The sequence below is a fragment of the Dermacentor andersoni genome, chromosome 2 (genome assembly GCF_023375885.2).
Source record: "Dermacentor andersoni chromosome 2, qqDerAnde1_hic_scaffold, whole genome shotgun sequence".
Taxonomy (NCBI): domain Eukaryota; kingdom Metazoa; phylum Arthropoda; class Arachnida; order Ixodida; family Ixodidae; genus Dermacentor; species Dermacentor andersoni.
In genome coordinates this window covers 212,140,870-212,262,765 of record NC_092815.1, presented here as the reverse complement: position 1 = coordinate 212,262,765, position 121,896 = coordinate 212,140,870, and the positions used below count along the sequence as shown (strand labels likewise).

At 45.6% G+C, this 121,896-nt stretch overlaps 1 protein-coding gene and 1 pseudogene across 1 annotated transcript; one reads left to right on the top strand and one right to left on the bottom strand.

Moving 5' to 3' along the window:
• Positions 1-515: 515 nt before the first annotated feature.
• On the bottom strand, positions 516-96,182 carry l(1)G0289 (plexin domain containing lethal (1) G0289). The gene is made up of 14 exons (XM_050186953.2): positions 95,505-96,182; positions 72,681-73,168; positions 64,302-64,439; positions 61,271-61,340; positions 59,074-59,196; positions 48,344-48,397; positions 45,570-45,634; positions 43,412-43,502; positions 41,569-41,664; positions 39,707-39,849; positions 30,753-30,879; positions 15,081-15,158; positions 10,114-10,268; positions 516-9,277 (listed from the first exon to the last, which is right to left on the bottom strand). The coding sequence occupies exons 1-14, from the start codon at positions 95,692-95,694 to the stop codon at positions 9,209-9,211; spliced, it is 1,887 nt and encodes a 628-aa protein (XP_050042910.2). The 5' UTR covers positions 95,695-96,182; the 3' UTR covers positions 516-9,208.
• Positions 96,183-96,648: 466 nt separating this feature from the next.
• On the top strand, positions 96,649-103,521 carry LOC129387148 (uncharacterized; annotated as a pseudogene).
• Positions 103,522-121,896: the final 18,375 nt, after the last annotated feature.

Below are 121,896 nucleotides of genomic sequence, written 5' to 3'. Positions count from 1 at the left end.
CACAAAGCACCGCCTGCATACGAAACCAAAAAATTGGATCAAATACTTCAAGCTTAAGGCATACAAATGATAGGTGGTGTGACGCAACAATAACACCATATGTTGTACTTGTAGTATGTTTGGAATGAATTCTGTAGAAGATATTGCAGGTCACAGGTCATTTCACTGTTGAATGTTCACAGTGACAGATTCGTGACTGCACTATTTGCATAGTCTCTCTAGCGCTGACTGCTATGTATGAAACAAAGTATAAGCGGCTGACATAAGCGTTGTCAGCAGAATAAAACAGTTGCATATGAATGGAGCGCGTTGCACATGGAGATTAAAGTGGTTGGGCAGACGCCTTTTGTATTACTCTCATGGGCAACTACATAGAATGTAATGTTGATTGCAATATCTTGCTAGGCTATATGGGTACATCAAGCACAAAATTTTTTTTAAGAGTTTTCAAGAGCAGTGAACTCGGTTGAAATTGGAGGCATGACGACGCAGCAAACGTGCCAGTTTGCCCAAAGGACAGGTTTAAAGAGCATTCATTTTATTCATATTAAAAATGGTGTCACAAATGTTTAAAAAAATGCAGAGCAGAGGGAGGATCAAACACACAGTATATACCAAATCTTGCATTGCATAAAATCTGTAACTGTAACAAACACACTTTAAAAATGACCTCTCTCTCTATATATATATTTATATATACGTATACAATAAAAACACTTTTTCAGCAGTTACCATGCTGTTCAACATTTGTTACAAAGAAGAAAGGGCCACAGGTATGCCTTTTATTGAGAGCTTTGAAGCCAGACTACTGGTCACCTGACGACAGACAGATCCTACTTGCCAGAACACTAGCACACTTATGCCACAGCAGAAGCAGAACATGCTGCTTGACATGTATTCTCAATGCCTGCTGTAACTTCCATTGAATGCCAATATCTGATGTGCTACGTACTGCCAAGGTGACAAACAGTGAGGCTCTTTATGGGCAAAGGCTCTTATGCAACCATCAAAACACACAAATTTATTAGGTCCCAAAGGGAGGCCTTCAGTCATGGGTTGGAATGAAGCCTACGTGGCAAGCTCAACAGTGGCAATAAGTTTTCACATGTTGCCCCGTTAGAGCTGTAAACTAACTTTGCTTGCAAATGCTTGTGTGGACTGCACTACTATGGATGCAAGTGCATGAAAAATTACTTCCCTGCTCAATCTTGCAAGGCAAGGACAAAATTTGGCATATTAGGCTGCGAAAGACTACTTACCTTTCTATATTTATATGTGAAATGCATGCCTATTTTACACAATATGGTTAACAAGTACTACTACGCCACACTTAACAAATGGTAGTACAATGCCAGGTATTCTAGCCAGTTAAGAATAAAAAAATATCCCAGGATTATAAGCAACAAAATAAATCTGCTATTTTTACTTGCATTGTCTGAGACTTGACATCCTGTCTCTAGAATTCCAAGATGTGGGATGGGAGTTAAAATGTGCCACACACTTGCTTCCCAAGCGCACACTACCACAGATGTCGACGACTACAGAGCATGAATGCTACACTGCAAGCAGTCCACAAAAGTATGCTTAATGATACTCATCTGGCAAAGCTGATGCCTCACAATGACCCATTGAATGGTAAATCTCAGGACTTACTGCACAAAAAGATCTCCAAACACATAGAAATTGGGAGGGAAAAAAAAAGTAATTTCACTATAGGGGCAACAGACAGAAGAGCACAAGTACGAAATCAAGGAGGTACCATGCAGGGTAATCATGACTGCATGTGTTTACAAGCCAAACTGTGTGTTTCATGATGAAGAGCACAGTTCTTTACATTAAAACACTGCAATTTCCACATGCAAAAATTTTTCTCCCATTAACACACTGCAAAAACAAGAAACGAGGCAAGAGATGCGAACCAAGAACCTGCACCAAAGCAGGGCTGAATCATATTGAGATGCTGCTTTAATTACAAACCTTGATATATATTCCTTGCACAACCTTGAAGAAGAAACTTGACAAAGAAAAAGAAATGCTTAGGAGATTCTGCAACTACAGATCCAACAGTGACTGACACTTTTTCCCTGTACAACATGCACTGCTGCAGTCATGACTTCTTGCAACAAGCATGGAACTCCATTTCTCTTCCCTTCATCCACGAGGAGCACGACACCAAATCTGGCAAATGGCATTCCATGAAATATGGAACGCACTCCATAGTGCTGCTGCCCACACAGTGAGACTTCTACCTGGTCTTGCCTTCCAGCACATTTTCGAGACTCCAAGTGCCACTGTACAAGACGGAACTATTCACTATATATGGGTCACTCAACAGCTAGGCTACCACACAATGTGTGTGTCGGGGGTGGGGGGGGAAGGAAAAAAAAAGTTACAAAAGGAGACCTGGAGGAATGCTCAAACATCTTGACAGCATGCATGTTTGTACACACTGAAGGTCTTGAACTTAGTAGGAGAAAATATCTACAATGTAAGCATCAGCACAAGTGTGAAATTGTGGTGGAAACAAAAAAGTAGCGCTGCAATTTTCATAACGAAGTTCCTTGGTTGTACAATGGTTAACAACACCGACTTTCTGTCTACAAAGTGACTGGCACTGCTATATTCCTCCATCTCACTTGTCTGCCTCCCACCTCCCTACTGCACCTGTACTCCACTGCATGATTGAGCACCCATTTTGCGATTAATGCTGGGTGAGCTAACAATCATGGATCCCACAACAGACCGTTGTGGCACAAGGGCCATATAAAACAGAGTACTGTACAGACCAGCTCTTCTCAATCTGCTCCAAAGTACTGTTAACTACTCTCCGCTGACTCCTTCCTCCATTCTAACTTTGAACGCCTGTACTAAGCAAACTTGCATGCCTGCAGCAAGAGTAAATAGATTTTACTGAGGCTGACTTGCTGGCTTGTTTGCAAGGCTGAGTTAGGTGCACAAAGCATGAAATGTTTCTCTTGGAGCGCTTGACGGCAGCACGTGGCAGCCTGACTTAGTGATGCACTTAGCCAACATGAGACCTGCAACTGCTGAATGGAAATAATACGGGCTGAACCTCGATCTCTCGCTCTTAAATTTGGAGCTGTAGTGACACTCATTTTGATCCTTTAATGGGACAACAAAGTAAGGTAATATCCAAAATGCTATAGCTTTGTTGCACATGCAAAGCTTAATCACCCTCAGAGTGATGGCCATGCTTGAAAAACAAAAAACATGAGGAAGGTTGTGGGTCAAAACGCAGCACCCAAAATGCACAGCAAATAGAACTTCCTTTCTTATATCTCAGCACACTGTAGCAAAACAAGGTATGAACATATTACGGAAACAAACCAAACCCATGAAGTTTGGAGTCAAATACCAATTTGAACAAACTGCAAACTGCAGGAAAAAAAAAAAAGACGAAGTTACATTCACTTTGTTTTGTGTATTCCGTTGAACACTGTGGCACCAAGTATACAGACGTAAATATATATCAACAGTATAGCAGTGGCAAAGGGGCCAGTGCATGCATTGATCAATCACTCACTTTTCTCATGATACAGACAATGGCAGCGTGCACCAGTCTTATTTTTGGACACTGCAGCAACACGGCATTCGAGCTGGCTTGCACATGCAAACAGGATGGTGTCAACCCTAAGAAATTTTTAGAAATACTCGCACATGACTGTCTGCGGGTATATATATACATGCATACGGACAATGGATTTCACTGCATTGAAGGTTTGGTCAAAGGGAAGCTGTAAGCCTGCAGTGACCTTGCGAGGTATCTAATGATAGGTTTTCTACGAACATTTTCCTTTCCTTTTTTTCAATTTCTGCACCAACTCATGAAAAACCGGAAACATATGAAGGCGCTTTCAAGTTGAATTTTTTTAGCAGACAGATAAAGGATCAGACCTGTTGCAGGTATCTTTCAAGATGTATGTTCCATAACCTTTTTTCCAGAGGCACAGGGTACTTGCTTAACACTGAGTGAGGCTGTATGCTTAACAACGGAAGCGCATCTGATGATCGTGCAAAGAACTATCTTGCCTGCTTCTGTGAGTCCGCTCTAGCGTTTTTGTTCTACCCGTCAGAAGAAAAAGAAAGAAAGCAGGTTTACGCAATAATGAGCATCACAGGCACAACGTGAGCCGTAAGAAAGTAACAAGTTATATTTTTAAGCGCTACTATAAACTATGATACTATAACTACATATACTGTCTTATGTACATATTAAAAAAAAAATGAAAGAACACGTCCAGTAATGTCTTTGTCGAAATTGAAAAGGTAACATTATGTGAGAGAGAGAGAATGCAGATGTAAAACTAGCAGGCATAACCGAGCCATACGCTTGACAACAGTAAAATAATGCACAAGGAACGTAAGTCAGAATGCTAGAACACTCCCCCTCAACAGAAAATAGTGGCCAATGTAGCTATTGACAGCAAGAGAGCTTCCGCACAATGGAATAAGCGAGGTACTGAACGCATAAAAAAAAAAAAAAGTGTCACTCTGTCTGATGTACAACAAAAACTGCCGCAACTAAAAAAACATGTATCGCTGCACTTAGGGAAAGTTGCTACGGCTCGTATAAAAGTAAAAAAATAACATAAAAATAAAATAAAAAGTGCCTCAGAAACAGAGCTGCTAGGGCTTTCCTAAAAAAATCCACCACTGTCGGGAATGTTGCGAGTTGCTTACTAAGAAGGGCATAGTAAGGATAGACAAGAGCCATGGCCAAACCAGGTGACACCAGGTAGACACCGAGACGGTTGGTACAACTAACAGTTTATGAAAGTGCCCTTCTGTGAGCTTCTGTAAGCTGTTACACTGCATTTTCCAGTTGCTGCAGTCTTTCTCAGTTCTGTGCATTCTCTTGACCTTTCCTCTTTCACACAGTGTTTGACCAGCATAGGCCAATCCAACAGCAGCTACATGATGCAGTGAGCCACTCATTTTGCATCCCTCTTGAATATTATATCAATAGTAGATTGGGGAAGGGGGGAATGAGATAAGTTGGGCTTGGAAAACGAAGAAGAAAGTAACGAGGTCCGAATGTTCGGTACAAACTGTGACCCTCAGCGTGTAGGAAGAGACCTGACAAACAGCGCAAATGGTGTTGCCTTCAAATGCACAGGCACTGGCCCATGGACAGGAAAGGACAGAGTGCAAAGCATGCATATGTTCCAAGGTAAAGCAGTGAGAAGCTCTGAAGGCAGCATGAAACAAGCAGTCACGACCAATGTCGTGAAAGCTGTGCTCTGTCCTTGCTACAACAAGAAAGGCACTTTGTTTAGATATTGAGTAGCAGGGCTACGAGGTTCTTGCAAGAAAGAGATTGTCATTTAGCATGTTCTAAACCACTGCAGCACTAAAAGCACACGGATATGCCTCAGTGGAGACGAATCCTGAAGGCAGAACGATAACAATGCAATTCTGTCTCGTGGTCACGAAAGTGATTGATGCACTTGAAAGTAGATGTAATGAACTTACAGGTAGTGACATTTGAAATCGCACTATCAAGTTCCTCCACAGAGGTGTACTTGTGAAAGTGTGGCAACATCTTGTCTTGCAGGGAAGTCAGCTAGAAGAGATTCACCTGTGCGGCTTCCTTGTGACTTGGAATTAAATTTAGAGCGCGGTGCAAAGCAGAAAGAACGTTGGGCCATATTTTCGAAACAGTTATCACAACTACCTGTGCCTACTAAAAGCGAATTCACATTATGAATCCAAACCACTGATTCAATCCACAGAGGAGCACCAAACTGTGCTGCAAATTGTCTTTCTACAATGCCCTTACACATTTCCAGAATTAGTGCCAGTGAGATATGTGATGTTCTGTCTGCAAGACGAGTCTGTAATTTGGTCAGATCCACGAGTTTACCTTTCAGAAGATTACACTGCCAACACAAGAACTGTGCAGTGTTACAGAAGCAGCTTTCATCACGAGGCAGGACACTGCTACGTCCACAGCAGTAACCTCTGCGAGGTAGCTTAGTTTTCCTCATCGGAGAAAACAGCACGTTGAGCAGACAGGATGGTACAGCCAAGCTAAGTTCGCCGTGTTGGCTCCAACATTAGTGAAAGCCGAGGAGCCACAGTCATAATAGAAGGTGCACTGTCACAATCTGTGCATTGTAGTGCGCCCAACTAATGTGGAGATGATGAAATGTGCCAACGAATTCAGTGCTAGTGCAATGCTGAATCACTTAGCTAGCACAGAATTGTGAATTTCTTTTTTCAAGCTGAACACATTATACAATGCGCATGAGGTAACTTTACTTTTGGTTCCTGTCAGTTTGCTGCCAGTAAATGAGTGTTGTTAACACAGAAGCTTACAGAAGCTTACGGGTGAAAAGCTGTGAGCAATGGCTAAAGGCACAAACAGTGGCAGCATGTGTTGACCTCTGTGAACCTGTAAAAATCCTCGCGATGTCCCTCAGTCAATGTCTTACGACTTGTATGATACATAGGGGATACCTCCATGCAGCCTAAGAAATTCCGGACCATTTGGTGAAGCTATCCCTTGAGTTTGTCTGAATGGGTGCTACATCTAAACACTGATGTGGCTACATAATGTTGCCCACCACGTAGACCCAAACAAAACTTTTGCGTCAAGAGCACAATGGAATGTAAGTGCAGCAGTAGCCTCCAAGCAAATAAAGCCTTTCAGCCTTGTAGCGGCCGCATGTAAATAAGGTCTTACCAGAAACTGTTACAAAATTAAGCTAATGAATGAGTGCGGAGTGACTTTCACAATCAACTTGAGAGAGCGCTGTGGGTGCCTGAATGACAGCACCACAGCAATTCCAGCAGAAAGTTTGCAAATTCCTTGTACATTCATAAGCATTAAACCCCAGATTGACAAAGGTGGCCTCGACGACCAAGTTGAAGACAGCATTGCCTCTTGACTGAAAGAGGCCCTGCACCAGCACTCCCCTTCAATTTCTACAGAGAGGCATTGCAAGAGAAATGCCTCCCGATCTCCACTCTCCAGCCCTTTCGCATAGAAGCTGATGCTGCCAAGTTAAAGAAAAAAAAAAAAAAAACTGTGAGGAATGCTTTTGGAGTGTAATCACCTGACTTCAGTTCAGGGACTGTATTGTCCTCCAGTTTCCAGAACCAAGTTGTGGTATCAATTTTGAGGACTGTTTATAAAAGTGTGGAGGCCACCATCTCCCTTCCCTTAGTTAAAGCGCTGAATACTTTCCAGTGTGGATGAACAGGTGCAACACGCAGCATGCTAGCTGTGATAACAATGCAATAAATAGCTGCTGCAGTCAGTTACGTGCACGACTGCTCCGCTTGAGCCATGCATGTCTACTGCATAAGGTTTTACTCCTAGGAGCCTATTGCCACCGACTACAGTAGTAAGATGACGTGCGGTGATAGGTGCATAAATTTTTGATCTATCGTGCCCTGCACCAGCAATGCTACGGAGTGCTTTCACTCTTCCCTGTGCGAGACCACCACTCATGACATAGCAGCACCTATGAGAAGCAAGCAGTGAGCAGTTGTGTGGGCATTTACACAGGCTATCCACACCAGGAATTGAAGCACTACCCAACTAGGAAGAGCCAAGAACTCCACTGATGAAAGGTGCCAGCTCTTGCGGCACGTCCCAACACCCATAGTACAGCTGGAATTGCACAACAGAGGCTACACCACTGCACTGAAATTAAGCCCACCGTTACCAGCATGTTGTTAAAAAAAAAAAAGAAACGTTGCAGTAGTGGATCAGTGTCCAGTTAACCTCGTGGTGGGCCCTCGTAACAGTGAAGACAACTTACCACAGTTAGTCTCCAAGTTTTCTAAGAGCAAGCAAGCTCTGTTCCGCCCAACACTCAAGTCGGTTGAGGGCCAGGGTTAAAGCAGGGTTCCCATAAATTTTCCAGTGCAAACTTATATGGCAGCTAAGTCAAGTGAAAACGACAAGCATTTCACAAAAGGTTTGCACTGGACGCTAGATGCCACTAGCTCCACACTGAAAATCTCAAGCGCTGACCCACATTCATTAATGATCGCTACAAACAAGACGTGAATCTTGCGACATGGCATTCGGCAGTTTCTCACTGAACCAACAAGTACTCGTTCGCATTGCACTACTGCTGTCTTCCTTGTCAAAGTACAGTAAAACCTCGTTAGTTGGTGGGAGATGTGGATCAAGTATGCACTAAGTAATGTACTAATTAACTGTCAATGGTAGATGAGCAGCTATAGACTTACTGCCCCCCCCCCCCCCAAAAAAAAATAAAGGGGTTAGTTCTCACTTAAACACACAGAAAGACAAGTTTAATTTGCAAGCAGGCAGCAAACTCTAAATTTCCTTGCCACTGTAGCAGCCTTGCAGTGACAACGGCATCCTTAACTCCACAAGTCCGCGAGCCAGTTTCACCATCAGGCCCCACTTCTCTGTGAATGCCCTTAAGGCGGTCAATGCATTAGCCATGTCAGATACAGAAGGGCCATTATCCACTTCGTCATCCATGACGAAGACGTGGAAGTACTAGAAGCTATGGGAGACGGAAGCACGTCATGGCTACCATGTTTTGATGTCGCTATCAGTGGCAACCGTAGTCCGGGAAAGATCCATGCACTGCAATTTTGCCTATCTATGGTCTGCGCGTATGACAGTTCACAATTCCACACTTGTTTGTGCCAAAAAATGAAGTAAATACTAACCATTTGGAATGTGTTAATTGACTACGGCTTAAGTAAGGTCAGCCAATGCATTAGGTTCGATGGTGACAGGATGGGGGATTCATCGCAACTATATTTAAACCAGAATTAGTTATTAAGCAGGTGCATATAAACAAGGTTTTACTGTACTTGACAGTGCTGAAAGGGAGGGTTGTGGACCCATAACTTGTTTGTCATGTCTGCTCCTGCTGCCCACTGAGACATCTACTATACTCAAAACAAATGGTCAACGGAGAAGGCAGTCCGCTGCTTGTGTCTTTCTCCATTGACTGCCCAAAATAAAACATGCCACGACATGTTTGCTTGCTGCACAGACGAGTCCAAGCATAACAAGAGGGAAGTGAATAGAAGAAGGGAAATAGGGGGAGAGCTGAACAGATGAGTCAGTGCTTGAAGCCAGTGGAGCTGATGTCCCCATAGGAAGAACTGGCCCCTCCTTTCGATGTCATGTCTCTGCTCCCGAGGGACCGACGTTCTCGTGAAAATCGTTGGCCATTGGCCAGCTTCCTCAGATATGGACCGAGGTGGCAGCCGTGTAGCGGGCTTCACCGTGGAGCCTCCACTGGCTCGGACGATACTGCAAGCAAGGAAAAGTATCCAGACACTCAAAATATCTTCACGGATAATGCAACGGTACAAACTTGATAAGAGTAGCGTTTCACGCAGCCGATTTCGGCAAAAAACGTGCCCCACAAACATGCTTGGCTATAGCAGCAGACCTTACAGATGCTCATGGAGAAATGTGACAGAGCTGCAACTGACCACAATCTAAAACATCTAACATTCATTGCGAAAAGTTTCACTAGACACAGTATCCCAACTGCAGCCAATTTTGTCCCACTGAATATGTAGAATTATGGCACAGCAATTAGAGCTGTGAATGAATGACTGCGTGAGTACATGGGTATCTTCTGCAGGCATAAAGCTGAAACACCCTGAGCACTCAATCTTCAGATGTGTTGCGCATCTTATCAGATGCTGCATTGTACAATGTGCCTCTTGCTTAAAGTATACAAGAATGTTGTATGCCTCCAGGGTTATGCTGCCACTGTGCTAGAAACAAACAAATGCAATGCACTGAAAAAAAAAAAAGGGCTTTTACGTGCCAAAACCACAATCTGGTTAGGAGGTACAGCACAGTGAGGTACAGCACAGAGGTACAGCACAGAGGTACAGCTACAGCACTCTGGAGTAATTCTGACCACCTGAGGTTTTTTATGTGCAGCTACTATGCAGCACACAGGCATTTAAACATTTCACCCCCCATCGAAATGAGGCTGTGGTGGCCCAGATTTGATCCTGCAGCTTTGTGCTTAGCAGCACAACGTCCTAGCCGCTAAGCCATTATGGCAGGTTGCTGTGCGCTACACACAACAATGAATACTCTTGAAAGTGGGCTGTGAAGTAACTCACCTTGATGAGGAGCTGTCCAGCAGGCGTCTGGGGGTTGCGGTAGGCATACAGCAGCCACACGCCAACAGCGACTACGAGCACCAGGATCATGATGACCGCAACCACCGTGCCGGAGCTGACAGCGTGCGATGGTGTGGAACCCTCCGACGGCATAACTGGAATTTAATTGTAGGCGTTTGTGATCTGCCTTTTAATTGGCAACAATACTGCACCGATTTCCCTTTCGGCATGCTGAGCCAAGTCTGCATATTCACTGCATGCATTACCTGATACTGAGGAACCCTCCGACGGCATAACTGGAATTTAATTGTAGGTGTTTGTGATCTGCCCTTTAATTGGCGACAATACTGCACCGATTTTTCTTTCGGCATCCTGAGCCCAGCATGTGTATTCACTGCATGCATTACCTGACTCTAAAGCATTGCTGGAAACTTCTCAGCCCAATCAATGAAAGAAACGGCCTATGTCCATGTAAAGGGCTCATCGCAGGTTTGGAAATGAGAAGCAAACAAGTCCGACGTGTAAATTATGTGCTTTATATAAAGTATTGCTCTGCAATAATTGTAAAAACAGTGGAAATTTGAACCAAGAACCAGTCGATGCTTCTCAGTGCAGCTGATCTCATCACCTCGATGACAATGAAAAGGAATTAAGTTTGTTACAAACCCAGAATGCATCCACAGGTTGGTGTACTGTTTGCAAAAGTCAATTTTACTTCGCTGCAGAATCTCAGTTCCATCCTTGGTTGCTGAGGTAAAGTTACATGCAGCACCACCTTCTACAGTCGCCGACAGATTTTTCGGATTCCGAAAATTTGGTCGAATTTAGGCCCCAAAGTTCAATTTTCCAGACTAAATCGCTCGTTCCGAGCGATGTTACCCGATGCTGGGGAGCCGCCATGTTGGATTTCCCGCTGGCATGGCCAGGCTTGACTTGCAGTGGCTCAGCTGATAGTCTCCAAGATCGTGACGCCCACGTTTTCAATGGGCCTCTTCGATTTTCCACTTTTGGCTACCCGTGGGCTGCCAGAACCAGCCAGAATGATTTTGCTATGGCTGCTCTCTGGAAGTTCTCTGGCTAGCCGACGACTAAAAGAGGTAATAGGTGCTCGCCACCACCTTTGTGGGCACTTGATAAATTTCAACGTAGGCGCTTTAGGACTTTACCTTGCCCAGCCAACTGTGTACGGTCATCTTCGAATTTCCTTACTTCTAGCGTTATCTTCTTAGATGCTAACACACCGTTCCGCATTGCGAGGCAATGCAATAGGAGTGGCGGTAAACTGTTTGAAGCTTTTGTGTGTGTATGTTCCATGAAGGCTTCTTTCCGGTGGTGATCAGCGTGCCACGCTTTCATGCTTGCATGTTATTTGCATCGTGTTCCGTGTAAGTTGTAGACGCTCATTCCCACACACTGCGGTAGATTTTCGGTTAGCCTTTCTCTGGTGGTGTTCTTTTTCACAAATCTAGAGTATGTATGCGGCGATAGCTCCTTTTTCTGCAGTTAGCGAAGGTGTTGCGGCTAACCCGTGTCCGCTCTGTCTCTCCGTCGTATGCTTAGGTGGCAGCTCGAAACTGATATGTGTTCAAACTTCAGGTCGTTGATGCTAAGAATGCACTGGTTGAGTAATAGGCACACGTACATTAGCTTATTGCTCTCATGATCGCAACCAATATTGTTTTTCGTGTGAAACTTTTCGCTGGTGACAGGTGGCGTGCATTTTCATGCGCTAGCCGCATCCCAAGCTCCTTATGGTGCATCCACACGACGGACTAAATCCGTCTTTTCCGCGATGGACGACGTATCACGTTACTACGTGTCACGGATTCGCATTGTCCGCAACCCCCACAGACAGAAAATGCCGAGCAATTTTTCGCATCCGTGTTCTGGAGGTCGAATGCTGCAGATTTAGCCTGGCATGCTCTAGTCCGGCCACCAGCGCGGCTTTGGGATCTTTCTGAAACAGCTTCATCGCTGTTGACATTCATGCCCGTTTACGCTCGCGACTCGCACAAGAGCGACTGCAATGAACTTGAACGACGAGGCAACTTTCTTCTTGCATGTTGTGGAGCAATTCCCCGTGTTGTGGGACATGACTCTCACCGATTACGCAAGCGCGAGAGCCAAAGAGACGATTTGGCAGCAACTGAAGAAACTGCTCTCTTGTCACTAAAAGCAGCATCCGGTATTCCTCAATGTCACTGACCAACAGCTCTTGGTACAAGTGGTTTTGCATACAGAGATGCTTGTTGGCGATATAGTCCTTTTGCCAACAAGACCTCTTACGATGAAATAAATACTCGTCATCATCCAATTCGAACAAAACAACAGCCATTGTGGCTAACCATCGTTTCCTTTCAATCTTCATCTTCATTCAGAGTGAAAAACACATATGACAAAGTCTGTTACACCGATGGCGCCATCTAGAGTGATAGAAACAAGCAACCATTTGAAGCTTACGGCCACTAAGATCTGCCCGGGCCACCGCAACATCTTCAAGGCCATGTTCAGCCAATACAGCCACTCTAAGCCTACACGCCGAGAATCTGAATATGGCTTTCTGAAACGGTGCCCGCTCATCACAAATACTTTGCTGTCAAAGCTTCTGGGCATAAATTTAAACCAAATACAAGCCTCAGTTTGAAAGTTATGGGCCACACAGTGGACGACGACTTGACAGGTTCAAGACGGACGGCAGTGGCTTCGGGCCATGCCGCCATCTTTATTTTTCTGGCGCGGTCGTCTGCTGACTCCGTCCGTCGTGCGGATGCGCTTCGCAGTCAGACGGACGGCGGAATAAGCGTCCGCGGAACAGATTTTCGCAAAGCTGTCCGTCGTGTGGATCCACCATTAGGGTCAAAACAAGAAGCACAATCAGCCGAAACACACTTTCTGAAATCGAAGCCCAAGTAGGTCGGCACGAAATTTGATGTGTATAGAACGTACCCGATATCCTGTTTTTTCATGTCTTGTCAAGTGATGACACATTGCCAACTCATCAATGTCGCCAGTGGGCGACGCGATCGCTGCAAGCAGGGATCCTCGAGCGATCATTTTCGGGGATACAATCACGCATGGTTTCGCGTCTTGGCATCAGACGCATCGGAGGCGGTCTGTTGCACTGTGCAAGGTGAGGTTGGCCCGATGCGCGTCCTGTGCAGAGTCGTGTGAAATCTCGCGAAAGTGATCATATCTATTGTCACGATCCACACGGGTTCGTGAACAAGGGAGGGCTCGAGGCACCCTCTGTTAGACGGATGCTTCGCAGCGTGGTGGTGCTGAACGATAAATGACCACCAAGCAGCCGTGCTCATTGGTGTTTATTGCGGTGTGGTGACCAATGTTGCCTGCCGAGCTTAGCAGGCCACTGAGCTTGGCGGGCGAACCAAGATTATGCCCGAGGGGACGTCACATACTTGCTATATCTATGAATGCAACTATATATTTTCAAGGTGGCAACACATAAATGGGCCGGCTACACTGAGCGTGAGCCGGCCTAGCCGTGCGCCGCCGTGCTGGTAGCATGTTTACATTTGGCCAGCTGTCCCAACATTGAATTCTGCAAACTTCGGGCAGCTTCAGGTTGTCTTGGGACCCCAGCCCACGTGGCTTCCTATCAGAACCGGAACGAGCTAGCTGCCGTCTGGCTGCCAGAACTCCAAAATTTGAAGAGGCCCAATGCAGAGCGCGCAACATCCTCCAGTCTCGGAGGCCCATGCCCGCTCTTCCTTGACCGACAAAATGCTCTAGGGGACCGCACATTTCCTAGTTTATTTCTTTTACAGTCAGCACTATTGTATTAGCCATGTATTGCGGGATCCATTTTTATTCATTTATTTTAAAGTTTCGGTTGCTATTTGCATGTGGTGTGTCTGCAAAGCAGGTGTGTCTTGGAGACGACGTTGCATCTTTGTGTGTGTTTCTGCAGCTTCGAATTTGTTTGATTGGCACCACTTCATGTGCCTTCGTGACAGCGAAGTGGCGTGAAGAAATGTGGCTCATTTCTTTGATCTCCATGGTGATCTCCAGCAATGGAGATCGCAGATCGCCAACAAAGTGAGACGGTCTTGTCAGACTGTATGCAGAGACGTCACTCTTGTGCAAATCCAAGCAAATCTGATTGCCTCCAAGCGTAGTATATTAGGCAGGGCATTATTAGAGATTTTTGTAAGCCACCCTAAGCCTAATATAGTATATATATATTTTTTGGCTGAACCGAGTTTTTCTGACTGTTCGATTTTTCCGACTATTTTTCGGTTCCTGCGAGGTCCGGAAAATCGGTCGGCAACAGTATTGTGAGGCAGGTGCATGCCTTGTTCCTACATGCACCTGCCATGCAGTAGCTTACTGCAGCTGTGATGACCCCTTTACCTATGCTTGAAATAATGCAAACAAAACATGTTCTTTGTTGCGGTAAGGATCCCTGCATGCTGTGCATTTAAGGACGCCCAAATGCCTCTATTATTTTTGTCTCTATTATGAGCTGTGCCACCACAGTGATATTGCTGTAATTGCGAACTGTTTTGCGCACACTTAATTTTGGGTTTTCTACACTCCAAGAGAAGTTTTTCACTCCTTGGGGTTTATCTTGTTCCCAAACAATAATCGTCGTCAGTATTATTGCTTGCGTTTCCTTTCTTGAAAATTGTGCGCTTGCTACTTTTCTGTCCAGAATATGACGTTGTGCTGATAATTCGCATGCCGTTCGTGACCTAGAAGTACCGGGTGCGCAACATTAAAGAAGGCAAATTCACACAAGATTCAAGATGGTTTTTGTTTTGAGGAGAAGATAAGCACCAAAAAGTGCAAACTTTTCTAAGAGTGATCTCTAAGCGCCCTATAATCTGGCTGCACCAGAGAGTGTAATGCATCTGCCTAGAGCTTGTTGATGAACAGGGAATGCTCTCTCGTGCCTTTTTGTTAAACTGACTGCCATCTGTAGTGTCCCAAGCAATTGGTGGACTTACCGGCTGCACTGTGTGCTGCTGCATCACCGTGAACGTCGTTGGTGTGAATGGAAACCACCTCAGGAATAGTACTGGTCGCTGCATAGAAAAGGCGACCACATGACGTCACTTTACTGTGTTGTAAATGTGGGCAAAATTGCATTCTGGTAATGCTGTATTTAGGGATTTATTGATGTGGTTTAACGTCCCAAAGAAATACTGGGGCTACAAAGACACCATAGCAGGATGGGGTGGCTCCAGGTGAATACAGACTATCCAGAGTTATTTAGTGCACAGGCGCCTTTGCACTCGAAGTTGCATTTTCCATGTCATGTGTAACAGTGTGCCGTAGTTCAGCACGGACGTAAGAAATGTATAGCACTACCTTACATGACACAGGAGACACTAACACAACACGAGACTTTTATTTTTTGTAGTTGAGAGCTTAAGAAACCCCTACCCATCATATTCAGAACGTGCTATGAATATAACATGAGAAACTTCATTTTCCTATATTGTGCCTCAAAGCGCTCAGGTTCCAGGCAGCTGAGCGTTACAGAGAAGCTAACATTTTAGTGCCCATAGGAGAATACAAACAAACAGGAGGGCTAGCAGGAATACAGTTGAGCCGACTTATTATGAACCCGACGGATAGGATGATTGCATTAGTTACAGTAGAACCTCGTTCATACGTCCTGCAAAAAATATGCCAGAGGAAATGTACTAACCGGAAAAACGTACAATCAGACGTAACGAAAAATTTGACAGAGTTAACTATTGTTGATATCTACGTAACACAAGGTGTTGCACGGATTGTTGCGGCCTGAGACACCGACGCAGTTTGTTGCTTTCCTATTGCATGGTGTTTTAAGACGGCTATGGGAAACCAAAACGAAATCTAGCTAGTGGGCGATGCCGGATGCTGCCGAAGCGAAACATGATGACCACATCTTGCCAGCTGCGGCAGCGAACGGCAGTGTGTTTGGATTATCGCCAACTAAAAGCATGCAGTATGCTACCAATAGCACTATGCACCACGCGCTGTAAAACAGATAGGTGAAGATGCTTATTGCAACAGGTTTGGCGGCGGCATGCGACCACCTGAGTGGATATATACTGTTCTCGATAGCATGCACCTCGCGCCTCTTCTTGTTCACATGAGATCTAGCGGCTGGAAAATGTATATGAACACAGTCTGCAGCCAGGAATGGTGGTGCGTCCCGATTATCACCTATTAAAAGCGTGTGCTACGCTTCCGACAGCACCATGCGCCCGCTGTCAAACAGATAGGCGAAGATACTTACTGCAATAGGATTTGTGGTGATATCTGTTGATGCCGCAGCAGCTTCACCACAGTATTCGCCCACCTGTCTCACGCGAAAACGCCGGTGCGAACTCAGTTTCTCGTTTCGGTACCAGCAAATCTTCTTCGGGGTCCTCACACGCGGCATTCAATGTTATCACCACCAATTGTATTGTGGTACGTAGAGACCGGATTTTAGGCAAATTCCTTTTTGATCCTGGCGCTCCTATCGCCCCACTTTGATATATGAGCAAGAATTAAAGGTTAATTAAGAAGGGCTTTTATGGTGCTTTTATAGTGTTTATAAATGTCTATCTTGGTGTTTGTGCCTAAATGCCTATAGATGCCTATAAACACCTATAAATGCCTATAAATGCCTCTTTTCAAAATTGCCGCCTATATGAACACTATTTAGCCTTAAGTTTCGCTTTTAAGTGCAGCTTGAGACCGTTATACATGTTACTCGGCAATATTGACTGTTCGGAACTCTATGATGTTCAACTTAGTCCTCTAGTTCAACTAACTCCCGGAAAACAACCGCTAGCAGCACTGAAATGGGACGTGCTGGTCAGCATACGCCGCTGCGCTGACATGGCGCGAGCGGTTGGCGAATGCAAAACTGCGGAAAGCCGTCAGAGGAAAAGAGAGTGAACAGGAAAAGAAGAAAGATGTGATGCGCACGCGGCTTTGGTTTTGTTTGTAATTTACTTTTTAAGGTGTTCACCGCCAGGGGAGAAATTGGCTCTACGTGATTCGACCCAACTAGGGAGCCTACATGGCCTACATGCAAGCTCTGTTTGAAACAGCGCTTCCATGTTGGCTCCCTACAACCTGGCCATCCCCCCCTTCTGGTCTTTTAGCGGACCGCCCTTCTCAGCCATGCCGAAAAGAAAGACACCCAGGAGTGTGTTGATTCGACAGCGGACACTTGACTCACCATGCTACAGAATAAACGGAGAGACTGTGTTCTGCGAACCGTGCGGGAAAAAGGTGAGCCGATATGTTTTTACGTGCCGTGAGCGTTTCATTTGATTCCGGAACTGTGAAGTCGTCCGTTGCGCCGCGTTGGTTGGCGTCTAGCAGTCATGGCCGGGATTCGCTGTTGTTGCTTTTCGGTTATATTGTCCCTTGAGCTAAGAAAAGGAAGGAGGCACCTGTATTGTTTAGAAAAATGCAGACAGCGCTCCTTTGGGTGCCTGCTTTTGTTCAAACATTCAATACCATTGAGGTTATTGGGACGAAATGTGTTAGAAACCTTGTGGTAGTGAGTCACAATTCTATGTACTGTCCCTGTGTGCTGCGTTAAGTGAACATTGAGACGTTTGTTGATCAAACGAAAAATTGATCGGTTGATACTGAAAGACGATGTTTCAGAAAGATGATGCACGGAGCATGTTTTTATGCTGTGGTCTAAATATTCGTTAAAACGAGGTCCACCTGATAGCTGCACGGCTAAATAACATGTGTATGCCAGCAAGAATTACCGAGGTACGCCACGCCAAGTTAGCACCCAATTGAATTCTACTACCTTATCCACCGCCGTGGTGCTTTAATACTTGCCACTGTGGAATTTAGCGGATTGACGTCGCACACCGTGCACGTGCAGAGTCAAATTAATATTACGTCCGTGGAAGCTAAGCTTCTCCTTGCGCTTCAAGCACGTTGTGGTCGTATGACACGCGTGGCAGCCCTCTGATGAAGTGCAGTTCTACCATCAAATGGGACACGGCAGGAAGGTTCGAGTACTTCACTGTGAAAGTTGGAATGTTTATTGATGCTTATCGTATTTATTTATATTGTGCTAGCATGTCAGCATGCTTAGTATTTTAAAATGAAATGAAATGAAAGTTTATTTTCCATCTTGTAAGGTACAGATCTTGTAAGATACAGATGGGGGGGTGGAGGAAAAAAGCTGTCCATTGAACAGCTTGACAAGTCCCCCATCACTCATTTGGGCAGAGGCAGCATCACATTCTTTCATTCAAATATACACATGTATACCGTACATACATAATATTGCACATCATATACATTACTCAAGAAGTCACGAAGATCATCAAGGAAAAATACACATATAATGGTCATAGAAGTATTACAAATCAATCACATACATCAGCCGGAGCTCATTGAGAGATGAAGAGAAGAGATTGAAACCAACCGAATTGTAATAGTTTAGGAGTGTGGGTAATGTATACCTCAGACACTGTTTCGCATAGTTTGACCGTGGTGTCGGTACTGCCCAGTCTTCGAAGTGTCTTGTGCTATAATGTGGTGGTCTAGTTTGCATTCGGGCGGTTTATGCACATTAAAAATATTCTTATAGACTTCTGCCTTATAGACACGACTTAATCAATATTTGTATAGATTATACGCTGGAATTACACCGGTGTTCATGAAGAAAGTTATTGTCGATGCAGTGTAGGGAGCATTATATGTATGTCAGAGATATTTTTTCTGTACTAAGTGAATATGCTCTAGATTGTTGGATGTCGTGTTTCCCCACACTAACTGACAATAGTTCAAGTGCGAACAAAAAAGGGAATTATATAGCAAGAGTTTGATGCGCGTAGAAAGAATGTACCGTATTTACTCGCATAATGATCGCACTTTTTTGTCAGAAAAATTGACGCAAATTCAGGGGTGCGATCATTACGCGGGTTAAATTTCCCGCGAGAAAAAAAATTTTTTTTTCGCCCCGCGTTTGCTGCGGGATGCGGGTGCGGGACACCAAAACAAAAATGGCGGCCGGCGAAGCAAGCCGAACGCGATCTTTTTTTTTCTTCTCGTGAGTACATTACGTGCATTGAAACAGTTTCTTCCGTATCAGTGATGAATAATATCGTTAATATCGGCAAGTTTGCGGCAATAACGTAGCCATGTCCACTTTGAGGGGACAGAGATGGGCGCGCTTAGCTGCCAGTGACATAGAAACACATGGCCGGCATGTTGCGGAAACTGCGACATCTGTCTTCACTACTATCCGAACACGGCACGTTTCCGCTAAGGGTAGGCGAATATCTTAGCTGTGTTACAAGTGTCGGCTTATGAATAAGGTACACTTTTAACGTATCAGTGTAAATGTGGCTACTATCATTGCTGCGCGCAATTTGTTGCGTGCTCACGAGTGCAGATGAAAAGAATCTAAAGGCGCCTTTTTTGTTTTTGTTGACCACAACCATTATAAAGCCCACCCATAATAAAGGCAAGTTTGGTTGTACGTCTTTTTGCCATGGAAGTGCGGAAGGTGATGAAAGTAATGAAATGAGGCATCTACTTAAGAATGTTTGGTGCGTGCAGACGAGTCGTTCGCGTAGCATTCGACAGATGGTAAGCGCGATCATTATTAGCTAGACTTGGCACACGACATATCGCTGCGGCAAGTTCAGGGTGCGATCATTACACGGGAACTAAAAAAAATGAAATTTTGACGACAAAATTTAGGGGTGCGATCATTACGCGAGTGCGACCATTATGCGAGTAAATACGGTACCTTAATCGGCCTATTACACCTGTTATTTGGCTCAATTTGATTACAACATTTTTGCATGTTTATCGATGCTGTGATATTGAATATACGCTTCGTATTTAAGAAATCCTAACGCATTTGCGCAGATCCCTTGCGAGAAAAAGTACCATCTGACACAGCATGAGAAGACTGAAGGTCCCCTGGCAAAGGTTAAGCACGACAAGCCCTCAACATCCAAACAGTCGTTTTTGACAATTGCTTTCAACGTCGATTTGTGCGAGGCCCTAGTGGCTGCAAATACTCCTTGGGTCAAGATTGAAAATCCTGTACTAAAACAATTCCTACGGAAATATTGCAACCACAACGTGCTGTCTGAGTCTACGTTGCGGAAGAACTACCTCTGGCCTTTGTATGAAGAAACATTAGGAAGAATCAGAGAAGAGCTTAGCGACTCCTGCATTTGGATTTCCGTAGACGTTGTACCTAAACAGTCCTCATGTAAGAACATGTTAATTACTTAATAAATCGTCGTCTCTATTGCATTTATTACTTGTCCGTTTTGTTGTGTCTTAATTTAATTGTGTCAGGCAGACATGACATAGCACCTTTTTTAATCAGTATTTCCAGCTTTCAATTACTCTTTTTCATGCCTGTTTCACTATATGCGACGCTCGAGTAAGCGACAGTGGCCACTGAACATGAATATGAACAGTGTGCTTGTTGAATTAAGGCAATTGATCGTCATTAGTCCAGCAGTTTTATGGGACAATAGCACAGCTATGTTCAACTGTTGGCGCCTTTGTGACATCATCAACAATAACAGTTCTTGTTTTCCTGTCGTAGATACAGGTCGCGCACGTCTTCGTTTGAAATTATTTGCATTTATGTAAAATGTTATTGTGCCTATATTTATGACGTTGGAGGCCTAAAACTTTGTTTTGCCTGCCTATTTTTGGTGCCTAAAACGTGCTTTTTTAATGCCTAAAAATCCGGCCTCTAGCGATAAGCATCTTCACCTATCTGTTTAACAGCGTGTAGTGCTGTCAGAACGTAGTGCACGCTTTCAACAGGCGGTAACGGAAATGTGCCGCCATTTGCTGCTGCAGACTGTGGTCGTGCACGTTTTCCGGCTTACCATGTGAACGATACCATGTGAACCATGTGATACCATGTGAACGAGAAAAGGTGCAGGGGTCGCACAAATGAGAACAGTATATAGCCGCCCGTCTCGCGTGAAAATGACGGCATGCATAGTTTCTTATTCCAGTACCAACCAGCAAATCTCCGCCTGGGTTGTCACACTCTGAATTCACAGCTATTGCCACTAAACCTATTGTGATAAGCATCTTCACCTATTCGTTTTACCGGGCATGGTGCGTAGTGCTATCGGTAGCGTGCTGCACGCTTTTAGCAGGTGATAATCGAAATGCACCGCCGTTCCGTGCTGCAGATGGCACAATGTGGACATCAGGTTTCGCTTTGGCTGCATCGGGCATTGCCCACCAGTTCGATTACGTTTCGGTTTCCCATCGCCCTCTTAAAACACCATGCAATAGGAAAACAATAAAACGTGTCTCGGGCCGCCGGAGTACAGTTGTACCTGACTATGTCGAACTCATTTACATCCAATTATTCTATATATCGAACAATTTCTCGGCATGGTGTAGTTACAGTGAGTATATATAGCAAAAATTACACTTACATCGAACAAAATAAGCAACGACTCCCGATTTATAGAACGTCAAGCGGTGGAAGAGTGCCCCCAGAAGTTGGCAGGGAAACCCAGCGGCGTGAGTCCGTCCAACCGCTCTTCCTACCGTGAGCGCGCTGGCTTGGGCGAGCCGTCGACACCCCCTACAAAAAATTATCCTGGCCCACCGGCAGCGTTTGCTCAGAAAGCCAATCAGAGGCTCTTGTGCCCTCGTCATGCAAGATGGCGAAAGTGCGAGTTGTCTCGCTGCATTTTTAGTTCATTGTGTTGCGCCTTGTGGGCCTTCTCCCACCGTGTAGTCATGAAGCGGCAGATTTAGCCTTTCATCACGAAGCTCGAAATCATAAATCGGGTTGAACGCGGTGAGAAGTCGGATGTCCCCGCAGCGTGCAAGATTCTGAGGAGCACTTTCAGTGCGATCTTGAAGAATAAGGGGGAGATTAGGGCTAAAGCGGACAAACTCACGACCCGGTGCCCGTGGCATCCGATGCATACGCATGGCCATGTACAAGTGGTTCATGCGAAAGAGCTTCTGACATGCCGGCTTCCGCGTGCTCGGTGATGATTAAATTCTGATGAATGCGATGAAGCCATTGCCGGTGTTGCCAAAGTTTGGAGTGAGCTGTCAGAATTTCCGGAAGCTGTCAATGAATCAACGGTGGACGAGTTTGTGAGTGCAGATGATGGTGCCGTGACCACGGCAGAGCTCAGAATCGAAGACTACATTGCTGACATCATAAGTGAAAGTGGGCAAAATGAGGAAAGCAACGACTGTCCTTTCTCCTCCAAAGTGATTGGTGCACTCGCACTAGTTTGGTGCTTCTGCGCGAATGCGGCCTCAGCTGCTCCGACTCCTTAGACAATGTGGAGAAGTGTGTTCGTCGCAGGCAGCGAAATTGCCCAAGCAGAAGAAAATGCAGGACTATTTCATGCGAAACTAAGCTAGTTTCCCCAATAAAGTGATTTTTTAAATGGTATGTGCTTTTATGACATTCAATTATTTAGCAGGCTTATATCGAATTATGCTCTATATTGAACTGATGGGCATTTTCTTGCGAGTTCGATATAGCCGGGTTCGACTGTATCACCAGCTCCATGCGCGTTGGCATCTCGTGCTGCAACGATCTGCGTAACGCTTCGCAACACGTAGATGTCAACAATAGTTGAGTCTGTCGAATTTTTTTAGTTACTTCGGATCGTACGTTTTCCCGGTTAGTATGTTTTTCTTACGTTTTCTTTTTCCAAACCGTATGAACGAGGTTCTGCTGTATAGTCGAACCCACTTATAATGATACCAGTTTTAACAATACAGTAGAACCCCGGTTATACATCCCCGGGTTTTACGACTACCCAGGTTTTACGACGGATTAGTGCAGTCCCAGCGAAGTCTCCATAGAAGCAATGCATTAAAAACCCCGGTTATCCGACGCAATTTTACACCTGACCCGCATTATACGACGACCCTCGTGAAGCGCGGGACGAAACGGCAGACGAAAGAAAAGTGTTGCGGGTCTCTTTCTTCACTCCGGCTCTCTGTTCCATCTCTTAACAATCACTTGCTCCCTCTTTTCTCGGCGGCGTCACCTCTCGTCGCATTGGGGAAGCGTCTCTCTCCTTCCAGTTTTCCAGCAGCAGATCGCCGACAAGGTAGCGTGGAGAAGCCTAGGTTTATCGCACGTGTTCATCGTAATCCTAGCGACCAGCGTTCAGTGGAGGTTTTGAGTTGTGTGGAGCAACACAATGCACGATGTCCCAAAAGTGGACAGTTCTGTCGCTTGGCGATAAGCTAAATATTATCGATGAAGTGGAAAAGCGGCATGGAGCCACGAAAGCCAGCATTGCCCGGGACCTTAAGATACCCAAATCTTCGCTTAAGACAATCCTGGAAAACAAAGCGGTGATATTGCATAATGCCAACAAGTTCAGGCTCAAGTGGAAAGCGGCAAAAGAAGGACAGTATGAGAAGTTAGAAAAAGTTCTCGTCAAGTGGCTGCATCAAAGACAGAGCTGTGCGATCAACGTTGACGGCGCTATTCTAAAAGAAAAGGCGGACCTTGTGGCATTGAGTCTGGGTATCGACGACTTTCAGGTATCGAACGGGTGGCTGAATCACTCTAAAAAACGAAACAGGATTGTGTACAGCCGCTCCTGCAGAGAAAGCACTTTCGTGGACGTTTTGACAGTGAACGAGTGAATGGAGTCGCTGCCGGAGATGATTGCTGCATACAAGCCGTGCGACGTTTTCAACGCCCATGAGAGCGGTATTTCTTACCATATGCAGCCTGAGCAAACCACTGCGTTTAAGGGTGACAGCTGTCATGGTGGCAGGCGTAGTAAACAGCGTGTGACAGCACTATTCTGTGCTAACAAGGACGGCTCCGAGAGGCTACCCGTGCTTGTTGTTGGAAAGTTTGCAAATCCTTGGTGCTTTAACAACTTGTAAGACGCTGCCGTGCAGCTACTTCAACAAAAGGGCGTGGATGACGTCTTTGCTCTTCAGCAATTTTTTGCAGCAGCTGGATAACAAAATGGGTGCTAAGGCGAGGAAAATATTGCTTTTCGTGGACAATGCACCATGCCACCCACTCGATAAGTCCAGCCTGAGGAACATAAAGGTCGTTTTTTTTCCGCCCAACTGCACAAGCCGGCTGCAGCCGCTAGATGCCGGCATCATTAAGTGTGTCAAGCAAGGGTACCGGAAGCAGTTAGTGCAGCGTCGGCTGGCGGCTATGGAGCACAGCGAGTCGGAAAAAAAGATCACTGTGCTCGAAGACATGCATTTTATTGCCAGTTCGTGGAACGCAGTGTCGCAAAGCACAATCGCTAACTCGTTCATGCACTGTGGCTTTAAGCGAGAGACTGCCTCCTCTGCTGGGGACGCAACAACCTCGAAGCCGCTCGAGGCCGATGCAGGCTTTGCCGACGCCGATTTCGAGGGTTTAAACATCACCATGACCTTCTTAGAGTACATGGAGGCTGACGACAATGTTGCGATCTGCGGCGTTCACGCCAGCTGGCGGGAATCGCGGCAGTGGGCAGTGGAGTGCCATAAAGGTTTGTTTGAATAAAGCATGATTGGTACCTGTGCTGTAGCATTAATTCTTATCCCATTTACTTTCTTGGTAATTTGGGTTTCCAAGCCCTGCAGAGTATGTTAGTAGTTTACATTGAAGTTTCTGGTAAATCCGTCGGGCGAAATTAGTATTTCTATAGGCATAACTTACGTTCGGATTTTATGACGCCCGCATTTTACGACGCTTTATTGCGGTATCGAGAAATTCGTATAATCAGGGTTCCACTGTACATCGGTTATAACAATGAGAAGCTGCTGCACCATCAACTTTTGTATGTTTTCCATGGTGAAATAACCCGCTTACTACAATTCCCCAATGCCGCAATATTGGTTATAATAATGAAGTCTGGCTGCTGGAAGTCCGTGTCGAAAGGTAGTGAAATGCGAAATCCTTGAAAAGAAAAAAGAAAATGAGAAATTCGAGCCATTGCACGATGGCCCGCTGTGCCAACAGCCGCCGCGCGCTCATTTTCCAGCCTTCTCCGTGCGCCTCTCTCTCATCGCCCTTCCACCCCTCTGAACACGAATGGGCTGTGCCCATAGCTCTACGCCAGGCCACCTTCCGAAACATGAATTGACCGCTCCAAGTGCACTGCTCCCAGATTGCTCGCTGGATCCTTATTCAGTGCAATTCTGCAAACCGCTCTAATCGCTTGCGTTCAACTTTGCTGGCTGCGTCGAAATCGTTCTTAGCCACGTGGTTTCTCAGCCTCATTTGACTTGCCGCCAAAATGGAAGATAGCTGATCCACCCACTTATCATCGGCAATACACGACGTTGCCAGTAAAAAGAAAGCACACAGCTATAGATGTGAAAGCTAAGTGCTTCCAACCGATGAGGTGATCGTCGCGAACATGCTTGCATCGGATAGTGACGGCGATGATGGCAGCGATGACGCGGTAGGGCCGGCTCCCTCAACGTTGTCCTCACAGGAGGCCCGGCAGAGGATTCATTCCCTCCCTCTAGGGCTTTGTTTACGCGAGGAATCTTCCGTGGAGCACCTGGATGCGTAGGAGAAGGATGTTGGCAAGCTTTGCATAAAGCGTGCAAGGCTGACGGACATAGGGTTTTCTCGTGCAAGCCAGTGAGAAGTACGTGGCGAGATGCTAGTAGCAATCTCGCCTCAGTGTTTCTTCTGGATTTCTCAAGATGACAGGCTGCCGCAGCAACCTTCTCAGATTGTTTAAAAGGCCCCTTTAGGACCACCAGAGCGATGTCTCGGCGGAGCTCACATACCACTTGCCGTCCATTACCCCTCTTTGCAGTTGTTATAGCAATGCCATTCATTGATGCGGACAGCCACTGCTTGTTACCCGCAATGGGAGCGCCCAGGAAGCAGTTAACCCTTTGAGGGTCGAATTATTTTGAAGAAAACTTTCCCGGGTGGTCAAATTAGTTTATTGCGGATCTTGAATGTACAAGATGTATAAAGTCGGGAATAAATAGTAAAAAAAAATTAGGAACAGTATTTTGGTGTCGGCATCACTCAGAACTGCAAAATGTTCAATAGTATTTCAGAGTGTGGTACTCCTTGAAACACGAGTCTCCGCACAGCCGCAGGGAGCGAGAATACCTCATGAGCGGCGGTGATAAACTAGCTAAGAGCAGCGCCAATCAAGATAGAAATCAACTTCCACCGCATCTGCAAGAGAGTGCCGACAAAGAGAAAAATGACGTTTCGCGCGCCTCCTTTGCGATCACGCGGCGAAACCGAAACCGCAAAAGGGGTGTTGCCGCAGTCTGCGCGACACGCTGAAGCTAGAAGTCAGTTCTGTTTATCTCCCCAAGAAGGTAGCACACATTTCAAATGCTTCTTGTAAGTCCTAAGAGGTGGCAGCAGCTCCCAGTAAGCCTGTATCGTCATTATGGCGCGAAATTTCAAACGGAGGATCGAAACCGTACCCGTACGGCAAAGACCTTGCGAGACAGAAAACCGCCGCCGTACATGTACGGCAAAAACCGTCAAAGGGTTAAACGAGTGAACCTAATCAGCAGACGGATGGAGGAAAGTGGTGGCGAGGGGCACTGGCCTTCCCGCCATTATAGCTTTCTCACATCAGCTCTGCCATCTCCCTACGTTGATTTTGTTGTGCAACCTCATTATAGCAATTAATGGTTGTAACAATGGAATTTTCGTGGCACTTGAATGCTGTTAAAAGTGGGTTCGACTGTATCCATAAAATATATCCAGTGGAACCTCGTTTATATGATCCCGTTACGTATGACTTCCCGGTGCCAACGTTTGCAATAGAGAACACAAATCCATCATCATCATCATCATCAGCCTGGTTATGCCCACTGCAGGGCAAAGGCCTCTCCCATACCTCTCCAACTACCCCGGTCATGAGAACACAAATAAGTGACCCAATACAGTTATGCTTGTATTTTACCAGTTCATACATGTCCGGAAAACACAATCTTTCGGCATCAACATATAGTAGATAGCCAAAGTGCGATCGTGTGATATGTTTCCTTCCAGGCTGCTAGATCCTATGTAAACAAAAGGCACGAGGTGCGCGCCATCGAGAACAGTAGCCGCCCGCCCAGCAGCTTCGCCGCGATACTCACCTGCCTCACCCAATAACGGTGGTGTGCACTAATTTTCTTATTATGGTATAAGTAAATCTCCCGGGTCATCACACACCGCATTCACAGCTATTGCTGCCAACCCTTTTGCAATAAGCATCTTCACCTATCTGTTTCACAGCACGTGGGGCATAGTGCCGCTGGAAGGATATGGAACACTGTTAATAGGCAATAACCCAAATGCACCGCCGTTTGCTGCTTCAGACGGTGCAAAGGAAGCATCATGTAATGCTCTGGTGGCATTGCAGGCTTCGTATTCTGGTGGTGTCTATGAAATCGATTTCGTTTATATTTCCTGTCGCAGTCTTAGAAAACACTGTGCAACAGAAAAATGACAACGTGCGTCTTTGGTCTCTTGGGCCCTACCAGCTCGGCGGGCGTGCCTGCCTCAACAATTTGTGTCAACAAAATGCACCGCTCGTAGAAGCTGCCGACCCAGGCTGAATTCGAGGAGCACAAACGTAAGCTTGCCGAAGCCATAAAAGCAACAACATGGGTCTCAGGCCGCTCGAGCCCCACCCGCTCGGCTCGCATCGGCATCTCATGCTGCAATGAATCAGCAACGGTTTTCATTGCCTTATTTACTAGAATCTAACGCACACTTTTCTTCCCGCTAAAACGAGTCCGAAAATTGCGTGCGTGTTAGAATAGAGTACGACCCTAAATCTGTGTTACCACATCGCCATCGGCATTTCAAAGTAGTCCCCTCGCACAGGCTTCGAGCCTAGCTGCTGTAGCTTCCGCCATGTGCTGTAGTACGTGTTCTCAGGTTAGTGCACCATCCGTCTTCCCGTCCTTCTCGTTTTTCGCGTTTGCCTTATCAGCATGGAAGTGCTGACTGCAAAGACATGCCGAGTTCATCACGATGCCGCAATTAAAAGGAAAACGATCATGCATGCGGAGGCGGACGGAAATGGGGCTGCATCACGGGCGTTCTGAGTTCCCGAAACTTGTGCGCGGGACTGGCGCAAACAGGAGAGGCGTTCTACTCCGGCGGCTGCTACGTACGGCGCAGTTGTGCAGTCCCTATCTTGAAAGCGATCTGTGATGCAGACAGAGTCTACGCATCTAGGCTCACCATGTTGTCTTGTCGTTGCTTAGTGCACGTTGAAGCGACAGTCCGCACAAAGGTCAATTAGCTTGCTCCTGCTACCGTACTTCTCCATTCAAGCGTTTTGATAAAGAGCTTCCGTGGTCATTGCATAAGACTTGTTCATGTTTGCTTGTTCGTGTGTGACACCATGCTTGTTAATTTAGTTAGTAAGCGAATGTTTAAGTTTATACGGCCGATAAAACTAGTATCCTTACTTTTCGTATAGCTGTCTACTAATTTTATATTGTAATCGATGCTCCGCCTTTCTGGAGAAACTGCGACTTTTTTTATTTATCACAACTTTAGCGCATTGGGAGTAAACTTTTGTTACCGTAATTACTCGAATCTAGGCCGACCCCGATTCTAAGCTGACCCCCTTAACTCCGAAGCCCCCAAAAAATATATATCTATATATCACTTCGAATGTAGGCCAAACAAAAAAAGCGAGGACAGCGTTCACAAAATGCAAACAGCATTTATTGAATCTCAACATGCAGAGCTCATTCAACGTCGTTGTTGCTGCTAGACTTGTCGCTGTGTTCCTTGTCACTGTCACCTTCAAACAGTGCACTATCTTCGGTACCGTCAAGCGCATTAGATATGCTGCCCTTTTTAAAGGCGCGCACGATCAAAGTACCTGCGATGTCGTCCCACGCTGCAGCTACCCAGCCCGCCAGCTGCGATAGCAATGCACGTTTGACACAGCCCGTTGCCGTTAGCATGTGGTCTTCGTCAGTCAACCAGTCCGTGTAGTATTTCCGCAGACGATCTTTGAAAGGTTTGTTGATGCAGACATCAAGTGGCTGCAACTGGCCCGTCATGCCACTCGATATGACAGCGAGGTCCGTGTTCGCTTGGGCGAGCGCAGCCTTCATATTGTCGGTCAAGTGCCCACGGTAAGAGTCGACGACAACGAGCGAGTTCTTTGTCAAAAGGGCTCCTGGATGCCGTTGCCACACAATCTTAACCCACTCTTCCACCATCGCACCTGTCATCCACCCGTTCTCATTTGCCCACACAACAACATTTCTTGGGAAAGTTTCTCGAGCAGGCAGTGTCTTCCTTTCAAATATCATGTAAGGAGGGAGTTTATGTCCATCAGCTGTGCAGCGCAGCATCACAGTTGCACGCTGCTTCTCGTAGCCTGCAGAGCGCACCTTCACCTCATTGGTACCCTTTTCATTCACGGTGTACGCCACTGTCACATCAAAATACACAGCTGTCTGGTCGGCGTTGCCGATTTGCCCAAGGTTGTAGCCTGCCGCTTCTCTCTTTCGCAGCATGTAGCGCTGAAAAGCTATCAGCTTTTCTTCGAAATCGCTTGGCAGCTTCTGGGTGATTGAAATTCAACGTCGGAGGCTGAAGCCGAAGCGCTTCATGAATTTCTGAAGCCAGCCCTGGCTGGCTTTGAAATCCTTTGGTGTTAGGCCTCGCTTTCTCGAAAGTTCCCTAGCTTTCGCTTGGAGCACTTCTGTTGTCATTGGAAGGGCAGCTGCTCTCTGCGTCCGAACAAAGTCGGCCAAAACTGTCTCCACTTTGTGGTGACGGCCTTTCTTTGGTCCGCTAAAGGCCATTCTTGTTGCAGCGCATGCAAAAAGCTGCTGTCTTTGTCCCCTCCAACGACGGATGTTTTTCGCGTCGACGCCGAAGTCACGCCCGGCTTGAAGGTTCGACGATGCCTCTGCGGCTATCACAACTTTTCGCTTGAAAGCAGCCCTGTAGTGGCATCTCCTGCTTGGTGCCATCGCGATAACACCATGCCGCACACCGACACGGCCGACACGACACAGGTCAAAACGGCGACCTCACTTGTGTACGGTTGGCTGCTGGCACGGCTAGTAGCGGCTGCGATACTCACTTTTCTAGATGGCGCTAGCTATGCACCATATTTAGCAGTTTCAATAAAAACTGGAGAGTTTTTTAATATCCTCGCATCTAAGCCTACCCTAGAGTTTGGAATATGATTATTTGAAATAAAACTATTGGCCCGGATTCGAATAAATACGGTATTCCAAATGAAAGAAAGTTGTATTCCTGTAAGAAAGCATGAGGTGCGCGCTACTGTAAAGGACTTTTCTTTCTTTAGGTTGCGGCAAACAGGTGCGCATTACAATCGAGGGCGATTTTTTCCCCCCCTTTTTTGGTCACGGGAGACAGGTCCGTGTTACAATTGAGGGCGCGTTAGAATAGAGTAAATACGGTATGTGGATATCAACTACAGTTGAGTGTTCTTTCTTTCTTTTTAGTGTCTTGGGATTGTTTGTTATCTCAGTTAGTGCGTCCTTTCTTGCATATTTCCCTAAAACATATGAAGAGGTTCCACTGTACAAAAGCTGAGACAAAAGGTTTCATGTTAGCACATATTCAACATGGCTACAAAAGTAAATGCACACAAAAGGCTGATATGCACAGGCAAGCACTGGATTCCTCGAGTGTGAGGTCACAATCGCAGCTTCCTCACCATTGGCGACAGCAATGGAAGCATTGGCTACTGTCGCTGTAGCAGAGCTGCTTGGTGCTGTTGGAACAGCTGGCGGTGGCACCGTGGGGCGTGGAGTGGCACTGCACTGCGAGGCATTCTTCTTTTCCTGCAGAAAGAACAGCTGCTGATTGAGCACGATTCTCAAACCTACACGGCAGTCAATACCACGTGATTAAATGCCGATGTTACCCAGTTGCAATCAAAACAAGTGAAAGTGTCGTGGAAGCAGCTCCGCTAGCCCCCTTCTAAATACGATTCTGCGCACTGAACCAGTGACCAAACACATGTAGCTTCAATCCATGGATTGTGTCTGGCCATGCAACAATAGGGCAGGCTACATGAAACTATTCAAGTAGAAGGCACAGCGAGAGATCGTAAAGATGGCAAAGACTCGAGAAAGTGCGGCAAGCGATCACAAAGCCAGTGGAAACTGTCGCTGCCACCAAGACCGGCAAAAATAAACCGTAGCAGTCACGAACGAAACAAAACTAAGATGGTGTCAGTAGATTAGATGACGTGGAAACAACATTCGCTCGAAGTCTGGCATAATCAGCACTTGCTCACCGCTGCCGCAGCTCGTTATATATAATGATTTGAAGCAGTTTCATCATGAATTAGGCACTGATACTGTATTTACGCGATTGTAAGTCGATTAGAACGTAGGTCGACCCCCCCCTCCCCCCCCCCGCCAAAAAAAAAAGAATGTGCGAGCGCATTTCACACAAGAGAAATTTATTGACGCGGTTGATGAAGACTACTGTAAAAACCGGGATATAGGTTTAACTTTTTTTCAAAATACCATTGCGAAAAGTCGGCCCTCGTTTTATATACCGGACATTGGCAGAAAAGCTACGGAAGTCTTGCAACAATGGGCGGATGAAGTAAACAGCCACCGTCGCCATCGCCATCAGCAGCAGCACGGCGTGGCGACATTGTGGCACCGCTATTTTGCGTTTCCACTGTCACAAAGTTATACTGGTTAGAGGCTGCCTTTTCACATTTTGTTTCGAAATAGGCGGAAGCCGACGGCAATTAAGCGTCGCCTTAAAGAAAAAGGCGATTGAGTACGCGGAAACCCACGGCAACCTGGCGGAACAGCGCGAACTTGGAGTATCCGAAAAGAGCATTCGGTACTGGTGGAGCAGAAGCAGCGTATTATAACGTGCAGTAACCAAAAGAAAACGTCATTTCGTGGGCGGTCCGCAGCGGACTGCAGAACTGGAAGACAAGGTTGCGGAGTTCGTCCGGGAGCTGCGTGTAAGATCGCTGCCAGTGACTGCCGAATGCATCCGTGTGACAGCGGTAGAGATCGCGTACACCTCTGGACTGGGCAGTGAGAAGCACTCGTCATCTGACTCTAGTTCGGATGACTCCGATTAAAGGCGTTGCTCTGATTCGGAGTAGCGCTTGTGCACATCGTGCCCTTCTGTGTACTGTACACCTGGCCAATTTTTAACAGTATCGCGTGACCATCGACCTGCATGTTTGTCAGCACCTTATCATCACGGCAAGGAGCGGTGAAATAGGGAAAGTAAGCGCATGTGTACACATGCGCGTATTTCGTTTGTTTCGCTGCTCAGCGCCGTTAATAAGGTGCTGACAAGCATGCGGGTCGATGGTCGCGCGATACCGTTAAAAACTTGGCCAGGGGCACATGCGAGCAGCATTTAAATAAATATTGTCACCACTGTGCAACCGGCTGAGTTGCATTTGTTTCAAGGTAAGGGTGTCTTTCGGTACTTTTGCCATTGAAAAAGATTTTTTTCATTTTTGGAATTCGTTAGTTGGGGATCTACCTATATTCCAGTCCAACCTAAGTCCGGTTTTTACGGTACTCATCGTCACTGGAGTCGTCTCCACTGGTGCTGCCGTCGTCATAGCTGCTGCAGCCCCACAGCACGTCGTCATCAAGTGTGAGCCCATATTTGGTGAACGATCGCACCACAACATCGCGCGGTACCGCCGCCCACGCAGAGAGGACCCACCCGCACACAGTAGCCAAGGAGGCCCTCCTCACACGCCCGCTTGGGGTAAGTTCGCGGTTTTCTCTGGATATCCACTCGTTGTATTCACGGCACAGCAGGTCCTTAAAAGACTTGTTGACCCTTTCGTTTAGAGGCTGAAGCTGCCCCATCAAGCCACCGGGGATTACGAGGATGTCGGTGTGCTCCTTGTGAAGCACCGCTTTCACCTTGTCGGTAAGGTGCGCCCCCGAAGGAGTCTGTAGTGCAGGAGGCGAGCGCGGCTGGAAATCAGCAGAAAGAAGCGAGTGATGTGTCCCTGAAGAACAAGCAACAACTAACTTTATTTTTGTGTTCGTTCAGCCTCTACGGCTTGGTTGCACATCCTCGCACCCCTTCCGTTTCCCGCACACTCCACGATAATATTTTATCAAGTCAAAAGGGGAAAGGGTGTCTGGCTGCTGCTGTGCAACCGTGAGGCCGCCAAAAGTCCAACACTAGCAGGTTGGGGATGTCTCTCTTGAGGGATGCCCCCAGCCTCAGGAGCCAAACCAGACAGTACCACTCCATTATCATATCGTCCGTCATAAAGCCCTTTGCATTCGCCCGTACCACAACGCCTTTAGGAAGTACTTCTTTAGGCCCTTTTAAACACGATGTACGGGCGAAGCTTGGTGCCATCCGCCAAGCATGACAACATGACAGTAAAACGCAGCTTTTCATTGCCCGTTGTTAGTGAATTCACATGGCATGCTCCCTTAACGCTCACTGTCTTATTGCTGGTCATATCAAAGTATATGAGAGTCTGGTCGGCATTGCCAATCTGGCTGAGCAAATACCGTCGGGAGTTGTGAAGTTTCAGGAAGTGCCTATGGAAGGTAAGGACCTTCTCCTCATATGCGGTCAGCAACTTCTGGCACACGCTGGTGCGTCTACGCAGGGAGAAGCCAGCCTTCTTCATAAATTTAGATGCGCAGGCCCTCCTAGCTTTGAATTGAGTCCTCGGTATCCCTGCTTCCAAAGCGAAGACACAGGCTTGTTGCGTGATCATTTCACACGTGACCAACAGTGATCGATCGCGTAGATCAGTCACGTGTGCCACAAGCTTCGTCTCCAGCTCTGGAAAGGTCCCGAGTTAGGCCCATGAAAACCATGGCACTTGGAGTCAGTCACGTGAGAAAATTCCCTCGTGCTGAAGCCGCCACTGCCACACTACACATTCGCTCACTCCAAACTTGCGTCCCACAGTGCAGTTGTTAGTTTCCTCGGCATGGAGGATAGCAGCCCGTTTGAATGCTGCTGTGAACGAGCGCCAACAGTTTCTTGGACCCAGGGCACTCATGACAGGCACGACGATTGAGCACAACCAGCACAACAGAAGCACAGAAGTGACAATCACGTGACCGTCGAAAAAACCGTATCTCAAAGAGAAGCTCTTCTGTCAGCTACCAATGGCCCCCAAACGGCGACTCTTCCATCAATGATCGATGCTCCCACAAGAGACTTGCACTCGCGGTGCGCGCAATAAATGTTTCTTTAAAAAAAAAAAAAAAAAAAACTGCTGCACAAGTTTGTCGAATAACCATACGCTGTGGTTTGAGCGTGAAACTTTATTCGCAAGAAGAACATATTCGCTGCGAGATGACGACCATCCAAGCAACCGAAAGTGGCCACTGGCGCACTGCAGGATACCAGAACAAACGACATACGGCTGATGAAAGCGGCTGCACGCGATTTCCTTTACCTCGTGAGTACATTACTCGCATTCAAGGAGTGTTTTGTTGGTCTCTAATAAACAAAATGAGTATTAGCGAATTTATGATTGACTGAACGAATTCATGATTGATTCAATTCATGAAGCTAACGTAGCCAGGATTGTATCACATTGCTCAATACATTTCCGAACTCGATGGGCACATATTGGGAGCGCCAACTTTCAGAGCAGGCATTGCCTGTATTGACATCAAAATGTATGCAATACGGTAAATTAATGTGCTACGCTTAGACCGTAACCATGGAAATGTAGGTGCAACGTTGTAACCACGCTGTAGCATACCTGATTTCTCGTTTCTCTTGCCGTTACTAGCAGTTCACGGTTCGGTTTTGATTCTAAGTGAACCCCCAACATTGGATTGCCAAATTTGAAAAAAATGGGTCAACCTACAATCGTGTAAATACGGTAGTTACAGAAAAGGTAGTTTATGACATATACAGCCCAAATGTGTTGTTTTCTAAAAATTGAGCTCTTGGCGATATTTAGGTTTTTCAAAGGCCGCGGCACCCCCTTAGGTAATTTTGTTCCGCAGTTTTGATTAATCAAAGACCAGGCATATCACACACACCTGGAGCCATTGAGACCAGTAAAAGGAAAACATCACCAAACAGTGAGCTCGTCATTGGTTTGTGTGCATGCACAGTCAAACATTGCTGGCAAGCAGCGAAAAACACCAAATGTCATGCAGGTGACAGAGCACACCCCTTGATGTGTCTGTCATGGCGGTACGGAAACTGCGTTGGCCATGTCCTATCCATGCTTGCAGATATGCTTGCAGATACTAAGCTCTCAAACATGCCAGTGTCCAGTCGAAACAGGAAAGCACCATTCAAAAGTGAGTTTTGGTACAAATGAAAGGAATGAGCATTGTTTTAGTAGCAGCATGCCGTGTTGTTATTGCAAACATTGGAAAACAACCAGGGGCAATCAATTACGCCAATAAAATGAAGATTTAAAATTATATTCTGGGGTTTTGCATGCTAAAACTATGATCTGATCATAAGGCACGCTGCAATGGGGGACTCCAAATGAATTTTGAGCACCTGTCCTCTTTTTTTTTAATGTACACCAAAAGCATGGTAAACAGGTGTTTTTGCATTTCGCCACCATTGAAATGTGGCTGCTGTGAATGGGGTTTGATCCCGCGACCTCATGCTTAGCAGTGCAACAACACCACTAAGCAGCCACGGTGGGTCAAAACCAAGAAAGCTTGCGTACACAGCCACGCATAGCCCACAGGCACTTAGCAACACCAGAATCTTAAGTACATGCCTTATGAACAGCTGTCAGCCTTTTCCATGGTCCATACTACTTGGGAAAGGCCAGAAAATCTTGCTATCTGCACACTCGTATGTAGCAGTGCTGTGCCGTGGAATTTGGTGGCTTCGGTCGTCACTAACTTTTGCTAATCATTCTTCCAAAGAAATGTTACTGCCGCAACAGATTGTAGATGTGGACAATCAGGATGACATATCACCGAACATACAGTCGAAACCCGCAATAATGAAATCGCCGGGGAAAGCAAAACATTTTGCTTTTGCAGGAATTTCGTTAGCGCGAGAATGAGGCAGAAAAGACAAGGAAGGGAATTGGTGTGCAAAAAAAAAAGAAAATGTATTGCCAAAAGTCGGTCAGCTTACTTTGCCGAGCCTTGCCTTGCAGCAATTTTACTGCTCTCGACTCGCACTGCAAAAAGCGGTCCACGTCATCATCATGCTCACCGAAAAATGAACGAATTACGTCGAAGGCATTCAACACATCCCGCGGGTTCGCAGTCCTCTCATGATTAGGTGTCTGGTGGTCGTCGGCGTCGTCGGCACCTTGGCAAACGCTACTTATGATGACCTCATCAGTCACCTCTTCATGTACGACAACACCTTCATCCACACAAACAAACTCATCGATGCTGAGGCCATCCGGAACACCATCTGTCACGGCAGAAAGTTCATTCCATGCGTGGGCCCGCGCTGGCAGCACTGCGCTGTCAGCACTGTCACCTAGTGCACCTTCAGGTGAATCTTCTTGCGATGCCACTGGATCAGCACATGATGCTTGTCGAGTGGCAATGAAGCCAGCATGTTTAAAACAATTAGCTATCACGGCTGGTGACGTTGCAACCCATGTGGCAGCCACCATCTCAAGCGCCATGAACATGTCCACTACGGTGGGACGCTTCAACTGGAGGTTCAGCAGCAGACGCTGATTCAGCCTCTCCCTGTAGGCACACTTGACGCTACGAATGACGCCTTGATCAAGCGGCTGCGGCATGGAAGTGCAGTTCGGTGGAAAAAAACCAAGCGCACGTTTCCCAGGTCCACGTCATCGACATGATGGGCACTGCAATTGTCCAAAAAAAGGCTGACCGATCTGCCTGCCTTCCGCATGTCCGTATTGAAGGCCTCGAGCCAGCTGCCAAATATGGCGCGAGTCATCCATGCCTTCAGGTTCGCAGTGTATTGTACAGGCAGCTGACGATTTCCCTTGAAGCAGCGGGGCTTCTTACTTCTGCCGATTACAAACAGTGGCTGTTTATCTGTGCCGTCCATGTTAGTGCACAACAAAATTGTGACACACCGCTTGCTGTGTTTCCCCCCGCGGCATTTCTGGCCTTTTAATTTTAAGTCCAGGGTCTTCGATGGCAGCATCTCGTAGAATAAGGCCGTCTCATCTGCGTTGTAAATATCCGAGGGCTTGTACTGGTCCTATACTTCTTTGTTGGTCAGCAGCCACGACGATGTTGTCACAGGGTCGACGGCTGCTGCCTCCCCGGAAATGACTTTGGCCACTATGTCGTGGCGGGCTTTGAAACGGCTCAACCAGCCAGGGCTAGCCTTAAAATCAGCGTGCCCGAGAATGCACGCGAAGTCCAGCGCTTTCTGCTGAAGAACTCTGCCAGACAGGGGCACTTTGTTGGCACGCTGTTCACAAAACCATGCAAACACTGCCTTGTCTACGTCTGGGAATGCCGCAGCGCTCACCGTTTTGTTCTTTGCACTCGCACCATTTCCGAGCGCGCCGAGCATGGAGGCCTTGTTTTTCGGAATCGTAGATATCAAACTGCACGCAATTCCAAATTCTTCGGTGATATCCATTTTCTTCCTGCCCTTTTCATATTGGGCAATAATTGCAGCCTTATCCTGCAGTGTCATAAATTTCCTCTTTTTGGCTGGAGGCGGCATCTTAGCAGGCTGTCAAAGCAAATGGTCCGATTGGCACACAGACACACAATTGAAGCACTCTAGCATCAACGACAATGAACACAAGACCATGTGCGGCGGTACACAAAGCCCACTGATAAAGTGTCATCCGGGTTATCGGAGCCTTCACGTGTAGTAGATGTCGATTAGGCTGCCACGCACGCAGGCATTTCGCTCCACATTCAGCACATGCTGTGATGGCACACAGGATTAAATAAATGTGCTCACTGTGAGATCACCTACGGTTCTTGTCTTTTTTTATTTGTATTGTTTAAATACTAATAATTGCATTTCTGGCCCGGACACTGCGCAGTCACCCGCTTCGACGGGCGAATGACCACCACCATCATCATCATCATCGCTGTCGCCTGTCACGAGGTGGTGCGAGGCTTTCTTTTGTTGTAAACGGTGAAGGCGGTGGCCACGCAAGTGTGCTGTGGCCGTAGTTAACACAATTTAAGCGCACGACGAATGCATTTGAGCAGTTTCCGGACACAATTAGTGTTACGTGAGTAGATTATTTGCGGACTGCCGTTAGAGAAAATTTCGTTAATGAGGGATTGCTACAGAAAAAGTTTTGTTGTCGCGAGATAGGAAATGCATTGACTCCTATGGCTGTTTGCCGGGGATCCTAAAATATTTTGTTGCGGCGAGAATTTCATTCCCTCGGGATTTCGTTACCGCGGGTTTCGGCTGTATCTCTGAAATCGATAAATGCTGGTGTTCCTCAAGGCAGCATTCTCGGACCACTCTTGTTTACTTTTTGTTAATGATGTCACTAACATTAGTAAAACACGAACCGAAACACGACGAGTCCCGCCTCGTCGCTCAAGCGCAAATGCTTCAATACAACATATCTATGCAGATGACATGACTCTTCTATTTTGCAAGTCTAACATTAAAACACTTCAATTAAACATCAATCATTTTTTCAAAGGCCTGCTGACATGGAGTAACAGAAATTCATGAAAAGTTAATACAAGCAAAACTGAAGCTATACTTTTTACTCCTAAACAGTCGTTGGTAGTTCTCATAGAAAATCTTATGCTTCACCAAACGCCTGTAGAGGTTGTTGAACCCTTAAAAACATTCGTTGTATACTACCACAAGCATGTGTCCTGGGACACGCATGTTAAGCACATTCTCACCAAACTTTCGAGGAATGTCGGCATTTTGGCTAGATTATGTTTTTTTCTGCTGCCAAAATTCCAATTACTGATTTACAACGCATTATTTTTGCCCAACTTAAACTACTGCTCTCGTGTATGGGGCAAAACAACGTCATCCAATTTACTTTAATGGAGTGTACTTCAGAAGAAAGCCCTTAGACACATAGCTGGCGTGCCCTCCAATACACATACAGATCAACTTTTCAAGCGGTTTAATGTAATACCTGTTCGTAATATTTATTCATATAGTATGGCCATACGGTGTAAACATAGCATGAATACTAGGGGAGACATCATAACATTGTTATCACACTTGAAGACTACAACACCAATATACAACACACAGATCAAAAAGTACTGGAAAGTCCCGTTTTGTCGAACGGAATATAGTGAACAAATGCTTCAATACAACATATCTGCACTTCTAAATTTTTTTCATGAAAGAGAGATCGATATCGCAACTGTTAGCAAAAACACCCTGCGCTCAATCCTTGTAATGCATTCATGATACCATTTGTTCTGTGTGGATGTGCTTCTCATTATATGCATTTTATGCACGCATCCCTGCAATTCTTCGGATTTTGGGTTTCGATATTTTGATAGGGAAATGTATGCTGTTTCTGTTTTTAATGCTTCTTGCGCTCACGTAACTGAAATGTTAGAAAGTGTATTACTGGTTTCTCCTACTGTATGCCTAGTAAAGGGGGTCCGAACCACTGACGAGTGAATTAATTTTCACTTTTAGTTCGGACTTTCCTCAATTCAATGTGGAAATAAACTCAATTTGATTCAATTCAAAATTCTTCCAACACCACCCACGCAGGGTACCCACCTCAAGGTCACACTGGTTCTCCAGCCAGCTCTGGCGGTGCCGGTCAATGCCACTCGAGCAACGCTGCACCGCGTCACACCACGAGCAGCTAAATGAGAGCTGCGCCGAGCGGCATTCCTTGCAGGTCTTCAGGCCAAGGCATGCTGAGAGACGGTAAAGGGAGAGCAGAGTCGGTCACCCCAGACGTGCTGCAACACAAGCACTGTGTGCGCCTTCGCAAGCACACCTTACCTCATGTTTCGAGACCTACCACTGCCGAAAAGAAATGTCGCTTGATCCCGAAAATGAATTCTGGAACAACTACTTTTTCGAAAAGTGCCACTAAAGCGGAACAGAATTATTTGAAAGGTTTTAGACCAACAGTAGCTTTTGCACCAGGTGTATAATAGCTGCAAGCGCATGCTACTGTGGACAAGAGAAACACAAATGGTGGTGACAATCTTATAAAGCAAGAAATGTCTGAAAAGACAGGCCAACTATTAGTAAGAAAGCTGGAACACACAGGTATGGACACTTGCAGCTTGATCTCTATATAACAGATTGCATTACCAGCAAACTGCTCACCTGCCCTGTCACAACTTGTCGCGAATGATTATCCATGCTTTCCACTGTGTTCAAAGAAACAGGGAAACTTTACTAACCCATTTGCTACTGTGTGCCATGCACGTGGCTTCAGCATTTTGTGTCAAATGTTTGTTGCGTACAGTGGAAGAGGCATTGCACACCTTTGTACAAGCAAAGAGGATAAATTTGTTCCTGATGACAAATGACATCAGCATGAAGCCTGAAAGACTTCCTCATCAGTCGACAATCACCTAACAAATAAGATGACAAACTTTTTTTGGTATAAAAAGCTTCATATCATTGAGGCATCAAGTCACCTGGATATTTTATAGTTCAGTTATTATCAAAATAATGCTTTGAGCAGCAATTTTCATTTCACATATGTTCATGGTCAGCGCAGTCGTCAACACTTTCCATACCGTCGTCACGTTCTAATAAGATGTCCATAATTTGTTCCCTCAAAGGCCATGGTGACAACTAACCAATATACCATGCTCCCACTCACAAAGCCCATCAGAAACAGGCAGCAAGCAAAAAAGTCATGGCTAAATATACTGAACAACGAGCACTACATGTTCAGACGGTCTTTCGACTTAAAATAAGAATAAAAAAGAATAAAAGCAGCAGCAGCTTGACAAATCAGGCATAAGTACCATGTTTACTCAAATACAGGTCGACCTCAATATGTTGAACTTGCTGAGAAACAAAATAATACAATATCTGACTATTGGTTGACACATACATTTTTTTTTTAAGCACAGAACTTTGAACATGACACATCTTTATTTATGGTAAGATCAGCTTGTACATCGCGCTAGTCGATGCAACAAGCTGCATCATTGGGGCAGTGCCACAGAATATTGTCCGCCGTGCCTTCCAGTGCATGGGATGGGCAGCATTTCTTAAAGCTAGTCTGCATAAACCTCACACTGGGTTTATGGCAGGTACTACGAACAAATACTGTTAGCTCAGTATTTTTCCATGTTTTGTTCATGAATAGAGGTCGATATTGTGTGGTAACAAATATAGATCAATAGCTCACTTTGAAGTACATTTCAAAAAAAAAAAAGGTTGACCTATATTTTAATAAATACGATACATGTATAGTCAGTGTTCTTGCACACCAATGTTTGCAATTTTCTGTGGCTGCATGTGAGGCTGGTGACCTACAAGCTTTGGTAGCTAGTGGTTTACACTCCAGCACTGCTCACAGTAGCAGTTGCAAGGCTACATTTATTAATGACAACAGAGCCATGAGAAAGGCAATATCATGCATATGGGAGAAACCACACACTCACTGGGCAGGGCGGTGAACACAATGGCCGTGTTGCTGCGGATGACGTCACTCTTCTTGCTCACCTGGTGGTACTCGTAGATGGTCTTCCGCTTGACAACTGCAGAAAACAAGGCCGCCAAGTGAGACAGAGGTGGGACACGTGGCTGCTGCAAGCAAAACTTCTCAGAGACAACTGACGCGCACACATTTCACCACCAGACAACTCTAGGCAGACTGCAAGGGCAAAGGCCTCTCCCGCATATCTGCTCTTAACCCTTCGAGGGTCAAAGACGTGAATATATGGTGCTGCGAACAAGTCCCAAATGGTCGATGCTGTATATCTACGGCACCATTTCAAAATGGTTGCCTCGTACGCGCTTTGAGCCAGCTGCCATAGCTTCCTCCATGTGCTGCAGTATGTGTGCTTAGGCAATGCTTCCTTTGGCTTTTGTTAGTGCAACATCCGTCTTTCTGTCTGTCTGCGTTTGCTCTATCAGCATGGAAGTGCTGACTGCAAAGACATGCCGAGTTCATCACGATGCCGCAAGTAAAAGGAAAGTGATCACGTGTGTGGAGACGGATGAAAATCGAGCCGCATCACGGGCGTTAAGTTCCTGAAACTTGCCTGTGGGACAGGTGCAAACAGGAGAGGCGTTCTACCCCGGTGGCTGCTATGTACGGCGCGGCCGTGCAGCCCCTATCTTGAAAGCGATCTGCGATGCAGACAGAGTTTACACATCTAGGCGCACCGCGTTGTCTTCTCGTTGCTTAGTGCGCGTTGAAGCGACAGTCCGTACAAAGGTCAATTCACTTGCTCCTGCTATCGCACTTCTCCACTCCAGCGTTTTGATAAAGAGCTTCCGTGGTCATTGCATAAGACTTGTTCATGTTTGCTTGTTCACACGTGACACCACGCTTGTTAATTTAGTTTGTAAGTGAATGTTTAAAAGTTTACACGGCCGATAAAACGACTATCCTTATTCTTTTTATAGCTGTCTACTAATTTGTTATCGTAATCGACGCTTCGCCTTTCGGGTGAAACTGACTTTTCTTATTGATCGCAACTTTAGTATATTGGGGAGTAAATCTTTTGTTTTTTCCAAATGAGACGAAGTTTTATTTCTGCATGAAAGAATGAAGTGCGCGGTACTGTAAAGGACTTTTTTTTTTTTTATGTCACAGAAAACGGGTGCACGTTACAATCGAGTGTTTGCCCCCCCCCCTTTGGTCATGGAAAACGGGTGTGCATTGCAACCGAGGGCGCATCAGAATCGAGTAGATACAATGTGCAAGCCCATCTGTATTCATGAATAAACAGTGCATGTTTAAAAAGGCCGCAGCACAGAAAAGGCACATATGGAGACGAGACAACAAGGACAAGCGCTGAAATTCGAACAACATTATTGTGAATGGTTCACAAATATATACGTGCTGTCCAAGCCAGGGGGTTATCTGCACATGTGTAAATTTGCCAGCTCTTTGTCTGAAAGCGTGATGGAGGCCATGCTGACACATCCCTACCCAAGTCTAGAAATCTATTCAGAAGTACTCTCCTTGGATCCTTTCACCATCAGGACACTTCTAAACTGAAGCTTCAGGGACCGATGGGTGAAACATTTTTGCAAACAAAATTTATTTTTATCTTGATTAAACGTTCGTAAAACAATTCCAAATTGGTAAATATTATGGAAAATTTGGGAGAGTGAGCAGGAGTGAGCCCCTCAGCCAAATTAGTCTAAAGTAGTGGACATAACAAAAATAACTGCAAGTCCCTGTGAAAGTGCCCCTAGAAACTTGGATATTTAGAAATTCTGCTTCCGGAAAATGGATTTATCTCATGCAGAAGTCAAATCGTCACTACTCACAGAAAACCATGCGGTCAAACATGTAGGCATCCGAGATTCCAACTTTGACTGGGTGGCTCCGGTCAGGAATTTCCGTTACAGCCATTGGCAGCTGAAAAATGCACAGGCATCACCACATGAAATGGATTAAGTGATGAGTCTCCCAACATGGCATGTCCCATGATGTAGCATGCCGCCGGATTGATGTTGGGTCATGCTACCATATTTGGTACCACATTTACACAATGCCAGCAACAATCCTGTTTTAATTTATATCATATTCTTGCTTACGAAAGCCCTAGCTTCGATTAAACTGATCCTTTCTACACAATGGAGCACTACCTAGCTTGACGTAATAGTTCTGCGGAAAGCAGCAAGGTGTAGAGAAGTAATTAAGTGAAAATGAGACATCGATCCAATTGTAGCAATTAATACAAAGGAAACCAATACGAGTTTCTCGAAAGGAAAGCCTCACAGTTAAAGAAAAATTCGTCCTTGTCCGGGACTCAAACCCGGGATCACTGCCTTTCTGGGGCAGCCGCTCTGCCATCTGAGCTAACCAGGCGGCTGGCAGATGGGAGGGCAAAGTCGAATTTGTCAACAACTCGAACCAAAGGCAAGAGTTTGACGTAATAGTTCTGCAGAAACACGAAAAGTGGAGAGAAATAGATGGGAGGGCGAAGTCGAATTTGTCAACAACTCGAAGCAAAGGCAAGAGTTTGACGTAATCGTTCTGCAAAAAATCGCAAGGTGGACAGAATTAGATGGGAGGGCAAAGTCGAATTTGTCAACAACTCGAAAAAAGGCAAGAGTTTGACGTAATCGTTCTGCGGAAACCCACAAAATGGAGAGAAATAATTAAAAGGGAGAGAAGTAATTAAAAGGCAAGAGTTTGACGTAATAGTTCCGTGAAAACCTGCAAGGTGGAGATAATTAATTGATTACTTCTCTCCACCTTGCAGATTTCCGCAGAACTATTGTCAAACTTTTGCCTTTGCTTCGAGTTGTTGACAATTTGACTTCGCCCTCCTATCTGCTAGCCACCTGGTTAGCTCAGATGGTAGAGCAGCTGCCTTGCAAAGGCGGTGGTCCCGGGTTCGAGTTCCTGACCAGGACGATTTTTTTTTACAACTGCGAGGCTTTTCTTTTGAGGAACCCGAATGGGTTTCCTTTGTAGCAATTGCTACAATTGGGCGGATGTCTCATTTTCCTTGAACTACCTAGCTTGCTCAAATACAGTCAAATCTCAATATACGAGACATGGACATAAACAATTTGTCGAAAGAACAAAACGAATCTAAAATAAAGTTTCTTTTTTCAGGGTTCATGCTGGTCTATATGACAAAAATTCAAGGGTTTTTAAGGAATTTCAAGGTCCCATGTGTGGATTTTCAAGGATCACACACAGGGCCATAATTATACACGCGTGCACCCTCCTAGCCGCAAAGCCGTCCGCGCTATCGGGCATTTAACAAAAATCAGGTGTCCGGAAAATCGGTTGTTGACTGCACACAGGCAACTCCTCCAGCCAACGACCCGGCATCAAAGACAATTCATTACGAGTCCTCTCTTTTACTCAAGCCAGCAGTAGGGCGACTTTTATTCTCTTTCAATAAAATGACAGCCAATTTTCCTTGATTGAAGCACTAATTCCCTGAGTTTTCCCCGAGTTTTACCAGACAATTAAAAATGCCTGAGAATTCCCGTTTGTTTAAACATCGCAGTGGGAATTCAGGAGGGTTGAAATTTTCTCAAATACAATCACTGGAAGTTTATTAAAAATAAAAATTTAGGAAATTCAAGGATTTTCAAGGATCTCCGAAAATTTCAGGACTTTCAAGGCCTTGAAAACAATCTTTTCAAATTTAAGGGTTTTCAAGGGTTTCAAGGACCCGCACGAACCCTGTTTTTTCCATAAGCATGTATACTACAACAAATATTAATATAATGAAGGTATTTTCATGTTGGACGTAACTTCATTAGAGTGAGATTGGACTGTATATGCCTACTGCGTTTTCTGAAAGGTGTAAGAAAAGCAATTTATTGCCTTGCTCCATGCGGTAGACTTCGAAACATAGGTTGATGTATGTTAAGTATGTACACCTCTAATGCAGCTACTAACACATAAGGTTGACCCATATTCATGGCCAACCTGATTAAATTAAATGAAGTCACTCACATCTTTGTAGACAAAGACAATGTCTCCACTTTTGTGCAGCACAGCCTGGAACGTGTAGTTGCCTCCTGCAAGAAATTTCACACAATAAAAAATCACCAAGGTGTACTGCAACACTTGCTAGGCCTTTGGGATGAACCAGTCTTCCCCACTACCAGAAATTCAGAAAAGCTCACTTTGACTTGGTTGAGAAGCACCTTCACATCATTTTTAGGCTATCACATTTGCTACATAGATTTGCTTGGTACGGCCTTCATAAGCAAGAATGAAAAGGGAGATGTGTTTGTACTTATCAAAAATATCCACAAATCTAGCAAAAGCCTTAGAAAACATCCACTGAACAAGAATAATCAGCAAATGATACTGAACAGACTAAATAAAGTCCACAAGGATTTCAAAGGGCTACATAGAGTTCCTTAGCACATAACTGCAGGCTCAAAGATTCTACAAGACAATCTTTAAGAACCTAATTAATATCTACGCCTGTGCCAGCTGCCGATTTGCTATCTTCAGAGCTTCACCTTGACCCCTCTAGAGACAATGCCTGTGGGGATTCCTAGCTAATACTTTTATGAACATGACTGCTGGCTACACAGAGAATGCGGTGCCGGCAAATGTTGAGTTCATCCGAGCATGCCTGTCCGTGCTTCCAAGGTTCACTGCAACTTTGTAGCTTAGTTACAGGCATTAGTAACTTATCACACTCATTATGAGAGTATATTTCCACTAACTACACATGTTCTACTCATTATGTAGCAACGTTTCAAGTCAATACTGTGTCTTTATGCCTGCCTTATTCACATTCTTTGAAAAACTGCCCTGCATGCACGGAAGACAAATATGAAGGATGGTGTGATGTGTGTATTGCGCAACACGCTGCGGTGGTTGGAAAGGACAGAAGCAGAGGACAAGTAGTGCGCGCACCGAGGCGAATTCCGTGCTGGAGAGAAAACGACAATGCCGAAAAGTGTCCCGCACGTGAACATGCGGCTCAAAAAAAGGAACTAAAAGAAAAAATCCAACCCAATTAGGAGAAACCACGGAGCGTCAAGCAACCAATGAGAAAATGCCGAATCGGCCAGAGCGGGAGAAAAAGTGAGGCGCGCTGGCAGAAGCGGGGAGACGCAGGGAGAGCTCCAGGAAGCGACGCCAGGAGAAGGTCGGCCCCGGGACCGGGAGTTGGAAGACAGGCCGTCGGGTTCCGGACCCGAGCCACCAGGACTTCACCCGACCGGGCCCTCCTGCCAACCTGTTTCTGTGCGTCGCCACTCTACCCGATCATGCCGCCAACTGCCCAAGGCTGGCGAGCTTCTGCCTGTGGGCAGGATGAGAGCAGTCGGGCTACGGGCCCGAGTTCTACGCCCAGCTGCCCGGCCAGAATGTCGCCGCCATCTGCTTGTGCCGCCTGCTGCCAGAGGCTGGCAATCGAGCTTCTGTGCCCGTGGGCAGGACGAGAGCAGTCGGGCTACAGGCCCGAGTTCTACGCCCAGCTGGCCGGCCAGAACGTCGCCGCCATCTGCTCATGCCACCTGCTGCCCAAGGCCGGCAATCGAGCTTCTGTGCCCGTAGGCAGGACGAGAGCAGTCAGGCTACAGGCCCGATTTCTATGCCCAGCTGCCCGGCCAGAACGTCGCCGCCATCTGCTCGTGCCGCCTGCTGCCCGAGGTAGGCGATCGAGCTTCTGTGCCCGTGGACAGGATGAGAGCAGTCGGGCTACAGGCTCGAGTTCTATGTCCAGCTGCCCGAGACCGGTGATCGAGCTTCTGTGCCCGTGGACAGGACAAGAGCAGTCGGGCTACAGGCCCGAGTTCTATGTCCAGCTGGCCGGCCTGAACGTCGCCGCCATCTGCTCATGCCGCCTGCTGCCCGAGGCCGGCAATCGAGCTTCTGTGCCCGTGGGCAGGACGAGAGCAGTCGGGCTACAGGCCCGAGTTCTATGTCCAGCTGGCCGGCCTGAACGTCGCCGCCATCTGCTCGTGCCGCCTGCTGCCCGAGGCCGGCAATCGAGCTTCTGTGCCCGTGGGCAGGACGAAAGCAGTCGGGCTAAGGGCCCCGAGTTCTACGCCCAGCTGCCCGGCCAGAATGCTGCCGCCATCTGCTCGTGCCGCTAAGCCGCCTGCCTTACCTCTCCAAGGCAGAGCGGGCGCACTCTGGTCGCCCGGTCAACCATCCAACACCCCGACCTTTGGTGAGACCGGCGCAACTTCTCTCATCATCTTGTCGCCGCTTCTCCACGGTGAGACTGTTATTCAACCCTGCAGTCGTGGTCAGCCTGGACTCGCATACAGTTAACACCATACTAGCCCTAAGTGTGTTCCTTGCCGTGATGTCTGTTTGAGTGTTTATTTTATGCTTTATCCTCTTTCTAGCTTTATGAAAAGTTTGTGTGTGTTTTTGAAACCAACGGCTTTGTCCTAAAATTGGGTTCTTGGAGGCTGGGCCTCAGAGAACCGTCAGAACCTTTGAACACACGAACCTGCATCACAGATGGATGGATATTCATGTTTCAAATTTTCTCATTGATATAAAAATCAAACAGCAATCACTATACAATTCATATTTGCAACCATGGATATTCGCACACATCTAGAGTATGAGCATGTTCAGGTGTTTTTCTGGTCATGGAAGCACTTATTTAAGATAAAATTTGACTAAAACCCCCTTCCATAAATAAAAAAGAAACTCCCATACCTTCCATTCCAGCTCATGCAGCAACTATTTACTTCAAGGTTGCAGTAAACGCAGTAAACACAATAAAAATGAACAATGAATCTTACCATTGGGTTTGTCCTGCAGTACAACCTGATGCCACTCCACCACAAAGGATGTGCCTGCAATGCAAAATGCATGATTTCTTCAACACACACTGTTCAGGCAAATAGAAAAAAAAAAATAATATGCTTGAATGTTCCTTCTGTAAGAAACAATATATCGGTGAAACAGGACAATCAATAAACGTCAGATTAAACGGACATCGCGCGAACACATCTAAAAAGCTTCCCAAAGCCGTCGCCGAGCATTTCAACCAACCAGGACATAACTTTGATGAACTTAAACTCCACAACTTACAGTCAAATTTCTGTTCTTAACGAGAAAGAAAATACAGAGAATCATACCTTATCCATAAGTTCATGACATTGCAACCAACAGGCATAAACGTTTTAAAGGGAGCTTTAGAATCTATTCGCTTTGCTAAATTTCAAGCTGTAGGCAACAACACCTAGTTTCGTTTCTTAGTGTTTCCTTTTTTTCTTTTTCTTTCCGTTTCCCCCCCTTTATTTATTTATACCATTTCAGTATTTTCCTTTTCTCCTTTTTTTTCGTTTTCTTTTTTAACAAGCACTGGTTTCTGCCACTCCTATTATCTCTTTCTGAGGCCCGATAGCCTACGACCACCAATGAAACAGGTAATAGAGGATTGCTGTGCACGCCGTTGACACGCCGACTGACATGCGATGACAGACAGCCGGGTCCCTGGCTTTGCGCACAGCACTCCTTTACTCTCAGCTCGGCACGCCGACACACCTTCGCTCGTTGCCGCACCCACCCGCCTTACGACCTCTCCCCTTTAAAAGAACCCCAGCTATATATACTGTGGCGAGGAAAGCATACGTCGCCTTGAAGAAGACAAGTCCACTTGTCGAAACGTTGACTGCTGCTTTCAGCTTGTTCTCATATTGCTAATCGTCTTTAATTTCCATCTCCCGCCTTCCACATGTTTTCCCTCATATGAACAGTGGCACCAATTCAAAGATTGTTGTGCAAGGAGACTAGTTCCACAGCAGACACCGACCAATTTTTCAGACACTGAAAATTTGGACACACTAAATTAATTGAACAATGCCGTGGCACGACCACTTTCTCTTCAGATGAAATGTAAAATATTGACTGAAATTTTGGACACATGACAGTATGCTGCTGGGTTTTTCAGGGCATGTAAACTTAGCTCCTGAAAACAAAAGATTTGAGGCCCTTGGTTTGATATGTTGTCAGTGCCTCATCAAAACCAAAACTAGGAAGAGGCTGCTGCTGTTACACTCTAATCAATCCAATAGCCGCTGTCTGTGTTGAAGCCACGATACATGCTAAGCAAAGCTGCTAGACTGGCAAGCCTGCATTTGTGTGTGCATCCCATACATGAAGCTCTTGTTTACCCAATGTGTTATACAGTTTTCGGTGACTCTCTTGTCTTCTGTTACAAATTATTGGTGAGAAAATGACGCCAGCTCTGCCCAGGCTGTGTGCGCCGATGATGAAAGAGTGGTCAGCCTCAGTTCAATAGTTGCCAGAGAAAATAGCAAGCACCGACCACATTTTCATCTGTCTGTAGCGACAGCAGGACGATGAGTGAAATACAGACAGATGTCATCAGGCGCAAGCATATGGGCCTACAGCAAAGAATTGACAAGCTTTTCTGGCCATTTGCAGAGTAACTCTTCTTTTTCTGGTGAACCTGCTTGTTCAGACTACTGATTTTTTAGACAGTTAGGTGACCAGTGCAGAAGTTAAAATAATCAGTCGATGACTGCACTGGGGAAGGCATGCTCCCTTCTGCAGGAGCATTATAGTCAACTGCAACTTAAAAATGCCATGGCATTTTAACTTGCAGTGCTGCTACAACAATGCATTCCCGCTGCCTTTTCTCTACGTCCTAGCATGAAACATTGCCGAGCATGGAATTTGTTTCAGCAGTTTGGGACCCCAGTTGAAAACTTGATTTTGTCAGTAGAGCTAGTGCAAAACAATTCAGTTCGTTTTATCTTTTCTGAGTGTAACTAAACCACAAGTATAACTTCCATGAGAGCTAACCTTTCCTTTCCTTCTCTAACATGACTTCATAAGTTACACCATCATACCACTCTTTGCGATGCCTTCCATCACACATGTCATACGGCATTGATCATCAGTACAAAGCCAGAATTCAACCTGCAGCACCTTTTTAATATATTTTTATTTTTATTTATTCTTCCGTTTTATTTTTATTTTGCACACATTCCTGGTTTGGAACCATCCCCCTGCAGGAATTGTGTTAATCTTTAATAATGAGCACTTTTGCAAAGCCTTGGCTGAAATTGTACAACTAGGAGCAATACTGTTGCGTATGACAAAATTTACTGTATTCGGTATACATTTATCACAATGTTTTGTGCTGCCACTCCCTTCTCCACTGCCATATTGCCTCGAGGGTACATAAATAAATAAATAAATGTGCCTTCTCCATTTTCATGGTGCCCAATGACATGTGCTATGTGTGGGTTGGTGTACCAAAAGTGCTGGACAGTAATAATGAGGCTTGTGCTATGCATGTGTATGTCCATCGGCTCCATTGCCTGCTGCAATGACTTTGCACTTGGGGTGCATGATTGTGCAGTGGGCTTTTGCCTACCTGTGCATGTCTCCCTTTATACATGGCCCTTCCTGGGTTTGTTCACATAACTGCAGTGGGTTTTTGTAAACTGCTCAGCCAAAATGGCACCTTCCCTAAATGCAAGTGTAAATCACACGAGAGGCTTTGGCACTTCTTTTATGCAGTGGGTGGAGGGGGAAAATACCGTGCATATTCTTGTATAAAGGGTGCACTTTTCCATAAGTTTAGGCCCCAATATCATGGTAATAGCCCATACATGAGCAAAACGCAAACAAATTTGTGTCTGCCTTGAAAAACCTACATGCTTGCCGCCATGTGCAATGACCTTGGGAAGCCTTTGTTTGAGCTTTGTTTGCTACCCCATTTGTAATTGCTGGAATGTAAATGTGGAGTTGGGACAGCTGGAATCTGCTTCACCGCAAGTATGCGTAATAGATGGAGCTGTTCTCAAACGCAGGCTTGGACGTGGCTCCACATGTAGTATAGGGATAAAAAATATGCTGGAGTTACACGGAACTATAGCATCTACGTATGTTAGACTTGGTGCGGGAGCGACAAAAGCTCACTGCACAAACATGTACAGCCCATACAAAGTGCGAAGCCCATGGGCCACGTGGCATGCATATGTCGCACAAACACCTACGCGCAGCATTACAGGACATGCCAAGAGGCGCTGGGAAACCAATTTCACCGCAGCTTAGTTGACAATAGCGAAAAGATTAAAACAGGAGAGAGGTTTGACAAGCAATATGCCACTGTGCCCCACTGAATCCTGGTCATAGATAAAGTTACCCTAGATGTTGCATCATATGTACAGTCCGGTGATGAAAAACTAGATTTTTATGTCAAATATGCCCTAAATGTCAGTCTCCTTTATTTATTAACCATAGGCTTTGCCATATGGTTTATTATTTAAATAAATGCATGCAGTTCCTTCTTCGTGAAGAAGGACTGCATGTCGAATGCCCACATACAATGTGGGAGGGCCAACATACATGAAGCACAAGGAGCCTCATGTGGGCCTTGCGCAGCTGTCCACGAAAGGCGGCGTGGCCAGGAAAGTGCAAGCAAGCAGGGCAGTTCAGCCAGCATGAAAATGGTTGGTAGTGCATGAATTTGCCTAAACTTCGTCCTTCTGGTTTTAGATGGCTTCGTGACTTCACAAAGTACTGCATTACAAATAATTAAGTAAACATCGTTAAACTACTCCGACGGCAGCATCTGAACTCTGGTCCTCTAGCACAGAAGCCCGATATTAAAACCATTATGCCACGGAGGCACGGACAAGTGGTACCACTGCAAATAGCACTGATTATGCGTGCTTCTGGAGCTATTACTTTCGGCATTAAAAAAAAGTACAAACTGCTTTGAAATTCAGGTCAATTCAAGCCCAGATAAAGTGCAAAGCACGAAGATCAGACAAATCCATGTAACTAGCCACCATTCCCATGGTGGCTGAATGATCGCAGTGCCCGAGTTTCTTCTAGTAACTATGAAACTATGCTGTGCCCCACACGTTGGTCAGCAATGGCAGAACTGCCACGGAGTGCTATTCTTGATTGATCACTTTCAGCGATACAATCACTTTCAGAGACACAATCATTTTTTGACATTTCATTTAACTCAGAATCAGATGTAGTGAAACAGCATTTCTCCAGTGCATGCTGTCGCCCATAACGCCGACACATTCTGTGCAGATCACGAAAGTGATCCTACCCATGAAAATGATCAACCAAAATACGGCCTCTTTCTCAAAGATAACCAAAGACTCTTAAAGGGCCCCTAAACCACCTCCGATATATTTTTTATCTTTTCAACTAAACACGCGCATGAGTTCAGAATGTCGTCACGGTCAACGATGCCAAATGCGGCAGTGCTACACACCGTGGGCATGCCACAAAATCAAAGAACAATCCCATGTTTCTCTCCGGGCCTTTCCGCTATGTCCAGCGCTCGTCGTGATGTTACCAGGGTGCATCTGGTGATGTCACCAGGAGCAGACGCTGTCTATTGGTCGAACAAGAACATATGACTTCCAGTTAGTCTGCTAGCAGGTGTGCATACTTCCTGCTCTTCCTCTTTGTGTTGCTCATCTGTGCGCACTTGCAAATTGGTAACTGCGGCCTGCAACGCAAGTGCAAAATCACTCGTGTTCCAACATAGTTGTGCTTACTGGTCTGATTAGCTGCACAAACAGGGTCCAACAGTGTTTTGTGATGGCGAGAAGGCATCCATGCATGGTGCTTGGCTGCAAAAGCCCCGAATGGAAAAACAAAACGATGCGACACTGACTGCCTCATGACAACGCAAAACACATGCATGCAATACAGGGTCCATAGAGGCACGTTTCGCAGGAGCATGGGTCAGCATAGGAGCAACAGTGAGTAGCCGAGAAGCACGGAGTCGCTGTAATGTATGTTACGAGACATATGGAGGAGCCCTTGGCAAGAAGGAGAGACCAGCCACCGAACGGAATGTAGCAAAGGAAAGGGCGAAACAAGCGAGGGCCGCGTTTCGATCGTCAAACGCATGTCACTCCGCTATTGTTGCACCGTTTTGAAAAATTATCACGGCTACATGTTCGTTGCAGACTCGTGCACAACTGCAGCACCACAACTAAATTTTGACCTCTGGCTGGTTTAGGGGCCCTTTAAGAACTGCTTATAAGTTGCGAACGTGAAAGCATTAACGTTCATTTCAACATCGCTGAGCAGTCCGAGTTTTGTGTTGCGAGTAATGTACCACAGCGGTATGTGCTGCCCGAGCCAGCAAGCAGCAGCAGCATGCAGTGCCAACGTTGAATGCCACTGACATTCCTGGGAGATGAGAGACTGAGAAAGCAGCAGCAGCCATGAAGGCCAGCAGGTGATAGTGCCTGAGGCAGCAAGCAGCAGCAGCCTGCGGTGCTGGCTCAGGCACCACGTGCCGACTTCAGAGAGCGAGAGCGAAGGTGACGTGGCATCGCAGCAATGCCCTTTTCCTTCACACAACACCTGATGCGCTACCATGGCCCCAGCAGGTATCTCCATTCGCTCGCTCTGCTCCGTCGAAACGTGCTCATGACGTGACGTCGCAGTCAATGGGACTTTAGGTGCCGTTTCGCTGCTGCAGACACTGGCTTTTTCACTCAATGGGCCATTTGATGCCGTCACGTCAATATATGTTTGGTGAAACCAAATCCACACACAATGCATACTGTCGAACAATCACTCAATCCCGGCTGGAGGCATGGCAGCCCATGCTGCAATTACTATCTCAAGCACCATAAAAAAGTCCACATCGGTGGGATGTGAGTTCTTGTTTTTTGCTTCACTTTTCTAACCAAACAGCAGATTTTGCACTGCACAAGATGATGGCCATGATGTATATCTGGTGTACGTGACCGCTTCAGGAGCTTTGTTGTATTAAAAACATTAAGTAGAACCTCCCTGAATGGGAAATGTCCAAGATATGCATAGCATTATATGCTGGTCGGCGTGGTGCAGAATGTGTTATGCAGGGTAATGATGTGTGTGGGGCTTGTGCTGATCTACCATGCATTGTATAGTATATGCGTGAGGAGTACAAGCAGAGAGATGCATTTATTTACATTGCCGAGCATATACTTCAGCAGCATACTGACCACCACATAACGCTACACATATCTTTGACAGTTACCGTTCAGGGAGTTTCCGCTTAATTTGTCTGTATGGTGACATAACCAATGCGTTAATGTCATTATAGGCAGCGGAGGAAAGATGGCTGTGCGTGGGTAATTAATGCACGAGTGGCACATCCTATCTTTTCGGGTCCCCTTTAGTCCCATTCCATCTTTAGTCCCAGGGCATCCCATGCTGCTTGCTATTCCCCTGAGTCATTTCTGGCCTAGGTTGAAGACCTCCTTGCTACGTAAGGTGTACGGAGAATAACAAAAGCAGACAGGCTTGTAGAATGTTTTGTGCCGGGACACCTATTGTTATCGCGGACACTGGGTCGTTTGTCACAGTATTCCAGATGGCAGCTATCAACCACACACACAAGGGATTACATTGCACATTCTTGCCCTGTATTGTGAAAGGGGTTGTTTTCTGGCCTCACATGGAATTTTTCAAACAACTATAAATATAATCCTGAGCATTAAACAAAAATGACAGGGGCCTCGCAAGTGCACTGTTGCAGCCTATTATGCAATTTAAGTGGAAAGGAACTGATTTTAGCCCTTTTTGTGCTCTGCTAGCATCACACGAGTAGATAACGTCGGGTCTAATGTCCCAGATGATTTCGTTATCTGGAGACACCAAATGCATTCAATCTTATGGGTGTTCGTCAGGGATACGAAAATATTTTGTTGCGCTGAGAATTTAGTTGTCTTGAGCTTTCCATTATCCTGGGGTTAGACACTAATATCATATTTACTCAGATCTAAGCCAACAGTAAAAAAAGAAAATATGTATATAATGTACAAAAGTAGGCGGTTGGCTTTGAATCAAGGATGCAGTTTGGCTGCAACCACCAGGAACTTAATGCCACCTTGTGGTCACAAGCTTGCAGTGGTCAAACTGGCGACTGGCATGTGCCATTTAATTTTTCATTTTGTCAAACTGTGCCATTCTGAGCAGTGAAGTCTGCAAGCGCTGCACTGCGACCTTGCTTTTGCGAAAAGCACAGTAGGTGTGGCAGAATGGCGCCCACCAAGAGATGCCACTACACTGCGGCCTTCCAGCAAAAGGTCGTTTTGCGTGCAGAGAAAATGCCGACCCTTCAAGCCCAGCATGGGTTTGGCGTAGACGAAAAGAATGTGCACTGATAGTGGAAACGTATTGAGCTACTCAACTGTGCTGCAACACAGATGGCATTCGCCGGATCAGAGAGAAGTTGACACCATGAAGTGGAAAAAGACATCGCTTCATCAGCACACAAAGAGAATAAGCGTGCATTCCAGTAATGACAGAGATACAGTTGAACCCACTTATAACGATTCTGGTTTTAACAATATATCGGTTATAACAGGAAACTGCTGCACCGTAAGCTATTGTATGTTTTCCACAGGGAAATAACCCACTTTGATGCCCCGATGCCGCATCATTGGTTGTAATGATGAAGTCTGGCTACTCGGTGCCCATGCCCAAAAGGTAGTGAAATGCGGCATTCTTGAAAAGAAAAATAGAAAATGAGAAATTCGAGCTGCTGAACGATGGCCTGCTGCCCCAATAGCCGCCGTGTGCTCATTTTGCAGCCTTCTTTGCACGCCTCTCTCTCGTCGCCCTTCCACCCCTCCGAACACGAATGGGCTGCACCCATAGCTCTACACCGCATCACCTTCTGAAACACGAATGGACCGTGCCAACTGCGCTGCTCTCAGATTGCTCGCTGGCTCCTCATTCAGCGCAGTCCTGCAAGCAGCTCAATCGCTCACGTTCAGTCTTTGTTGGCTGTGTCGAAATCGTTTCTGGCCACATGATTTCTCAGCATCGTTTGACTCTCCACCGAAATGGAAGATGGTTGATGCGCCCACTGATCATCAACGATGCACGACGTTGCCGGAGAAAAGAAAGCGCACAGCTAGAGATTCGAAACTAAGTGCTTCTAACTGATGAGGCGATCGTCGCAAACATGCTTGCAACGGATAGTGACGGCGATGACGACAGCGATGACGCCATATGGCAGGCTGCCTCAACGCTGTCCTCACAGAAGGCCCAACAGATGATTCAGTCCCTCCGGTGCTTCATTTTTGTGAAGAACCTTCCGTGGAGCATCTGGATGCCTTGGAGAAGGATGTTGGCAAGCTTCGCATAAAGCATGCAAGGCTTACGGACACAGGGTTTTCTCATGCCAGCCAGCGAGAAGTACATAGCACAATGCTGGTGGCAATCTCGCCTCAGCATTTCTTCTGGATTTCTCAAGCTGACAGGCTGCCGTGGCAACCTTCTCGCATATTTTAAAAGGCCCCTTTTGGGGCCATTAAAGCGTTGCCTCGGTGGATCTCGCATATTGCTTGCCATCTGTGACATCTCTTCGCAGTTGTTATAGCAGTGGCATTCTTTAACGCCCACAGCTGTGGCTGGTTACACACGATTGGAGTACCCAGGAAGCAGTTAAAAATAGTGAACAGAATCAGTAGCCAGATGGAGGAATGTGGTAGGAAGGGGGCACTGGCCTCCCCGCCATTATAGTTTTCTCACAACGCTCTGTCATCCCCCTACTTTGATATTTTTTCATGCAACCCAGTTATAACAATTATCGGTTATAACAATGGAATTTTCGTGGCACTTGAATATTGTTATGAGTGGGCTCAACTGCAATACAGGTGAAGGCGAGAGAATTTGTGACTGTTTCAGGTGTCGCATGAAACCAGTGCAAGGCCAGCAGGGGCTGGGTCATGTTATTTATGAAGCGGCTGAAATACAGCCTTCAAAGACGAATTTCAGTATGCCAAAATCTTCCCAGCGACTTTGAGGAGAAGCTCATCACACACCAGCACTATGTAATCAATAAAGCGCTGGAGAAGGGCTACCAAGTGAGTTGAATTGGAAACTCTGTTCAGATGCCAGCGTTAGAAGGCTACGAAAAGCAACGAAGGACGGTAATGATCTGTTGCACTGCCAACATGTGGAAGCTGCCACCACACAATGTTTTAAGCACAAGACTCTTCCAGCTGGAGAAATGTTCCCAAAGAATGTTGTCGTGAGCATTAAGAACGAGTGAATGAGTAGCACAATCATATGGACTGGGTCAAGACTGTTTGGCGATGCCATGCAGGGGCCCTGTTGTGTAAAGAGTTGCCCCTGGTTCTCTACTCCTACTGTAGTCACCTCACTGATCTCGCGAAGACTGTGCTTTAGCAAGGAGGTACGGGCATTGCGATCATACCCAGAGGCATGATGAGCCAACTTCAATCGGTCAACGTCGCTATCAACAAGCCGTTCAAGGATAGGCTTCGTAGACCGATTGGCTGACATTGCAAGACCATCAACTCACTCCTACAGGATTAATCAAGCGTGTTTCACTCAGACAGCTGGTGAACTGGCAGCATGGTGGTGGCATGGGACGAAATTCTGGTTGAAATGACTGTGCAAGAGTTCTGAAAATGCAGTATTTTTAACGCGCTGGGCGGAAGCGAGGATGATTCACTGTGGGAAAAACCAAGCGGCAAAGAGGACAGTAACATCACGGACGATGATTAGTAAACATCGAACATGCCTATGACGAGTGCGCTTGCTTAAGAATGCATGCCCTTTTCTCAATTGTTTTTTTTCATACAGCTTACACCTGAGGAAAGCTTTTTCTACTACTTTTATTTTCTGGCCTTGCAGACGTGGGTTGCGTATACGCAAGTAATCTTTTTCTTAAATATTTAGGACCCAATTTAGTGGTTTGGCTGTTACACAAGAATGTGCGGTAGTGGGCAGAGAAGAGCTTGTTAACTGACCGTAGTTTTGGTTCATTGCTAGCACACTTACTGTGCTCATTTAGCATCACCATCACATCTGTGCCACTCTGCACCCGCTCCACAGTCCAATCAGATCTATTATTGCACGACCGGATGCTTCCAAATTGAAAAATGTTTGACACTAGACAATAACATACATTTGGTTGGATCAGAAGAGAAGTCTTAATTACTTGATTTAGCAACGGTTAGGTTAACAAGCTTTTATTGTGGTTTCAAATCACATTGGCGGCGCTTAATGCACTAGCCAGGTTCGTTCCAGGCCAATAATGGCTCAAAAAGGGCCAAAGTAGCTGAACCACATTTACAACTGAAAAGTAGCAGTCCTGAAAGTACTTTCACATTCAGGAATAAAGATATATAGACAAATTGTCCTTGGATTGGATTGGTTCTTATTGCCTTGCTGTGTGCCACATCGAGCACACTTTTACATGTACACTGAAACCAAAACCAGTGGATGTTGATACCTCTAACTTCGATAAGTAGAGGTTGAATTCAGGAACTAAACGACTCAAAGCAACACTAAAAAATTTCTACATTTGAGTGCCTGCACACCCCCTTGTAAACAGCACGCAATTATGATCCTTCATAAAGAGTTTGAGAAAATTCTGTAGGTAAGCACCAGTAAAGGTACGCTGCGATTTGCAGAAATGAAAAATAAACATGCTTGTCTACTAGCACACAAGTTCCCAGGCAAGTAAGATAACACTCACCGTTATCGACATACTTGATTGATGACTCGTTGCTAGAGATCGTCTCAAAGTTGGCCATGAGAGGTGCAATGAACTGCGTTGCAGCCAGCCACACGTGCAGCATGTAGCCTGTGAACAGGAAACCTGGAGAAGAAAGGAGGAAATCTTGAAGGGGCAGGGCAACACTTTTCTTTAACACTGTAGACAAACTTGCATGGTTGCTAGGCCATGAACATCTGAGCCTAGTATTTTCCAAGCAGGTGGGAGCCCATAATCTCTCTTGAAAGATTGCGCAACCTTTCCTGTAACTTTGTAAAAGTACTGCCACATTTATCTTCAACTTAAACACGAGAGTAAACACGATGTCTACAAAGCAGATTTATTTAATATTGTAACAACGACTCTGGCAATATCTGACAGACTAGTGGTACTACCTGGTGGTGGAGAACAATACAATGGCTTTTGAGATTAATGACAAAGGGTTGTGCTTTACGCTCTTGAGGTCATGGCAATATAAAAGCTTGTCGCAATGACGGGTGTAGCATGGCTGCTGTCATTCCTTTGGGAGCAGTGGCACAGCCTCAAGAGCAGTTTACACAACACAATGACAGGAGGAGAAACCTGCATGGACTTGGCAGCACTAGCATTTCGTTGCCAATAAGTAGACAGAGTTATACATTTATTATGATAGAAAAGCTGAACTACATACGTCAAAATGAAACAAACTGCGTTTATGGTGTTGGCAACAGCCTACGGTCAGCGCAAGCAACAATGGCATTGTCATCAAAAGACAGCGACAGAATAAGTTCCTGTGTATACTGGCAACAATAACAGGGCAATGCATCGTCCTCAGACAGTCGCTATCATGCATCTGTTGTCATACCATCCTCATCTTGCCATCAAGTCGTGTCACTGCCGTCATCATCCCGTCATCATTGTTGTACAGTTATCATCGCGCCATAGTCGTCGTACACTTGCCGTCATCCCATTGTCCTTACACCATGGTCATGCCGTCGTTACCATGCATTCATGTCATATTGTCGTCGTGGTTGTTCTGTTCGTCATTCTAACTTCAGCATCTGACTCTCGCCACACCATTGTCATCATGGTTACCGTCATACCACTGTCATAATACCATCTTCGTCATGCTGTTGTTTTACCACCGTCATCACTTCAGCAGCATCATGCCAGTGTCGTACTGCCTTTGTCAATCCATCAACATCATTCTATTGTAATCATGCTGTGGTAATTCAATCATGATTGTGCCACTGTTCTGATGCAATCATTGTCACTGCATTGCTGTGAGACAGCTACCATCACGCATCCATTGTCATACCGACATGGTGGTCGTGCCGTTGTTATTACAGCTTCATCATTTATTTGTCATCATCATATCATCTCCATGCTGTCGTCACGCTGTAGTTGTGGTGCTACTTTCATCATTTAGGAATCGCCATACCGTTTTTGTTGATCCATTGACGTCATTTTTTCTTCGTCATTCCGTCGTCCCCACTACATCGAGTCATACAGTCGCCGTCATCCCGCCATGCTCATGAGCGCCCTTGGCAAGGGAATGTTAAAGAGAAGTGGGACGATAGCAGAGCGTGTTGTGTATAGCCAAAGCGATGAAAATCTCAGAATGATCACTACAGATATTAAACAAATATGACTTCGTAAATGCGGTGTGTCACTACATAACTCAAACACTAATCACATTACCGTCAACAGTCATCGTGAGATGGGTTCTGTTGTAATATTTTGGAAGACAACCTAATAACAGAGTGCGATTTTCTCCAATAATGCTGCGTATTTCTTCGTAAAAGCTTGCCATGATGAAGGAAGGTTTTAGGATTACGAAAAACAATTAATTAGACCACTGTAACCATTTGCTTATCAACTAATTCCAAGAAATGTGAACCTTTTATTATGATGTGACATTTTTGTTATCATATAACTGTAAAAATCACCCCTCGTGCAATGTGTTAAAGTCAAGTTATACGCAATTTCTGAGGCACCAACACTGAGTCAAGATACTTGGTGGAGTGAGGGTACAATGTCTGTAATGTGGCTGTTTGGGTGTGTTGGCAAGACATGACAAAAGACTTCAAGCGAACAACCAGACGAGGACGGTGAAAGAAGACACACACGAGCGCTCGTGCGTCTTAGTCTTCTTTCACCGTCCTCGTCTATGCCTGTGGTGACAAATATGGTGCCTCACCTCCAGTGGCGATGGTGATGTTCCGCACTGGGTGACCATAGAAGGGGAAGTCGAAACTCAAGTTCACCGTCTAGAAGCACAAACAAGAAGATAAAGACACAATGCGCTTAAGGTACTCAATAAAATCGCTCTTCAATGTATGGAAATAAACTGCTACTCAAAGCTGAAGCAAACGGCAAACCAAGCTTAAATTATCGTTCTGGCCAAGTACAGTTGCCAATCTATAAGTTGGACATAGATAATCCAGACATGCTCTGTAATTTGGACAGCTTCGCAGCACCACCAATGGCCCCGCGTAGCCTTAACAGGTAAAGACGACAAAAGAAAAAGACGGGACACAGCACTAACTAACTGAATGTTTATTGCACGAGAGCAGATATATATATCACCACACGAAAGGAAGGGAGAAGGATGGCAAAAACAAATGAACCCAGCAAAATCAACTCATCTTGCCTGGCTAGTGCGCCAAAAACAACAACTTGGTTGCACGTAAGTGGAAGTGCATCAGCAACGAATCAACCACTTCTTCCTTGCACAGGGGCCTTGAAACATAAATAAGATAATCTCTTCTGGATACATTCATTTTTTCGGACATTCGATAATTCAGACTTCTTTACGAACACCGTGGAGTACAAATTATCGGTCGTCGACTATATAACAAACTACAAACACCTGTTGTGGATTCCTACCATGATCAGGGAGCAGTGCTCAGCAATGCTCGCAGGTTACCGAGAAATCGGAAAGGGGATGGCCACCCCTACACCTTACTTAATTTATCAGCATACAGCCCCCTTGTGATTGTGGGTTTATTTTCCGCTGGATATGCTGTCACGTTGTCCTTCGCCTTACGTCTTTCAATCTTCGACAGGAACAAACCCACAAGACTGACGAACCCTTGCAGTTCAATAAATCATGAGGACTCGATAAATCAATAAATTAATCGACTTATTATCGATCGACTATTAACCCTTTCAGAGCCAATGATGTAAATATACGGCGCCGCGAACAAGTTTAAAATGGTCGATGCCATATATTTACAGCGGCGTCTGTATGTTTAAAAGCGCACATATTTCCTAACTTTTTCTTTCCTGGCATGTGCTGCCAATATGTGGGAACACAGATAATTTTTTCCTCACGCCTCTCTCTCTCGGTTTTCGTTACATGGTTTGTTTTAGCGCCAGTTTGCTCCGGTGCATCTATATACTACCGCTCGCGCGGGCGGGGAACAGTTTGGGTTTTGTTCCACAGGCAGTTTCAGCCTCTTGCGCTCACAAAACTGATGGCTATCTCGTTACTAATCGCTCAAAGGGCAACTGCCTGTTTCTTGCTCGTTTAGTGCTCACAGGGGTGCGCATAGGAAGGGCGCCGCCGAGCATGCGTATCCTTTTCTTTTCTTTCTTTCTTTCTTTTTTTTTTTGGAGACTCGCAAAAACTAATTGCCTGTGGTTGGCGATAAGATGAAAATTAGTGGAAGTTTGTCACATGTTTTGCTTTTTTGACAGGCACACAACCACACAGTTTTCTTGAGTGCACTCGCCTAGGCAGTTCGATTACGCTATGGATGTAAATATCAGTGTAAGAGCAGGAACATTTGAGACTTGCAAAGTATTCTAGTGTGCGCATTTTCTAAGCCTTGAACTATGTGCATAACGATGTATCAAATTTTTTATTCTTATAAGCTTATTTCCATTTTTTTTTTGTTATTCATGAATAAACAGTACATATATACCAACGCAAAATATATTTTTCTCACTTTATGGTCACCCTAGAAAAATTACGGTAAATTTTTTTCAAGATAGGTCCCTCAGGAAAATTGGAATCTGCAATTAAAAAAATCCGACTCTGAGCGGTCGCATATGTCGAAAAAAATCGACCCTGAAAGGGTTAATCGATAAATAAATCGGACTCGATGAATCGTGAAGATTAATCGTGAGGTGGCTTGAAAAAAAGTTTCAAGCCATGACTTCTATCTTGTCATTCTCACGCTCTTCACAGACAAAACATTTTGCCATCATCAGTGCCTCGCACTAATTTTGCAACACACTCATGAAAGGTGAGAGGGGTAAAGTGTGGGGAATTTCTTTTTTACATGCTAGAAGTTTTCATAAATGTCTCCAATGAGAATGATACTCTCCTGCTTCACTTTGTACGCCTATCATGCCAAGTTGTACTTTCGACAGAGACAAGTGCTGTACAAAACGTTTACAGTGACCATTGTTAAAAGCAGCCTTGCATTTCAAATCATCTCGAGCGACCAACCAAAGTACTGCTGGACGAGATAAACTTGCAGTTCTACTGGAAGTGTGAAGCACTAACAGTAACAGCTTGGATGACTAGGGAGACCTGTCATTTGCAAATCTTCCTTTTTCTTTGATTTCATTTCAGGCCTCAACAGTGTTTTGCCCAGTTTTTCCTCTCAGGGCTGTCTCATTTCATTTGGGTGGACAGTGTGCTCTGGCAAACTGAAATACAGTACTATAAGAAGCCTCTGCACAAGGCCCTTGGCATTGGTAATTATTAAAAAAAGTCAGTTTCCCCTGAAAGGCGAAGTATCAATTGCGATAGCAAATTATTAGACAGCTATACGAAGTAAGGATAGTAGTTTTATCGGCCATAGTAATTGCAAACGTTTACTACTTAATAGCAACATTAGCAAGCATGGTGTCATGCACGCCCAGGCAAACGTGAGCACATCTCACTCAATGACCACACACACTCGGTGTCAAAACACTAGCATGAGGAAGCACAGCAGCAAGCAAATTGACCTTCGTGCTGCCTCTTGCTTCAATATTAACAAAGCTGCGAGAACACAGTGCACACGAAGCTATCAGCCCTTGGCACCCCTAGACTCTGTACTCATCACAAATCACTTTCAAGATAGGGCTCGCGTGGCTGCACTCAGCCGCTGGCAGAGTGGAACCACGCCTGCAGAACAAATAACTGAAACGTTTTCCATTATTTCGGTTAAAATTGATAGGTCGATGCTTGGCACTAGTAGACATACACTTGGAAATGATGCCAAGCAACTTACGGCTGCCCGTCGGTGCGACACAGAAAGCATGTCATGGGTGATGACATGCTCACTGGGCAGCGCGTCCATGTCAGTCCAAAGGCTCCGCACAGTTGCTGGGTCCATGTAGAAAGTGGTGTTGTAATAGTCATGGTGATCCTGCAAGCAGAAGGCAGGGCAGACCATGTTTTCGTGACAATGCAGGGAATAAAGTGTAGCCCAAACAGCAAGTGCTAACACAGCAAACACTACTTAACCCTTTGGTAGGCAGTGTGACATCTCACTTTGCAAGGCAAAGTCACTGAGCTGTAGCGGTGAAATAATATAGTAAAACATAAATATATAGTCAAGCCCACATATAATGACCTCAGAGCAGTTTTCTGGCTTCTACAAATAGTTTCTCAACAATCAAAAGGAGTCTATGAGAGAAGTGATCAATTATAATGATCCAGTGCCCTGCTCAGTTCAGTTACAACGAATGGAATGTAGATGACTAGACGGGGATTGCCCAATGTCTGCCAAATTGTCTGCCTTCAGCTTCATAGCTCGCTTAAGCATTTTGTAAATGCCAGAGGCTTTATCTACAACTGCACCTACAGCTTGAAAAACTTGTACAGTACTGTTGTCAAGTGAAAACCACTTAAGCAGAGCTCACCAATGCATGCCAGTAAATGTAGGGCATGTCATTTTTGCATATATCATACTTGCACAGTTCTAATGTGCCCCAGAGTCCAACATGCACCCAACTGCTGCGCGCTTAATAAAATAAAATTGCACCTGAATGTAATACGTGCCCTATTACAACGAAGACCTCACAACCTCAGCTAAGCAGTGCTACTACACCCCTCAAGAAGCGCACCCACTTAACCACAACAAAGCTTTTTTTATCAGCTGGTCCTGCAGCGTGCTTCTTCCCAAAAGGAGAGAGCACTAAGTAAATGCAGCCACATGCACGAAGCTTACTAAGCTTTATCGCTGTGTATGTAACGGCCACTCAATTTATCATAAGACGTATCAAAAGAAGGCATGCGAGCTGAAAAATGCCAGATTTGACTGTGTACAGTGCAGCGCTTGTCTCATCTGTAAATTTTTCTGAAAGAATCAGTTTTACAGGCTGGTCTAAGTGTTTCGTGCTTTCGAGGCTGTTGTGGTACTTGAAAGAGACAGAAGTACACTGTGTACAAAGCTTATGGGATGACGAAGCCACGCTTACTGAAGTTTGAACACAAACACTGGATGAATGGACGTCAATGCAAAAGGGTGCACGGTTGCTTCGACAGGAAAGGAGGCGACCGGCGGCATTAGAGTCTGTCTGCTTGGGGAGCAATTGGTAATGGCATCGTGGGCAGAAACTCGAGGTTGTCTTGTCTACGCCCACCCATTCACGAACGAATAAAATGAGACATGCAGAATTTTCACAGCAGGGAAACTTTCTTTAAATGAGCTTTCACAGCGAAAGCGGCGCATCAACGCAGTCATCTGCACTTCATTGGCCACAGATATTGTTACGGTGAAGTGAAGGAAGAAGTTGAATTGGACTAGAGAAAGACGAAGTCTGGCAGTTGCCTGAACGCCATATCCATTATTTGTAAATATACGTTATTTTACACTCGTGGGCCTGCTTTCTTCCCGCAACAATATTAAGCAAACAAGGAGGTTTGTCGAGCGATCACTCATACAGATACTACTATCACTTTCAGAAAATGTTATGTGACTCAGCACTGGACTTGTTGAAATATGCAGCAGAGAGCGTTTCTGCCACTCTGCACAGATAGTGAGCTCGGCATAGCGCCAGTAATGCTGGTACATGTACACCATGATTGATTCGGCGAAGAGTTGAGCGAAATCTCATGCAAACGATAGCATCGTCATAAGTGATCATAGTCTAGAACAGAAATAACCCACACCACACTTCAAGAAAATGTGCTCTGCCGCCATCTCATGATGGCAATGATGCTGCATCTGCCGGCTCTAATGGTAGGCTGTTGCCAAGGCCGCGAACACTGCTTTCATTTCTCACTCTGTTGTAATGAGCAGGCAATTTTCACTCGTTTTTCCAGAAAAGATCTGCGCATTTGATTCGTGCAAATAAGTAAGGTGTCTCTTCTGCACCTTGCCGAGTTCTAAATCGTTCATTTTGAAAGAAAGGAGTATAATGAACTTCTGATACAGTGAGCATATTTTGTGCAATGAAGGCGTTCAATGTATTCCGAGCTAATTGTACGAGTGTTTTCATAAGGCTATGCTTCTGTACTTACTTAATGTGAAGCTGTTCAGTTAAATTTCAAATTTATCAATAAGGCAGGGCCCTTGCACTGGCTATTTACTTCCTCCTCCACTTGAGCTGTTTTGTCAGGGCTGCAGGGCCTTAGGGTCCTTCTCAGCTCCTCAGAGTTGCAGTGTACTGGTTGGTACAACACTGCATTTGTGTAGAGGGAGCACTGACAAATATTTTTGAAGTTCTAGAAACTATACCACACACTTCTTGCGTGTAAAAGAATAATATTTAGCAAGCATGAAAGCTTGGATAGATAAGGTATTTTAATTTAATACTAAAGTTGTCTGAAAATTCCTCCCTGGCATCATTCGCATTATCACATTGCCATGACAGAGCAATATTTAATTAAATTATGGGGTTTTACGAGCCAAAACCACTTTCTGATTATGAGGCACGCCGTAGTGGAGGACTACGTAAATTTTGACCACCTGGGGTTCTTTAACGTGCACCTAAATCTAAGTACGCAGGCGTTTTTGCATTTCGCCCCCATCGAAATGCAGCCGCCGTGGCCTGGACTCGATCCCGCGTCCTCGTGCTCAGCAGCCTAACACCATAGCCACTGAGCAACTACGGCGAGTCAGAGGAATATTTGTTGATGCCACATAGCAGTAAGTAAAGTGATGACGCAGTTGCTAACTAAAAACAAACAAGACAGCTGAACACCTGTCTCTCGATACCATGTGTCTCTAGCCATCACTGCATGTGGCAGCCGTGGTGATCACAGGAAGGGAGAGTGAACATAGCATGCCATCATGACTCGTATACATTATGGGCACCAAAACTAAAGCTGATTTGTAGAAAGCAGTACAGTAAAAACCTTAATTTGACCCTCATTTGGAAAATTTCATCATTCAGACTAGCCGTCCAATCCTGGCAAGTATATCCATTATTTATTGGCATCAAACTCTCATTCATTTACAAATATTTGGCTGGGCACCCGTAAATTTAGAGGCCCCCAGAATGTGCACTGAGAGCCACAGTTGAGTGACACAAATGCAAAAGTGGCATCTGGCATCGCTGCTGTACTGCGAAGAAATCAGCGAGGTGAGAATTGCAGCTGCCGCGATGATGTTGTGCAAAAGAAAAATGGAGGTTGCAGATTGTTCACGTAAATCGAGTCAAAAATTAAATGTCAGTATTCATTTAACAAGCTAGCCCAAGATGAAGCAGCTCATTTTACCTAGATTATTATTGCCTGAGAGCCAATTCATGACACAATGGCTTTTCAGGTCAATTTTTAATGTTGACTACAGTCGATCCCGGATATATCGAACTCGAAGGGGATTGCAAAATAGTTCGATACATAGATAATTCGAAATATAAAATATGCATGTCAAAAGCTTCTCTAACAACTCTACACATCTCAAGGCAGTTTCCCAATGTCGTGACTAAAGGGAACTTACCGATCTGTGCCTCCAAGGCGCGTGAGAAAACAAAAACATAGTGCGTTGAGCAGAGCACTTCATTTTGGAAGAAAAAGACTTGTGACCTTTGCTTGCTTTTTCTTCTGCACCATCAAGTTCATTAAGCTGTCCTCAAGCTTGTTGACAGTGTCCAAATGAGAAAGGCCAGCTCCTTCCATTGTGCCACAGCAGTGGTGAATGACGCTGAAAGCTGATGCAAGTTCAGCTGCAGTGCATGGTGGTTGGTCCTCTTCGTAGGAACCTTCGCTGCTGCTCGAGTCTGCGTCCTCATCACCCATGATGTCAGCTACAACCTCCGCATCAGCGCGATCCGCTACAGCTTGCACGCCGTCGTCAGCGCTGAACGTCGCCTGGGAATGCCGAGAGCTCGCGAAATTCACTGTCCAGGCATCCAGCGTCATCGTCTTCACTGTCAAGACATTCATCATCTGCAGCTACCACAAAGCCTGCTTTGCGGAAGCAGTTCACAATTGTGCTGTTCTTCACGTCGTTCCAAGCACCAGCCAAGCAACCAGCATGGCTCCGGAACACGTGCCAGAAGCGGAAAGAAAAACGCACTGCACCACACGAGTCTCAAGCCTTCGCGTTGGCCTCGCGAATAAAAGGAACAAAGCGAATCGAAAGATGCACTGCTCCGCGTCTCTGCACTACCACAAGCCCAAGCTGCACTGACCTCGTTTGTCTCACTGCACCAGCGGCGTCAGCCAACCAAAGCACAGGAAACGGGCGCCTGTAGTCAGCAGGGTTTCTCCCTCCCGCTTCCCTTTCCCACTCAATGGCACTCCAAGTGCTCCTCGTCACGTGCCTTTTACCCACACGCCCCTTTCTCAGAGTGCAGGGCGGCGCGCCTGAGATTGTGGGAACACTGCAAGAGCTTCGTGAGGAGAAGCACACTTGCGGGGGTGGGATGTGATGGGAGAAGCGCACTTGCGTGGGTGGGGTATGGTGGGAGGAGCGCACTTGCCGGGGCACAGCTCAGCACGGAGTTCAATGCATCGATATGCCGGTGCACGGGAGTTCTATATACGCAAACAATAGCGCCATACTTTTGCATGGGATTCCCAAGGGGATTTTTCAACTGTTCGATATAGGCAATAATTCGATATATCCGGGTTCGATATATCTGGGATCGGCTGTATTATGAAATTTTTTCTCTTTAAGTATACAGCCGCTGACTGAATTTTCAGACTCCAAAAATTTGGACATGCTCGATTAATCGGTCTGCTTCACGGCACCGCCATTCTCCCCATAGACCATAATGTATAACAACTGCCGAAAGTTCGGACACCTTGCAACCTCTCGTCTGATTTTTCGGATACTCCTTGAGCCAACTCGATCGAGAGCACCATGCACCGACTCTGACCGGTGCATGGTTTGACTTGCTGAACGCCATTTTTGTTTTGAACGAAGCCTCCTTTCTGCCCCACAAAGTGGCGCTACTGCAAATCGCCGCTCATCATCATCGTTTCTGCCTTGTTCGTGGCCACAGCAGTTCCGGTCTCAGCTTAGTAAGCATTGTCAAGACAATCCAGCAGCTGATTTGTTTCTTCGTGCACGATGCTGCGAGTAGGCCATGTTTTTCGTTTGTGCGACTGGTGTCAGCGTGACAGCGTGGTGATGTTTACATTGTGTGCTGCGTCGAGGTTGCGGTGATCCAACGTGGCATACGGAAACATCGCATCAAGTGTCTAATGACGCAGACAGTGCCCACGCAGACTGCGCTGGAGAATGCCGGGAAGCGGGTGCTGGGAGGACTAGGATTTGTCGCCTTCCGATGTGCTCCCTACTGATGCCTAAAATGTTCTGTCGAGACCTGCGCAGTGGTTGCATTGCGATTCCGGACACCGTCTCATTTGACAGTTTCACAGGTGCTGACACTGCTGTACTGACATGCGCAGAACTCAACGATGGCGAGATCACTCGTTAGGTTTCTGCTGCACCGCCAGACGATGACTCTGAGTTGGAATATGACACACCATGTGCTACACTGCCGTCACATGCGGAGCGTGTACAAGCAGTGACTGTGGTTTCAGCCGCCTATAGTGACCGTACGATCCTGTCCGAGATTCAGGCTTATCTGATTGCGCGTAAATGGAACAGCGTGCAACGCCTCATTCATGATTTCTTCAAGCCTACTGCCGAGCATGAATAAGCGCGTGGAAATAAAGGATTTTTTTTTTTCTACTCTGCTTTTTTGGACACCTGCTTATTCAGACACTTCCGCAGTCCCCGTGAGCTCCGAATAAACTGTCGGCGACTGTAGCACGGTTAAATGGCGACAGCCACATCTCCCTGAATGTAGAAAAAGCAATTCTCTTCAGGTTTGAAGAATTAAAAATTGTTTTAATTTGCATAATCACAGCAACAAATACTACACAAGTGTTTGAGAGGTTTGCACGTTGGTACTACTTGAATTGTCCCGTCCCCCCCAACCCCACATCATCTCGGAGTATTCGAAACGTACTTCACAGATGCTTTTCATCGTGTGTGATAATACCAGCAATACAGAATCACAAATTAGTGTCAAGGTTCTGAAAATCAGGAGGCAAAAATACGATTTTACCATGGTTGGGAGTGTATCGAGCTTCCACTACTGTGTGAATTCTACACTGTTGCTTCCGAGTTAGTTTTGAATAAGATTAAAGCCAACATCTATCAAAATGTACAGAAATGCCAGGGAGTCCTAGGAGGATCAGGAAACCAAATCCAAGTTCCTAACAGCTCAGCTTATCTTCAAATTCAGCGTTAAGAGTAAGCCTACTGTATAGTAATTCTCCAGTAGCCGCAGTTAGGTTAAAATCACTAATTGCTTATCAGGTGCAAGTGGCCCCAATGCTAAAGGGCAACTCCAGTGTTACTTTCACCATATTATGATACTGTCATTTCCAAGTGGCACTGACAGTCATGTCACTGGTAGGGTGGTTCAATTTGCTTATAAACTCATCAATAATTTTAAATAACCAATAAACGAGGTGCCGATAATGAAACAGGTAGCTGCTTCATGTGACGTCATGATGAGTCGGATGACGTCAGATCCTACATTGAAGTAATGTAAACATGCAGTACACATGGTGCTAATGCCAAAAAAGCAAAGCTGATGACGTCTCCTGACGACACAGGGAACTTCGAACAAAACAGAGATGATTTCAGCGACAGTATGAGTGCTAAAGGATCGTCGTTTGCTTTTGGCCAGCCGCCGCCGCGCGAGGCAGCTGATGTGCCCAAGCTCATTGCATTGTGCTGTGGCAAGCAGAGAAGCACCGGTTATCAAGTCTGTCAAAACGATGACTGTCGATCCTCGTCTCATAGAAAAAGGTGCCTGCTTCATCGTTTCTGGGCGAAGTGGATGTGTAGTCTCTGACATCACAAACAGAGTGGCCAGTAAAAAGTCACTTTCATAGGCATGAGTCGGAAACATGCAACCAATTTTTAAAATTCATTTTCAGGAAAACTAAATTACTTGCCGCCATATCATTAGGTGAAGATAATCAGAGTGCAAAAGAGAACATATATTTAAAAGTTTAGTAAGGTCAGTGGACATAAAAAAATTGCCAGAGTCCCTTAATGAAAATGCACCTTGTTCCTTCACGTGCAAATTACCTGCTGAAAAGCTATGGTAAGCACAACCTTAACAAGCAATGAACGGCAGATCAACCATCCCAGATGATTGGTTCTGGGAGCTACTCCTAGTGTGTGCAACTAAAGAAACAATCAGAGGCAGATGCAATGGAGCCAATCTGCAAGGGAGAATGCTATGAGCACTTTACCTCGCTTAGCTGCCGAATGGATCAAAAAGGACGGGCAGAAGTAAAGACATGATGCCCTCAAGTGCCCATGTCCATACAGTCGAGGCACCAAGACATGCCTCACAAAGCCCATGTTGACATCCTGTTACAGCCCTCCTCCCCTTGAATTTACCAAACAGCACTGCGTCCCATGTTCCTCATATCACATAGTAAAGCACAGTGAGCCACATACCCTGCTGAGCAAGAAGAATGCTGAGATGCCTGAAGCATGAATTTGGCAGCCTTGATGCCATGAGCTGGCATACGAAGGTTTATTGACCAGTTGCCTGCTCCTAAGCTACGCGACACCTGTGGTAAGCCGATATTTCGCCTTCGCTGCCTTGGCTGTGCGCAACACTGGTTAACACTGCTAGGGCTAATATTGTAAAACACAGGAATAGCTGAGAAAGTGGGTTGGAGGATGGCTGCCGCGGTGGCTGAATCGGCACACCTAATGCCAAAGGTGTGGGCTTCGTCCCTACCTGTGGCTAGTTATCTTTTCACCCACTTTCATTTACTTTTACCTTATTATTTCTACGTTTCAATTAAGCATAATTACCTACCTTTATGCTTTCTCTGGCTTCATTGTCTTCTACTTCGTACAGTTAACACAGGGAAGGTGAGAGATGGAAATTCACGACAATGACTAATTTGTCATATACTGTGTCGAGAAAAGCATATGTGGCCTTGCAAAAGACAAGTCTACTTGTCGAAACGTTGGCTCCAACTTTTACCTTGTTCTCGTTGTGCATTTTGTATGGTTGTCACATACACTAAGATTTGGTGACTGATTTCTGTTTGAAACTCTTGCTTACAGCAAGAATAGCACTGGAGTGTGCTGCGTATGAAACCGAATGTACTGCCATGAGTGACTGATCCAAGATAACGGCTTCAGCAGGTGTTCGGCTCTCACCGTCTGGTTCTGGTATCCCGGTGGCAGTGTCACATTGCCCGATTCAACCAGGCTCTCCAGCTCCTCTTCGCTGAGGAAGGATGTCACCAGGGGTGTCACCTGAGTCGTCGACACATTGCCTGCCTCAGCACTGGCGGGCACAACTGCGGGAACAGCAGGGGCACTGGGGGGCACAGCAGGGGATTCGGTGGTAGCATTGTGCACCAGGTGCTGCTGCGGTGCCGGCTGTGGAACAGCTGTGGTCAGTGGGGCTCCAGCGGCTTGTGCCGAAATAGCGGTAGGCATCATGCCTTCGACTACTGAAGATTCCTTCTTGGACAGCTCCGGCGTTTTTACAAAGGGTGCCTTGGTAGGCATCTTTTTGTTGTCCAGTGTCGGCTTCTTGGTGACTTCAGTGGCACCGGAGCCCCGCCGGACACGGTGGAGCGGCACAATGTCCTCACGTGACATCTCCGCAGCACCGCCACCAGACACATCATAATGCACGGCTGCAAAAAGGAACACACATTGCTTGTTAAAGCTTTGCCATCACTGGGCTGCAAAAATGACTTAGACAAAAGAAAAAAAGAAAACAGCTGAATTATAATAAAAAACTCAATACTGCAATACAGCCAGAAACTTCCACTCAATGCAAAAATTCATGTCCGTCTGTTGCTGTATGTAAATACAGGCTGTATCTTGTGGGAGATATGGGTTTCTCCTCCGTACTCTTGGGACAAAGGAACGACAACACAATAGTGCAAACAATCACAAGGGCATTTATTGCACCTTTCATAGATCAATGCCTGCTAGCCGAGTTGCTATCCCCAAAACATGCCGATGGGCGCGCGACAAATCTAGAAGTCCGACTTACCGCTACCGCATTGCGAGCGAATATGTTCGCCCCATGCTGGATCCCAACGCCTGGTCGTTCGCGTGTACAGTCACGCCAACGGTGGCGCGTTCCAAGGCGGCCATGCGAGGCGGTCTCGCAGAAGCATGGGTCGCCGCGCGCGTGCGGAATGTCCACGCCGTGCGCCGACCCGCCGGGAATGAGGAAGCCCCTTGTCCCCCGGCGCCCAAGTAACCTCGCCTGTCGGCGGCGTTAGCAGCTGTGCAACACTAGCGCCATCTCTCGCACTGCGCTTCAACCACTCCGACCGCCGCGGGCGCCAGGCCACGCGGCGGGCAAAGCCGCCCTGCAGGAGACGAGCTATGCGGGAAAACTAGATCTCAGGGGAGGTGTGAGAGTCACACATCCCCACAACCTTTAAGAGCCCTTGCCCATTTCTTGAAAAAGCTTTAACTAATGAGGGCAGGTACCATCCTATCTTCACAAACTAATACAGCATCTGACACTCATTTTGTTTTAAATTTGCAACTGAAAAATGTTTGTGCTCTTTGGAGCTGCACATCCCTGTTTTTTGATGCACTTGTATCATATAACAAATTTCAATCAATCAATAAATCATAATTTTGTTTCCAGAAAGATAGTTGGGTGAAAACCAGGCACGATGTGGCCAGTGGCAGCTGGAGGGTGATGACACAAGGCAGCTTGCACAGGCATGTATGCATAGCAAACATGCAGTGAAGGAAAAGAACAAGTACAATTAACTAGCATATATATATATATACACCATACGGTGTATGCTGCAGTAACAACATCAGCCAATTCTTACTGGATTAGTCATGAGGTATGTTCTCATTGCAATAAAGGTTATAAAAGTAATGATACAGACAAGTACAAACAACAGGTACGTGAAATGAAAGTGTAGGGGAAGAAATTGTGTAGAGTACTCGGTATGGCGTTAAAATGAGGAAAGAAATTGTTGTGCAACTGTTCTTCCGAAAGATTGTGAAATTGGTCACAGTCTTCTGAATGTTTAGTCAAGAGGTATGGGACACTTAAGCGACTGTTTGGCATAAGATGGGTGCCATAGTGCAATTAACCAACCCTCGGGGAGCCTACTGCAAGGATAGATTACCTTCCTTTCTCAGTTGCAAATTATAGCCAAAAAAATGATGCCCTTGTTCATGAGAAAAGTGAGTGGTACTCATATTTCAGCAAAAAAATTTATTGCTTGATAAGGGAGAGAGAAGACCCTGGTAAAATCGGTGCATGAAATGCTAGCAATGATTGTTAGCAACGGATTGCCATTTTAAATACAATAAAGTTGTGCACAGATGAGACGGCATGATTGCATCCCATACAAGTGCATGTAAAAAAGTGCACAGAAAGAATCGCAAGATCTTTTTCAGTAAAATATTTTAATCTCACTCTCCCAGACTTTTCTGAACATGCCTGCTAGGTGTCGCTGTCTTGCCCAATAGCTCACAATTGGAAAAAAAATGAATTACGTGCCTGAGGGGGTATCGAACCTTGGTCCCCCTGAACAGCAGCCCAATGCTGTAACCCCAATCGCACGTATACTTCTACCGTGCCAATTCCAACTACTGTATTTATCTGAATCTAATGCGCACCTTTCTTCCAAGAGAATGGGTCCAAAACTTGCCCGTGCATTACAATCAGATAAGAAACCAAAATCGAATTCATAGAATTGGCAACAGCCATTCACCAGAGCCGTCAGACGCAGAATCAGCGACAGAGCCCATTTTTGCTAAAGTGGCTGCTAGTTCGGTGCTCAACTATGCTCTAGAGAGGTATGCTTGGCCAAAAACTTTCAGAGGCACTATCACTTCTGCCAGATTTCACGTGACTTGGCATCAAATGAGTCAGCGTAATCAGTCCATAGCATTTCTGGTGCTTAAGGTCCCCAGACAAATCAAATTTACAAGGTAGCAACAGTCACTGTTCTTTGCACCCTCCTCCTCACTCTCGCACTTACTCTCTTTTTTCAACGTCATTTGAGCCTGTGATTGGCACATTGTTTGCATGTGATGTGCTAAGGTGATATTGTCGCAGCCTAGTAGGAGACGGGAAAGCCGGCGTAGAGGACGTATGAAAGCACTTTATCAGAGCAGTCAACGTGACGTCGTTGTCGTCTCTTTTTCCACTCGCGCGCTGCTTCAGCGTCATTCTCATCGCCTGGCACATACCCGCGGCGACCATATAGGATGTGGCATTTGCCCCTCCCTTGAACCAACCGCCGAAGGCTGTGCACAGACGATGCAAAGTTGAGGTCATGAGGAAATGTATGGCTTCATACTACGCACGTGCACAACCTCGGGCGGATGCCACCGGCGTTTGGAGCAGTTACGGCTGTCGGGGACAACTTCATAATTCACATCACTGATGCGGCGCAGAACTGTGTACGGGCCGAAATATCTTCGCAGGAGCTTCTCAGACAGCCCCCGCCGACGAATCGGAGTCCAGACCCACACCTGGTCACCGACGTTGTATGTGACGGGTCTGTGCCAAAGATTGTAGTGTCGGGCATCGTGTTCCTGTTGTTCTTAGATTCGCAAATGCGCAAGCCGCGTGGCTTCCTCTGCGCGTTGCGTAAACTCCTCGGCACCAGTCTCGTCGTCACCGCACACGTGTGGCAGCATTGCGTCCAACATTGTTCCCACTTCGCGTCCGTAAACGAGGTTGAAAGGCGTCACGCGTGTTGTCTCTTGGCGAGCCGTGCTATATGCAAATGTAACATATGGTAAAATCTCATCCCAGTTCTTGTGGTTGACGTCGATGTACATACTCATCATGTCTGCCAGAGTCTTATTCATACGTTTTATCAGCCCATTGGTTTGGGGATGATAAGCCGTGGTCTTTCGGTGAGTGGTACCACTTAGTCGCAACACGGTATTCAGAAGCGCAGCCGTGAACGCAGATCCTCTGTCTGTTATGACCACTACGGGAGCGGCATGCCTTAGGACGACGGCTTCGACGAAAAATTGCGCAGCTTCGGCTGCTGTTCCACGTTGGATAGCACCTGTTTCGGCGTATCGAGCAAGATAATCTGTGACGACGATTATCCATCTATTTCCGGCAGTAGACAGTGGAAATAGACCTAAAAGGTCCATGCCAATTTGTTCGAACGGCGCTTGCCGTATCTGAACAGGATGCAGCAGTCCAGCTGGCTTGCCGGGTAGGGCTTTGCGGCACTGGCAATCCAGGCATGTCTGCGTGTAACGTTTCATGATCGACGCAAGTCTTGGCCAATAGTACTTTAGCCTAATTCTTGCCAATGTGCGGGTGTATCCCAAGTGACCAGCAGTCGGCTCGTTGTGACAGGCATATAGGACTTCGTCGCGAAGACATGCAGGAATGACGAGTAGGTAACTGCTGCCATTAGGTGAAAAGTTATTTTTATAGAGAACGTCGTGGCGTAAGCAAAACGAAGGCAGCCCTCTCGCGAATAACCTCGGCACGCTGCTTGTTTTTCCCTCTAAGTAATCGAAAAGAGGAACCAGTTCTGCGTCCTCGCGTTGGTGGTGTGAAACGTTGACAGTATCTAGCACGCCTAGAAAACCCGCGTCATCATCGTCGTGGACTGCAGTCTCAACAGGAGACCGAGAGAGGCAGTCGGCGTCGGTGTGTTGTTTCCCCGATTTGTACACAACCGTGAAGTCGAACTCTTGGAGCCAAAGACTCCAGCGCGCAAGCCGACCAGCTGGATCTTTTAAATTCGTCAGCCAGCAAAGTGCATGATGATCACTGACAACGGTGAAATTCCGATCATACAAATATGGCCGAAATTTCAGGACGGCCCACACCAGTGCGAGACATTCTTTTTCTGTAGTGAAGCAGTTAGCCTCCGTCCTTGATAGCGTCCTGCTGGCGTAAGCAATCACTCTTTCGGTGTCGTCCTGCCGCTGTACAAGCACTGCACCAAGGCCGACATTACTAGCGTTGGTATGAAGAATCGTAGGAGCGTATTCATCAAAGTGTGCGAGGACGGGAGGCGCCTGCAGCCGTTGCTGTAGGTCATGAAATGCCCGTTGCTGGTCTTCACTCCACACGAAGGGGACATCTTCTCTGGTGAGATGTGTTAATGGCCATGCAATGCACAAAAATTCCGCAATAAATCGTCAGTAGTAGGCGCAAAGGCCCAGAAAACGTCGCACGACCTTTTTATCTGATGGCGTTGGGAAAGTAGCAACGGCAGAGATTTTATCAGGGTCAGCTCGGACACCTTCACGACTAACAACGTGACTGAGAAATTGAAGTTCTTCAAAGCCAAACTGGCACTTTTCAAGTTTTAAAGCTAGACCTGCTGAGCGTATTGCTTCAAAGACCGTCTTTAGTCTCCGTAAGTGTTCCTTGAACGTGACGGAGAAAACAATTACGTCGTCGAGGTAGACCAGACAGGTTCACCATTTGAGGCCTGAGAGTACAGTGTCCATTAGTCGTTGAAACGTTGCTGGCGCAGAACACAAACCGAAGGGGAGCACCTGAAATTCATAAAGTCCGTCGGGCGTCACAAAAGCGGTCTTCTCACGGTCTCTCTCATCAACTTCTATTTGCCAGTAGCCACTTTTCAAGTCCATCGCCGAAAAGTAACGTGCGTTTCTAGCCTGTCCAGTGAATCGTCGATACGCGGTAGCGGATAAACGTCTTTCTTTGTTATCAGGTTGAGTTTTCGGTAGTCGACGCAAAAGCACAAGCTACCATCCTTCTTTTTCAACAATACGACAGGCGATGCCCAAGGACTCTTAGATGGCCGAATAACGCCGTCCTCAAGCATCGTCTTCACTTGTGTTTGTATTGCCTCGCGCTCTTTCGGTGCTACACGATGAGGATTCTGCCGAATCGGTCTGGCGTCAGCTTCGGTGACAATACGGTGCTTAATGAGCGGCGTCTGGCTAACTCGTGACGTGAATGAGAAGCAGCTCTTAAACTCATCGATGAGCTCAAGAAGGCTGCTGCGTTCGACAGGCGATAAGGTGGGACTGATATCAACCACAGGGGCAGGCACAGTCATGGCAGTCCTGTATTGAGGTAAATTCGTCGAAGTAAGCAACAGCCGTGCCTTTTACAATGTGTCGACGTTCCCTGGTAAAATTCGTCAGCAGGAGTTCAGCACGTCCGTCGTGTACGTTAATTACACCCCTGGCGATGGAAACGCCTTGACTCAGTACCAGTACGTCGATGTGTTCAGTGACGCCAGTCCCAGTGTTCAAGTTGTCGCAGATTACAGGCACAAGGGAACAGCTTCGCGGCGAAAGCATGACGTCGTCGTCGGCGATACGTAAGCCGAGTCGCTGGTGTTCCACAGGGTCGACGTCATCTGAACTCGTAGAAAATGTGACGACGAGGTCACGGACGTTAATCACTGCACCATACTCTCTCAAAAAATCCATCCCCAAAATAAGTTCTTTACAACACTCAAAGAGAATGACGAGGGTGGCGACGAAGGTTGCACCGGCGATTACTATTCTGGCTGTGCATTTTCCAATCGGCGTCATCAACTGGCCGCCGACAGTTCTGATGTTGGGCCCGGTCCACGGCGTCTTCACTTTTCGCAGCCTGTCGGCCAGCTTTTGACTGATTATCGAAAAATGGGAACCAGTATCGACGAGAGCGGCCACTTGGTGGCCGTCAATGCAGACGACAAGATCGGCGCTGACGTCGTCGGTTACAGGGAAAAGGCCTGTCGAACTTCCTCCCGAACGATATCAGTGACAGAAGCCACCGCTGGTGCCATAGGAGAAATCCCGAGCTGCTGGATCTCCTCTCGCACAATCTCTCGGATGACTTCACGGAGAGACGTGCCGCCGCTCTCAGGTAGAATTGAAGCATTCACTGGCGAGCTCTTGCGATCATATTGGCGGTATCGTTGCTGTAGTGCTCGTTCTATAGCGGTAGCCTCCTTGGTGAATTCGGCAACTGTCGTCGGTGGGTTCCTCACGAGTCCGGCAAACAGTTCGTTCACTCCGCGCAAGAGATAGCGTAACTTATTTTCTTCGGCCATCTCAGGGTCTGCTCTGCGGAAAAGGCGGGCCATGTCTTCTGCAAACATGGCAACGCTCTCGTTTGGTTTTTGAATAGGGGATTCGAGTAGGCGCTGCGCGTTGTCTCTTCTGTTGGTACTAGTGAACGTGTCTAGCAGCTGGGTGCGGAAGGCATCCCATGTGGTCAAACTTCTCTCCCGGTTCACAAACCACATCCGCGCACTGTCTTGAAGCGCAAAATAGACATTAGACAGCTTTTGCTGGGAGCCCCAGTCATTATAACTGGCGACACGCTCAAATTGCTCCAGCCAATCTTGGACATCTTCAAAAACGTCGCCATGGAAACTTTCTGGTATTTTAGGATTCTGCAGCGTCACCTGCGATGGAGTTGCAGTAGCCATGGCGAAAGTTGGTAGGCGCATTCCAGCAGGGTCCTGCAAAGGGTTGAACTCGGGCGTCAGGCCTAGCAGGCGGCGACTGTACCGGTGAACAGGAGTTTCGACGAACGAAGGTGATTCCGCTTTCGAGGTATGGCTTCGCGAAGGGGTGCCGAGCATGAGGCAATCCTACCCCGCACCTCCACCAGTGTCGAAGCCTAGTAGGAGACGGGAAAGCCGGTGTACAGGACGTATGAAAGTACTTTATCAGAGCAGTCAACGCGACGTTGTCGTCTCTTGTTTTTCCACTCGCGCGCTACTTCAGCATCGTTCTTATCGCATGGCACATACCCGCGGCAACCATATCGGATGTGGCAATATCTATTATATTGCAAAAAGTTCAAAACTAATGCGCATGCACGAATCATCTGGTCGGACGTTTGCCTGAAGAAAAGGCGTAGTTCGTAGACAAGACATAGGACAATGTTTTAGAGTGTGCTATGGTAGCTGGCATAAAAAAGTACACAGCGCTGTAATAATCTGCGTGAGAAGCTCCTTCCAGCTCTGTAAAAGTTACTGGGGCCTCGAACAACGAGGAAAGCAAACACATAGAAATGTTTTCATCTGTGTTTTGCTGCCTGCTACCAACTGGTGTGGTGTCCCAAGTGCCCGCAATGTTCGTCATTGAGCAACAACATGAAAAGGGTCGTGGTAGCTGACATATGAATTATACTCAACTTCTGCAAGCACCTGCATTTCCATATCTTGCATCCTTGCTTCTGCTAAACGCCACTTAGAGTATACTTCATTGAAGGCAAGTTTTTTTTAATGTTCATTTTTTTTCTTTTTTTTTCTTCTTTTTTTTTTTAGTGTGAAACGCCACCCACGTTGCCGCCCCGAAATAGTTGTATGGCCTCACCAGGCCCTCGTCACGAACACGCAGCCAGATGCCAGAGTCGGTGATGTACCACAACAAATGTTTTTGCGCTACAACATAGGCCGCATTTACTTGAATGCTGGGGCTTTGTCTGATTTGCAGCACATTTTTTTCTGAGCAGCTCCTTCAGGTTTGGCTAGCCGACAACAGGGGCAAACATCCTTCTGAATATGCTCACCCACGTTGCATTGTCTGCTCGTCGTCTAGTTGGTATTTCACCGTCACCGCATACCAAACAAGATCAGAGTAGAAAATAATAATGCAATCAACCATTAGGCTTTTAAAGTGTTCCACCTTGTCAACGCTTCATCAGCTGTGTTGCCATCTGCTAGGTTAATTTAGAACCCCTTTTTTACCTTGGCATCATCTGTGTAGGCCTAAAAGCGCAAAACAAAGAGCTGATCTCAATAACGACGACAAATCGTATCTAATGTCCTGCCTTCAGCATGAAGTGAGGCTAAGCGATGGCTGATTTCATATTTTATTTCTTGCCGTCAGAGTGGAGAGAAAGTAACAAGCGTGAATTTGGATCGAAGCAGGCACATGCGAGGCGCCATGGCTAGTGGTGTAAAATATAAAACATGCACAATGTCACTAGTTGAGCATCACGCATTATGCTTTTTCCTATACTGTACCTTATACTTTGAACTAAGCAACTGCTTCTATCAAAACATACATGTTTCTATTCTGCGTGATAACTCACACCAAACATTCCCTTTTTTATGCATGCCCTCATTAGTTTTCACCCTTCTCGGGGGCGCTCGAGTGCAGTTCAGGGTGGAGGAAACCAGCAGGAAAGGAGGAGTGGAGCTACCTTGAAAACTTGCTTTATCTAGGGACCTTACTGCTGCTCTAGCAAGCTCACCATCTGCGCACAGTGCCAGGAACGCTGTCGGCCACATACTTCGTATAATCCAATGCAGTCACTTGCAAAAATGACAGCAATATATGAAGTAATCATTCGAGAATACCATTCCTGTGTGGTTGATATCAGTGGCCAATGACTCACAAATGGCAATGACAATGCGCCACTTTCATTATGAAAGCTCAATAAAAAAATCATCCCTGTCTGTGAAGGTAAATTCTGCCCGTCTCACTTTTAATAATCACGCATGTGGGGGGCATGCTATATCTTTATTTTCAAAAATCGGCGGCATGTTATATGGGTGTCCCATGGTGCATTTTTTATCGCGATAGGGCCCAGTTGGGATTGAATATTTGGGTCACGATCGGCTTCTTTCCTCAAGCTACGGGAGGGAGCCAATTGCAGTTAAGAATTGCGATCCAGATTGGAAGTGGCCCTGTGACACCAGTATTATATTCAGGTGCACTTTTATTTATTTATTTATTATTATTATTATTTTCTTTTGCTTTAAGCCCTCGAAAATAGCGCGTGCGTTACATTCAGGGGACAGTTCAAACCAGGTAAATATGATAGCTCTCTGTAGATGATTGCAGTGTGTTACATTGTGTGTACTTGTGCATGAGACCACATGCACATGCCAGTTTCCCTTATGCTTAAAACACAAGAATGAAATTGGACATATTTATAGAATTTGATTAACCACTTCATGAAAGCTTCAGTAGGTTCCAAGATGTGCGTTGGATCTGCAAATTTTTTTTTTCTAATGCCGCCAAGACAAAAGAATGACAACACCTTTTGTCACAACGAACGAACAGGGGGAAAGGGCTGCTGCATATTTTGAATGAGCCATGTGGTAGTGAGTTTGGAAGCTAATGCAATATGGTTGCAAGTTTTATGTTATTTCTTTTTATGTTTCTCTTTGCCCGTGGCGACAAACATATCACATACACGCATTCTTTCATATGAAACAGCTCAAATGTAAAGTACCAGTCAGCTCATACCCTGTCAACTACAGCCAGCAAACAACCAAAAAGGCAATCATTCCCCGGGAGCTTCATTTAATGATTTTGCATGCTTCAGATAGGCCACTTCGGCAGACTATGAGTAATAAATGTAACAAAAAAAAAAGTGCTACATCCTGGCATAATCGGAGAGCATCGCACAGCTTGCACAGCTGCTTCAGTAAGCACTCCCTTCAACAGGCAGACGTCTCATGCAACGTTTCCTGCATGGTGCAATGGGGTCTGCCTGTGTTTCCTGCTGTGAATTATATGGCACAGCTTGCAGCATGTGTGTATTTGCTCTTTGGCAAGCTTTATGCTCTGCTTTCATCTGTGTCCACTTACAGAGAAAGCTTTACAGGCAAGAAACTTCTGCTGCACCAAATGTAGGAGGTAGCTTTTACCATAGGCCATTTTCCCACTGAAATTAATGTGAAAAGCAGTTTGTGCAGGAGATGTGCATTAGAGCACAAGGACTGAGTGAGAGCACACATAGACTCACACGGAAAGCCTACTTCTTGCTTAATATGCAATACCAACTCACCCAAAAAGCAGCACTGCTAAATGAAACATGGAAATGTACCAATTTGACAAACGCTGTAACAACCAATCTGAAGAAGATATGTCGGCTCTGAAACTAATAGGCTACAATATACAGGGTGTCCCAGATAACTTTAGCCAAGGTTTAAAAATATGCAAAGGACTCTAAAAGGACTCTGCAACCAATGCGTGTTATTGGCTATTGTATAGAGCAAGTCACACTATTTCTTGTATTTTGCTTAATTGCATAAAACATCAACTTGAATTAACGAACTACACAATTATTAACTCTAGGCCAGAACTTTCAATGAGAAAGTTGTAGAGCATTCCAGGAACAACTTCCTATTTGTTATGTCACAATTTCTTCTGTGTTTCAAATAATGTCTGCGAAAGATGAAAGAAGGCACGTAATATGCACGCTTGCGTGCCGCGATTGCAGTGCTCTCAAACATGCCGCACATGAAGTAATAGAACCTTTAGCCTGATGTCCAGCCTGATCCGCTTATCACTGTTATGAAGTGCCGCGAAGGAAGCACATCGCTGGTGTAAATCATGCAGTCAACGCCTGCGCCGCTGCCCTGTCATTTTTGAAGTCGCAGCATGTGTTGTTCGTTCATAAGTGGCATGTTTGAGAGCACTGCAATCGCAGCGCACAAGCGGACAAGTCACATACTTCTTTTCATATTATGCAAGCTTTCTTTAGGACACAGAAAAATATTATTACATAACGAGTAGGAAGCTAGAAGCTGCTAAATTAGATGTTACTGTAAGCACTCTACAACTTTTTCATTGGAAGTTTTGCCCTAAAGTTTAAACTTCAAAAGTGGCTCATTAAGCTTGACTAATTACGCAATCAAGTAGAATAAAAAGAATAGTGTGACTTGCGCCATACAATAGCCAACCATGTACATCCGGTCACATACTCCTATAGGGCTTGGGCCCATTTTCTAACCTTGGCGAAAGTTAGCTGGGACCCCCTGTATACTGCTGTGAGGAGTTTCTTTTGTACACTTTGTACTGGTGTAAGAATGTCCACAGGAAAGTGGTATTTTGCAAATCACCGTACCTCAACAGTCAACAAAACATTGCATGTGCTTCTTTTCACAACTTAGCTTTGTGCCTTCTCTGCTAAACTTTTCAAGAGACCAAAGAGTTTGTTGCATGTTGCACTGAAGGCTATTTGGCTGCTACAGCTTGCTCTGCTGCTTTCCACCTGTAGTGGGCGACATGATGAATATAGGGAGTGACTGTGATACTTGAATAGAGATTGTTTCATTGTTCAGTCATTTCATGGCTACCAGAAAATACAGAAAATGCTCAGCAATGGCTACAGCAATGTTTGGAGGATTGCCATTAGGTACCTGTTTATTTTATTGATGCACCATCTTAACATGATGATATATATCCAAATAAGTCACAAAGGATAAACACTGGTCAAGTGCTCCGCTATGCGGATGATTATTTAGTTTGTTTTATTGCACTAACGGGCCCGGCAATCAGCAACTTGTTGACAAATTTGACATGTTTCCCTCAGAAATGAAGAAACTTGTTTCGATTTATGAGCTTACCAATGATGATAAGATTTATTTTCCTGACATGCAATTAGACTTTAGGAGTGACTATGCATGCTGATGGTACAAACACATCGTATTGAAATGCATGCTTTCGTTCATGACAGACTAGTTGGACTGACATGACTATGTGTGCTCCAGTGCATACGGATGTACGATGGGAAGACATTGTGAATTGCAACCTTTTTGCTAAGACCGTTTAATCATTTGGAAGTGGCAGTTGTGGCCGTTGTGCAACGCCTAAACTCTGCGCTTGTACTTTCAGGAGCCACAACACTATAACACTGCTCGGGCCCTCTTGGCTCTGGATTTATCAAGTTTTCAACTGCTGAATTCTGGATGCGACGGGCGAGCTTGTGTGGGCTGAGCACATGCTGCAAATTCCTCGACGGTCACAGCTGCAGCTGCGTGGAACAGCTCCGTTCTACCTCAAAAGGCATACAAGGAAGCTTCAGCAGTTTCTCAGATCATTTGGCAGAGGCAGTTGTGCAATGCCTAAACTCTGCGCTTGTACTTTCAGGTTGGTTATTTGCATTTTGTTTTAGCTGCTTCAACTATATTTAGCTGCAACTGTTGCCAATGTTTGTTTCATTTGCCCCTTTTACCTTAGTTCATTTTTTCTTGCTAGTCCACACCTTTGTTACGTCATACCTACGTGTCAAGAACTTGCCAAAAACAATTGGAACAGCTAGAACGACATTTCATGGACAGGATTGAATCTCTTATGTTAGAAGTGGGCTCTAAACTCAAATTGAAAGACTTTGGTCTGTCTAAAAATGCCTCGCTTCACAAAAGCATTGACTTTATGAGCAACCTGTTTGATGAGTTCAGAACCAGGCAAGGTGAAATGATGGCTTCAAACAAGGCCCTGTTGGCCCAAAATGAAATGCTTGGGAAACCTGTTGCTGATTTGGAGGAATATTCTAGACTAAACAACATTGAAGTTAAAGGAATTCCTCTGACAAAGAGGGAGGCCATTCTGAAGCATATGGGCGATGTCATTGAGTGCCCTGTATCTGAATCTGACACTGAGACAGTTCCTCGTGTTTCATCCAAATAATCCGATCAACATTTTGAGTGGTCACTTTGTTTCAAGAGACAAGAAAAATGAATTTGCAAAGAGGGCCTGCAAGGCCCAGCTCCGAGTGAGCCACCTTGGGTTTTCTGGCACTAACGACACAGCTGTTTCCGTGAACGACCATCTGACAATCGGTAATAAAATACTGTTTGCATAGGCACTTGCTCTGAAGAAGGCAAAAAAGTGGCTCTGGACTGAGAACAGTCAGATCAAAGAGCGAAAAACCAGTGCTAGCAGGGTGTTCAGACAGCCGAGTCGGATCAGTGCATATTCACGCAAGAACCTTTTGTGCTGATTACACATGCCCTTTATGTATTCGTGTAAACTTCATTTTTTACTTAGCCACAATAATCCTTCGTTGATTAATTTTAATGCACGCAGTCTACAAAAGAATCATGAAGGGATAGATAAAGTTTTGTCTTCGCTTGATCATGATTTCTCTTTCATTTGTGTTTCTGAAATGTGGCTTTCTAGTGATAACAGTAATGTGCATGGGTTTCGTTCTTACAGTGCTGAATAATGTCACCGTTTAAACAGTAGGCATGGCGGTGCTGCTATCTTTGTTTCTCCCCGCATCAGTTACACTCGTAGAAATTATTTAAGCTTTCATGTTGACTGCTGTGAAACGGTGTGGGTGGAAACTAATGAGCTCCTTGAGGCATGCAGTACTAAATGCTTTATCCTTGGTTGTGTTTATAGGTCACCAGCTTCTAAGGTTTCCGATTTCCTTTATGCTCGTGATAACATACTTAACAAGTTACTGTCAGAAAATAAGAATGTAATGATTGTGGGACATGTGAACATCAACCTGTTAGATGTTAATTCTAGCTTGTATATAGCCTACACTGATTGCTTTAGTGGGTATGGCTTTGAATCCCTCATCACATCACCTACAAGATGCATTGGTGAGGGCTCTCATTCACTAAGTGATCGTGTTTTAACAAACCTAGACGCTCCCGTTATGGCAGGCATCGTTAACATTGACCTCACTGATCATTTTCCAATTTTTTTAGTTTTTGAAACTCGTTTGGCTAACACTGTCACTTATTACTTCACTATAGTATTTGACACTGATAAATTCCTTTCTACTATTAGCTCCACTGACTGGTCAGATCTCAATTTTATTGAATACTCAATAATGGCTCTTAATTTCTTCTGCAATTTGGTCACTAAAGTAGTCAGTACTTGCTCTAGAGAGAGAGAGAGAAACATTTATTTCATTCCTGCCCCCTGTCCGGGGCTACAATTGCTCTAGAACTGTGAAATGTAAAAATTGATTTAGAAGCCCTAAATATCATTGGATGACAGATCGTCTATTAAGAGCTCACAGAAAACAATTTGTACAAGAAAACTAAAAGACAACCGTTCAACTGTTCTCTGCTAACACGGTACAGAAAATATCGTACGTTCTTAACACGACTCGTTTTGACACGTTTTGACACGAAGTCAAAAGGTGTTACTACGAAACAGCATTCTTGCAGAATAAGAACAATCTTAAAAAGCAATGGCAGCTGCTTAATGACTTTTTGAACAGCGACCTGCCTACGTTTATCTCTAAAATTGTACATGACAACCATACTTTTTGTCGGTCTGCTCAGATAGGAAATGGTTTTTCAGATCATTTCGCATTACCTAAGAGAAGCGCGTAAAGAACATTTAAACCTAAAATAGACTGCCTGAGCCATTCATTTTTCCTTCATCCTGTCACGCCACATGAAGTGCTTTCTACTACGCTTAATTTTCGTAACACAAGTCCAGAATTAAATGGTATCTCAGTATGCCCTCTAAAACTAGTCGTGATGCCATTTGCGAGCCCCTGAGCGTAGTAATTAATGTGATCTTTAAATCTGGTGATTTTCTACCATTGCTAAAACGTGCAAAGGTAATTCCAGTTTTTATGAAAGGTAATCAAGAATTATTATCAAATTACTGTCCAATTCCTGTTCTTTCTTCTTTATGTAAAATAAATGAAAAATTTTTCTTGATCAGATTAAGCTAGTATTAGGAAAATTTTCATATAATTAAGTCCTGCCAGTTTGGTTTTTCGTCTGGAAGCTCAACTACTTGCTCTACTTTGTCTAACTGACTTTATTAATAGTCTTGAGAATAATGAATTCATCGCTTTCATTTTCTTAGACCTTACTAAGGCATTTGACACTGTTAATCACACAATTTTATTTCATAAACCTGAAGACTATGGAATAACTGGTCCTGCTCTGGCCTTTTTAAAAAGTTGTTTGTTGGGTAGGAAATTTATTGTATATGCGTGTGAAACATTTTCCCATTCTAAAAAACTTAACCAAGGGGTACCACAGGACTCAATACTGGGCCTTTGCTTTTTTTCTGTTTACATTAATGATATGCCAGAGGTCACAGACTTTAAGTCATTACGTTCTGTACGCTGACAATACAACCACATCTATAGCTGATAAGTATCTCTTCTCTACTAATCAAATTAAACAAGAGTCTTGGCTACTTAATGAAGTTGTGCAACAACAACGATCTAATCATTAATCCATCTAAAACAAAATTTCTAGTCTTCCATTTGCACCAAAAGTAGCTAATTAACTCCTTCATTAATCTTAGACAACCATTTTATTCCCATTAGCAATTCCATTTCATTTCTAGGTGTTATCCCTGACAGCTATCTGAAGTTTCGCCAGCACATCAACCATGTCAAGCAGAAGTGCGTCTTGGTAACCGTGCGCTTATTAAGGCATGGCAATACTTTTCTTCTTGTGCTTTGCTTTCGTTCTACTTCATGTTCATTCATTTGCACATTAACTACGGATTAATCGCTTGGGGTGATACATATATATGTTATTTGTTATCAGTCCAACATGTGCAAAATCAAGCAGTATGTATAATCACCCACAGTTCACCCCGTTCAAATGGTACCGGCCTACTTGAGCAGCACAAAATTTTATGTGTAAAAAAGTTATTCAACTACAATTTAGCAATAATGTTTTATAAATTGCTCGATTCCCTATCGACTTTTCCATACATTTAAAGTAGCTCCCTTAAGAATACCAACTCCATCAAGTTCGCTTCTAATTATAATTTTTTGTTATGATCAGTTCGTGCATTTACATTTGCTACCATTACACTGCAATCATTTTCCTGGTTCACTTAAGATATGGCCCACATCTATTTGTTTCAAAGCTTCGCGAAAAAGACGTTCTGCTAGCCTGATAAGTTTCTATAATAAATATATGTATATTCAAGTAGATACTATTACTTCTGCCTCGCACCCCATCACCTGATTTTTTCTTTTCATTGCAATGTTCCCATTGCGTCACATCCTCTCTTCTTGTTCATTCTTGCTTGTTCTTCTACTTTTAAGATTGTAGTTTTTTACACTTCCATTGTTACTTCTGTTACACCACATGGCATTAGAGCATTGTTTGTTGGGGCTTCCATGTTTATTAACATTTAATTTTTTGTAGCTAATATACTATTGTCATCCACTGTTATGCTGCCAACAAGTGCACAATTCTGTTGCAGTTTCCAACCGAGGGTCCCATTTTCAATATTAATACTTTGGGACCCTCGTCTGCATACTAGATTTATATATTTGTTTTGTGTATGAATAAACTTGAACTTCAAACTTCAAAGCGTTATAACACTTAGAACTGAAGTTGAACAGCGCAAATAAAACAAGGACATGAGAAAACAAATACCACAGACAAGCGCCGACTGCTAACTGGAAGTTTATTTGAAGTTCTCCAGCCTTTCTATACCTTTTTCAGCATAGGCATGCGTACACCAGTCGCATATGCGCCTGCAAAATGAGCAATGCTTGCAACGCGAGTGTTCAGGTACATTGACGGCTAGTTAACTGTTATGAAGAAATATATGTGTATGCATTTTCATGACCCTGTCGAAGAAATTTTGGACATATTCATCAACTCATCGGGAGGACTGAAGTTCACATATGGATTACCAATTAACAACCGCATTCTGTTGCTCGATATTAATCTCTGTTTTTCTTTGGATGAGCACGTATGCTGGGCATATCATCCCAGATATAAGAAAACCTTGTTGTGCTACAATAGTGCACACTCAAAATTGGTTAAGAGTGCCATAGCAACCACTTCCATTAAGGCAGCGCTAAGTGTCGTGTGAGCATTAGTGTGAGCGCAGTTTTTTAAATCAGATAGCATGATTACAGAACGCCGGTTTTCCCCGTTCTGTCCTCACTTCAGTATGTGAAGCTATCTCGCAGAAAGAAAAACAAATAAGTTTGGAACCAACACACAAAGAAAAGAACAAAGAGAAGAGACCAGCATGCAGGGTGCCATACTTGTGCAAGTTGTCACACAATCTAAAGAAAGTTTCCAATAGACAAAATGTTAATTTACTTTTCAGTGCCCCTTGCAAGATTTCCTCGATATGCAATCGTATGAAAACACTCGAAAGGCCCCTGTGCACAACCAATCATAAATCTCATTTCACAGACTGCAGGCACAACATTATCTATCAGATACCACTGAGCTGTGAAAAAGCTTATAGTACAAACGTGACAGTGTTTCACTGACAAAGCTCATCAGCACAGCAGTAACGCAAATAATGGCTATGGGAGTCATTTAGCAGGACATTGTAACAAGTGTCTCTGCACTCCCATATTTGAAAAAACAAAATTCATAGGGAAAGTAAAAGATAACAGAGAAAAAGGGAAATAACAGAGCCACATCACATTAGACAGGAAGGAGATAAACGTGTAAGCGGTTCCTCTCTTGCTTTGTCAAAAAAAAGAAATAGCTTTCTTGCTTTAAAGGTTATGATGTTGCTGATTTTGCAGATGTATGTGCGACTGGTGTACGCATGCTTATGCTGGAAACACTATAAAATGGCTGGAGAATTCCAAATAAACGTCCAGTCTGTGGTATTTCTTTCTTTGTACTCTTGTTTTATTTGAGCTGTTTAACCTCACTTCTAAATATGAACCAACTAGCTTTCACCAAGATCTCATAAAATGAAGCAATGCAGACGAGTTGTGTGTGCAGCCAAAAATGTGTGGAAAGAGAACACGCCCAAAAAGAAAAACCTCCAAAGAGAACACATCCAACACGTAGTCACGCACTGTCAAATGAGATCAGCACCGCCTGAATGCACAAAGGGGCACTGGTCGAGGCAATGTGGCAACATCTTAGTTCTCAGAAAACATCCACAGGACAGAAACTATGGGAAACAGCGACATCACTTACACCTTTTCAAACCACCACTGAGCAGTTGAACAGATACTGTGATGCAGATTTCAGAAATATTTTTGCTTGAGTCAATTTATTTGTTTTCCCTAAATGGGTGACATTATTTGACAAACAGCATGACAAGTCCTTATTTGAAAAGTGTTGCTGCTCGCACCACAGCACAGGAAGAAACATTCATTAGTGGCACTGATGCAATGGAATCTGTGCAAGAACACACTAATAGCAGCTGTCTTAAAACAACGCTTCTGCATAGTATCCTGTGCACTCACAAATGATGAAAGTGTTTTGTTCGCAATGCCTGCCAATCATACAAATTAATGTATCTAACATCAATAAGTTATTCGTTGCCACTTTCCTCAATCAAAAGCTAAACAAAACAAAACCATCTGCGTTTTCATGCGCAGAAGCAGAGACTGAATTAGGTAGTCACCTGCTGCGCTGCATTTGATGAATAGGCTTCCCGTGGCGCAGTGCAACAATTGCAAATGCCAGCACAGGCTCCGGGTCATCCCTCACACATGCCAAGAGCTTCATTTCTGCTTTGGAGAACTTCAAAGAGCCAATGAATACAGATTCAATTTCATTGCCGACAGCCTAAGTCATTCATTTTCAAATGAAAAACGCATCTTGTTTGAGTTCATTGTTTGAACACCTCAAAGACCTCCTGGAGTTATCTAAGACAGCCAGGACTTTGTGATGTGATGTATATGCAAAGGACTGCACAAGCACTGCTAAGTACTGTTTCATCTCACCGATTGTTGCATTGATAAGCTGAAAACAATGCGATGTCAGAAAAAAAAAAATTATCTGGTGCTGCCCAGCATGCAAAATAACAGAGCTCCAAATTGTAAAAGAAGAAAGAAAACAAAGCACACAGTACGGAGTAAAAGGATGTGGTGGATGGGAGTGCCCAAGTTTCATTTTTACAACCAGGAAAATGATTTAAAAAGTTAGCAATAAAAATGAAACCAACATTGCCTGCAATGTAGGACAATGGCATAAAGAAAGAGCTAGATGGATTGGATTCCTATGGAAGAAAGCTTTGGAGCAGAAAACAATTTACTGGTCCAGAGACTAAGCTAGTACTACATTTGGCTCAGCAAAAAAATTGTGCTAGCTGTACAATGACTGTTATGGCCCTGCTCGCATTAAATATGAACTTTTCTCAGCAAAAACGTGCATCTTCAAGATTTGTCTTCAGCACGAGCAGCAGCATAAAAATGTCAGCTGAAGCCATTCTCCACTTATGAAGCAGTCACTGATTGTCATCCATGTTCGCAGAATCTTACCAACTGTCCCACGTGATTGCCTTTTTGATCGGAAAGGCTGACCATTCATGGAGACCGTGTTAAGTGTCAAAGTGGAAAAATGTGTATGTGTGTGAAGTGTGAGAATGCAGTCACGTGGTAGAGGTAGAGAGGGGTTAGGAAAGTTTAGAAGAGCTAGTAGGTATATATATATATATGTAGGTACAGGGTGATCAATTTTAAAATGATCACCCTGTACCATGAACTATCAACCATGAACAATGCCCACTATACAAGCCGGAACAAGGTGCTGTTTCGCTTTGACTAGTGTTCTAGATATGGCAAGGGGGGTTGGGGGGGGGGGGGTAGTGTGTCCAGTGCGGGCTTCCCACTGAGGCTTTTTTTATTGAGAAGTTGGTGATGCCACCATCGCCTTCACCTGAATGAGCAGCCCTGTGGGCCGGCCGGATACTTGGTGCATCATAGATACTACCGCAGCTGCATGCAACTTTGACGGGGTTTCAGTCTGCTGCATATAGTTTTAATATCCGGTGGTGGAAACAGTAATTTTATTGCCCACCCACCTGTAGTCAATAAAATGGAGAAAAAGCAACAAAAACGATGCAAATGATACAACAATGACAGTGCATCGAGCTGACAGTTACTCAGCGCGAGCTTGTCTCAGCCAATGGGCTCTGCCGAAACTGCCGGAGCTTCAGAATAAGGTGACGGCAGTGCCGCTGCAATTTCAGCATTTTTTGCATCACCCTCGGCGCTTGCCAAGGCGTCTACTGCACCCACTTCCCCAAATACACTCCACTTGGACACAGAACAGTGCCAATAGATGTTCGTTGGGAGGGAGCAGTGAGCAAATGTCATATAAAACTCGTGAAAAGGTGACTGAAGAGCAATGCAAAATCAATGTTGACTGGTTCAGTACTATTTGAAGACCATATGCGTCTATGTGGCAAAAAAGTTACAAGTGATAAGTGAATACAAGTGAAAACTGCCAGATGCAGAGCACTTTTCCGAAGCCCAGCTATCAGCTGGAGAAGAAATGATGAGACGCACTCATTTTTGCAGGAAACTCAACATCGAGCTCACAAGTTGCTCCAAAAAATTCAGTCTGCATTGAGCGAGCACATCAGCTGAAATACCTTGTGTCAATGGTAAAACTTGGACTGTTGGGGCATAACGATGGATGGCTACAGACTCCGCTTTTGACCGCCTGGGTTGCAACAAGCCTCTAGACCTCAGTACGATGGTAATTTTCTTTTTCAAGCCTGATTGGAACATTCAGAAAATTAAACTGGCAATGTTGTGCTTTGTGCAAAACACCAAAGCTACTATACCATGGCCAGCAGGTTGCAACTAACTGCCAAATACTTATTTCGCATGCAATACTTAGCAAAAGCAGTGCACTAACTGACTGTGCATTGCAAGTGCCACAGGACACTAAGGTTTCTTGGTGCACACTCGTGAACAGTCCTTGCAGCAAAGGCACTTTGGTGAAGTTCTGGATGCCTGCTGGCCACGTGAAGAAATCAGATAGAAAACTAAAACTGCCATTCCTTCACATGCTGCGAAATTATCCACGCGTGGTTGCGTTTTGCAATGCCATTGCATCATGCTGTTACCAATATCGAAGGGCATGTAGCGTCCGCCCGCTATCAAGTAGCACCGCGGGTCAGCAGTGAAAAGGCAAGCACAGCAGTGTAGCTGACGATAACGTCACGAATGGTAAGAGCAAGTGTACTGCGCTTAGTCGTATCTCAGGATCATCTCCTTTCCCTCCTCGACTCTCTCACGAGAAGTCAGAAAAGCGCTGCGGGTCAGCAGCCCGCCGCAAGACAAGAAAGAGAAGCAGGAAGGATGCGACACTTCGCGTCGGCTAGGCACGCGAGGCGCGCCAACGAGCCTCAATTAAACGGGCTGATAGGGGTAGAAAAAAAGGAGAAAAAAAAGGAAAGAAAACGCAGCGAGGCGATAGCGAAACTTTGCGCGGTTCCGCAAGCGGCTGCAGTTCGTCGACGCACCAGTATCAGGTTTCGGCGGCAGATCGCGCAGGTCGTGCTTAGTCCTGCCTTTTTATCCTTCCATCCGTGGCGAAGCCAACCAAATGAGGCACGGATTCGCGACAAAGGAAAAGAGGGCGACTCGAGCACGCGCGTCGAGGAAAAGGCGCACCGCCTGCACTGCTGCGGGACCGCGCGGCTTCAGCGACAACACGAGGGGCGGCGCAACCGTGAAAAAAAGAAAAAGAAAACGACTACGCCAAGGCGCTCGCACAGGTAGCTACTGCGCTGCCAAAGACAGCAGCCGCTACGCCCCGACGGCAACGTCTTTCGTGAAGGGACAGCAAGGCCACTCATGCCAAAACGCCTCATCGGCGCAGAAGGGTCGCCGAAATCGACAGCAAGTGCGCGCCTTCCGTTTCATTTCGCCAGAGCACGCTTTGCGCGCCCCGCGCCGCACAACAGGGGCGGCTGGGCGACGCACGCCGCTTTGTGTAGACAAACAGCTGTTGACAAAAAGGAAGCACGGCGCAGTCGTTCACCGCGTCACCGAAGGCCGAATCGCGACTTAGCTGCGCCGCCAGCGCCGATTTCGAGGTCGAAAACGCGAGCGGGCGACGGTAAATTAGCGTCCGCGGTGACGCGGAGCTTCGGCGAAACGCGAAGTGGCTGCGGGAAGATCGCACTCGACAAAATCGCGGTCGCCGGATCAATCCGCGAGCAGCGTCCTTGCCGCAGACGCATGGGGCTGTGCGCAAAGAGGAAGACAGTAAAATAAAAGGAAGAAAAAGAGCACGAACACGATACTCGGGCGCGTTTCATCCGAATCTTGTGACACCAATACGGAAATGACACTGCTACAGGAAACGGCCTTTCCGGTCTCGATCTGGTTAGTGCGACAACCGTATCACGTATACTCAAGCAGCAGCAGCGCGCACATCTTGGGACTGCAATTTGTGGAGGTTACTGCTGCAACAAACACTGAAGCCTCTGACAGATGCGTTGCGTGCTCGGAAATCGAATCGGCTGTTTTGAAAGAAAGCTCGTCTGTACACACGACGACTTTTCCTTGGACCAGAAAAGTTGCTCGACTAATGCTTGCATCGTGAAAGCTCGTGATTGGTCACCCGTTGTATTTACAAATTCTCTTACCTGAAGTTTCCACGATGAGGAGCACGCAAAGGCTTGAAATTGTAATGATACCCATTGACGAGAATAACACAGTACACACTCGCGACGCCATCTTCGAAAGTTCACTCGTGCGCGGCCTCACTGTAGCGCAGAGTAGCGTCAAGTGCGACCGGTGCGACGACCAAGCGCAAGAACGAGCTTCGGCTGTCATCCGTGAGATGGCTGCTGTGTGCCAACTTCGTGTTGATGGCAATGAAATTACGCCTTACGAGCAACTTCTAGCTTTGGCCTCCTCGGTCCTCGGTATGGCTTAGTAGCTCCAGTGAGGCTTTGCACTTTGTAGGTCTAGTCATAGAGTTTCCTACAAAAATTTTTGTAGGAAACTCTATGGGTCTAGTGGAGCTAGGCCATGAAGCCTTCAAGACTAACAAACACCTGGCGCATGTTAATCTCGAAGGCGATGTAAAGCGCTGAGTGTCGTCACTTAACGGCGTTAGTGTGTACTACAAAGAGAACGCCTTGGGTAGCCTTGGCAAGCGTCTAGGGTGATGCAAAAAACCATAAAAAACGCTGAAATTGTGGTAGCGTAGCCGTTGCCTTATATCATATGGTTTCATGCAATTACTAATCCCACTCCCCACCAAAAAAAAAAAAAAAAAGAAACAGCAGTTGGCAACAAAGGCACATGGACCACGCTATAAACCACGGAGGAAGGAAACTAAGGAGAGGCCCTACCCCCTCCGCGCGCTAGAAGAAAAGTGTGGCGGAAATGACGTAGTAGGTTCTCATTTTCTTGCTGCTTTTTTATTTTTTTTGTTGTATGGCCACGCCTTTTGGGCCACAATGGCGGCGTTGTTATGGTTTTGAGCGCTCACACGTGTTGCTCTGGTAGGTTTCGGGCCGTGGCAAAGGCGCTGAGTGGGTGGGTTTGCGTTAGTCACCGTGTCTTGTTGCGCTGTGTTACCTGCACTGTGCTCTGCCAGATGTTGCGCGAGCGCGCGACACCACGCGCAGCGCGGCGTGGTTTCGCGAAAGATGTAAACAAGAGAGGAGGGTGGCCCAAAAGGCGGAGCATCGCCATGAGCAACGCCAAATTCCGGCTTCACTTTTGCTTCACAAAGAGTGACGTCAGGGCCTCTCCTTAGTTTCCTTCCTCCGTGCTATAAACCATATCCTTTTCAGTTCCGCATCTCCTCGGCGCGCCCTGGCGCGCCCGCAGCGAGTATGCGTGGCCTCCGCGATCAGCTCCGGCGGTGTGCCGTTGCTCAGGCCGTCCCATTCGGCGCGTAGCGCAGCGGAGAAGTGTAATTATGCTAACTCCGTAACACGCCGCGAGGTGGCGACCTTAGCCAAGGCTCAAGTACAGTGGCTAGCTACTGTAGCTCAAGCGGTGCTCGCCTGGCCGGCACTGCCTGCGATTTCAGTGGCGACATCAACCCTGTTGGCACGTTTTCGCGCAGAAGAACAGTGAATACGAAGTCAATTTCTTTCGACTCTTTCTTGCAGCTACAAAGAAGTCGAGGTACGTTGTTAAACAGTTACGGATTGCTTTTGCATGCAGCTTTAGTGGTCGTCTAAAAGCCGACTGGGACAACCGAGGCTATTACCGCGCATCATTTCGTCCAGATTGCATGCCATCGTGCTGAATGTTTTTTTTTTTTTTTTTTGCAAAGGTTGCCGCGCTGTATGACAGAACTCAGGTATGCTTTTTGTGCCTTTCACTCGATTTTTAAAGTACTGGGCAGCTACTTTACAGCGAAGCTCTCTCTGGCTCGAACAACATAATTAATTGCGATAAGCGCTTGTGCACTGTTTATACGCCACCACGAGAGTCAGAAGTTCTGAGCTCTGCTTTTTTGCTCTTGAAGCGAGAACTTTTTGCTGGGCTTTGTTTTGTTATGTTGCATGTATTCCTGGTAGGTGCGAGTGGTTTCGTGTAGCTAATGTGATCCCGCAATTAAATTATTTGCTGTGTGATGAAAACTGCATCGGTTCTCTGTCATGAGCTTCGCACCACAATCCTATCTGCTTCTGTATTTTTCAGATAAATGTGCTGCTGCGTACCTTTCTGCCACTCTGACAGAAAAAAAAGCTTGGAATAAGTTTTCACGAATTTCCTGCGAATGATGATCGCCGCCAAGCATGGCTGAAGGCCATATCAAGAAAAGATTTTGTCCCAAATGACAAGTCTGCTAGCAGTGTCGTCTGCAGCCTTCACTTTTTAGATTCGGATTATACTTTGGGGTCCACAAAGCTGCGGCGCCTGAAACGGGATGCTGTTCCGAGCGTGTTCGCGGGTTACCCAAGCTACATGCAGCCACAAAAAAGACGTAAATTGGAGCAATTGACGCAGAATTCTACTCCAAACCAAGAAAGGGCATCAAATTTATCGAGCGGCCCTGATGAAGCTGCTGGTTCAGCCTGTGGTCGCGAAAAAAGCACAGGCCATTCGACAACTTCTGCCTGCTCGTTTCCTGTTGTGTATGAAGATAGCCTGATTCATGCACAATTGTTAGGAGATGAAGAAGCAAGTCCTAAAGGTGCAGGATATGAGAAACCAAGTGCACAAGATGCAGTCGGTGAAGTACAGCAGTCTAGTGAGGCACTTGATTGCGCAACGCAAACTACCGATGACCTTCTTCCGCGCAAGCAGTCGGATTCAAGGAGTATAAACCAAATGAGAGTGCTATTGTTCAGGAAAGCAGATGCTATCGGGAGACTGCAGCGATAAAACAGCCGCCTAAAGAAGAAGCTCAGTGGTTTTGAAAACCACACTCTCCACTCGGCGTTGAGAAAGTGCTTGGACAAGGTCGGCACAGCCCAGTTCTGCTTTGAAGACTGCCTAGCGGAACAGATCGCCAATGCGTCAAGGCAACGGCCCGTGTTGTCTCCAGACTTTTTCCGGGAATGTGTAGTTTTGTACTACTTGTCCCAGGCACGTACCCAAGGGGGGGCCCGCCCCCCCCCCCCCCGAAATTAAGTGGCATAACGCCCCCCCTCACCCCTATCTGCCCACGCCAACACTCCTCACACACATTCCTAAAGCGCCGACAAATCAATCTACTCGACAGTCAACATTTTGCTGCCTTTTACAACTAAAGCAGTGTATGACTAACTTCCGTAGTTTCTTTCGACGTCAGTTAACAAAAAAAATCTCCATATGAGCCATCCTGGTCATAGTGCAAAAAGGCTCCAAAATCAATGGCACATACCCCTGTGGAATCGGGAACCTATAATGCGCCCTTCAGAATCTTTGGGATGGGCCCACGTATGGGGAGTGCTTAACGCCTGCTTCACCTCCACCGCGGCTCGGCCCGGCATTGTACTACCTTCGGGATGGATCCACGTATCCCGAGTGCTTAACGCCTGCTTCACCTCCGCCGGGGGTTGGCCCGATATTGCACTATCTTCGCGATTGGCCTATGTATGGGGAGTGCTTAACATATGTTTCACTTTTGCCGCACGTCGGCCCGGTGTTGCAGTACTTACGGGATTGGCCCACGTATGCGGGTTGCTTAACGCCTGCTTCACCTCCGCCGTGGCTGGACCCGGTGTTGCACTACTTTCAGGATTGGGCCACGTATGCGGGGTGCTTAACGCTTGCTTCACCTCTGCCGAGGGTCGGCCCGTTGTTTCACTACTTTCGGGATTGGGCCACGTATGCGGGGTGCTTATCACCTGCTTCACCTCCGCCGAGGGTCGGCCCGGTGTTGCACTACTTTCAGGATTGGCCCAAGTATGCGGGGTGCTTAACGTCTGCTTTACCTCCGCGGCTGGTCGGCCCGATATTGCACTATATTCAGTCCGACCCGCAGCGGAGGTGAAACACTTTGCTTTTCGTTTGAGAGCTTTGGCTGTCGTCAGCTTTCGCTGCCATTCCATCTCAGCGATTTCTCAGTTTTCTCAGCGATTCGGTGCCCACGCGATAAACTCAAGATGAGTTCAGTTGTCACCATCTATTGCAGCAGGCAGGGCGTATTTCATTGTTTTAATCATATTTTACTTTATTTATGATGCCCAACACAATTTTTATGTCACAATCTATTCGACGATCACGCGCATCGCTGTTACTATGTTAGTTCAACCTTCTTTGTTTAGACTGCTCCAGGGGCCAGGAAAGGGACTCTGTTCATAGCCACCTGGTCTGTATGCTCGTGGAACGAGTTGTGGCCGGAGAAAACGCGAGCTGCGTTTAACTTTCCCTTTTGCTTCATTATTTCCTCGAGTGACGGCTCGCCGCGACGCTGGCAGATCCTCGGAACCATATATCCACGATATGGTTTAGATAAGGTGGCAAATAAAATATTGTGAAACAGCGTCCATCATCAAACCCTGCATTGACCGTTCAACCCATAAGCAATATGACTGTCACCCCTTACCTCGTCTGGTTTTTCCCTAATTATACAGAACTTTTCGTGCAAAATTGGCAACTGGAAATAAGAGTCGCAAGGAGATGAGAAATTAAGCGACCTAGTAAGGGAGAAAGCTAAGGCAACAGCCAAACAGGGAGGACAAGCGAAAATGGTTTGTGAAAATATTTATGGATCAACATCTTTTTATTTAAAAAGGAAGTAGAGAAAACGCCGCCGGAAGTGGAGAATAATTCCGTGTGTTTTGAATGACTCTTCTACAGTTATCAATCGAGCCACCTGACGTAGCTACTTCCCTGCTGTGCTAACGGGGGTGTTTTTCTAACCTTCCTCGGTGGGCGCAGTACGTCTAGAACCGCAGCGTCCTGCGCTCTACGCCGTTGTACGGGACTGGTGACCACGCATCGTTACGCAACTTCCCAAATAACGACACGAGTCGGTTTTGGCGCTTGGTAGAGCTGTATAGGAGGGATCCAAAAGAACTGTGATTGTTCCGCAAATATACATTTCTCTATAGTTCTTCCAGAGCTAATTCAAGAAACGCTACTAGAAATCATTATTTTGCACTTTCGCTGCTTAACTTGTTCTTGGCAAGTTTCTTCCTGCACATCATTCCTGCGCGAGTCCATTTGATGTGGTTCTTCTTTTGCCAAGCAAAGAAGAGGTGTATCTCACAGGCGCACCTGTGAGATACACGTTATATCAATTCTCTTTTGCGGGTTTACGTGGCTTTATGGCGAATGGTAGGCATTTTTCACATTTGTACTAGTAAAAGTACCCTCCCCCTCATTTGCATAGAAAAGTTACCTTGGGTTGGGCCCCCCCCCCCCCCCGAAAAAAAATCCTGCGTACGTGCCTGACTTGTCCCCTAAGGCATACCGTTACATACGCAACAGAGGACTGTTGAAATTGCTTTCAAAAAACACGCTACTTCGCTATGTTGGCAAATCCAACAGTGAAAGTGGGATCACACCATTAATGAAAAAACGCCTAAAGCAAGAGGTGGGGCAGCTGAAAGAGCAAGCGCGGTTTTCTTCAATTATTGTGGATGAAATGGCTATAAGCTCCAAATACATATACGATCGCAAAATGGACTGCTTTTTTGGTCAGCAAAATGTGAGGACAGGAGAGAATGTAAACTGGGACAGGAGAGAATGTAAACAACATCGTGCTTGCCAACAATGTGCAGTGTTTTGTTGCAACAGGCCTGTCCACGTCGTACAATATTCCTTGCGGCTTTTTTTTTCACTAACCGATTAAGTGGCAAGCTCCTGTATCAGCTGACAAAAGAAGTGATCGCTGAAGTTGAAAAGTGTGGCCTCTACGTCGTCCGGATCGTCACGGATAACCACAAGATTAATGTCACAATGATGCGCCACCTGGGCAATGGCTCCCTCAAGCCAGTGGTCAGTCATCCATGTGATCCAGAAAGAGGCCTATTCTTGTCCTTTGACCAGTGTCATATTATAAAAAAACGTGCGAAGCCTTCTTCTGGACGGGGAAATGACAGATGGCAGTCAGCCAATAACTGAAGAGCTTGTGAAGCAGCTCTATGTCCTTCAAAAAAACGAGATTGTGAAACCAGTTCGATTCCTGACACAGAAGCACATAGAGCCAACTAATTTTGAGAAGATGCATGTGGGCAGAGCAGTGCAGCTGTTTTCAGATGAAGTTATCTCGGCGCTTTCTTTTTTGAAAGAATACCCCAGTTACCACCCTCAGGCAGAACAGTTCAGGAACGCAGAGGCAACAATATTGTTTGTGAAGATGATGCAGAAGTGGTTTGCCATCCACAACGTGGCCAACCGAACAGCACATGTGCATATGAGAAAGCCTGACCAAATGCACTTTTTTTGCGCTACCGACGAACGCCTACAATGGCTGGAGAAGGAGTTCCCAGACTACCTCGAAACTCTCTACAATGTCTGTAAAAGGAGCGGGAAAAAGTTTCTTAGTGCTGAAACCTACGAAGCTATCTTGCTGACAAGCAAATCTACGGTACTATGCATTAAGTACCTTCTCGAGAGCGGCTTCTTTTATGTTTTAACAAGGAACTTCTCGAGCGACCCCGTCGAGCTCCTCTTCAGTTCTTTGCGGCAAATGGCTGGCGGCAACGACTGTCTGGATGCAAGAGCCGTGACATTTAGCCTGGAGAGGATCTTGCGGACTGGCAGCCTGTGCCCATCCCAAGCTTCAAACGTTGAAAACGGACAGACTGTTTTGAGGTAGGTGCATGTTATCTGAGCTCCGGGACGAGTGCTCATAGTTGTGAACTGGTTGTCTCTTGTTTCAAAATATAAAGCTTATCACATTTCAGGCCCTTGCACAACTAAGATTTCACGATGCGAGCAGCTACTAGCGTTGTAGCCTGCCTGCTGACTGGAATTTTTTACAGTTCAGAACACACGAGCACGCAAATCCTGCTGTGCCGATGGGCAATGTGTTACAAGCAGTTTTTGCTTTTATGTGGCTGCTGCTTAGTAGTGGTGGTAACTGTTTTACATGTATTGCAGTATGCATGGTGCCTCCCTGAATGTGACGTCCTCCGAACTTGATGTTCCGGCTGAAGCAACAGCACAGGCAACCACGCATGATTCGACCGAGACAGCGCAAGTTGGCCCAGCCAGGTATATCTTGCATCAAATGTTTCTCAAGAGCTTACGCTTGGCTGGCTCGCTGAACTACTAGTGCTGTTCTTTTGCAGCCAACAGCGATTTGTCTAATACATATATTTGGCTGATATGAATAGTGTGCATATTTTTGTTTCAGGTTCACGGGAACTGAAGATATTGTGATGCACATTGACGAGCTCTTCACATCCCTGAAAGCGATGCCTCGTGAGTGCACACTCGTTCACCTACTCCACCCATGTGAAGTGCTACCAAAAAGCGATCATTTCGCGTTATGTCAAGGCTATAACAACTAAGTGGTATCAATGCCCAAAATTTGAAAATTTTGAGGGAATGCACGTCGAGTGGCGACATGATAAATGTCATATTTGGTTTATGCACAAGCTTTGTCTCTACATGCGGTCTAAAATTTTCTCTGCGGAACTTGTTTATAGGTTAGCGCCAAAAGCTGTTTTTTTTTTGTGCTCTCACAAATGGGAATACATTGCAGAATGTCTAGCTCCATATACTAATATGGGTATGTTCTATTTCAGTGCAGCGACCCCCATCAACCATAGCAAATGCCAGCATCGCTTATATAGCAGGGTTCGTGGCGAGAGCAGCCCCGTGCTGATGGGGCTTATTGACCTGCAATCAAGGGGTAGGCTAACATTCCCAAAGTCAGAATTTGTCACGGTCCTTGTGACCGTTAAGAAGGCTGTTGACATTGCCCTGCTGCACATAAAAAAGAGCAACGTGCGTCAGCAGCTGGCTGAACTGTTATTGCCTCGACTAGAGCAGTGCCCCCTTTTCGTTTGCCCAGCAAGGGATGACCACGCCGCAAGCACACTATCTGTAGCGTTTGATAAGTTCATGAGGCCACTCTTAGCCAACGTCGGCGCTACTGTGACAGACAGGGCTGCTTACCGTAAAAAGCTGGCCTGCAAGCCACTGCACAGGAAAGTGCTCCGTGTTTAAAATAAACACAATGTAAAAACGGATGCCGAACAATATGGCTCCGATTTTGTCTTTGTAAATAAAATGCCATTTATCCTCAAATGGTTTTATCTGTCCTCCTGCCAAGTTGTAGCTTCGGCGTTTTAAACCCTCTTTTTTGCTTGCCGCGCACGAAAGAAAGAAAAAAAAAAAACGAGACTGAATTCGCCTCAGTCCCAACCATACAAAACGTAAAAAACCTTATGCATTGCAGGCTTTTATTTATTTGGGGATACTGCTTGCCTCTTTCGAGGCTGTAGCAGGATTGGGGTATAATATTGACACGTGTACTTATATTTATCGGGCGACCACGTTTCGCCGCCTAACAAATCTTATCGCACAGCGCGGGACGCGCTTGCATGTATCCGAAGTTTCTGGAAAGTTATCGATGCTTCTATCCGCAGTCTGTTGTCGCCGAACCTTGTGTTATCTGATTTATTCGCCTGACGCGAATGGTGTAGAACTTTGTGGAAGGCACGCGGGTCCCAACGATTAGTCTGGAACATTCGACGATTCTGTATAAAAGCCGACGCGCTTGACCCGCTGATCAGATTTTCGACGATCACCGACCGTGTTCGCCGCTATCGTTGTGCTATAAGTGTAGCCTGTTTTTGTGGGCACAGGTTCGCCCAATAAAAGTTAGTTTTCTCGTTCACAGTATTGCTACTGTGTTTTTCTACGTCACCACCACGTGACATCTGACATCTGACATCGCTTGGTGTTGCTGAGGTGCAACCACAAGTACCGCAGCCCCAGCCAGAAGCGATGACTTACGCCGCCGTCGCCGGCTTGAATTACGGCTTGTCGGGGGCGTCCGGTACATGAACGTAAAGCAGTTTAGATGCAGTTTAGATACGCACTCTGAATTTTGTGACAAACCTGCCGCGCTTAAGTAACAGCGACTTTACTGTGTCGATGTATCTGTGTCAATTTGTCTTGCAGTCGCGTCTCCCTTCACGCACGGTGCTTCGGCTACTATGATTGGTGCAACGCGTCGTTTGCCCCACCTAACATGTACTGCTTGCAGTGAACGTGGTTTAGCTGCCTGCTCAAATTTTTATGCCAAGGTTAAGGCCAAAAACTAAATTTCCCTGTGCCGACCTCGAAATGCACGTGTGGTTGGCGCATCGAGGCTGTAGCTGTACGGGGCAAATGAGCAGCCGGGCGCGCCGATTCGGTTTTCCAACCAACTTCTCCTAGACAGAAGCGCCACACTGGTCTGCTCAGTGCTTTCTTCTAGCAGCGTATTCATACCATGTGTAATAAAGACGAGCGCCTGTATATAATCTGCAACGGTATTAACGTATCGCTCGCAGCTCGAGATTGTAAGGTGCACCAAATGCTACTCCTCTGCTGGTAAGCTAACCGCCTCTCATTAATTTAATACATAACCATTCTTTGGCGATTACTCTTTGCAAAATCGGCCTGTCACGTGAAAAGTGTAATGCCTTGTATCGACCCAAAAAAAGCGTCATTTCCGAATTTAAGGCGTACATTAATTCGTTAATGGAGTGTAAATGTAGATGATTGGCATCTGAATAAGCTATAAGCAATAAACAAACGATACTACTATCTGGAAACTGAATGTGCTCGGTGAACTCCGCCCGCCATCTGTTCCTTGTCTAATAAACATATTTGAGTGTGCCTTTTTATATGTCCCTCACGCATCTATAAATATGTACCTTCAATGTGATCGGCAGCAAAGCGGCAAGAACTGATTGGACAGCAAAACATTCATAGGTCAAAGGATTATTTTGTTTCCTACGAACAAGATCGGCAGTTAGCATTTGGAGACTTTTATTTACTTGATCAACCTTCTTTCAAAGTAATCTTGCATTTTTTTTTACTCGTGGGTCACGTGCACGTGCTTTGTAAGCGGCCGTTTTGTATACTTTTTTCTTTTCTTTTTTGTCAAGTGAATGCACATGATCACATAAAAGTTGATTAGTCATGCCAACGATTACGAATCTTCCGATTCAAATATAGGCACTCGCGGATGGTTTCTCCAGCCTAACTGGGATGTTCCAGAATAAATCGCCGGACGCAGAATTCACGAAAGTGTGATAAATTAATGTTTAATTCTGTACGCGTTTAATAACGGTGAATATGTCAGGATTGTTTTCAATGGCCTCATATCTCTGCGAATAAAGAAGCTTGTGGCGGTACAGACTGACGCACATTTAAAACTACAGACATTTTCTTCATCGTATTGCATATACTTATGTTTCGGTAGTCGCTTGGGGGTTGTGTTCGGAGGCTTGCTCGAACAAAGTTGCCTCTACAGCAAGACATAACGTTCACAAGCTTTTGTAAGTACTGCACTACGCTTTTTGTGGTGCACATGTGATCTTCTATATGTCGCTGTTTCACTGTGGCTTGATGTTATGCACACTTGAGCGTCCTTAATTGTCAAGCCGTCTGCTTCTTTGAGGATGATTTCAATTATGCTTTTGAACATACTATATCCGCTCGAAATAGAATTTTGAGGATTTTGTTGTAGCTTTTCATGCAGCAAATTAGGTGCGATACTCTTCACGGATAATACTTTCCATAACTCAAAAGATTCCACCTACGAGTTGCTTCATGTAAAACGATTCCCATATGGCTGCTGCATGGCGTCATCTTCAATAAATTAAAGCTTTCAGAATACAGAAGCCAAAATCACGGTCGTGCGTTTGTTGATCACAGTCAGTAGCGCATATTTCGAAGGCAAGCACAACAACATCCCAAGCACAATTGGTTTGCCACCTGCATGAAGTGCATCCCTGCAAGCTTCCGCCGAAGTGCCTGCCAATACTCGAGCTGCTTCTGTTGGTGAACTTCGCTTTTGCATCACATTTATTGGCTTCGAGATGTGTTCGCGAAGACCGGTAATAACTAAGTCGTGGAATCGCGCCGTGAGCAAGCGTCCATGTTTCCAGCGGCGTAATCAATATATATTTGTTCTCAAGAATTAAAATATAGATCGTCATCTTCAACATGACGTTCACACACGTCGGACTTATCTGTGGGGCATTTTTTCCTTCACCGCAGCATAAACTCTCTGGCGTAGATGCGGTGCAAAAAAAAAAAAAATTGTGACTAACAGCATCACGTTTCATCTGGCCGCTGGAGCAGCCGTGGGCAAAGCAGAACTGCATAGAAAACTTTTTCCCGTTATGAGACGCCGAAACGCTTCTGCTCAAAACATTTCACTGGAAGAAACCGCCGCACATCACACGACGCCAACAACATGACCACAGATAGCGACAGACGAAGCAGCACTACCGAAATAACAACAAAAATGAAGCAGAAGCGAAACCAGAACTGGTAGAAGTGACAAAAGATGCTATTGCAGCGCCACTAGTTCGCGTGACCACCACTTTGGCCACCTCCCGAGTGGAGCTGTGAAACTGAAGTATGTGTAAGAACGTTGCTTGATACCTCCGGATGCCTCCGGACAATTTCTCCGGTATGCACTGAGCTCGACCCGCGAGGCGGCGACAGTGTCGCTGGGGCAGCCGCGCCATGTTGACGGTCGGGGAGCATCGAAAAAAATGGCAGCGGTCTTACTCGCGCGAACATCTGTTCCCTATCTTTTGGCCCACCGTTCGCCTTGTTTTCTTATCGAGTAGCTGATATATAAGCAGGACGTTTCAGTGTCTCGTGTGCAGTGCTGTCCTATGTCTACGAACAGGTCTACGTGCAATGTTTACGTATCCGGACAGACTACGCTCCGGCGTGGCCGTGCGTCAACTGAGATTCGGTGTCGCGGTGAACTGTGCTATGTTCGGATGCAGCAGTCACACAAGAAAGAAACTCGGTGATAGGAATATGTCGTCCAGATTGGATTCCTCTCGACACGTGGTTATTTCTCTTCTTAACTGCAACTTTAATGTAAAAGAGCACAGCAGCTATGTGCGAACACGCCTCTGCCAGGCCTGCCTTGCAGGCGCAGTGTGCCGCCAGCACCTCGCCGTTTTATTTTGCGAGAAGCCATGGCGCGAGTGGCTTTTCATCGAATGATTGTGATTGACAAACCTGGGAGGGCAAAAAAAAAAAAGAGACCGTTTTGGCAAGACCAGAATAATTGACGTAACAAAAATTACGAAGGCTGTGTAAAATCAGTGTTTAGTTCTCGGGGGGGGGGGGGTCTTTTTCTTTTCATTGAAGCAAATTTAACGCTATGCTTTGATGAGCGCAAGTGGACAACGCGGAGTAAATTCCGTAATGAAGACGATCATGTTACGCGAGCACTTTGACTTGCGGCTGCTGCACCTAGCCGCTCGCCAGATCATTGTGGCCGTCCATCGACTTCTAGGCTTTCGATTGCTCGCGGGTCGCGGAGCTCGTTGCATTCGCAGTGTTATCCTTGGCGTCTGCGACGTCCACGCGAGGCAGTAGTCCGACATCGCGTCGAAGCTGTTGATCTTTTAGTTCGAGCTGGTCGACACAGTCACACGAGCGCACTTCGTTTTCATAACGCGATTTTTCTGGTTCACTCAACCCACGCACGTACGTGCTTAGGCCCATCGTTGACCTAAGACATACTACGCGATAGCTAAGTCAGAAAGGCACATTGAAAATGTCGTTTGACGGTTCGTGCGTATTGGTGGGCCACTTGGCGGCGCAGGCCTGCTCGCTAGCGCTCCTAGCGGATGACGTCATGTGCATACCCCCTATAGTAGAGTGTACTATAGACGTCAGACTCTGGAGTTTTGCAATACACGTAGCGCCACCTGCCGGTGCGAAGAGGCAGTAATTGAGTAGTGCGAAGCCCGACTCCCTTGCTAAGTTGCCTATGCAGCTAGCGACTGCGAAACAACGATTTAACTAGACTTTGGTCCATATTGCGAATGTTTTGTGCATTTAACACCCAGACAGGGAGCTATGAATTTCTCCGCTAGTCTGACGCACCGTCGAACAAGTTGTATAGGTGTTCTGTGGCCGAATTGCCATAAAGCGCTTGCTGGCTCACTCGTCAGACTGATAGTGGAAGCGACGGCATCCTCGATGGCGGCGCGCGCTACGAAGAAACGCCGCAATCGACGCTACACTTGTGTTGTAAATTGACTTGAACGTGAAGGACTGAATAACAACGTTCAGTTTTACCGATTTCCATCGCGATCGTATGAAGAAGAAAGGCGAGAGCGCTGGATACGGGCCTTCAATGTGTTAGGTAATCAAATTATTTGCATTCCTAACAACACAGCGGCTCGCATGAGAAAGCGCGATAATGTTGTTCTGCTGTAATTGTGTTGCGTAGCCCTGACGGAGGACCGTGGCAACCAAGCGAAAACTCAAGAATCTGCAGCCGCCACTTCGTTGGCAACAGAAAAAACAACGTTGCGAACCATCCTGCGTATGTGCCATCGACATTTTCCGTCCGCCTCCGCTTGACTCAACAAGTGGAACGGAGAGATTTGGCTGGTCAATTTAACCAAACATTTGTTCGTTTATGAATTCAAAATCATGTTTTAGAGCATCGCTGTATAGCGAGCTCATTTCTAGTTTCGGTATTTTGTACGTCCTGCGCCGATACAACAAGCACGTGTCGCAATGTGCTGAGCCTGCTCGACTGCGTTTTTCAAATGTGAGCAATAAAGTTGCTGTAGGAGCACCGGATGAGTAATTGCGAAGCAACGCACGTGTGTAAAAAAAAAAGAAAAAAAAAAGAACGTCGCGTTTGTTTACACTTACTTGTGCGCGTGTGTTGCTTGAAGCGTCTGCGAAAAGTTCAAAGGTACTGAGCGATGCTGTAGCTCCTGCGAGACAGAATGATGCGGTGCGCAGGCATCGTAGGAAGCTTACTTTCGTTATGTTCGCACGCTGGTTACTGCTTTCGAAAACGTTTTCTGTTTGCTGCCCTAAAAAAGGCTATGGAAGGATTTACTCTCTGTAAATAATTGCGAGAAAAAACATTACGATAATATGCATAAATATATAGGAGATACTTAAGTCTTGTGTTCAGGACATATTCAATATGAACCAATTTGACATCCTGAGAGTTTTATGCTGATGTGCCTATAAACAAACCTGATGCTCTCTATACTTGCGAGTTGCAGCACGCCGAAATAACACCTGAAACTTCTTTTATATTGCACACGTACTTCGCCCTGCTGAGCTTCCTTTCCGAGGCGTGGATGGGCGGAAGAAGCTTTCCGGGGCAGGAGAGCACGTTGTTGGGCGAGTCGGTCGTACATACTTAAATAAGGGAATTGCGCTAAAAAAGACACGGACGAGTAAGGACATGGACGGGCGCCCGTCCATGTCCTTACTCGTCCGTGTCTTTTTTAGCGCAATTCCCTTCTTTAAGTAACTTTCCGGGTCCTTGATTTTTAGGAAACCGTGCCTCAACACAAACGAAAGAGGAGGGTTCATTGTGGCCTATGCACCTTCGCTTGCGGACAGTTCTTCTTGCACTACTCAGTTCGCGCCAAGGCTGCGATGGGGGCGCTGGTGACGGATTTTTCCGCAGCGCCGCCTGGGCAGAGTCTGAGGTCTATACATGGTACTAGACAATGGTTGAATGACAGTGGCAGTGACAATAACTTTATTGGAGTGTCCTGAGGAACTCGATTGAATGCATAGAGTTTATAAATAAATAGTTATAGTAATATGAAACTCTATTGTCAAATGCATGGTCGAATGGGACGAACGGCGCTCTCCTGCTGAGGCGCATCCATGAATACTTTGTTTAGCGCAAAACGACAGAGACAAGAAAGACGACAGGACAAGGCGCTACTCTCAACTGACATCATTTTATTGCGTCACTCCTTTATAGACTGCTCAAACCAGAGGAACATGCGCAGTGAGCACCATGCGGTGGAGCCACCAACATCCGATGCCAAGAGCGCACTCATGCGACAGAATCCAAAAAACCAAATTCAGCGCTGTACAAGGTTAAGGAAGGCACACTAATGCACTGTGACCCCAATGACTGAATGAAAAAAGCTTCCGATAACTCTCGGGCGGTGGTGTCACGGCTCTTTTTCAAAATCGTGGTATCACGAAACATGGGTTTGCACTTGCATGTTTTACAATGCTGAGCCAAATGGGAACCTGTGCCTGTTGGTATGGATCGCTCATGTTCTCTAAGGCGCTCGTTAACACAGCGGCCTGACTGCCCTACATACACTTTGCCACATGACAAGGGAATCTTATAAACCACACCGACTCTGCAATCTACAAACTTCACGTGGTTCTTTTCACAATCAGGTTTTTTACTTGTTTTAGAAATACGGCTGCACAACATTGACAGTTTCTGAGGAGCGGAAAACACTACCGGAATTTGATATCTAGTGGCGACATTCTTTAGATTGTGAGCCACTCTGTGGCAATACGGCACAACTTCAGGCCTCTTCTTTTGTGTGATGCGGTTACTTTTGTGCCGCTTCCCTTTCAGTTTCTGAAGCAATACCTCCGAGACTGACGTCACCACCACACTTGGGTAACCAGCAGCCTGCAGCCTATTTAACAGAGCAATGAAACTCATGTTCGCAGAGTGATGACAAGATTTCATTAAGGAAGATTCTAAACACATCAAAGCAATGGCGCGTTTCACAGTCTTTGAGTGCGCAGACGCGTAAGGTAAAAGTTCCTTACGTGCACGTGGCGAATACATCCAACAGGCGTGGCCTGTTTGTAAGGAAAGCTGCAAATCTAAAAACTGGAGTTTTCCGTTCCTAGATAGCTCATGTGTGAAAGTTAAACCTTTGCCATTGTCATTGAACAGAGTTAAAATATCAGCTACCGTCACGGAGCAGTCATTGTTAGTCTGTTTCATCACAACAAGAAAATCGTCAACATATCTAAAAATTTGAACTGAGTCATTGTTTAAGGCACTCTTAAGAGCGCGGTCGACAAACAATAAAAAGATATTACAAAGAGCAGGCGCCACACATGAACCAATACACACACCATTTTTCTGGATAAAAAGGTTGTTTTCGAACCGGATAAAAGTTGCACTTAAATAAAATTCAAGAAGGGACATGAAACTTTCCGAAGACAACCCGGTCACATTGCGAAAATCTACCTCGCCACTTTCTTCGATGCACGTCATCACACTGCGAAATAGCTCATCATGCGGTGTTGAATAGTAAAGATCTTCGACGTCAACAGAAAAAATGTCAGCTACTGAATGGTTGTCTTCCAGAAAGGAAACAACATCGAAAGAATCCTTTATGCCATAAGGATCGTCAATAGTTAAATGCTTCAATTGTTTTTGCAAAAAGCGGCTAACCAAAACCTGCCAACAGTTGTTTTCACTGACTATTGTACGAAAAGGCACATCCTGTTTGTGCGTTTTTGCAGTGAAAAAAACCTCTAGAGCAAGTACCTTACATTGTTTTACATTTTTCACAATCTTGGTGAGGCCCATATTTTCCAACAATGAAATGGCTTTGCGTTTTACCTTCTGAGCTTTGAAGCTGTTGAGCTACCGTCGTCGTCATCGCCGCTTCTTCATCTGGTTGTCGTCATACCGTCGCCATGGCCTTACGATCTTCATCGTCGTCATGTTGTCATCGTTATACCATCGTCATAATTTAAAAATCGACATCCCATTGTCGTCATGCCATCGTCGTTATGTACCTTTGTCATTCCACTGAAATCATTCCATCTTAGTCATTCCTTCGTCACTGCGTCAGCGTCATACAGTTGTCGCCATGCCTCCATGCTCACGGGTGACCTTAGCAAGCGAGCGCCATAGCAAAGTGGGGCGATATCGGTGTATGCGACACATAGCCAGAGCAACGGAGTCTCGGAATTACAACTACATGTTTTAAATAAACGTGACTTCAGGAATGTGGTCAGATTGCTATTCGTATTACCGTGAACAGTCATCGTGAGTTGAGCGATGCCGTAATTTTCTTAGTTATAGAACAATGTGGGATAGCCGGCTCTTTGTGTGGCCAAACCTGCAATATTTTGCGGTTAATAAGGAAGATGAATTCCGAACACGATGAATAAAATTTGCGCGAACGCCATTTTAAGCAGACTGAACAGTCGAGTACATTCGAGTATAAAAGTATAAAAACTAATGCGCAATAAACAAGTAGTGTGAGATAAATTACAGCACAGTCACAGAATGTGTAAAGGCGGAAATCCTTTACGGACAACGGCGTAAGCATTACGCTTTGGATGTCCCGCTGGAACGCACGAAACTATATTATTGCTGGTATTCGTTGCATTATCCACAAATATTCTGTGGAGGCTGTTTGTGCTCATTATCTTAAACAATGAAGATGTATACACTAGCCTTTTTACAGCGGAGCTGTATATGGCTAGGGTACCACAGAATTTTTGTGTCCACACACAAAAACTTTCATTATCAATGGTTCATACACCGTAAGCACTCATAGCTCCGTAAGCAAGCAAAAAATGCAGTGGCTCATAGCCCGGTAAGGCAGAGGCTACAAGCACTCAGCAAACTGAAATGAACATTGCTTACATTATTTCTAATTACGCATACAACATATAGATCAGCATGACGAAAACTGTCATCATCAATGGCTCATACCCCTGTAAGCAAGCAAAAAATGCAATGGCTCCTAGCCCCGTAAGGTTCATGGCTGCTCACTTTGCGTGGGTTAGTTTGCGATGACACTACCCCTGTGGTCGTTGTCGGTGATTTGAATGTGGATGCATCGGGACCGAAAAGGGAGTGGCTTAAGAGTTTCCTCTTACAGACATATCGCTTGCGATGCCACACCGATCCGGCCCAATTAACCACCCGGTGGCGTACGTGCATGGATTTGGCATAATCAAACACTGTGTTTGCAGTTGAGAGTATGCCGATCAGTGTATATCATGGCGATCACAAAGCCATTGTGACCCTCTCTACTCAGTGACAATGAGTGATGCCAATAAAGTGTTTACCACGATGTTTACAGTTCCTTAGAATGACAGAAAGCTGAGCTAGTTGGTAAGGATTCGTGTTGTCCACTTCTATTCTCTTGTGTCCTTGTCTGCACGCCTTACCCCCCTTTTTTACAGTTTCGCTGGTCATTCACCTTCGCAGGGCGGAATAGCCTTGTTTTCTTTTTGTGAGGCGTGTGTGCATTCGGCGTACTGACTTGACAGTGCTGGCTAGGCTTTTTACTAATTAGGAAATACACTAACTTTATAGATATTGAAAGAAATGAAACAAAAGTTCGGAGGCGATTCAACCTCCACTTGAATTCGATGAAAGACGAAGTCTTCCTTAGCGAGTCGGGGGTAGAGAATGGGGCGGACTCACTGTGGCACGACGCTCTATCACGTGACCCCTAGTAGTAGGAGGAGCGCGTCACTCTACTTAGATTTATTAATTCGAAAGCATTAAATGTCCCATGCGGCAGAAAGCCCGGCGTGATCAAGCGATGGTTGGAAAATATGGCCGACGGGGCAAAGAGCAATAACACGCGAAAGAAAAAACGCTCGGATTTACGTCATATTTCTGATGGAAGTTCCTGTAAACAGAGTAAATTAGCGGCTTAGAAAAATTTAGTACATTTGGGCCAAGGTTGGAATCGGCCACCTGGCTGCTCCGTGACGTGGATTGAGGTTGGTACAAATTAGAGCAAGGTAGATTAAGGTGGATGAAGGTTGGTACAAATTAGAGCAAAGTGGATTAAGGTGAACGAACGTTGGCACAAATTAGAGCAAAGTGGATTAAGGTGGATTAAGGTTGGTACAAAATAGAACAAGGTGGATTAAGGTAGACTTGTGAAGGACACCTGACAATGCATGACATCACGTTCATGGACGTAACCGATAAGAGAAGTTAATTCTTTCGTATTCAAATCCCGTAAGGATAGCTAAGTTACTGTCAAATTTTAAAGTAATAGTAACTATACTCTTGATCTGCTCACGCTCTTGAGCAGGTGTTCGTCGTCGCCACCATGGCTCAACGCGATGCTCTGGAAGAGAGCACCGTCCCCATGTTCACTGATATATAGCTAGCGAGAGGCTGTCCCTATCACTCGGAAAGATAGGGTTTCGTGGCCACCACGTTAGTCTCAAGCAGATGCTAACAGCGCTTTAGTAAGATGGGCTGTCAGCGACAACCTCGAAGGTGACGTCGCTCAGGGGCCATGGAACCTTATACGGTCCCAGGTATCGACATAGAAGTTCCTCCATAAGGCCTCGGTATCGTACAGGAGTTTAAACCCAGGCACGTTTGCCGGGTATATAAACGAACTATCGATGGCGAGGTTGTACCTTCGGGCGTCACGGTCTTGCCGGACATTCCGTAGTTTTGAACAGCCTTGCTGGGAAGGACCTGGACATCCCTTTGATGACAAAGTACGTGGGAATTTGATCACTCCCGCGTGTCTCAATATCCGAAAACCATTAAACACATCTTGTGAAAGAGCTGGAGACGAAAGCTAGGTCAAGACAGCTGCCATAATTTACGCCTCGTATAAACGATGGGCTGCCGTCATTCAGAAGTGAAAAGCCGTGGTTGCAGGCGAAGCTTGCAAGTCTTTGCCCTCTTGCATTTGTCCTTGTGCTTCCCCATGCCATATGGTGCGCATTAAAATCTCCGATAATGACATATGGAGCAGGGCACGCCGACAAGATGTTCGTTACTTTTGGTATCAAAATTACTTGAAGGCTATATATAAACGCCTACAAGTGCAAACCTGAGTTTGAGTTTTTTCATTGTTAGGCAAACATATTGATTGTTATCATGAGGCGTAATCGGCTGGCGAAAATAGGTCAGTTCTCGACGAATAAAAACGATGACTTTGCTGCATGCCTCAGTTGTTGCAGATATAATAGCTTTGCCTCCCGATAATCTGACTGGTTTCGACACGTTAGGCTCACATATGGCAATGATTGGAACAAAGTGGTATATATATATATATATATATATATATATATATATATATATATATATATATATATATATATATATATATATATATATATATATATATATATATATATGTATATATATATATATATACTGACGAAAGTCTGAAAGGCGTGACTTTAGTCCTCTTGCGTTCCACTGGATGATTGACGCTGCCTTGACTTCTTCTCGAAAGGATGGGCGATGGTTGGCCATGTCTCTACTCGAGCGAATCAAGCACTGGGCTTAAGGCGTTCAGTACTCCGAGTGCACTTCGAGCAGACGTTGTTCCAAGGTTCGACAGAATCACTCGAATGACATCTATGAGGGGACGCAGCATTGAAATGACTTGATGATCTGCTTTGGGCGTGTCATCAGCGGCAGGAGTAGGCTCCCGAGCGGCCTTGACAATATGTGGCTCTGTGGGAAGTTGCTGGCTCGAAAGCGCAGGCCATTCTTCCTGAGAAAGATTGTTTTCAGCTGACTTTCTTGTGCTGTTCAGCCCCTTTTTGGCCTGATTGGAGAATGTTGGTGCTACAATGGAAGGGCCCCTCTCCTTTCGTGTCTCTGCCTTTTTTGAGAAGGTTCGGTGACGCCGACGCCGACGCCGGATCGTTTCAGCAGCCTCTCTGTGCGTCGAATTGTCCGGAACCATTTGCTTGGGAACAGCCACCTCTTTCTTGATGCGAGGGCAGTCCCTAGACGAGGCAGCATGGCAACCATTACAGTTGCCGCACTTTAGGACAGTAGCCCGGTACGTGTCCTCCGCGTGAGGTTCAGCACACCGAGGACACAGTAACGAGTTTGTACAGACCCCCTTGACATGTCCAAGCCTAAAGCACTGATAGCATTGAAGAGGCTTTTGTACGAAGGGCCGAACAGGGTGTCGGAAGTGACCGATTTTGACGTGAGATGGTAGGCAATCTCCTTTGAAAATCAGTTTGATGCAGCGCGAAGTTCCAAGGCGGCTCACACGCGTAATGACAACACCCTCACTTGCTGGTTTGACGAGGATAGGCAAGTCCGCGTTGGGAATGGCAACATTAATGTCATAAATTACACCTGCTGTGGATGCACCATCCATCGGGATATAGGAACGCACTTTGATGCGTCCTAGCTCCGAGATTTTCTTCAATTTTTTCGAGCGCACTCCCATTGGAAACATCGATAGCGAGGACATTTTTGCGTGTACTTATCGGAATGTCCTTAATTTCATTCGGCACGACCCCCTCCAAGAAAACAGATAGTTATTGCCTGTTTAGCAGTCGGAGGTTGCTTTAGGGTTCCACGGGTACGAACACGATGGCATGATGCCAACGTTCAGGCCTTGGCCTCAGAGTCGCCGTGCTCGCTTGGGTTGATGTATTCGCGTTGATAGTCCTCCTATTGGCCTTCTTTCTGCGGACAATGATGAAGCTATCATCTGACGAGTCTTCATCCGACACGAAGTATAGCTCAGTGTCCTCGGTGTCACTGAGCACGCTTCCTCTCTTCCTCGCAAAGGGCGGCCTTGATGACCTCTGGCCTGGAGGGCCTCTGGAAGGCTCCGCATCCATGGGCACAAGACCGGGAGCCGAGGCACCAGGAAATTCCGAAGATTTCGCCAGAAACCAGAGAACACCAGATAGAAGCGTTCTACCAAGAAAACATTTCGTCGTCGTCCTTTCTTACAAAAGTGAAGGTTATAAATAACGCCATACAGAGGATTAAGGCACCGCATAACACAAGACAGTATGCATCTTATGGAGCTCACTGCCATGTAATGCAAGTGACTGCTTATTGTACAACCTCAGAATAAAGAGTTTAGACTTCAAATCATAAGATAGAAAATCTATTTGAAAATAAAGCAGGAGAACGTTGTTCAAATGTTCGAGGCACTGCAAGGTATAAAAAAAATCGCAGTTCCGCTGGAATGGCGAAGCACCGATTGCGATAGCAAATTAGTAGATAGCTGTACGAAGTAAGGATAGTAGTGTTATCGGCCGTATAAACTTGTAAACATTCGCTTACTAACTAGATTAACAATGATAGAATATGTAAGCGTGACTCAACGAGGACGTAGACAGGAACAGACACACAGAGACAGCACTGTCTTTGTGTGTCTGCTCCTTTCTGCGTCCTTGTTAAGTCGCGCTAACACATTCTATCATGGATTCAAACCAACTAGCCACGCCAACGTGTTTTAACTAAATTAACCAGCGCGGAGTCACAGGCGCACAGGTAAACATGAACACACATCACTCGATGACAACAGAAACTGTCTGTGAAAACGTTGGAGTTAGGAATCGCGGCAGCAGCTGCGAGCCAATCGACCTCCGTGCAACTGTCGCTTCAACGCATACGTAAACGTCGAAAGCACAGGGCACATGAATCTACCGGTACTACGCGCACTCTGCAAACAAAGCAGATCGCTTTGAAGATGAAGTCTGCGCGGGCGAGCATACTGCTTCAAGAGCAGTAGTCGCAGACCGCTTTCAAGAGACACGAGCGCCGGCAACGCGTCCCTACGGCGTCCGCCAAAGGCGTCTACTACGGCGTCCGCCAAAGGCGTCTACTACGGCGTCCGCGATTCGCGTGGCGAACGCCGTAGAAGACGCCGCGGTTGTCTCCCCTCTGTACAGAGCGGCGGGCGAGGAGGACATCGAGGCACCGTAGCAGTTGCCGGAGAAGAACGCCCCTCCTCCCTCGCCTCACCCCCTTGCCTCACGCGCCAGAGGAGAGGGCACGCATCCGGACCGCGTTCCTCGCTCGTGCACGCGAGATTGAACCGCGTTCGCCGGCTCACCCTGACACGCTTTCACTTGTACGGAACCTCACGGCGACGGCAAAAATGCGCTTGAGTGTCCATATAATCGCTATCGCAAAAAAGGACAAAAGGCCGGCCGCCCACATTTTTTGTAGTTCAAATCAGGTATTCTGTATGCGCTAGTGGAATGTACGTGCTGCGATGCGCGCGCCCATCCGTGCCAAGAGCGAATCGATGTCCACTGTCGACTATAACAATTGAAAGATATACAATGGGCTCCAGTTAAACAAAACTCCCTACTACGTAAGTGCCACATAAATGGAACACGGGCACCAACTTCGCTCGACTACCTACTTGCAGTTATTACATACAATGAAACAATATTGGTGTCTCTATGGACTTGTGTAGTCAGATCCAAAAGCGGATTCACAACTGCCCGCTGACGTTTGTAAAGTAGCATGCGAAACAGCGTCCGCGCGATCAGCATTTGCAAGATAATGCTACAGGGTAAAGGAAAACTGTTGAATCAGAACGATAGCCCCACTTGGATGTTAACGACTGTTTCGGAGAATTCAGCTTGCACCTCTCAGAGTGCGTCATCGCTTGCGCGTCGTGCATGGTAAAGAAGTCTAAAAATGTGAATAAGATACCCTACAGGAATATTTGACCAAAAATATCGTTTTAGACTTAGTTTTAATAAATAAGCCAGGTTTTGTCCCACCTATTAGCAATAAAGGTGCTTTGTGAGGTAAATATTTACTACGTAGAAAGTCGCTGCAGCTCTTCTCGGTGTATAAGTATACACTGAGCGAAAATGATAGCAGCAGGTTTTGCGTAAAAATTCTTGTTTACAGACTTAGAACTTCTCTTTGAAGTTGATGTGTAAGCGATGTATGGTGGCAGTTGAAGAACGTTTATCAAGCTGGTACACGGGTTTTGGCTCTCGTGAAATCAAATAACTGGCGTTCTAAAAGCGAGCCGCGCATTAGCGGAAGTCTGCCTGGGACCAGTGCAAGGAAAATGGTACATCCTAACTAGAAATCACATAAATGCATCAATCGTGAGAAAATGTGGGCTGTAAGGAAAGTTTAAAAAGAAAGAGATCTCATTGGGTCCGGCTACAGCGTGGCAAACGTACCAGAGAAATTTCTCTTCTTTGTTTTAGAGATTACCGCAAGTATCCGTCACTCGGTTCCACAGTATCGCGTTCCTTATGTGTACTGGTTACCCGGCCTGGTCAATGACTACTAACTGGTAAGCTTAACGTGTGCAATGTCAGAGGAAAAGAAAGAATCATCGGCCAGCATTTACTATTACCCTTCGAGCTCATCGGTGATGAGCTGGCGGTATTGCGCCTACCCAAGCTCCTCAATGACGTCTACACTGTAAAAAATGTTTCCTTAAAAAAAAAAAATTCTGGCAGTTGCCTTGCCAGAAAATTTCTGTAAAACTGTTTTCTATTTTGCTTTTTCTGTTATTTAACAAGTTCTTTCTGTTTTACAATAAGAGAAATCGTCTTTAAAGAAAGTTATCTGTTATTTATTACAGGAAAAGCTCTGTTTCCTGTTGGAAAATTTTCTGTTATTTTAATATTATTTTCTGTCTTGTTTTACAGTAAACGTATGTGTAAAATAATTATGCATTTTGACTCACAGAAAATGTTCTGTATATATTTTCCCATCATTTCATTTTTTTTTTCGGTTCCACTGTGCAGAAGTGTGACGTGTAAAGAAAATTTTCTATCGTGATGAATAATGGGCGAACCATGACTGTCGTTGAGGCCAACGCTTTGCAAGGGCATTACTCTTCGTGAGGGCAGTTGCCACCCACACGAAGAAAATTTTCTTTGTCGAAACGTTGACTGCAGCCGATATTCCATGTTCGATCACTGTTTATCACTTCTAGACTCCATTTTCATGTGAACTTCTGTCAGGTTTGAGTTTGCTATCGCGCGTCACATAATCATTATAAAATAACAAACATCATGTAAATGTGTAGCTGGTCTCAAAACGAAAATTAGGCGGCGTGGTCAAAGCTGAAAGTATTAAACTGTAGCGCACAACAGACGAAGGTCACACGTAGCGCTCGTGTGTGTCTCCGTTTTTACTTTACTCAGTTTTCTTGCGCTGCTGTTAAATATGGTCAACACTTTTTCTCTAAGTGGCTGTAAGAAATACTTTGTAGTTTAGGACATTATAGAAGAAAATGAATTTTTGTTATATTTTACATCAAAAATATCACTGGACCGATAAATATGAAAACAGGAATATTAATAGAACTGCTTATGCGCACTAGGTTCAGAAAGCAAGCAGGATAGATTTTCCTCCAGGTGTTATAACAGCTCAAGAGTTCCCGCTTACCATGGATCGCACGCGTACGCAAAGAAGGAAGAACAGGAAAAACTACATGCCCTTTCAAATCAAGGCAAGCGAAGTAAATAAATAAGTGCATCTTTGTGTAAAATAGGCATTGATGACCACTTTACGGAACTGCTCCGACCCTATCAGCAAATTTGTTTTGAATTAGTCACGGCGCGTATTTAAGCACAAATTTGCGACACACAATAGCATTAAATTGGGTGTGCAGTGCGTATGAGGCGTCATGGTAGGGGCGCATAACGTATTACGTCACAGTGTCCAGATAGTGTGAAGTGTACGTTGAAGAGATATGCGTATTTTCGAAGATGCAGATACAATTGAAGGCTTTTTTCATGTAAAAAGTAACTTGTGTATAGTCAGATGTTGGTTTACCCATCGCACCTGACTGGCAAAATTGCAAGAGTGCTTGATCTAATTTCACTCTAACGCTTGTATATTTTCTATGAATGAATTTTTATTTTTGTTTATCTTTTATTTAATACATACTGCGGACACGAAGTCCATGCAGGATGGATAATACAATATTAAATCACAAGTAAAACAATGTCAATACAACAAAATGCTGCAACAATACGACAATAATGCTGGTACAAAAAGTAAACAATAGTGATACAAGTTTTATAAAGGCAAGTCATTCTATTCATTAATGGTGCGTGGAAAGAAAGAGTATTTAAATAGGTTGGTTTGGGCAAAATAGGGGTTAGTGCATATTGGTGATGTTGGCGAGCAGGTCTCGTTACTAGTGGACTTGCATACAATGCAGGGTCGAGTGCCAATTTGTTATTAAGTAACAGAGAAAGAAAGTCAAGTCGTATTTTTTTTCGACGCGATTCAAGTGTAGGAATATTATTAGACCTCATCAGTTCAGTTGGCGAGTCGAATGTCGAAAATTTGTAAACAAACCGGACAGCCTGTCTGGATTCGTTCAAGTTTGTTTATGTTACATTGAGTGCAGGGATCCCAGATAATACAGGCGTACTCGAGCTTCGGTCGAATTAAGTAGTAATAAGCAAGCAGTTTAACAGAGGATGGGGCATGTTTAAGCTTGTATTTGAGAACGCACAAATTACGGAAAGCAGAGAAAGATGCATATTGCACGTGAAGGTTCCAGGACAGGTTGCTGCAAAAAGGTGTCACCTTAATATTTATAGTTAGTAACTTGTATAAGTGCAGAGGGGCCTAGCATGTAAGGTGTCGTAGCGCAAGCTTCGTGTGTGACGTCTTGTGATATCTAACTATGCTCTGATATAGTGACGCCACATGACCCTGTGACGTCATAGCGTTTCCTGATAAGAACAAGCCGTTCTTGGCAATAAAGTAAGTTGCCTTTCTGCTCCTGGACCGTTGTCGCTCTTCTGCGTTAGTTCATAAGGGAGAGATGTTTTCTTGCGGGAAATGGGAAAGAAAACACCGTTTTCAACATTCGAGGTCATCCCCATTCAGTGCAACAATAGAAAATTTTACTGAGGCTATCATTTGGGTCATCTTGGTCACTA